Source organism: Cyprinodon tularosa, unplaced genomic scaffold (assembly GCF_016077235.1).
Source record: "Cyprinodon tularosa strain WSP-4 unplaced genomic scaffold, ASM1607723v1 ctg393, whole genome shotgun sequence".
NCBI classification, from domain to species: Eukaryota; Metazoa; Chordata; class Actinopteri; order Cyprinodontiformes; family Cyprinodontidae; genus Cyprinodon; species Cyprinodon tularosa.
The window spans coordinates 351,330-459,792 of record NW_024039111.1 but is presented as its reverse complement, the minus strand read 5'-3'; the positions used below and the strand labels follow the sequence as shown (position 1 = coordinate 459,792).

General features: G+C 38.0%; 5 protein-coding genes and 2 long non-coding RNA genes across 7 annotated transcripts; 1 reads left to right on the top strand and 6 right to left on the bottom strand.

The window, feature by feature from the left end:
* Positions 1-17,092: 17,092 nt before the first annotated feature.
* Positions 17,093-33,952, bottom strand: LOC119791521. Its single transcript, XM_038297670.1, has 6 exons — positions 33,910-33,952; positions 33,505-33,822; positions 32,478-32,834; positions 17,608-17,733; positions 17,373-17,425; positions 17,093-17,267 (listed from the first exon to the last, which is right to left on the bottom strand). The coding sequence occupies exons 1-6, from the start codon at positions 33,950-33,952 to the stop codon at positions 17,187-17,189; spliced, it is 978 nt and encodes a 325-aa protein (XP_038153598.1). The 3' UTR covers positions 17,093-17,186.
* A 7,973-nt stretch (positions 33,953-41,925) lies between these two features.
* LOC119791523 lies at positions 41,926-43,431 on the top strand. The gene is made up of 3 exons (XR_005281871.1): positions 41,926-42,075; positions 42,998-43,084; positions 43,216-43,431. It is a non-coding gene; the product is annotated as an uncharacterized LOC119791523 (long non-coding RNA).
* Positions 43,432-47,603: 4,172 nt separating this feature from the next.
* LOC119791524 lies at positions 47,604-48,805 on the bottom strand. Its single transcript, XR_005281872.1, has 3 exons — positions 48,763-48,805; positions 48,358-48,675; positions 47,604-47,662 (listed from the first exon to the last, which is right to left on the bottom strand). It is a non-coding gene; the product is annotated as an uncharacterized LOC119791524 (long non-coding RNA).
* An 8,709-nt stretch (positions 48,806-57,514) lies between these two features.
* LOC119791502 lies at positions 57,515-64,611 on the bottom strand. The gene is made up of 4 exons (XM_038297645.1): positions 64,356-64,611; positions 63,451-63,807; positions 63,017-63,069; positions 57,515-57,550 (listed from the first exon to the last, which is right to left on the bottom strand). The coding sequence occupies exons 1-4, from the start codon at positions 64,609-64,611 to the stop codon at positions 57,515-57,517; spliced, it is 702 nt and encodes a 233-aa protein (XP_038153573.1).
* Positions 64,612-69,926: 5,315 nt separating this feature from the next.
* On the bottom strand, positions 69,927-72,223 carry LOC119791522. Its single transcript, XM_038297671.1, has 6 exons — positions 72,151-72,223; positions 71,746-72,063; positions 70,909-71,265; positions 70,693-70,818; positions 70,458-70,510; positions 69,927-70,352 (listed from the first exon to the last, which is right to left on the bottom strand). The coding sequence occupies exons 1-6, from the start codon at positions 72,191-72,193 to the stop codon at positions 70,272-70,274; spliced, it is 978 nt and encodes a 325-aa protein (XP_038153599.1). The 5' UTR covers positions 72,194-72,223; the 3' UTR covers positions 69,927-70,271.
* Positions 72,224-79,660: 7,437 nt separating this feature from the next.
* On the bottom strand, positions 79,661-83,597 carry LOC119791519. The gene is made up of 6 exons (XM_038297666.1): positions 83,533-83,597; positions 83,119-83,445; positions 80,658-81,014; positions 80,454-80,579; positions 80,277-80,329; positions 79,661-80,172 (listed from the first exon to the last, which is right to left on the bottom strand). The coding sequence occupies exons 1-6, from the start codon at positions 83,573-83,575 to the stop codon at positions 80,044-80,046; spliced, it is 1,035 nt and encodes a 344-aa protein (XP_038153594.1). The 5' UTR covers positions 83,576-83,597; the 3' UTR covers positions 79,661-80,043.
* A 6,476-nt stretch (positions 83,598-90,073) lies between these two features.
* LOC119791527 lies at positions 90,074-97,434 on the bottom strand. Its single transcript, XM_038297673.1, has 6 exons — positions 97,306-97,434; positions 96,872-97,216; positions 96,420-96,767; positions 95,490-95,609; positions 95,059-95,114; positions 90,074-90,506 (listed from the first exon to the last, which is right to left on the bottom strand). Exons 1-6 carry the CDS (start codon positions 97,373-97,375, stop codon positions 90,348-90,350), a joined length of 1,098 nt encoding a protein of 365 aa, XP_038153601.1. The 5' UTR covers positions 97,376-97,434; the 3' UTR covers positions 90,074-90,347.
* Positions 97,435-108,463: the final 11,029 nt, after the last annotated feature.

Genomic DNA, 108,463 nt, shown 5'->3' with positions numbered 1-108,463 from the left:
TATTAACCCTTTGAGGAATTTGGCATTTTGATGTTGCCCGGTCTGATTTGTAAAGATAAATTCTCAGCACTGTGAACCTTGTTTGGCCTTTGTGTTTGTTACATACACACAAAAGGCTCATAAAATGGATTAACTTAGCAGTTGTAGCCAAATGATAGCAAGCTTATTTTACTCAACATGCTAATAATCTATCGTTAATTTTAACTATTCATGTAACAAAGCTTTCTTGAAAAACTAGGTCAAGTATTGCACCCCTTTCTCCCTCTCTCCTCTTTCTCCCTTATTTCTGTTGTTTTTTGAAAAGTATGGCATAAAAGTCATCACAATTTAGTCAGCTGGTGGGTCCAGAATCTTAGTACCACATGTCCTGCTATAATTATAGCCTGGTATTCTCCAAGCTGTGTGTTAGTTCATATATTATTATTACATAATACTGTTGGAGCCTGGTCTCTGTAATGTTACCCAAATAGAGCTCATGCAGCCTAACTGGAGTTTCTGGATCTCTGGAGTCCTGTCATGATGTGGCAGGTTTACTAGCCCAGATGCAGAACTCACGGACACAGAGGCAGGTTAAAAGTCCAATATTTATTGGAAAACACAGGGTTCTGCCCTGGAGGCAGAGAGGACAGAGCAGGTTAGGTTCTGGTACAGGTTAACAGACTTACAGGTTAACAGGTTTCTAACAGGCAGGGTGGCTCAGGCTTGCTACCATGGAAAGGACAACAATCCGGCTCAGAGGGAAGCTCTCACTCAGCTTATATAGGGAGATCTCTTTAATCAGCAGATGGGGATCAGCTGCTTCTAATGAGCACCAGCTCTCAGGAGAAGATCCATGGCGCCCTCTGGTGGGCAAGCCTCTGGATCCCAACAGACAGCAGAACCCCTCAGAAAGGGATCCCTGTCGCCCTCTGGAGGGCAGACCTCTGGATCCCAACAGTACCCCCCCCTCAAGGGCGGATACCAGACGCCCAAAAACAAAAAAAACAACCCACCCAGGGCGGGCGGAGGGGGAATCAGGCAAGGAGGGTCAGGCACAGAAACAAAACAGGGTCTGAAACTCAAAACAACCCACCCAGAGTGGGCGAGGACAAGGAAAGTCTCAGGAGGCCGGCCGTGGGGCCGGAGGCAAGACAGTCTCAGGTGGCCGGCCGTGGGACCGGCCGCAGGGCAGACGCTCCAGAGGCCGGCCGCGGGACCAGAGCAGAGGCAGACACTCCGGGGGCCGGAGTCTCAGAAGCTGCAGGGACCCCGGAGGAGGACGCCATCCCAGCTTCTGCAGGAAGCTCCGAGGAGGGCGCCGTCTCTGCTTCTGCAGGAAGCTCCGAGGAGGGCGCCGTCTCTGCTTCTGCAGGAAGCTCCGAGGAGGGCGCCGTCTCTGCTTCTGCAGGAAGCTCCGAGGAGGGCGCCGTCTCTACTTCTACAGGAAGCTCTGAGGAGGGCGCCGTCTCCGCTTCTGCAGGAAGCTCCGAGGAGGGCGCCGTCTCCGCTTCTGCAGGAAGCTCCGAGGAGGGCGCCGCCTCCGCTTCTGCAGCTCAGCAACAGGCTCAGAGAGGGCCACCCACTGTGGCTCCGAATCAGGAACTGAGGAGGCCGCCGATTGCGGCTCCGCATCAGGAGCTGAGGAGGCCGCCGATTGCGGCTCCGCATCAGGAACTGAGGAGGCCGCCGATTGCGGCTCCACATCAGGAACTGAGGAGGCCGCCGATTGCGGCTCCGCATCAGGAACTGAGGAGGCCGCCGATTGAGGCTCCGCATCAGGAACTGAGGAGGCCGCCGATTGCGGCTCCGCATCAGAAACTGAGGAGGCCGCCGATTGCGGCTCCGCATCAGGAACACCGGAAGCCACCGACTGTGGCTCCGAATCAGGAGCACCGGAAGCCGCCGATTGCGGTTCCGCATCAGGAGCAGAGGAGACCACCAATTGTGGCTCCACATCAGGAACAGAGGAAACCACCGACTGTGGCTCCACATCAGGAACAGAGGAAACCACCGACTGTGGCTCCACACCAGGAACAGAGGAAACCACCGACTGTGGCTCCACACCAGGAGCAGAGGAGACCACCGGTTGTGGCTCCACAGGAACACAGGAGGCCGCCGATTGCGGCTCCGGATCAGGAACAGAGGAGGCCACCGACCGTGGCTCCACGTACCGGAATGAAGAGGGCTTAAAGGTCCATTGACGGCTCTGAGCGGGCTCAGGGGTCTCCAGACGGCTCAGAGCGGGCTCAGGGGTCTCCAGACGGCTCAGAGTGGACTGAAGGGTCTCTCGACGGCTCAGAGCGGGCTCAGGGGTCTCCAGACGCCTCAGACCGAGCTCAGGGATCCTTAAACGGCTTACAGGGGACACTAGACGATTCAGGACTGACTCTGGAGTCCCCAAAAACAGGGACGAGTTTGGGGTCCTTAGCAGGTGCAGATAATCCTGCAAGACCCACTCCAACTTCATAATATTCAAACTGTGCAAAGCCATCCAGGTCGGTTCCGCAAACACCCCCTCAAACATCTTCAGGGATGTCTCCAGTGAGTCTGCTGGGCTAGTCTGTTGGCCGGATTGTTCTGTCATGATGTGGCAGGTTTACTAGCCCAGATGCATAACTCACGGACACAGAGGCAGGTTAAAAGTCCAATATTTATTGGAAAACACAGAAAGGGATCCATGTTGCCCTCTGGAGGGCAGACCTCTGGATCCCAACAAGTCCATATTAGACTTATGGTCGTTTTACAGCCATTAATTAGATAATGCTTAGGTAAGTAAGCAATTACTGCACACTAATGGTAAATACAACCAACATTTAACAAGTATGAGACCAACCTACCACTATTTAAGTCATCATGTCAAAACATACTGAATAATCCCACCAACTTCCTTTTCATCATCATCGATTTTGGATTGAGAGAATGTGCCCATTTCTATTATAGCTGTCTTTATGATGTCTTTATGATGTATTTAATCACATTGTATATTAAAATATAACCAGCAGGGGCGCATTTATCATTAGGCAAAACTAGGCAATTGCCTAGGGCCCAATAAAACTCCTTTTACATGTATCGTTCATAGAATTATGCAACAACATGCAATTACTTATTTGTGCACATTAATTATGTTTTTGATAAAACTCCTTTCACTAAAATGTCATCAGAGTGCTTATGACATCAAGTGTGTCTTGGGGCCCCAGCTTCACTGCCCATCACACTGGATCAATCTATTTTCTGTGAATGTGCAGAAAGGTCCAAAAACATGACGAGATGAGCAGAGAAGAGAAGAAGAGAAAAGAAAGATGAAAAGAAGCTACTTTAGCTCTACTGAAAAGGGAAAAAAGATGGAGGAAAGTAGAAAGCTTCTTTCAAATTTACCGAATGGAACAATCACGATCACCCCACTCATTGTCCTCTGCCATGTCCTCTAACAAAGAAAAAAACACATCAGGATCTTGTTCATTAAACTTGGGTACCAGCTTCAACATGTTAACCAAGTTATGTCCAGAAAACCTATCACCACCTTGAGACAGATTGAAAGATCCACCACTTAACCTGCCCTCAGACATCAACCTCAAGCGCTCAGCTTCCAAAGATAATTTCTTAAATTCCAACTCATGTTCATGCGCTAGCCTCTTTTCTTCTTGTTCATGCGCTAGCCTCTTTTCTTCTTGTTCATGCGCTAGCCTCTTTTCTTGTAGAGCTAGTTTTCTCTCCTCAAGCTCATGTGTTAGCCGCAATTTTTCCACCTCAAACCGCATTTCCATTTCAGTTCTCATAGATTGAAACTTTAATTGAGACTCTTGAGATACCGTTGGACCTGGTGAGTCATCATCCAACTTTGAAGCACCAGTTAAAGAATCTATGCCCCGGGAAGTTACATCTGACACATCAGCATCTGAAAAAGAAATAGCAAAGACATTTAGTTGTACAAGTTTGTCTTTTAAGAAACTCCTTAATTGAGGTTTTTTAAATCCTTTTGCAACTCCAAGGTCAATTTCAAAGTGTTCAGCTACTTGATGCATCTGCTCCTTAGTAAGCTTTTCCAACAGTTCTAAAGTTGGGGAAGCCAAAAAAGAACCCACAGTATCCATTTTCAACAAAAAATTATCCAACAAACCAACCTAATCAGAAAACACCAATTTTTGTTTTTCTTTTTAACCAACAATCAGGAAGTGCATAACTGGTACAAACAAATGGCAAAACTCCATTATCCTACCACTAACTACCCGATCAAAGCACTGACTAACTTAGCCTAGTCTTCAGGCTTTCCTCCAAGAGCTAAGGCACTTTAAGCACCAAGATACCGCTGGCAGCAAATCCCTCCAGGCCAAAACCTCTCAGGCAGCAAACCACGGCGGTGCCCTCAGCCCAGAATCCAGCCCAAAAATAACAAACTAAAATAATAAACAGGGTCGACTAAAATGGAGTTGCCAAACAACAAACACCAGATAGCACTTACCTGACACAAAACAAAGAGACTTCTCTCTCCCCCGCTCTAACAAAAGAGCGGGTTCTCCCCCGCTCTTTTGTTAGAGCGGGGGAGAACCTCCAACAACAGACATATGGAACACCAAAAATGTCCAAAATCTAATAAGGTTCCAAAGACCTTAAAGTAGCCCAAAAACCCACAAACATCCTGCAACACAGGAAAACCAAACTCAGGGGCATGTAACTGCAACCTGAAGACAATCAATGAGGCCAATTAAGCATAATTAGTCCACATGAATCGGACAAGCCCCCACAATGTTATATCCACCTGGCTTGTTAGGTGGGGTAACATTAATGGAGACCACACAAGGATTTTCAGAGTTGATGGAAAAGGAAATGTATTAAATTATATTAAGTAAAACCTAAAAAGGATTACCTGAAATAAGAAGCCAAAACAGATTAATACAAAACCCATAACCAATTAGAGATAAACAAACGCAAAACAAACCTAACAAAACTCAATCATAAAGTCCAAACCAAACCAAACCAAACCAACTGGGTTCTGAAGAGGGAGAAGAGGAAAAAAGCCTCCTGACTTCTTCTTCTTCTTCTTCTTCTTCTCGAGTTTTATGGCGGTTGGCAACAAACTGTTAGTAGCATTACCGCCACTTACTGGTATGGAGTGTGGTTCGTGATGGTTTAAATATTTATCCTGATATATTCTACCCTAACTTCTTCTAAACATACATTCACACATTCACACTTAAAAATATAAACAAATTTGTGCACAGCTTTGTATATCATTCCTTCACTCACAAACACACTTACTATAATTAAATTCTATGGAATAAATTTGTTTTCTTTAGAAATCGAATAATTATTTGTATGTGTTTACTCCCTAAATTTTTCCTCAGTATATCTAATAAATTAACCTTTTCCTTAATGTCTTCAAACTCTCTTCTCATATATCTTCTCTCTCTTTCATATTTATGACATTCTAATATAACATGTTCTATGGTTTCATATTTATCACAGAAATCACATTTGCCCGTTTTATGTTTTTGTATTTTAAAAAGTGTATAATTAAGTCCTGTATGACCAAATCTTAACCTTGTTATCACTCTTTCCTCCTTTCTATTTCTTCTTCCATTTCTTCTTTCTCCTACCATCTTCTGAATTTTATAAAACCATCTTCCTGTTTTATCTTCATCCCACCTTTTTTGCCAAATTTCCATAAGTTTCTCTTTAATAATACTCTTTCCTTCTGATTTACTTATTTTAACTATAAAACTAATAGAATGTTTAATTGCCCTTTTTGCCATTTTATCTGCCCTCTCGTTTCCTTCTACCCCAATATGTGCTGGAACCCACACAAATGTAACTATCAGCCCCATGTTTCGTATTCTGAACAGTGTATGATTTATTTCTAATAAAATGTCTATCCTACTATCTGTTTGGTTATTTTTTAAACTTAACAATGCAGAGCTTGAATCTGAACAAATGACTGATTTTAACGGTTTTATATCTTCTACCCATTGTAATGCTAATAATATTGCCAACATTTCTCCTGTGTATACTGATAATCCATCTGTAATCCGTTTTCCTATTTTTATATTGAATTCTGGTACTACAAATGCTATTCCTAGTTTCTCAGTTATTTTTGATGCATCGGTATAAATTTGAATATATTGATAATAACTGTCTAAATGTAACTGTACTAAATTGATATCTACCGTGTACGATTTATCTTGTTTCTTTTCCATTAGTGACATATCCACTGTTGCTTCTGGTAGAATCCAGGGAGGTATAATTGATATTGGTGTTGTTTGACTCATTTCTAAACTATTCATTTTAAATTTTTTAATTTTATTTTCAATTGTCCATCCAAAACTCCTCATTTCTTTCTTTTCTTTTTCCCAGCATGGATTTAAAATGTCCAAAGTTGGGTGATCCCCTTTATTGCCTTGTAAATTTAACCAGTAATTGATTTCTAATTTTGTTCTTCTTAAATCTAATGGCATTTCTCCCATTTCTATTTCTAATGCTGCTGTTGGTGTGGTTTTAAATGCTCCAGTACATAATCTTAGTGCCTGATGTTGGATAATGTCTAATTTGGTTAGATGTGTTTTAGCTGCTGAACCGTAAACTAAACAACCAAAGTCTATGTTGGATCTAATCATACTTGTGTAAATCTGTTTTAGTGATTTCCTATCTGCTCCCCAGTCACTGCCAGCCAAACATCTCAAAATATTCAAGATTTTCTTACATTTATCAACAACTTTTTGTATATGTATATGCCATTTTAATTTCTCATCAAACCATAATCCCAAAAATTTTATACACTTTACCTGCTCTAACTCTTGTTTATATAATTTTAATTTTATTTCCTTGTTTATTTTTTTCTGAGTAAATAACATTACTTTCGTTTTATCAAATGAGAATTTAAATCCCCATTGCAACGCCCATTTCTCTATTTCAATAATAACCTTTTGTAATTTTTTAACAATAAAATCAACATTTTTCCCTCGTTTCCAAACAGCTCCATCATCTGCAAATAGTGAACACCCCATGTCTTTTTCAATATCTTTAAATACATCATTTATCATAATTGAGAACAATAGTGGACTTATAATACTCCCCTGTGGAGTTCCATTTTCTACTTTATATTTTCCTGAGGTAGATTCTCCTATTCTAACTTGTATTTTCCTACCTGTTAAAAATTCTTTAATCCATTTAAATATTCTCCCTTTAATACCAAACTTGTATAATTTAATTAATAATCCATCCACCCACATCATGTCATATGCCTTTTCTATATCAAAGAATATAGCCACTACACTTTCTTTATTTACTTGTGCTCTTCTAATTTCGTGCTCTAAACAGAGCGTTGGATCGTTAGTGCTCCTCCCTTTTCGAAAACCACTTTGATATTTTGATATATATCCTTTACTATTTAGATAATATACTAGTCTATTATTAATCATTTTTTCCATTATTTTACATAAATTAGATGTTAAGGCTATTGGTCTGTAGTTTTCTGGGTTTGAATGATCTTTTCCTGGTTTGGCTATTGGTATTATAATTGATTCCTTCCAGTTCAACGGTAATTTTCCCTCCTCCCAAATTTTATTATATAGTTGTAAAATTATATCTTTAGATTTTTCACTAAGTTGCCCTATCATTCTATACCAGATTTGGTCTTTACCTGGTGCTGTGTTTTTTGTCTTTTTAAGTGCATTGTTCAATTCCGTTTTTGTAAACTCAACATTTAACAAATTATTTGTTTCTTCAACGCTCTGTATAAAATCTTTATATTTAATTTTTGTATTTTCTCTACCTTTTCTTCCATTTTCACTAATATTATTTGAACTATGAATTTTACTAAATGTTCTTGCCAATATTTCAACTTTATCTTCATCTCTTATTATGTTTGTATCATCTATTTTTAGAACAGGATAGTCAAACTCTCTTTTAATACCATTCATTATTTTGATTACCTTCCAAATTTTTTCAATTTTTGTTTCTTTCCCTATCGTATTACAGAATTTTTTCCAATATTCTCTTTTTGCATACATTATAGTTCTCCTTACTATTGCTTGTTTTCTTTTATAATCAATTAAATTTTTATAAATTGGATTATGTTTGAGTGTCTTAAATGCTTTATTTCTTAACTTTATTGCTTCTTTACACTCATTTGTCCACCATGGAACCATTTTCTTATCATTTTTACTCCCTGATTTCTTTATAGAATTGTCTGCTGCTTCCATTATTATTTTACCAATTATTAAATTTAAATCATTTATATCCATACTCATGTCTACTTTTTCTAAGTTTATTTGACTCAAATATCTAAATTTAGTCCAGTCAGCCTTATTAAAATTATACTTTTTCCCAATTTTAATATTCCTATTATTTAAATTTAGCCCTACTCTTACTATTATGGGGTAATGATGGCTACCTATTGTAGATTTTTTATCAATAAACCAATCACAAATACCAGCTAAAACATTTGAGACAATTGTTAAATCAATAACTGATTCCATCCCCGTTCTTATATTGATTCTTGTTCCCTTTCCATCATTAATACATACTAGATTTTTCATTTCCATTATTTCTTCTATAACTTGTCCGTTTTTATCATTACATTTACCCCACACTGTACTATTTGCATTAAAATCTCCACACCAAATTACCTTCCCTTCCAAATATTCAGTTAACTCCTCCATTATTTCAATCGATAATGTTTTACATGGATTATAAAAATTTATTATTTTTAATTTACCTTCTTTTTCCCATATCTCAATTACTACATATTCTAGTTCTTTCCCTTTCCCCAATATCTGATATTGTATTCCTTTTTTGATAAATATTGCACATCCTCCTCCACTTCCCTCTGCTCGATCTCTTCTTACACTATCATATTCTTTGATCACAAAATCTAATGTTGTTTTTAACCATGTTTCCTGAACACAAACAATTTCCGGTTGTTTTTCCAGCTCATCAATATAACCTTTAAGTTCCTGTCCATTAGCGATTAAACTTCTAGCGTTCCATTGTAGTATTAACATGAACCGTTTTCACCCGAAGGTCCTGGTCTCCCATCTTCCTCCAACTTTTTATTTATGTTCTCCCATGATCCCTCTTTAAATCCCAAAAACTTTTCAGCTCCTCTCACTATTATTTTAATCTTCTCAGTTTTGTGTTTGGCTTGGTCAGTGCAGTTGACAACATAAGCTATGAATAATATTAGTTTTTCCACTGGAATTGTGGCTTTTTCTTCTGTCTGTACTTTGCTTTGTTGTGTAGTTTGTCTCACTGTTTGTTTAATCTCTCTTGTTTCCTGTTCCTTCACATATTTAACTGCTTCTGCATAGCTTATGTTTTTAGTTGTTTTAATCTGTACGATTTCTTTTGCCCTTTTCCTTACTTCGCATCCTCCAAACGTGACTCTATGGTTCCCTCCACAGTTACAACATTTTTCTTGTTCTTCTTTACACTCTTCTAATTTGTGATCTTCTCCACATTTTGGGCATCTTTGCCTCCCTTTGCAGACTGCTGCTATGTGTCCATATCTTTGGCATTTGAAACACCGAAGTGGTGGAGGTACATATGGTCTGACCTGAAAATTGAGGTATCCTATTTTGATGTTTTTTGGCAGCTCTTCATCTTCAAATTCAATAAGGATTGACAAGCTTCCTACTCTTTCTCCATTCACTGTTTTTGATCATCTTTTCAAGTTGTTCACCTTTGCACCCACAACACTTCTCTTGATTTTATCAAGATCTTCATCCCTGCATAATTATAATAAAGCAATTAAAAAAAAAAAAAAAAAAAAAAAAAAAAAAAAGATCTTCATCAAGAGGGATCCCATAAATCACTCCTCTAATTTTTTTATTTTCTCCCATGATTTTTTTCTCCACAACAGTTCTTTTGCAGATACTCTCCACATTTAAAGCCTTATTCTTTTGTTCTATATCTTTACATATCACCAATAGGTTTCCGTCTCTCAAAATCTTTACCATTTCAACATCTCCAATTTTCTTTTTTATTTCTCTTGATACCACAATGGGACTGATTTTATTCTTTTCTTCCTCATTTTTAAGTTTTAATATTACTTTAAATTCCTCCCTCACAACTTTCCTCCTAACCACCCTTTCTTCTTCTGAGCTACTTCCTTCCAACTCCCATTTATTACCTTGACTGTCACCTTTTCCCCTTCCTTCATCAGTTTTATTTCTTCCACGACCTCTCCCTCTTCCCGCAGGCGTCCACCCTTCAAAATCCTCGTCTTCCTCATTTCCTATCTCCATTTCCATCCGAACCATTCACATACCAGTTTATGCCAATCCGCCTTCTCACAAGTGATGTTTTGAATTTTTCCGCGTCCAACACAAACGTTCACCACACGTGCTCAACCGCTCGCGAGTCGATTCCACTCAAGACTTCCGCGTCAGCAAGTCTTCCTTCGTTTTCTTCTTCTCTCCTGACTTCTTCTTCTTTTTCTTCTTGTTTTATGGCGGTTGGCAAACAATTAAGAGGTGCATTACCGCCACCAACCAGTAATGAGTGTGGATCAAGAGAGACATGCTCAAAAAAAAAAAGGGGAAAAAAAAAAACTAAATTCTTTTCACTAAACCTGTAGCCAATAAATAACGAAAAAGTAATCTTCCTTTAAATCTTCTTCCCACTGTTTTAGCCAATCTTCTCGGATCTTTCTTTTAAAAACTTTTAACTTCTATTTTACTCATATCGATTTTTATCACTCTTTCTTTGGTTTATTGCCATCTGCCTCAAGTTTTTGTATAACTTGATCCAACGACATATTCCTCATCCCCAAGAATTTTTCAGCTCCTTTAACAATGATTTTGATTTTCTCATTTTTATGTTTAACCTGGTCCGTGCAGTTAATAACATAAGCCACAAACAAAACAAGTTTGTCAAAGTCAACAGGGTTATAAACCCTGGCATGCTGCTCTGGTTCTCGCCTTAATACTTGAATGTTACTCACAGTTTCCTTTTGCTTTTCCTGAACCTTCTTTAACGCCTCAGCATAACTTAAATTGTTTGTTGATTTCACTTTTTGAACCTCAACTGCTTTCTTCCTAACTTCACACCCCCCATATGTTGCCCTGTGCTCTCCACCACAATTACAGCATTTAACCTGAGTATTTTCACCACATTCTTGTATTTTGTGCTCCCCTCCACATTTAAAACATCTCTGTTTGCCCCTGCACACTGCAGCAATGTGACCATATCTCTGACACCTGTAACACCGAAGTGGAGGAGGAACATAAGGCCTGACTGGATAGCACATGAAACCCACTTTAACTCTCTCTGGGACTTCTGGAGTAAAAAATTTCAGAAGCACTGATAAGCTGTCAACTCTCTCATTGTTCACTGTTTTCTGCAATCTCTTTATATCAATGACTTCAACATTATGGATGTTATGCTTTAATCTCTCCAGATCTTCATTAACCGGAATTCCGTAAATAACTCCTCAGGAATCTTTCTTTTCACCCAACACTCTTTTACTCTCCACTCTTTTCTTTCCAATGCTTTCAACACTCATTGCTTTCCTTTTGTGCTCTTCTGATTTACAGACGATTAGCAAGTTTCCATCTCTCAGAGTTTTAGCCATTTCAACTTCCCCCACTTTCTTTTTTAGCTCCTTAGAGACTGTTACTGGGCTCAGAATAATATTTTCATCTTCCTTTCTGAATTTTAATATTATCTTCACCTCTTCTTTCATGATTTTTTTACGTACACCCTTGCTTCCATCATCTGTGCTTTCGTCTTCAAGGTTTCTTTTGATTCCTGAATTCTCACAAGTTTTGCCCGCTTCACTACTTTTGGATTTTCCATTTCTCCGGTAACTACCAACTGGCATCCAACTATCCATATCCGAATCACTTTCTAGCTCTTCCTCATCCTCTACAACTTGAGCCGCCGTCTTGATCCCACAAACTGGCTTTTGGCTCGGATCAGTGCCATTGTCATCGTCTCCTTCTTCCGACGAGGACCCCCAAATCATTTCACGTCGCCGAGATCTCGGAGACCTGCTCATGTCTGAGCCCGACAGCAGCCCTAAGCCTCCTGACTGCTGCAGCATGACAGCTTTTAAAGCAGCAGAGCACCAATCAGGGATAAAACATAACACCTGCAGAAGGCCTGCCTCCAGAACCCTAAAAGAAAAAGCAGAGACCTACTGCAGCCGTAACAAGTGGCTAGCACCAAAAGCAGCCCAAAATCGGCAGAAAACTCAGTGTCCAATTTGATAACTTTTGGGGGGATCCGACGTGTGGAGATGAACAACTAGTGAGAATTAAACCATAGAAGAAGACGTCACCCTAATTGATAAGTATTTATTTACCTTATTGAAGATGGGTCATTTTGAAATTATGTTTTGAATTTTGTTTGTATTTGCTACAAATGACCAGAAATCAATTATTAAAGCTGAAGTCTGTAAGTTTTTAAAAATAATTTTTTGGCATATTGGCTAAAACTGTCCCTATGTCCAGACAGCAGTACATGTGATATGTAACCTGTGAAAAAAACTGCTTCAATTGGTCCCGCATACTGCCTGTATTTCAATCTGGAAAGAATAATTCGGGACGAGTCAAAACAACCAATTACAGCCAGAGGAGCGTCTGCCTCAGGCTTTTGGGTGTCCTTTTTAAAATCACCTATAGGTTTTACAGGTAGTTTTGGCAGGTCATTTTGGTCTTTTAGTCCTTAAATAGTTAAGTTATACATTTGAAAAACATTAGAAAGTTATTACCAACTTCTGTGCATTGCAGCTTTGTATTAAGATTGCTTTAATGTGTGTTATTGTGTACAGCTGTGGATGATAAGGGAAGAGTTAATTATAAATGAATACATTTTTTCTTTTCAGTAGTTTAAGCAATTGCCATATTTGTAGCATCACTGGTCTTTCCTGTGACATGCATCTTATTTTTGTTTTGTCAAAATTCATTTTCCAGCCGAAGATGATTTTTTTTTTAAAGACTTCTGGCTTAATAAGTCACCCATCACAAGTTGTTCAGTTTATTGCAAAGTTTATACATTAAAAGCATATAGGACAATCTTTGGTTTCTGGGTGGATCATCTAAATAAGAGCTCCTCCTAATTGTCAACCCTTCTGGTGATATGTTTGCACAAGGCCGTCTTTTTGTGCTTATCCCGTTGACCCTTTTTTTTTTGCGCATGCTCACTTTCAGGCATATATGTGTGGGGAGTTACAGTTTCAGACAGTCATTGAAGCTCACATTTCTCACCGTGGTTATTTGAAAATGACCTAGAGTTGTAAGAGAAAAAGGGTCTACGAAGTGTATGAGAAGAAAAGAGAAGCCTCAGAAGAAGCAGATGTATCCCAGAATGCTTTTGTCATGATGGGATCCTAAAGGTTTGCCCACATGCAGAACACTGCACAATGGCTTCTGCAGTGGACTCGTTATGGCCAGAGTGTTCTGTAAAGATGGGATCCTAAAGGTTTGCCAACATGAAGAACACCACTCCAGGAAGTGTAAAGATAACCAGTTTGTTGACTGTAAGGTAACCAGAGAGACAAAAGACAAGAAACTCAGAGAGGCTAAACTAGGGGATTCACAACGGGGCAAAGACTAAACTAAGGAGGTCCTAGAGCGACCTGGCTGCGTTATCTCAGCTCTAGGGGAAGACAACTAAAGAGGTTCTCAGAGAGACCAACAGATGGGGGATCTCTGCAGAGGATAATCTTGCGGTCAGGTGAACTGTAACCGGAAACAATAATGGGGGTTCTTGGTTTCTGCCTGGGTCCAGTTTGTGGGGTGTATGACGGGAGGTGGTTGAACTCGTTGGAGGGCAGACAGGCAGACTAGCGTTGGATCCAGAGGAACAATGGAGTGGGCTGTCACCGGGTTTTCCAGACGTGGGCTTGAACGGATCAGGTAAAGTTTACCCCTTGCCCAGAGAGACACAAATATTTCCTTCCAAGGGGAAAGAAGGACCAGGCTTATCCAGCGGATTAGGAGGGTTATCCTACCAGAGAACACAAAGGACGAAAAGGCAAACTTAGACTCAGAGAGACATAGGTACAATGGTTAGGCTCAGTTTGACTAGAGTACCCAATACTGGCAAACACTCTGGCGTCGGTGGTGGCAGTCCGCTGCTCAAATACTCCTCTGGTGATGACCCAACGCGCTGCAGGTGTGAGAGGAGGCCCAAACGGGGAAGGGGCACCATCTAGTGGTGGAAGGAGAAACAAAAAGAAAACACAAACAAACCCCACAAAGAGGACCCTTACAGCTTTGTGCGCAGGGCTCTCTTTTTACAAAGCATTATGGGGTCACAGCGGCACGCTGTCACCACAGGCTGCCTCTACCTGTCAGCAGCAACTAATAGCAAAGATTGTGCAGACACCACGCAGTGGTCTTTCTGAAAAGGTAAGTTGACTGAGTTCACTATACAGTATAGTGCCTGCTCTATAAAGTGATTGAGGGATTTAGGCGGATGTTTGGGCACAATAAGCTTGTATGAGCTATGAGAACAGGAACTTTTAAACAGAGCGTTCTGTTTAAAAGTTGGGCTCGTGCATGCTCTAGCAGGTGTATTTTTTTTAAGTGGAGAGGGCAGGTCTTTCAATAAATTTGTGAAAATTCTCCACAATAACTTTAAATTGTCATTTTGGGGGTACAAGGTTTCCACTGAGCTTGAAGTTCCACCAGACTGCAAGAATCCAGCATCCTCCACTCAGACAGTAAGCAGTGTACTTCTCAAAGATAATCCAGCACTCTGGCCAAAGCAGCTGTCTGATCATGCACACTGCTACTACAGAAAAGACCACACCAGGTTAAGGACAGGATCTTTCCAAGAAATAAAGATGGGCGCAGAGTTGTTTCCAGCTATTATTTTATTCTAATAAAAAAACCCGAGAACAGATAAGAAAAACATGCCTTGTCTACAGTGAAAAAAAAGACTGTGGTATTTGCACAGGAAGAAGCTATCAACTAAATGAGAATGGGTTTAGCCAGGGACAAAATGTATAACAAATAATGTACGTCTGTTCTATTAGAATTTCTGTATCTGTATAATGGGTCTGTTTTATGTGTTGTCTTCTCAATTCAGAAGGCCCCATGCCTGTCTTTGCCTAGGGCCCCAAATTTCCTAAATCCGCCCCTGCCAACCAGGTTAGCTTTGTGGAGAATGTTCATATGGTGACTGAAACAGGGGTTAAGGAAATTTCAATTCAATTCAATTCAGTTTATTTATATAGCGCCAAATTCACAACACATGTCATCTCAAGGCACTTTACAGTTCAACCAGATCATACAGTTAAATTGATACAAAGTTTTCTATCTAAGGAAAACCAGTTGATTGCATTGACTAATTGACTCAAATACAATCCCCCACACTAAGCATGCTTGTAGCGACAGTGGAGAGGAAAAACTCCCTTTTAACAGGAAGAAACCTCCAGCAGAACCAGGCTCAGTGTGAGCGGCCATCTGCCGAGGCCGACTGGGGTTCAAGGAGACAGAAGCAGAGATACAAAAAGCAGCTGTAAAAGGCGGCCCCGTCCAGGAAACACACAGACAGGCAGAAGAGCTCCAAGGCAGCTCCCATGCCAGAGGACGAAGAGAGCACATCCACTCAGTCACGGTCAGAGAAACAGGACCACACAGGAAAACAGGCCGATCTCCAACATCTATTAACAAGGGTGTTGATAGAAGCAGCACAGCTGATGTTTCTTTCCAGGATGATGTCACAGCCAAACAGGAACAGACGAGGCAAAGCTACTCTGAGGAAAAGCAGAGAGAGCAGAAGGTTAGAGATTGAACTAACAGATTCTGCAGAATAGGAGAACAGAGAGAGAATGAAGCAGAATGAGGAAATGGGGGTCCCTATGTCCTCCAAAAGTCTAAGCCTATAGCAGCATAACTATAGAGATAGCTCAGGATAACCTGAGCCACCCTAACTATAAGCTTTATCAAAAAGGAAAGTTTTAAGCCTAGCCTTAAAAGTAGACAGGGTGTCTGCCTCACGGACTAAAACTGGTAGTTGGTTCCACAGGAGAGGAGCCTGATAACTAAAAGATCTGCCTCCCATTCTACTTTTAGAAATTCTAGGAACTACTAGTAAACCTGCAGATTGAGAGCGAAGTGCTCTGTTAGGAACATAAGGAACAATCAGATCTTTGATATAAGATGGAGCTTGGCCATTTAAGGCTTTATATGTGAGAAGGAGGATTTTAAATTCTATTCTTGATTTAACAGGAAGCCAATGAAGAGAAGCCAGGATAGGCGAGATATGATCTCTCTTTTTAATTTTCATTAGAACTCTGGCTGCTACTTTGTAAAGTAGAACAACTCAAAGTTTCCAATATTTCGGGTTTAGAAAACTTTTTAGTAAACCCGCTTTGTAAAACGGACCCCAGGTGGCATCACCTCAGAAGCATATTTACACAGCAATTTGCACTCTGTGATACTTGAAAGACAGGAGGAAGTGTAATTTTTCCTGCCTCGCTCACTTTTTTCTGCAGATATGTGCAAACTAAGTGTGTCATGATCGCTGCGCCGGTAGTTAATCTGATTACTCTGATTAACCTGCTGTTCCCTCCCAGTTCTCTAATTACCATCTATATTATCCATCCTCTCCCTCTGCTATATATATGGTTTAGCTCATCTATCGGGGCCAGATCATTATTCATGTATTCTTTCTTTTGTTCATGTGTTCTCATTTTATTTGTGTATTCTTAGTTTATTCGTGTTATCTGTTGTCTTTGTGTCAGTTATTCACATTTGTTGAGTGATCACACTGAAAAATAGTCAACCCCCCCCCCCCCCCCCCCCCCTTCATAATTTTAACCTTTCAGAGTCAGTGAAATTGTCTGTTTATTTTTGTTCTTTAAAATTTCAAAGTGTACATTTTCTTTGTTCAACTTTTCTATGTTAGATTTTTCATTGTTTTAAATTATAGTGTTTAAATTTTCATGGTCTGGTTTTTTTAACTTCATGCTCTTTGTAGAGTTCCAGCATTGAAATATACATGTCCTATTCAATTTTCATAAGTTTCACCTCGTTAGAAAGCTTACTTTCAGGATCTGTAAATAACTGAAAACAGCACTGGATAGGCTTGGTTGCTACAGCCTGTGACATATATAACATTATTTTTCTAAAATTAACAATTTGTAAAAATAAAAAAAGCAACAAAAACAAAGCTTCAATAAGAAAAGGAGAAAGGCGTTGTTTTTTGGGAAAAAGTACAGATTTCGTCTCGACATTCATTCAAACTGATTTTTTTAATCTTCACTTTCCTCTTCTTTGTTCCTCTAGGTGTCTTTCCTTCAAGAAAATGTATCGCACAGTAGACCTGACCCTGTCCTCAGGCTGTAAAAAGAAATACATTTCATTTAAAATTATAGAAATTAAAGCCTTCAGTATCAAATTTACTGAAATAAAACATTTGTAATGTTTTTTCTAATTACTACCTACAATTTCATCTCTTTGTTGGTTGAACTTTTTCCTCTCTTCTTCAGAGGAACTTTCTGCACATTTAGAACAAACAGCAATATGTATTATTGATATAATTTTATTTAACGTGATTAATCACATGTCAGATGGCTCATATTTAAATGCAAAATATGAAGAGAGGTTGTTACTTTCTTCTATAAATACCAACATTTCAAGTAGAATAAAAATTGAATATTGTTCAGTCAATAACACTTACCTTTGATGATTTGACCTGCTAAGTCGCGACTTTGGCAACAGATCAAAATAATGTTTACAGTCAGAGAAAAGGTCATAATGATTATTGTGATCAGCAGAATCGGAATTTTATAAAGTGGTGTTTGACCTAGAAAAGAGAAAAAAGAAACATGAGCATCTCTAAACCTTTGAAATAGTAATTTACTATTGTGCATATTTATCAATGTGTGTACATTACCTTTTTCCTTTCTGATTACATGTCCTAATAAGATTTCTCCACATGTAGCCACAGCACACTAGTAAGTGCCAGGATCAGAGGAGCTGATGTTCTTGGGGAAGTTATAGATACATCTTTTTCGGGCGTTTGGACTTTTCTCACAGTTATCAGCTCTTTTACCATCAGTGTAGATGATATTTGGATAGGATCTGTTGGATCCAGCTTTGAACCAGAACATGCTGGGATCTTCTGAACAAGAATTGTTTTCTGACTCAGAGAGAACTGAACACTGCAGAGTCTCTGAGTCTTCTGGACGGGACGACTCTGAGGCTGTTGACTGCTGAACAACAGTGTAGCTGGATGTCTTCTTTAAGTTTCCTGAAATAATTATTGTAAGGTTATATTTTAAAACTAAGTTGTTCGATATATAAATGGTAATAGACAGATTCACAAGGAAAATAAATATTACTTCATAGTCTATCGATAGCAAAGTGTCCTCTTGGCTTAGCCTTTTCCAAGAGAGCAGGTAGCTGCCACAGTAGGGGCAGAAGAGCATTCTTGGGTTCAGAATCCAAAGTGAAGGTTTGTTTTAAACAAGAGATCTTATGGTCTCTCTGCATAACATAAGGATCCTGATCAATAAACACTAAAACCACATGTTTCTTTCAAAATTGTTAAATGCATGTTTGAGAGTTTTTTTTTTTTTTTTTTTTTTTTTTTTTTTACATCTCTAAGCAATAAAAAAATGATACTCGTTCCAAGTATTCATTTGATATTTGCATTTATTAAGAGTTGCATGAAAAATCAATCTTTTTTTCATCTCTCATAGTAAGAGCATATCAACAGGAATAAGACATTAACAAACAATGAATACATCAGAGGCACATATAATATTTTGCTATAGATCAGAGTAAACTAGTAAAACACTTTTAATCTGTTTATTAGTTGATTCAGATAAATTTGAAATTTTTAAGAAATGAATCCAATTTAAACGGTGCGATATAGCTTTAATATCCAATTGTAGTTTGAAATGTGAGGTGTTTTTTGGTTTCTTTCTAACATTTCAAAAGATTGCATACTGAGGTCTCACAATTACCTTTTACCATCAAATACGTCCCCATCCAAGTAGAGCCTGTCCAGTCTGTAATAGCACAGTGATACATTCCCTCGTCTTGTCCAACTGTCCTCAGAATGGTGAGGTTGCTTATTTTATCATCACATGTTAAACTGAATTTTGAAAAAGGAAATTCTGGGCTATAAGCGGGGTCTTGGTTTTTTCTCTGCATTACAATCATTTTTAGAGTATCTCCAGAAGTTTGCTTGTACCAGTGAAGCCATGATGTTGTTGTGAATTTCTCCATATTTGCACAGGTAAAAGTTACAGGTTCACCAATCTGAACAGTGACCACAGGAACTAAGGCATCTGGATTAAAGACAAAATAAAAGATTGGCATAGAATTTTTATATCAAGCTGAAAATGGTTTCACACTTTAAAACAAAATGTACTTACATCCTTGATGAAGAATAAAGAGTGTGATCCACAACAGAGTCATGATGACACTGACTAGATAAAGACATTTGATGCTTTAATAACAGGAGTAGGTGTGGCGATCCAGCTCTAAAGTGCATCTAACTGGTTTTTCTTTTTTCAGAAAAAAAAAAAGAGTGCCTCCTCCCACCTTAAGACCCTGTTTTGTTAGAAATCTTTCTTCTTGTTTTACAATTATCAATAGACTTTAGGCTAATAGTCATATTTTCTTTTGTCCTGACTTCAGTTCTTTGAACAAGAAGTTTTATATCAATGGCGTAAGGAAAATATTACGCACAAATATCTTTTCTAATAGTGCCACCAACAGGTTCTTTAGTAATATCAAAAAAGCATAAAGACTGCGAACCATAACAGAGTCATGATGACACTGACTTCATAAAGACACTTGATGCTTTAATAACAGGATTAGGTGTGGCGATCCAGCTCTAAAGTGCATCTAACTGGTTTCTCTTTTTTTTTTTTTTTCGGAAAAAAATGAAGTATGCCTTCTCCCACAATGAGACCATGTTTAACTAAATGTAACTTTGTCTTCCAATTATCAATTAATTTGAGCTAATATTAATGTTTTCTTTTGACTTGACCCAGTTCTTTGATCAAAAAGGTTTTACACCTATTGTGTGATTTAAAAAAAATAACCTAAGCACAGATATCTTTTCTGATAGCGCCACCAACAGGTTCTTCCATACTATAAGAAAACCCCAGAGGACTGATTTGAACTCTACCACAAATGGTGAGGTTTTCACATAAGCAGCTGCTAATGTTCGAAGAATGTGTGAAGTCTTAAATTCACAAAACACCAATTGCTTGTGGTTTCTTTTGTGACTCTTAGAGTCAGTGTAAGGGCAGAAATAGCACATAAAGATGACCAGAGCTCAATTACTCTTGGTCCTTACATAAGAAATCAGGCTTTATTTATATAGCCATTTTCAGCCAAAAGTAGCTTAGAGTGCTTATATAAATACATACAAATACACAGAAGGTCTTAACAAGTTTTAAGAGATACATAAAACTGAATGAAAAAGAAACTGTTTAAATTTCAATAGTTTATAAAATAAAATACAAACTTTTTAACCTTGTATGAAAAGAGCTTGAGGTGGCAGTAGTTCTACAGTGTACAGGAAATTTTATTGACATAGATTGTTGCAGCAACAAATCTGAAGGCTGCTTCTGAGTCTTTTTTAAGTCTTGAAATGGTGAGTACTGTGAATTTGAATCTGGTGATCTTCAAGTTGCTGATGGTTTGTAGCAGTGGCGGCTGGGTGACTTTTCTCAAGGGGGGGCTATACATTCAAAACAGACGTATCAAAAACCAATCAAACGTATACTAGTGCATGAATGCCAACCACAAAAAAACATTTAAAAAAACACTTTATAAAACAAAGCATAATTTCAAGTAAAGGTTTAACCAAGATTTAACCATGTACAAGTTTGAAATATTTCCCTACTAAGGCTTTGTGAAGGCAAATTTGGTTTTTGCATGTTCCAATATGATTTCACAAACCTATTTAAAAAATTGTTTCAGTTCAATAATGGATAATCATATTTTTCAATATATAAAAAAATATTTATATTCTGATAATGTGTTTATTTAAGAGCAACTATGGAAATTAACAAACAACTACAAAAAGTACACTATAATATATTTTTTTCCATTGGGAATTCCAGATTGTTCTTTGCCTGTTCTAAAAAGTGCTTCTGATCAGTCCTACCTGCCTTTATCCATGCTCGGACAGATCCTGACATTTGAAAAAGGAGGCAGGCATTCAAGGCATCAGAATAAAGCATTAGACTCGCTGCATGCAGTTAGCCAAAACTTGTAATTAAACCAGGTTCTGGAAAAAGGCAGAGTGCACCTTGTCCATTTGTCTTTGGACTGCTGACTAATATATAAGATATTTATTCATTCTGTCTTTTCAGAGTCATTTTTTTGTAAACCACTTTCAAATGTTTATGGCCTTTCTCAGAAATGAAATAAAGAGCACTACCTGCTGCCACAAAATGGCGCATTATCCTGCTGAAAGTAGCCATCAGAAGTTGGGTACATTGTGGTCATAAAGGGATGGACATGGTCAGCAACAATACTCAGGTAGGCTGTGGTGTTGCAACGATGCTCAATTGGTACCAAGGGGCCCAAAGAGTGCCAAGAAAATATTCCCCACACCATGACACCACCACCACCAGCCTGAACCGTTGATACAAGGCAGGATGGATCCATGCTTTCATGTTGTAGACGCCAAATTCTGACCCTACCATCCGAATGTCGCAGCAGAAATCAAGACTCATCAGACCAGGCAACGTTTTTCCAATCTTCTATTGTCCAATTTCGATGAGCTTGTGCAAATTGTAGCCTCAGTTTCCTGTTCTTAGCTGAAAGGAGTGGCATCCGGTGTGGTCTTCTGCTGCTGTAGCCCATCTGCCTCAAAGTTCGACGTACTGTGCATTCAGAGATGCTCTTCTGCCCACCTTGGTTTTAACGGGTGGTTATTTGAGTCACTGTTGCCCTTCTATCAGCTCGAACCAGTCTGGCCATTCTCCTCTGACCTCTGGCATCAACAAGGCATTTCCGCCCACAGAACTGCCGCTCACTGGATGTTTTTTCTTTTTTGGACCATTCTCTGTAAACCCTAGAGATGGTTGTGCATGAAAATCCCAGTAGATCAGCAGTTTCTGAAATACTCAGACCAGCCCTTCTGGCACCAACAATCATGCCACGTTCAAAGTCACTCAAATCACCTTTCTTCCCCATACTGATGCTCGGTTTGAACTGCAGGAGATTGTCTTGACCATGTCTACATGTCTAAATGCACTGAGTTGCCGCCATGTGATTGGCTGCTTAGAAATTAAGTGTTAACGACCAGTTGGACAGGTGTACCTAATAAAGTGGCCGTTGAGTGTATGTAACATTATTTTTCTAAAATTAACAATTTGTAAAAAATAGAAATTAAAAAAAGCAACTAAAACAAAGCTATAATAACACAAGGAGAAATGCGTTGTTTTTGGGAAAGAGTACAAATTTCATCTCGACATTCATTCAAACAGGTTTTTTTAATCTTCAATTTGCTCTTCTTTGTTCCTCCAGGCTTTTTTCCTTCAAAAAAATGTAACGCACGGTAGACCAAATCCTGTCCTCAGGCTGTTAAAAGAAATACATTTCATTTAAAATTATATAAATTAAAGCCTTCGGTATCAAATTTACTGAAATAATACATTTTTTATGTTTTTTCTAATCACTACCTACCATTTCATCTCTTTGTTGGTTGAACTTTTTCCTCTCTTCTTCTGAGGAACTTTCTGCACATTTAGAACAAACAGCAATATGTATTATTGATATAATTTTATTTTAAATAATTAATCACATGTCAGATGGCTCATATTTAAATGCAAAATATGAAGAGAGGTTGTTACTTTCTTCTATAAATACCAACATTTCAAGTAGAATAAAAATTGAATATTGTTCAGTCAATAACACTTACCTTTGATGATTTGACCTGCTAAGTCGTGACTTTGGCAACAGATCAAAATAATGTTTACAGTCAGAGAAAAGGTCATAATGATTATTGTGATCAGCAGAATCAGAATTTTATAAAGTGGTGTTTGACCTAGAAAAGAGAAAAAAGAAACATGAGCATCTCTAAGCCTTTGAAATAGTAATTTACTATTGTGCATATTTATCATTGTGTGTACATTACCTTTTTCCTTTCTGATTACATTTCCTAATAAGATTTCTCCACATGTAGCCACAGCACAGTAGTAAGTCCCAGGATCAGAGGAGCTGATGTTCTTGGGGAAGTTATAGATACATTTTTTTTCGGGTGTTTGGACTTTTCTCACAGTTATCAGCTCTTTTACTATCAGTGTAGATGATATTTGGATAGGATTTGTTGGATCCAGCTTTGAACCAGAACATGCTGAGATCTTCTGAACAAGAATTGTTTTCTGACTCAGAGAGAACTGAACAAAGCAGAGTCTCTGAATCTTCTGGACGTGACAATTCTGAGGCTGTTGACTGCTGAACAACAGTGTAGCTGGATGTCTTCTTTGAGTTTCCTGAAATAATAAAAAGGTTATATTTCAAAGCTAAGTTGTTCAATATATAAAATGTAATAGACAGATTCACAAGGAAAAGTAATATTACATAGTTCCTCAATAGTAAAACTGTCCTCTGTGCTTAGCCTTTACTTCAGAGAGAGCAGGTAGCTGCCACAGTAGGGGCAGAAGAGCATCCTTGGGTTCAGAATCAAGGTTTTGTTTTAAACCAGAGATTTTATGGTCTGTCTACATAACATAAGGATCCTGATCTATAAACATTAAAACCTCTTGCCTCTTTACAAAGTGTAAAATGTATGACTGGGTCTTTTTTTTTTATTAGCATCTTTGAAACTGAAGCAGTTGAAATGATACTTGTTCAAAGTAATTTAATATTTGCATTTATTAGAATTTGCATGAATAATGAATCTTTTTTGCATCTCTCATAGTAAGAGCATATGAACAGGTATAAGACATTAAAAACAATGAATACATCAGAGGCACATATAATAGTTTGCCATTGACCAGTGTAAACTAGTAAAACACTTTTAATCTGTTTAATAGATGATTCAGATGAAATTTTACATCCTTTAAAAACTTGTTAAATCCAATTTAAACTGTGCAATATAGGTGTAATATCAGATTGTATTTTGAAATTTGAGAATGTTTCTTTCTTCAGTTAGAAAGATTTAAAAGCATTGTAATACTGAGATCTTACATTACCTTTTACCATCAAATACGTCCCCATCCAAGTAGACTCTCCCCAGTCTGTAAGAGCACAGTGATACATTCCCTCGTCTTGTTGAACTGTCTTCAGAATTGTGAGGTTAATTATTTTACCATCATTTGTAAATTTGAATCTTGAAGAAGGAAATTCTGGGCTATAATTGGGATTTAGTTTGTTTATATCCTTTACAATCATTTTCAGAGTATCTCCAGAAGTTTGCTTGTACCAGTGAATCCATGCTCTGGACTCCATATTTGCACAGGTAAAGGTTACAGGTTCGCCAAGCTGAACAGTGACCACAGGAACTAAGGCATCTGGGTAAAAGATAAAATCAATGATCCAAATGAAATGTTAATGCCAAACTTCAAATAGTTTTACACTTTAAAACAAAATGTACTTACATCCTTGATGGAGAATAAAGACTGTGATCCATAACAGAGTCATCATGACACTGACTAGATAAAGACCCTTGATGCTTTAATAACAGGAGTAGGTGTGGCGATCCAGCTCTAAAGTGCATCTAACTGGTTTTTCTTTTTTCAGAAAAAAAAGATTGCCTCCTCCCACCTTAAGACCCCGTTTTGTTAGAAATCTTTCTTCTTATTTTACAATTATCAATAGACTTTAGGCTAATAGTCATATTTTTTTTGTCCTGCTTCAATTCTTTGATCAAGAAGTTTAACATCAATGGCATAAAGAAAATATTACGCACAAATATCTTTTCTAATAGTGCCACCAACAGGTTCTTTAGTAATATCAAAAAAGCATAAAGACTGCAATGCATAACAAAGTCATGATGACACTGAGTTCATAAAGACACTTGATGCTTTAATAACAGGATTAGGTGTGGCGATCCAGCTCTTAAGTGCATCTAACTGGTTTCTCTTCTTTTTTTTTTTTTTTTTAGAAAAAAACTAAGTGTGCCTTCTCCCACAATGAGACCATGTTTAACTAAATGTATCTCTGTCTTCCAATTATCAATTAATTTAAAACTAACATTCATGTTTTCTTTTGACTTGACCCAATTCTTTGATCAACAAGGTTTTACACCTATTGTGTGATAAAAAAAAAAAAAAACCTAAGCACAGATATCTTTTCTGATAGCGCCACCAACAGGTTCTTCCATAATATAAAAAAAACCTAGAGGACTGATTTGAACTCTGCCACAAATGGTTAGGTTTTCACATAAGCAGCTGCTAATGTTCGAAGAATGTGTGAAGTCTTAAATTCACAAAACACCAATTGCTTGTGGTTTCTTTTGTGACTCTTAGAGTCGGTGTAAGGGCAGAAATAGCACATAAAGATGACCAGAGGTCAATTACTCTAGGTCCTTAGATAAGGAATCAGGCTTTATTTATATAGCTTATCAGCCAAAAGTAGCTGAGAGTGCTTATATAAATACATACAAATACACAGAAGGTCTTAACAAGTTTTAAGAGATACATTAAACTGAATAACAAAAAAAAAAACAGTTTAAATTTCAATAGTTCATAAAATAAAATAAAAACTTTTTAACCTTGTATGAAAATAGCTTGAGGTGGCAGTAGTTCTACAGTGTACAGGAAATTTTATTTACATAGATTGTTGCAGCAACAAATCTGAAGGCTGCTTCCGAGTCTTTTTTAAGTCTTGAAATGGTGAGTACTGTGAATTTGAATCTGGTGATCTTCAAGTTACTGATGGTTTGTAGCAGTGGCGGCTGGGTGACTTTTCTCAAGGGGGGCTATACATCCAAAACAGATGTATCAAAAACCAATCAAACGTGTACTAAGTTCTAACACTAGTATATTTATATGAATGCCAACCACAAAAAACATTATAAAAATACTTTATAAAACAAAGCATAATTTCATGTACAGGTTTAACCAAGATTTAACCATGTACAAGTTTTAAATATTTCTCTACTAAGGCTTTGTGAAGGCAAATCTGTGTTTTGCATGTTCCAATTTTATTTCACAAACCTATTAAAAAAATTGTTTCAGTTCAATAATGGATAATCATATTTTTCAATTTATAAAAAATATTTATATTCTGATAATGTGTTTATTTAAGAGCAACTATGGAAATTAACAAAAAACTAGGAAAAGTACACTATAATATTTATTTTTTTTCCATGGAAATTCCAGATTGTTCTTTGCCTGTTCTAAAAAGTCCTTCTGATCAGTCCTACCTGCCTTTATCCATGCTCGGACAGATCCTGTTATTTGAAAAAGGAGGCAGGCAGTCAAGGCATCAGAATAAAGCATTAGACTCGCTGCATGCATACTGCAGAGGAGCTGCTGAGCATGTACAACTTTTAATGAGAGTCAATGGCCAAAGATTTTTGCAACCTAGGGCGTAAATACGTCACCAATCCGACGATGATTTACTAATCATTAAAGATTAAGTATTTGTCTTGCACATCAAAAAAATATATCTTTATATTTCTTAATTTTTTTATAATTAGATTTTTGTTTTTTTTATGTCTTATTTAAGGTCATCCAGTGGGTGGGGCAGCGCCCTAGCTCCCTCTATTAGCCAGCCGCCACTGGTTTGTGGCAGCGGAGAAGTCCAAAGAAGTAATGAGTGCTCTGACCAGTGACTTAGACTTAGACAACTTTTATTGTCATTTTGGTACATAGAGTATATGCAAAACGAAATTTCAATTTGTACAGCTTTCAAGACATTTCCATTTCTTAAAGTGCAGCAGTGATCAAATGTAAACATTGTAGGAGAAAAAACATAATGCAAAAAAAACACATTGATTTGGACAGTTGGATGCAGTCTGTGACATGATTTAGAGCTTTTTTCGACATAGTGAGTGATTGCCTTGTAAAAAATTTATGAGATTTTAAGCTCAATACTATGAGGAAAATGTAGTCAGTGTAAAACCTCAGAAATGGACTGATATACTGGTCTCTTCTTTTTTATAAGAACCCCAGCTACTACAATTTGAAGAAGTTGATACTTTAAGATGTTTATTGCCCTCCCCGGTAGGGGTGGAAAATATCTTATTTAATCAGATCTAATTTCGGCTGTTGTATATTGTTTATGAACACACGCCCTACTAGCAATAAATGAAAGTGTGATTTGAGCTCTAATCATGGTCAAACAGGTAATTCTGCACATACATGGAATAAATTCACCACAACTTCTGTTCAAAATATAAGAGTTTATTAAGAAAAATCATTCAGCTCCAAGTCAAACATATTTCAGTTTAACACTCTTAATTAAAACTAGTGCAACTAAACTAAACTAAACAACTATGTACAAAGAGGAAGGGGAACATGGTTGAAAACCATATTACAGTTTAAGATGGATTTTGAGTTTGAGAACCAAAGTTTATCAGGAAGAATTTGGGATATGATCGAATTAGCTTTTCATTCATTTAGAAAAATTGGAATGTTTTCAGACCAATTCACAATGCAAATCTATGAGGTGAATAAAACATTATTTGGCCAAATAATATTTTATTGAATGATTTGCTTAATCAAGAACCAATAACCTTTCGTCAAATGATTCTTTACCCTTTTTGAAATAGCTAGCAGCGAATAGACATCAGGATTCCACTAAATGACTCTTGGTCATTCTTGGTAATGGAAATGTAATGAGCATATGAGGAACACATGAAATCTACTGTTATATCAGTGTTTAACTATTACTGAATAAAGCTTGTCCAAGCTTCAGCAACAGCTCAACACACATGCGTAGCATGCAGTCCATCCTGATAGCTTTGTCTTTCCTCATCAGTAAACACATGATATGATTGATATGAACATCATCAAAAGACATATTGTGTGTTCTGTCCCTAATTATGCCAGACCTGCAAACCTTTTTTTCTATGTCCATTGAAAAGGCTGAGTTCCATCCAGCTGCAGCTCAGCAGTCAGTGCAGCAACCAGGGGTTATTTGCCTCAGTGGTACACAGCATGGTTTCTTTGTCTCAGTCGTTCATCAAGGCAGTCCTTCTCTCCAGTCTGGCTCTATAAGTTCTGAAACTCAAGAGAAATGTGTTACAAAAGGTCTGTTTTGCAGCAGTTTGGTTTTAAAAGGTTCTGACTTATCTTTGAGGATTGTGGAGATCTGGGTCTTTCCGCTCCGGCAGGATCTCCAACTTGCTGGAGATGGACCCCAGCTTCATGGTCAAGGGAGAGGAGGCAAAAGAGCACAGGAGGCAAAAAGAGGAAGAATTCTGTGTGCTCTGTGGTTTTGTCTGTCCTCACACAGAGGGGGGTGTTTGTTGGTAACACCTCTGTGACTTGCCATGTGACTAAGCCTGTGGAGGCCTTGGCTGAAACGGGGGGGCTGCAGAAGTCCCCCAGCTGTTATTCACCAAAGTTATGTGTTTTCCTCTGGTCATCCTGTCAAGATTAAACATGGACACTGGTTCCCAGTGTCCAAAAACCATGATCATGGCATATGGCGCAACATAATTGAATTCATAATCATCCCAACATTTCTATTCATGTCAGAGGTCTGTAGGCAAACAAACAGAAGATGGACACTGATTTTTTAATCGATGCTCTTGTGGTCCAGAAACTAAAACTTCTGTTTTATCTTTATTCAACTGAAGAAAATGTTTTATCCTGTGAAGAGTGTTAAAGAAATAATAACTTAATTAGAGGAGAAACCAAGTGTAAATTATAGAATAAATAAAGATTCTGGCTGAGAGAAAAACAATGAGTTAAGTCTAAACATTTAAAAATGACATAGGCAAGCAAAATTAACGAGAAAACAACTGGCATTGATAACACAAACCGAGGTAAAATGCAAAACTCTCAATACTAAAAATACCTGAATATGACAAGACCCTAAAGTCGAAGCTGAAAACAAACAATGGAGTGAACGGATATAGCATAACAGAAAAAAAAAACAATTCAAATAATATGCTAAAGAATAAAATACTGGAAAACAGGAACTCAAAGGAAACCAAAACCAGAGTCTTGAGGCTCATGACACGTATTCTTCAGGGCCTGTTGAAATAATGTAGAGAAAAGTGATATCATTTTAAAGTTATTTATTTCAAGCAATAAATAGAAAAAAAAGAAGAAATTAACAGACAGTATTCATATAATCCAGTGGAAAGTGAACCATCAATTTTTACAAAACCGAGCACAATAATTGTTGGTAGATTTGTAAATTATATTTAAGATTAAGCTCCATCTTGCATTTCTCGATTCATGATTAAGTATTCCAAGTTTAGGTTTATATATTTTAGGTTTAGCTTGGAAATTACTTTTGTGCCACCAGCATTCACCTTTTCAACATTATTTTATTTATTTTTTCTGACTGACTAAAATTTTCTCCAAGGTGGGATATGTCTTCTTTGTAGTTGACATGATGTAAATAAATTTAATATATTGAGACATGTCTATTCTCAAACATGTCTTTATTACTTTTGTTAAAAAAAAGACCTATTATTTTTGACAATTAAAAAAAACAAATTTGAGTGTGGGCTGTGTTTTACTCACCCGGTTTTAATTTATGTCAGGTTTCTGTTTTTGTTATGTTTTTCTTTTGAGTATCCAGTTTTGCTTGTTTTCTAGTTTTAGTGGGTTAATTCATGTTTTGGGACTGTGGGAGGAAGCCAAGCATCGTTGGACAACATGCAGTAATTTATAAATCTTTAAAATCAGGTTGGATCCAGAATAGCCAGCAGGTGGGCCGTGTCCGGACCCCGGTCCGCTAATTTGTGACCTCTGGTCTATAGTTCAAATGCTACACTCTAATTTAACTAAAATAAGGTCACATCTGAGGGGTTTACTGTTTATAAAACAATGAACCATGAGACTGTTTTATCCATGTTACTTATTGCCGACTGTTTTCTAAGAACCTATGCTGCCACCTATTTTATGTTATTAATGGTTTCCCTTTTGTGAGTTACTGTGATGTTATCTCATGATCTTATGGTCTGTGAAATATATACTGGAACGATGATAAGGCATACGCTCCTGAAATGCAGATGTCAGATCCTCTTCATCATCGTCCCAGGACTACTGTATTTGTGATTTCGATCTTCTAACTTTCCTGCAAGAACTGTTTCTTTTGAGGATTGTGTTATTTGCATTATTTTCTTTTTTAATTGTTTCATTTTGTATATGTTCTTCCAATTCTGCTGATTTAGCAGACAGGCTTAATGAGTTCCTTATGAAGTTAACTTGGTTCCTCTTTATGATTTCCAATGTAACGTCCTGCCATCATTACAAATTTCATACAGGGAGGAGTGTTGTGGAAAATTTCATTTTATGTAGGACTCCAGGCCCGTCCATCTTTTATATTTTCTAAGACTCCATTTTTGGTTTTTTTTAAGCATGTCTGAATTGCATGTTTCACTTAAAAATGTTTAACATTTCATAAAATGTCTTTTTAACAAAATTTCCATCTCCGCTATGCCTTCCAAATGCAAAATTCTGGAAAGTTGACAAAAGAGAGAGACACATTTGCTCCTGCAGGGGAGGGACATTTCACTTAAGGACAAATCCTGAACATTGATTGGTCTGTTGCGGATGAGCCCCCCAGATTGATTAACTGGTAACATTATGCCAATTAACTATTTAGACAGACACCAAAAACACGCAAAGATAAAAAATATTTAAAGTTTTAAAGTTAAATTAGTTGTTGTGTTTTACTTTTAAATTTGTGTTTTATTTCTTTTGGACATCTAAAACATGTTTCCCTGAGAAATGCACATATGTCACACCCATCCCTCCATCCTTCCATCCACCTCTAAGGGAGAGCCCAGGCACACTATGGAGAAAACTAATTTCATCCGCTTGTATCCAGGATCTCGTTCTTTTGGTCATGACCCAAAGCTCATGACAATAGATGAGGGTAGGAATATAGATCGACCAGTAAATCAGGAGCTTTGCTACATATGTCACACAAATTTTGTAATTCAGTGCTGTAAATGGCCTTTACATTGAAAACAGTGCATCTAGTTCAAGTACGAAGGAGTATTAAGGCCAGGCTAGAAGTAGTTTTTTTTTAAGTAGAGAATAAAGTAATAACATTACAAGAATTAAGTCATAAAATTACAAGAATAAAGTCGCAACAATATTGGTCATTATGAGAATTAAGTAACATTAGGAGAATAAAGTTTTAATATTACAAGAATGAAGTGTATTATATGACAACTCTTACAAGAAACACTGTCTTCCCTTAAATGTGGAATATCGAGCATAATGTGAAGTTATACTACACCGGCATCAAATTGGGCAGTATGTCAAAGTTGACTCAGGTTGCTGTCTGGTCGGCCGTTACATGCTGGTCTGAACTCGAAGCTTTCTTTCTGAAACAGGTTGTGGTATGATAACTTCATTCACGCTATTTTCAACTTTATTCTCATAGTTTATTTTCATAATGTTATGACTTTATAATAATATATTATAATAACTTGACTTTATTCTCAAAATAAAATAATTTCTTGAACCTAACACTCGGTCGCACTTCCAGTGTCAATTTAAAGAATCTTCAAAGTTTGCTTTCTCCTTATTGCTCGGAGAGTGCCAATATTCATATTTTCTTCAATTTTCATTTGTTTTACATTACTTGAAAACTTAGACTCCATTCCTTTAGGATCTGTCAATAACTGCAAATTGCCCTGGATAGACTTGGATGTGGTTTTTGCAATGGCCTCTCACATATGAATCATTATTTAAAAATAAAAAATGAAAAAATAAAAAGGGAAAGACTACTTTTTTGAAACATTGCAGATTTCCTCTCAACATTAATTCAAACTGATGGTCTGACTTCTGAATACACAATTTCTTTAGTCTTCATTTCCATCTTCTTTGTTCCTCTTGGTTTCTTCCTTCCAGAAAAATGTAATGCAGAGTAGACCAGATCCTGCTCATCATCACGCTGTTAAGAGAAATGCATTCAATGTAAAGTTAAAGAAAGAGTATCAAACTTACTCAAATACATTTTTTGGGATTTTTTTTTATCACTACCCACAATTTCATCTCTTTGGTGGTTCACGTTGTTGCGTTTTGCTACAGAGGGTCTTTCTGTGGAACAAAGAGCAACATGCATTATTGATAACATTTTATTTCAATGATCTCTCACATGTCAGATGGCTAATATTTAAAGCATTACATAAACTCAGGTTGTTACTTTCTTCTATAGATCTTGAGTTTTAAGTAGAATACAAAGTTAATATTGATTGGTTAATAATACTTACCTTTAACTATTTGACATGGCAAGGCTTGAGTTCGATAAAAGATCAAAATTATATGTACGATCACAGAAACAGCTAAAAAGATTATTGTGATCAGCACAATCGTATTTTTGTAACATAATGTTTGACCTAGAAAAGAGAAAAAAGAAACATGAGCATCTCTAAGCCTTTGAATAATCATTTATTATTGTGCATATTTCTCAATGTGTTTATATTACCTCCTTCCTTTCTGATTACATTTCCTAATAAGATTTCTCCACATGTAGCCACAGCACAGTAGTAAGTCCCAGGATCAGAGGAGCTGATGTTCTTGGGGAAGTTATAGATACATTTTGTTCGGGTGTTTGGACTTTTCTCACAGTTATCAGCTCTTTTACTATCAGTGTAGATGATATTTGGATAGGATCTGTTGGATCCAGCTTTGAACCAGAACATGCTGAGATCTTCTGAACATGAATTGTTCTTTGACTCAGAGAGAACTGAACACTGCAGAGTCTCTGAGTCTTCTGGACCGGACGACTCTGAGGCTGTTGACTGCTGAACAACAGTGTAGCCAGATGTCTTCTTTGAGTTTCCTGAAATAATTATTATAAGGTTACATTTCAAAACTACGTTGTTCAATATATAAAATGTAATAGACAGATTCACAAGGAAAAGAAATACAGTGTGCTTAGCCTTTTCCCAAGAGAGCAGGTAGCTGCCACAGTAGGGGCAGAAGAGCATTCTTGGGTTCAGGATCAAGAGAGAGGTTTGTTTTAAACCAGAGATCTTATGGTCTCTCTACATAACATAAGGATTCTGATCTATAAACCACTTGCCTCTTTACAAAGTGTACGGGTCTTTTTTTTTTTTTTTTTTTTTTTAACATCTATGAAACTGAAGCAGTGAAAATTACACTTTTTCCAAGGAATTTAATATTTGCATGTATTAACGCTTGCATGAATAATATTTTTTGCATTTCTCATAGTAAGAGCATGTCAACAGGAATAAGACATTAAAAACAATGAATAAATCAGAGGCACATATAATATTTTGCTATAGACCAGTGTAAACTAGTAAAACACTTTTAATCTGTTTAATAGCTGATTCAGATGAAATTTTCCATCCTTTAAAAACTTGTTAAATCCAATTTAAACTGTGCAATATAGGTGTAATATAAGATTGTAGTTTGAAATTTCAGGAGGAATATTGTTTCTTTAGAGATAAAAGATTTCAAAGCATTGCAATACTGAGGTCTCACATTACCTTTTACCATCAAATATGTCCCCATCCAAGTAAACTCTACATAGTCTAAAAGAGCACAGTGATATATTCCCTCGTCTTGTCCAACTGTCCTCAGAATTGTGAGGTTGCTTATTTTATCATCATTTGTAACTTTGAATCTTGAAGAAGGAAATTCTGGGCTATAATTGGGATCCATGGTTTTTCTCTGCTTTACAATCATTTTCAGATTATCTCCAGAAGTTTGCTTGTACCACTGAATCCATGCTCTGGATTCCATATTTGCACAGGTAAAAGTTACAGGTTCGCCAAGCTGAACAGTGACTACAGGAACTAAGGCATCTGGGTTAGAGATAAAATCAATTATCCAAATTAAATGTTAATGTTAAACTTGAAATAATTTCACACTTTAAAACAAAATGTACTTACATCCTTGATGAAGAATAAGGACTGTGATCCATAACAGACACATGATGGCACTGACTAGATAAAGACACTTGATGTTTTAACAACAGGAGTAGGTGTGGCAATCCAGATCTAAAGTGCATCTAACTGGTTTCTCTCTTTTCAGAAAAAAAATGCCTCCTCCCACCTTAAGACCCTGTTTTGTTAGAAATCTTTCTTCTTATTTTACAATTTATCTTTCAATTATCAATTATTTCAAGGACAAAATTCATGTTTTCATTTGACCTGACCTATTTCTTTGATCAAGAAACAATACTTAGCACAGATATCTTTTCTGATAGCGCCACTAACAGGTTCTTCAGTAATATTTAAAAAAAAAAAAACAAGGGACTAATTTGAACTCTACCACAAATGTTCAGGATTCCATACCATAAGCAGCTGCTAATGTTTGACGAATGTGTGAAGTATGTACTGGGTGGAACACAGTTAATTTTATTTCCAAAAATAACACATAAAGATTATTATATAGGCAGATAGGTAAGGACTCCACCTTTATTTATATAGCCATTTTTATCCAAAAGTAGCTAAGAGTGGTTGTACAATAAATGCATACAAATAAATAGAAGTTCTTAACAAGTTATAAGAGATACATAAAAGTGAATTAAAAATAAGCAGTTTAAATTACGGTGACCATATTTTCATTTGGGAAAACCAGGACACCTTGTAGCGCGCGGGGGGGGGGGGGGGGGGGGGGGGGGGGATATTAAAACAACAAATGTCTCATCATCGGGATTTGCTCCGTGATCAGAGGAAATGTTACTTGGCGCAGAACAGTTGTGAAAATTTGAAGTTCAGTTTAATATAATAATACAACTCTGTGAATAGTTCCGTCTGAAATGAATGAAAATAGTTATTTTAATGGTTATTGAGTCAGATAATAATGACTGAATAATGTTTGGTTTATCTAAAGGTTTTAATCTGTTACTGTGTAAATGAGTTTGGCTGTAATTTAAGGACAGATTCTAATAGATCTGCAGAGTGGGAACTATAAATCTGATAGGATTTAAATTTTTTTATTGTTGTTTTGTACAATATGCTTAACTAAGTATTTTTTGTTGTTGAATATTAGAGATTTTGCAGATATATTTTGTAGATACATTGTTTAGATTTACTTATATATTTCTACCCCTTTTATAGAATAGAATAGAAAATCCCTTTATTGTCCCACAATGGGCAAATTTACAGCAGCAAAAAGATTATTGAAAATGGTCATACAAATGAGGACCTTATAGAAATATAATAGGGAAACATAATAGGGAAGAGTTAAAATATAAAAAATAAAATTCTGTAAAGTGTTTTAACAATATAAAACTGGAGAATAAATAACCAATATGCAGATATGGACATTTTTACAGTAATGGATATTTGAAAATAGCAGCAACATCAGAGATGTGCAGAATGACAGCAGCAGGTTATTTAACTGACTAAGGTTTCTATCATTACATTTGATTTGATTTGTTCCTGCTCCCGGTGGATGGAACCTTTATTCCACTCTGGATTCTTGTGAGTGTAGTCTTTGTTCGCTTTAACTTTTTAAAAAATAAATAAATAAACAAACAGTTTTGAAAACCTCGGTATTCATTCTTTTCCTGCTTTGTGTGTCAACTTTCACGGTTGCTAAGCAACAGAGCATACGGCGGTAAAACCCGCTGAAGGGAGGACCTGTTCGAATTTACAGCCAAAACTCTTCCGGCCTCCTTATTTTCAAGGACTTGGAAGGATCCAGTCTAGGTAGACCGCATCCTTGGAGGATGCAGCCCAGGTTTTCGAACAGAGCCTCTGATTAAGAACAGGGCTGCCCGCACTGACGCGGCTCAGGGATTACGTCACACGGAGCGTCGTGCGCAGTGAAATCAGGACATTTCCTCACTTTCTAAAAAAAAAACCGGGACGCCCGGGACAGGACGTGAAATACGGATATGTCCCGGGAAATACGGACGTTTGGTCACCCTAGTTTAAATTACATTAGTTCATAAAACAAATCGTTTTAACCTTGTATGAAAAGAGCTTTGGGTGGCGACAATTCTACAGTATACAGGAAGCTTTATTTGGATTGTTGCTGCAACAAATCAGAAGGCTGCTTCAGTGTCTTTTATGAGTCTTGAAATTGTGAGTACTGTGAGTTTGGCTCTGACTAGTGAGTGCCTTGAAAAGACCTTAGAACTGGACAGATGTGCTGGTCTGTTCTTTTTATAAGAACTAGCTACTATAGTTTTAAGAAGTTGGACCTGTCTGATTCTCAGGGTCGGATCTATCAAAGGTTTGCGTGTATAAAAACGTGAGCTATTTCACTGCGCACGCTAAAAAATGTACAAACTGATCTATCAACAGCGTGCTAAAAGGATTTGGTCTTTAAAACGTGCTAAATAGCGCCTCTTATCCATTTAGTACTTTTTCTGCAATGAATATGCAATATGGGGCGTTTACACGCAAAAGTGCGTCTTGTGGGAGGAGAACATGTAAATATATAAATTTAGCACTCGCAAAGTGATTTATCAAACCTAAAAACAATTTTGCTAAAGGTATCTGACTCTATATTTAACACGTTTCAAAAGAAGGTGTAAATGGCCTGTATGTGTAATTGCGCACACATGGCAGCGGTTATTGTCGCAAGAAGGAGACATGGAAATGAAGCAAGGAGACGCAGAGAACGCATTTTTTCACTCTGTGTGAATATTTTTGCAATGAAGGAGGAAACGATCATCAAAACATATCGTTTATCCAGCATTGCCATTTTGGAGCTTTTGGGGGAACTCCAAATGGATTTGGAGCCAGCCACAAGGAGGACCCACGCAATACCAGATATCAAAAAACTCCTTGCAACATTGCACTTTTTTGCATCTGGGTCATTCCAGTGTACGGTTGCAGCGAGAGCTGGGATCTCCCAATCTCAGAAGTGCTGTCCGACCGGGTCGGGGTTCTCCCCCTGCGCCTGTGGAGCAACACGCCAATGCTGCGGGGATGCGTACGCGCAGTAATCTCATCCACAGTCACTTCTTGTGAGCCATTTGGTATGTGCATTTTTCTACAGGCCAATACAAAACACCTGTTTTTTTTTTTTTTTTTTTTTTTTTTTTTTTTTACTGCAGTGAAGTAGAAATTCAGCCACATACCACCTTAGGGAATAAAGGTTGCCAAAGTTTTTTCTTTACATCTTACTTTACAGTAAGATGTAAAGTTACAGTTACGCAATGACTCTTGTTAAATCACCCGCAAACCATGGTTCAGCCCCTTGCGCAAAATTCCAGTTTGCGAACGCAAATTACTGCACGCAAAGTTGGATCCTGATAAATCCGGCCCTCAGTCTGATGATAAAAAAGTATGAACTAATTTTTTTCAGGATCCTGACATCTGTTGTCTAACTCTAGCGAAAACATTTAAATAATAAATTGAATCTAGTTATCATGATTTATATCTGAATCAATGATCATCCCAAGGTTTCTACCCATATCAGAGGTCTGCAGGAAAACAGACATAAGATGGGCACTGATATTTTAATCTATGCTCTTTTGGTCTAAGAAGACACACTTTTGTTTTATCTTTATTCAACGGAAGAAAACTTTTTATCTAGTGAAGAGGTTAGAGAAATAACAACTTAATCAGAGGAGAAACCAATAGAAAATATAGAACAAATGAAGGTTCTGGCATGAAAGAGAAAAAATTTGTTAAAAAAAACACCTGTAATTTACTGAAGAATCCAACAAATCAAAATAACAAGTTAGGACTGAACCAACTAAACATTCTGAGAAATAAGCAAGAGGAAATTATCCAGAAAACAGCTGTCATTGATAAAACAATCCACTTCCAATAGGAAGCTAATGATAAAAATACATCAATATGGCAAGACCCTAAACTCAAAACTAAAAACAAACAAAGGAGTTAACGGATATAGCATAAAAAAACACAAAAATAATTAAAATCATATGCTAAACAATAAAATAGTGGAAAACAGGAACTCCAGGGAAACCAAAATTGGTCTTTAAGATCATGAGTAGTCTTCATGATCTGTTGAAAGAATTTAGAGGAAAGTGTTTCATTTCATTTTCATCTTTCAATCAAATCTATAGAATAAAAAAAAAAAAAAATGAAAATAAATAATCAGACAGTAGTTTTACAATCCAGAGGAAAGTGACCCATTAATTATTAGAAAACCGAGCACAAGAGTTATTGGCAGTTTTCATAATTTTATTCGAGATGAAGATCCTTCTTGCATTTCCTAATTCATGATTAAATATTCCAAGTTTGAGTTTATAGAGTTTATAGTTTAGCTTGTAATTTAGTTTTGTGCCACCAGCATTCCCCTTTTAAATTTATTTATTTTTTCTAACAGACTCAAATTTTCCCCAAGGTGGTTTATGTTTTCTGCAAATGAGTTATATTGCATTGACAGCAATGGTGTCAACAGCATTTTCAACTTTAAACATAAGAAAAATATGCATAGAGTCCAGCTTAAAAGTACCCATACAGCACAGGTAGCCTCTGGATGTCTGGAGTCCATATTAGACTCAGGGTAGTTTAACAGTCATTACTTAGATAATGCTTAGGTAAGTAAGCATTTAACAACATGATGAAACCAACATTAAACAAGTAGGAGACCTACCGCTAATGAAGCACCTGCTGCAGAAACAGATGTTATCAGTTTTCGCTCATCCAAATCACAGGTGGATTTAAAGTAAACTTTTCTCATCTTTGTGATTTGAAGATTTTAGCTTTTTCAGTATAACGAACATAGCGCTTGGCACTCAATAATAACCATTTACTTTTTTAAAACAATTGAAGTAGCCAGAAATAGCACAAAACAGTTTTTTTTTAATTTAGCAGGTTCTTAGCTACTGTACTTCCTACCCTCCTATATATATATATATATATATATATATATATATATATATATATATATATATAGAGAGAGATTGCCATCAACTGTTCACACTTCTCCAACCCCTAGCCCATGGAGAACTACCCTCCCCCCACCGACACTCGCCAACCCCAGACCCATCCACACCTTCGTTCATGGCTTCCTGCCCCATCACAGTCACTTCAATGCAGGTGAGAGGCCAGCTGATGAGGTTGAAAGAGAGAAAGCCCCAGGACTGGACGGCTTCCCCCCAAGGCTGCTGGGGACCTGTGCAAATTGTCTCTGTGAGGTCCTCAGCTAAATCTACAAGCAGAGTCTGAGCCTGGGGTGATCCCCAACCTGTGGAAGACGTCCTGTGTGGTACCGGTTCCAAAATGCTGCATGCCAAGCAACCAGCCCACTTTAGACCAGTCACCGTGACCTCCCACCTGATAAAGACCATGGAGCTTCTTATCCTAGCATACCTACGCACTGTAGTGAGCCCCACAGTGGATCCGCTGCAGTTTAATCACCAGCCCAACATCGGAGTGGAGGATGCTATCATCTACCTGCTGCAGTGGCCACGCAACCACCTGGAGACCACCAGGAGCACTGTGAGAGTCATGTTCTCTGACTTCTCCAGTTCTTTCACGATCAGACCAGCGCTGCTGAGGGGGAAGCTGGAGAACACTGGAGTGGAAAAAATCTTGCTGCTTGGACCATCAACTACCTCCCTGACCGCCCTCAGCACATGCGGCTGCAGCTGTCAGTCAGATGTGGCAGTCTTCAGTAACGGGGCTCCCACCATTTGGTCTCAGTTTCCCGCTACATCTCGGACTTCACCTACAATACAAACAGCTGCCATTTTCAGAAGTTCTTAGATGACTTGGCCATTGTGGGTTTTGTGTCGTAGGGGAACAAGCTGGAGTACCGGTTGGTTATCATGAACTTTGTGAACTGGTGTGAGAAGAACCACCTGTGTCTTAACACCAGTAAGACCAAGGAGATGGTGATCGACTTCAGGAGAAGAACCCCACCTCACTCCCACATGAACATCCAGGGGCAGGACACAGAAACTGTGGAGAGTTTCAAATACATGGGTGTTAACATAAAAAATAACCTGGACTGGACTCATAACACCGACGCCCTGTACAAGAAGGATCAGAGCCGGCTCCACCTCCTGGGGAGTCTCAGGTCCTTTCGAGTGAGGCCGGTTTTCCTTTTTTCTATCAGCAGGGCTCGACGGGCAGGTGCTCTTCATCAAGCTGATTTCCACCTTTCTTAAGAAGCTGGAACCAACAGGAGGGTGTCAGTTTGTTAATGCTCCAGCGTGAACCCTGGATCCCAAGTCTGAAACTACTCCACAGAGACCTCTTCGCTCTGGACTCTGGAGATGTTTCAGTCAGCCTCAAGGAACTAGTGAGGCTACTGTCCTCTGAACAATTAAAGCCCTCCTGCCTGAGCTCGCCTGCCTGCCCACCCTCTGACTCCACCATCAGATCTCACCCACTGGACCTGCACCATTCGCCTGGACCATTGGTCACCATCCTCCCAAGACAGACACCAAGCCGCCCTCTATGTGAGTCACAAACATCCCTAACTTTTCAAACCAGCACCGAACTGTTGCTCACCTGTCACCCAACCTCTTCCAGCAGAATCCAGAAAACCCTGACTGCCGGACTTCACTCTGTATAGCCTCAAACCATCAATAAAAACCCTTTAACTGGTTCTTGCCTCCGTGATTGCTCTTATTCAGAGTCTGTAAACCTAAACATGACACCACTTCTGGCATGGGCTGCACTCTGGACTCGGTGGAGGAAGTGGCTGAGAGGAGGGTGTTGTCCAAGCTTACATCCTGTTGGGATCCAGAGGCTTGCCCACCAGAGGGCGCCGAGGATCCCTTCCTAATGGTTTGTTCTTCTGTTGGGATCTGGGGTGCTGTCTACCTTCCTCCACCAGAGGGCGTACTGGATCTCCTGAAGCTGGAGCTGACTTCTCCAGCTGCTTCTCATCTGCTCATCAGGGGACCAGTACTTAAGTGGGCTGTGGACAACACTCCAGTGCCAGAGTGTTAGTTAGTCACGGTACAGCAAACCCTTAGCCAGCCTGTCTCCCCTGAAACCAGAACCTGAAGTTAATCAGGATTTGTCTTCTCTGCTTCTAGGAAGAAACCTGACTGAACCCTGAAACTCTGGAAGAGTTTCCCTGCTGAAATCTGCCTGTCGGGTCTCAGGAGCTCATCTAAAGGATCTACTGTCTAAACCTGCCTGCCCGTCCTCAAGAAGTGGATTGGAAGAAACTCTGGATCAGAAACACTGATAAGTCTGAAGTCGAGTCCTGCCGTTGCTCAGCCCTCAGCCTGCCGTCAGCCTCTGAACCCAACCCTGAAGAACCAAACCTCAGTCCTCTGCCTGCCGTGAGCCTCTGAACGCTCCTGGTTCCCTCCCTCAGCTGCTTAGCCTGAACCACATCACAGAAAACCCTGTTTGACCAGTTCTGGATCTGATCCCCTGCATGAGCCTGAGATATTCGTTGTATCTCAATAAACTGTTGAACTTTATTTCAGTCTGTGTGTGTGTTCTGCGTTTGGGTTAGAACCCTGAACCCAATCATGACACATCCATCATGAAAAAACCTCTCACCCCCTGCACCAGACTGTAGAGGAGCTGAGCAGACTTACATACGCTGTTTGTAAGAAGGAGTGCTACCGCAGGTCATTCATCCCTGCTGCCATCAGAATTTAAAATGTGGCACTATAACTGCAACAATTTGTGCAATAACTAATGTGCAGTCACTATTTAATACAATGATACCCTGTGTAATAACCTGTGCAATAATCCTGTTAAATAAGAGACTTCAGCTGTTTTATATATAGATATGTGGGCCCACTGTATATACCCAATGCACGTTTTCCTCCTTGGGCACCTTCTTTTTACTAATGAGCCCATATCCAGGGGCGGATCTATAGGGGTGGCTACGGGAGCAATTGACTCCCCCGAAATCTGATTGGCTACCCCAACTGCCACCCCAGATGATTGACGGCACGGCTAAAACAGTTGCACGTTTGAAGTCTTTGACTGCAATGTTCTTCCTGTACAGTAGATGGCGCAATGCAGCATGCGCTATGCAGCCCCTTTCCAGTCATGAATCTAGGGTGAAAGAAGAAGAACTAAAGTGGCTGTGGAGCCACCGAGTGCAACAAGCATAACATTAGTTAACAAACAACATTCTTTGGGAAAAGGCTGCGCGCTCTCGAGATGGATTTTATCCTCATTTGGGCCGACTGACCCATATTGGTGAGTAGGCTGCACAACCACAGATTATATTCATAAAAGAAGCTCAATAACTAAGAGTTTGATAAGTTCAGTCAATGAGGATCATCCTCTGTTCAATTGATGTCCGTTTCATAAATCAGAATGATAAGGACAAGCCCTTGCTTTTCACGAAGAAGCTAGCCTGGTTGTAAACAGACAGGTGCAGGTGGTTGATATTGATCCGTTTCAGTGTCAATTTCTGTGATTTCATGTCCACGTCTGCTAAAAATACTGCTGACGAGAACGGAAACTATTTCATTTTTTTAATGTCCGTGTCTAGAACCTTCTGAATTATGAAACCAGCGATATCTTTGATCAGAACCGTTTGCCCATGTCATGAAAGGCATTACTGGTCGTAGATAATTCACGACCGATGTAGTTAGCCAGTAAAGTTATGGCAGGCAGAAACCTTAATTGAATGGATAGATTGCAGTCACTAGACATGTCTTATTGTTGTGTTCTGATATTTCTAGGCTGTAATAATGTAGTCTGTATTCATTAATTTCCTTGTGCATCATTTTGGACACGAAATGTTGCATTTTGCTTTGATAAGTAACAAAACGTTTTTTTTCCGGTTGAGAATGAAAAGTCAGGGAAGCACAATTTATAACTACTTTAAGAGAAACAGATCAGGCTTAGAACAGATCAGCAGCCCTCATCCTGGGACTAGTCAGGAAAGTTCGGCAGAATCCAGCCTGTCATCATCGCCAGGTTTGAACATACAGAAGCAGTCACATGTTCAGTTATTTTAAATTATATTTAACATTATTTCAGATGTTCAGTTCAGTCATTTTAAGTTATGTTAAACATTATTTTGAATGTTGGTTATTGTTGCATGTTCAGTTTTAGACAATGGTTGTTTATTTTGATCATACTATTAAATAAATATTTTTCTACTATGTAGGTGTGAGAGTGGACCGAGACGATGACAGGTCCCAACCTGGAACCATTACAGAGGAGTGTCAGGCACAACACAGCCCACCATCATCAGGTCAGAGCAAGTCAGACATGCCAAGTTCAGTCAGTGTGAGATTGTTCTATAATATGTAATTTATAGTATGTGTTGCTTTTAAAATTATTTATTTATATTATTTTTATTGTTATTATTGTTTCACAATATAGTTCCTTCTGAGGAAGGCTCTGAGGCTTCTGAGCAGGACGACGACCCAGACCCAGAGCAACCAGAGCCTGAAGATGTGCTTCCCTGATTGTAGTAGGGAAAACAGTTTGTATGCTGGGTGAGTGGGATCTTTGATCTGTGTTTCTGTTATCAGAGAGTTGAAGAATGCACCATATTCATTTTGTGCATAAATAAACTACAAATTGTACTCAAAATTGCACCTTTTGTCTGCTTAGTATGTGGCTACTTAAATATGATTGCAAATTACTGCTTACAAGGTTTATATAAGAAAGGTCAATAAGCCTTAATTAACTTGTAAATTATGCACCAAAGATAACCACAGACTAGTTGGCTTTCATCTGTAGCCCCTGGAAGTTTGATGTTGAAAGAAGTGTGTGTGTGTGTGTGTGTGTGTGTGTGTGTGTGTGTGTGTGTGTGTGTGTGTGTGTGTGTGTGTGTGTGTGTGTGTGTGTGTGTGTGTGTGTGTGTGTGTGTGTGTGTGTGTGTGTGTGTGTGCGTGTGCGTGTGCGTGTGTGTGTGTGTGTGTACATATAGAGTATAACACAAGAATGATAAGTCATTACTCATGACATGTCAAAGAAGAACACAAGACAGGACCAACATCTGTAAGTCCATGTAGAAATAAATGATAGTGAATAATAATTTAAAGGTGACATGAACAGGTATACAGCACTCGATTGCTTACAGACGGTTGGTGTTTTCTGCTGCGACATTAACGCTAGTGAATATACTTTGTTATTTTTAAGTATAAACCATTGCCCCCCTAAAATACACTTGGCCACCCCCTTGCTACCCCAAGGATAAAAGTCTAGATCCGCCACTGCCCATATCACAAGTGAATTTCTCCACTGTGAAATCATCTTTGTTGGGATCTGGAGGTCTGTCCACCTTTCTCCAGCAGAGGGCGCTCTAGGTCTCCTGGAGCTGAGCTGACGATCACACCTGCGGCTCATTGAGTCATCAGGAGACCAGCATATAAGCAGCGGCAGGACTACACTCCAGCGCCAGAGTGTCAAGCCAGTTATGGAAGAAACCTGACTGAACCCTGGAACTCTGGAAGAGTTTCTCAGCTGAAACCTGCCTGCCTGCTCTCAGAAGCACATCTGAAGAATCAAACTTCTGAACCTGCCTGCCCGCTCTCAAGAAGAGAACTGGAAGAAACTCTGAACCTGAACTCTGACAAGTCCGAAGTCGAGCCCTGTCGCTGCTTAGCCCTCTGCCAACCACCTGCCTCTGGACCCTCCTGGTTCCCCCTCTCTGCTGCTCAGCCTGAACCACGTCACAGGTACAGACGTGCACAATTCCTCTGACAAGATCAACTGCATCCTGGCCAACCAAACTGTCCCTCTTTGCATATAACCCTGTGTGACCAGTCCCGGATCTGTTTCCCAGCATCAGTGCTTAACTTTGTGTTTTTTTCTTAATAAACAGTCAAACTTTTCATCAGTCTCCGTCATGTTCTGCATGTGGGTTAGGGACCTTAATCCCATCATGACAATCTTATTTTATTTCAATAATACATTTTAAGTAATTATCAAGATTTATTTATGAATCCATGATCATCCCAAAATTTCTAGCCTTTTCAGAGGTCTGTAGGCAAACAGACGGAATCTATGCTATTTTGGTTCAAGAACTAAAACTCCTGTTTTATCTTTATTCAACTGAAGAAAACTTTTTATCCAGTGAAGAGGTTAGAGAAATAATAACTTAAATAGAGGAGAAACCAAGTTCAAATGATAGAACAAATAAAGATTCTGGCTGTGAGAAAAACTAAGAAAAGCTAAGAGTTAGAACTAAAAATGCAAAGAAATAGGCAAGAACAATTAACCATAAACCAACTGGCATTCACAAAACAAACTGAGTTAATATGGAAAACTCCCAATGATAAAAATACCTGAATATGACACAACCCTAAAGCCGAAGCTGAAACCACACAATGAGTGAACAGGTATAGAAAATTAAATAAAAGAAAGAATAAAAGTAATATGCCAAACAATAAAAAAAAACTGTAAAACAGGAAGTCAGGAAAGTAATTTAATGTCATAGCTATTTATTTCAAACAATCAATAGAAGTAAAAAAAAAAAAAAAAAAACAGCAAATAAATAATCTGAGAGTAGTCATACAATCCAAAGCAAAGTGACCCATACATTTTTAGAAAAGTGAGCATGAGAGTTATTGGCAGATTTATAAATTATATTTGAGATGAAGCTCCATAAAACATTTCTCAATTTATGATTGAATATTCCAAGTTTGCGTTTATAGATATTAGGTTTAGTTTCTGAATTACTTTTGTGCCACCAGCATTCACCTTTTAAACATTAAATTTGTTTTATCTGACGGACTTAAATTTTCTCCAAGGTGGTTTACGTTTTCTGGAAATTATCTAAATTGCATTGAGAACAATGGTGTCAACAGCATTTTCAATTTTAAACCTAAAATAGTCTACTAATTTATTGAGAAAAGTCCATAAAGTCCAGCTTTAAAGTATGGCAATGTATCACTATTTAGTCACTAGGTGGGTCCAGAACCTCAGTACCACATGGCCTGCGATAATTAAAGGCTGGTATTCTCCAAACTATGTGTTAGTTTGAATATTATAGTTTTATATAACTGTTGGAGTTTTGTCTCCACAATGTTACCCATAGAGCTCAGGTAGCCTACATTCTCTGGATCTCTGGGGCTGATATTAGACTCACTGTAGTTTAACAGTACTTTTGTGATGTGAGTTTTTTTTTTTCTTCCCTTTTCAGTATAACAAACAATAGGCCTTGGCAGTCGATAATAACCAATTTCTTTGATAACACAATTGAAGTAGCCATAAACAGCATAAAGCATTTTTTTATTTAGAAGGTCAATAGCTACTGTACTTCCTGCCCTCCTATGTCTGCCTGAGGTGAGTCATCAAGTCAAAACAACCTACTGAATAATCCCAACAGCCTCCTTTTAAAAATCATCAATTTTGGGCTGTTAAATTTTAACAAGAAAATATGCCCATTTCGGTCACAGTTGTCTTATGACATATGTCATACACATTTTTTAATTCAGTGCTGTAAATTACCTTTACATATAAAAACAGTGCACTTAGTTGAACAAAAAAGCCTCTTTTGATAAGTGACGTAATGTATGTAAATGTGTTAAAAATAAAAACGTTTTGTTACCATCCAGCTGGCTTCTAGTCTCAATTTAAAGAATATTAAAAGCTTGTTTTCTTCTTAATGCTCACAGACATTGAAATGCTCATATCTTTTTCAGTTCTCATAAGTTTGACATCATTGGAAAGCTTGGACTCTATTCTTTCAGGATCTATAAATAACTGAAAATGGCCCTGTATAGATTTGGTTCTTGTTTCGCAATGGCACACATGTAACATTACCGGTATTTAAAAATATGTATATCTATAAAAAAAAAAAAAAAAGACTTATTTTTTTGAAAGAGTGCACGTTTCGTCTCAACATTAATTCAAACTGATGGTCTGACTTCTGAATACACAATGTCTTCAGTCTTCCTCTCCATCTTCTTTGTTCCTCTTGGTTTCTTCCCTCCAGAAAAGTGTAATGCAGAGTAGACCAGATCCTGTCCATCATCACACTGTTCAGAGAAATGCATTCGATGTAAAGTTAAAGAAATTGAAGCTTTAAGAGTATCAAATTTACTCAAATAATAGTTTTGGGATTTTTTAATTTTTTTTGTATCACTACCCACAATTTCATCTCTTTGGTTGTTCAAGTTGTTGCGTTTTGCTACTGAGGGGCTTTCTGTGGAACAAAGAGCAACATGTATTAATGATAACATTTTATTTTAATGATCTGTTAGATGGCACATTTTTAAAGCATAACATAAACTCAGGTTGTTATTTTCTTATATAGAGTTATAGAGTCTTGAGTTTTAAGTAGAATAAAAAATAAATATTGTTCGGTTAATAATACTTACCTTTAACTATTTGACATGGCAAGACTTGAGTTCGATAAAAGATCAAAATGATATGTACGATAACAGAAACGGCGAAAATGATTAATGTGATCAGCACAATCGTATTTTTGTAACATAATGTTTGACCTAGAAAAGAGAAACAAGAAACATGAGCAGCTCCTAGCCATTGAGATAATCATTTATTATTGTGCATATTTCTCAATATGTTTATAATACCTCCATCCTTTCTGATTACATTTCCTAATAAGATTTCTCCACATGTAGCCACAGCACAGTAGTAAGTCCCAGGATCAGAGGAGCTGATGTTCTTGGGGAAGTTATAGATACATTTTTTTCGGGCGTTTGGACTTTTCTCACAGTTATCAGCTCTTTTACTATCAGTGTAGATGATATTTGGATAGGATTTGTTGGATCCAGCTTTGAACCAGAACATGCTGAGATCTCTGGGGCTGTTGACTGCTGAACAACAGTGTAGCTGGATGTCTTCTTTGAGTTTCCTGAAATAATTAAAAGGTTATATTTCAAAGCTAAGTTGTTCAATATATAAAATGTAATAGACAGACTCACAAGGAAAAGTAATATTTCATAGTTCCTCAATAGTAAAACTGTCCTCTGTGCTTAGCCTTTTCCCAAGAGAGCAGGCAGCTGCCACAGTAGGGGCAGAAGAGCATCCTTGGGTTCAGGATCAAGGTTTGTTTTAAACCAGAGATTTTATGGTCTCTCTATGTAACATAAGGATCCTGATCTATAAACATTAAAACCTCTTGCCTCTTTACAAAGTGTAAAATGTATGACTGGGTCTTTTTTTTTTGTTAGCATCTTTGAAACTGAAGCAGTTAAAATGATACTTGTTCCAAGTAATTTAATATTTACATTTATTAAAATTTGCATGAATAATGAATCTTTTTTGCATCTCTCATTGTAAGAGCATATCAACAGGAATAAGACAATAAAAACAATACATCAGAGGCACATATAATATTTTTCCATAGACCAGTGTAAACTAGTAAAACACTTTTAATCTGTTTAATAGCTGATTCAGATGAAATTTTACATCCTATAAAAACTTGTTAAATCCAATTTAAACTGTGCAATATAGGTGTAATGTCAGATTGTAGTTTGAAATTTGAGAATGTTTCTTTCTTCAGTTAGAAAGATTTAAAAGCATTGTAATACTGAGATCTTACATTACCTTTTACCATCAAATACGTCCCCATCCAAGTAGACTCTCCCCAGTCTGTAAGAGCACAGTGATACATTCCCTCGTCTTGTTGAACTGTCTTCAGAATTGTGAGGTTAATTATTTTACCATCATTTGTAAATTTGAATCTTGAAGAAGGGAATTCTGGGCTATAATTGGGATTTAGTTTGTTTATATCCTTTACAATCATTTTCAGAGTATCTCCAGAAGTTTGCTTGTACCAGTGAATCCATGCTCTGGACTCCATATTTGCACAAGTAAAAGTTACAGGTTCGCCAAGCTGAACAGTGACCACAGGAACTAAGGCATCTGGGTAAAAGAAAAAATCAATGATCCAAATGAAATGTTAATGCCAAACTTCAAATAGTTTTACTCTTTAAAACAAAATGTACTTACATCCTTGATGAAGAATAAAGACTGTGATCCATATCAGAGTCATCATGACACTGACTTCATAAAGACCCTTGATGCTTTAATAACAGGAGTAGGTGTGGCGATCCAGCTCTAAAGTGCATCTAACTGGTTTTTCTTTTTTCAGAAAAAAAAGAGTGCCTCCTCCCACCTTAAGACCCTGTTTTGTTAGAAATATTTCTTCTTATCTTACAAATATCAATAGACTTTAGGCTAATAGTCATGTTTTCTTTTGTCCTGACTTCAATTCTTTGATCAAGAAGGTTTATATCAAAGGAAAATATTACGCACAAATATCTTTTCTCATAGTGCCACCAACAGGTTCTTTAGTAATATCAAAAAAGCATAAAGACTGTGATCCATAACAGCGTCATGATGACACTGACTTCATAAAGACACTTGATGCTTTAATAACAGGATTAGGTGTGGTGATCCAGATCTTAAGTGCATCTAACTGGTTTCTCTTTTTCTTTCAGAAAAAAACAAAGTATGCCTCCTCCCACAATGAGGCCATGTTTAAATAAATGTTTCTTTGTCTTCCAATTCTTCTTCCAGATCTTTGATTAAGAAGTTTTTTAAAACAACACTTAGCACAGATATCTTTTCTGATAGCGCCACCAACAGGTTCGTCCATAATATAAAAAAAAAACCTAGAGGACTGATTTGAACTCTACCACAAATGGTTAGGTTTTCACTCAAGCAAGAATGTGTGAAGTCTTAAATTCACAAAACACCAATTGCTTGTGGTTTCTTTTGTGACTCTTAGAGTCAGTGTAAGGGCAGAAATAGCACATAAAGATGACCAGAGCTCAATTACTCTAGGTCCTTAGATAAGGAATCAGGCTTTATTTATATAGCCATTTTCAGCCAAAAGTAGCTGAGAGTGCTTATATAAATACATACAAATACACAGAAAGTCTTAACAAGTTTTAAGAGATACATAAAACTGAATGAAAAAGAAACAGTTTAAATTTCAATAGTTCATAAAATAAAATAAAAACCTTTTAACCTTGTATGAAAAGAGCTTGAGGTGGCAGTAGTTCTACAGTGTACAGGAAATTTTATTTACATAGATTGTTGCAGCAATAAATCTGAAGGTTGCTTCCGAGTCTTTTTAAGTCTTGAAATGGTGAGTACTGTGAATTTAAATCTGGTGATCTTCAAGTTACTGATGGTTTGTAGCAGTGGCGGCTGGGTGACTTTTCTCCAGGGGAGGCTATACATTCAAAACAGATGTATCAAAAACCAATCAAACGTATACTAAGTTCTAACACCAGTATATCCATATGAATTCCAATAACAAAAAACATTAGAAAAACACTTTATAAAACAAAGCATAATTTCATGTACAGGTTTAACCAAGATTTAACCATGTACAAGTTTGAAATATTTCCCTACTAAGGCTTTGTGAAGGCAAATCTGTGTTTTGCATGTTCCAATTTGATTTCACAAACCTATTTAAAAAATTGTACCAGTTCAATAATGGATAATCATATTTTTCAATATATAAAAATATTTATATTCTGATAATGTGTTTATTTAAGAGCAACTATGGAATTTAACAAACAACTAGGAAAAGTACACTATAATATTTTTTTTTCCATGGGAGTTCCAGATTGTTCTCTGCCTGTTCTAAAAAGTCCTTCTGATCAGTCCTACCTGCCTTTATCCATGCTCGGACAGATCCTGACATTTGAAAAAGGAGGCAGGCATTCAAGGCATCGAATAAAGCATTAGACTCGCTGCATTCAGTTAGCCAAACCTTGTAACTAAACCAGGTTTTGTAAAAAGACAGAGTGCACTTTCTCCATTTGTCTTTGGTCTGCTGATTAATTTTTATGTTCAGTTGATCAGGTCCAAACAATTTCCCCTCCAGCTTCTTTTAGTAAGTTTGCTTTAAGAGACTTCACTTTCGCGATTTGACCTGTCAATCGGCCACACTGTGACTGTAACAACAGTTTTTATTAGCTCTGGGTGCAGCTCTCCTGCGCCCCGAGCTCTCCTATATTTCTCTACTGCAGAGGAGCTACTGCGCATGTACAACTTGTAACAAGAGTCAATGGCCAAAGATTTTTGCACCCCAGGGTGTAAATACATCACCAATGCGACAATGATTTACTCATTAATAAAAAATTTTATAATATTTTTAATTATAATTTCATTTTTATTAGATTTTTTTTTATGTTTTATTCAAGGTCATCCAGTGGGTGGGGTGGTGCCCTAGCTCCCTCTATTGGCCAGCCGCCACTGGTTTGTGGCAGCGGAGAAGTTCAGAGAAGTAATGAGTGCTCTGACCAACAGTGTTGGGACTAATGCGTTACTGTAACGGCAGTATTTTTTTTCATTAACTAGTACGCTAACGCGTTAGTTTTTAAATTCAGGAACTCCGTTAACATTACTACATGATGTGTTACTGCGTTATTTTATAGTCTCGGGATCAGCTAGAGACTTAAAAGCTGCAGTAAAGTATTGTCTTCCTGTGTTAGAGAGAGGGAGACAGGACGGAAACCTGCTGAGGGCGTGTTTGTGTTTACCAACACTAGTCATCATGGCAGCTGCTGCAGAGCCCAAGTCGAGTTTCTTCACTTGGAGATATTCTCATTACTTTACTTTTGTCTAGAAAAAAGAAAGGAACATTTTGGTTAAATATAATTTGTGCCTTGGATCAAAGATTCTATCTACAGCCCAGAACAGCAACTCTAATCTGTTAAAACACCTACAAAAGCAACATGCTGCGATGAAGCTAGAAGCTACCGGCACACAAACAGGCTCACTATCCGATGCCACTTCACCTCCTCCACGACCTACAGTAAGCAGCAGCGGCTGGATTTCAACCGTGGCACTGTTAGCCAGGATAAAGTTGATAAAGCCATTGCAAGATATGTTGTCGAAGACATGCAGGCTATTTCTACAGTGGAGTCACCCGCCTTCAGGCGACTAGTTAGTATGATAACGGGCGCGACACAGCAGATGGGACGGAAAACATTCTCTAAGTTCCTGGAGAGGGAATATACAAAAATGGAAAGTGAGCTAAAGAAAACTTTTGAGGGACTGAAATACATCTCCACTACTGCAGACATCTGGTCTGCCCACAACAGGAGCTTCATGGGAATAACCTCTCACTGGATAAACCCCACCACTTTACAACGTCAGAAAGCTGCGTTAGCCTGCAAACGGATAAAGGGTAGGCACACGTATGATCTGATTGCTGGTGAGATTGATCACATTCACTCTTTGTTTGGAGTGTCAACAAAAGTTACTTCCACCGTTACAGATAACGGCTCTAATTTTGTGAAGGCTTTTGCTATGTATCAACTGGAATCGTTCTCTGACGACGATGATGAAGATCATGATGATGATGTTACCTTTACCGATGTTGCAGAAGTTCTCAACACCGCAGCAGAGGAAGGGATTGTTTTACCTCCACACCAGCAGTGTGCATCTCACACGCTTAACCTAATTTCATATAGTGACGTAGAGAAGTGGCTTGTTTCAAACCCTGGGACTAAGGCACTGTACAGAAGCACGGTCACTGTGGAACAAGGCAAACAGGTCCACTCTGGCTGCAGAGGTCGTGAGCGACGTGGTCACTAAAAAGCTGCTTGTGCCATGCACGACAAGGTGGAATTAATTTTATGAAGCTGTTGCCAGAATTGTGGAAATTCCTATGACTGACTTGAGTGCCATCGCTGATCGTTTACAGCTGAAGTCTATCAGTGACTTGAACTTCTTTTTTTGAAGGATTATTGTGTCACAATGAAGCCACTCACAGTTGCTCTGGACATCCTGCAAGGAGAGGAGAACTGTTACTTTGGCATTCTCCTGCCCACTCTCGAGACACTGATGTCAAATATCCTGGAGGTGAAAGACAGTCTGACTGTGGCAACGGGCCTTCCTGAAGCCATAGTTCAGGTAAGAAATAATCAACACTTTTGTATTAATTAGCTGGTTCACCCTTATGATTGTACAGAAAGACTGTATTTAATTAATGGACCACCACTCATTATTCTAAACATACAGTAGTAGATGTAATTAATAATTTCAGTCGAGTGAGCATTATAGCCAAAGAAATGGTTTGAAATATGAAAAAAAAAAAAAAAAAAAAAAACTTTCAATGTATTCCATTTAATGGCATAAATGATAAGTCTTGAGCATATTGATAAACTGAATTATATTTATAAATTGTACAGTAGGGTGAAACAGAAATAAATAGCAATACCTTTTTGGCTAAGTAAAATTTTATTGACTTAAAAACTATACTCCAGTTCAATATCACAGCTTTTATAGAAATTAATGTACACAACAATAAATAGATAAAAGGGAATCTCACTTATTCTAATGTCTGTGTCACTCTGTGTGTGTGTTTTAAAGGCTATCAAAAGACAATTTGCATCCGTCTTGGAAAGCAACGATGCAGTGCTGGCAGCTGTCACTCTTCCCAAATTCAAGTTGCGGTGGGTGAGAGACCAGAGGAAAAAGGAGATGATCAAAGGAATCCTGATAGCAGAGTGTCACAAGTTTTTCCCTGGCCCTGAGCAGCAACCTGCCGGGAATCCTGTGTTTCCCAAAACTCCACCAGACTCAGGCTCCTCCAAAGACAAAGAGCAGGACTTTTTTTCCTTTGAAGACAGTGATGAAAACTTTGTCACTGTGGAGACAGGTATGGACATTCTCAAACAATTTCCCACAGTAAAGGAAATTTGTCTGAAGCAAAATGCAGCTACCCCGTCCAGCACACCTGTGGAGAGACTCTTCAGTCTGGGAAGCCTGGTACTATCTCCAAAGAGAAACAGGCTCTCTGACCAAAAATTTTAGAAGCTGCTTCTCATGAGATACAACCAGTGGTTCGAAGACTAAAACTCCAATAAAAGATTATTCAGGTCTTTGCCAATAAGCACCTTTTCTGTATTACATTCTGTTAAATTTCACAACACTTGTTTTATGTTTGCTGCCTGGACTTTAAAGTTAAACTTTAGGGAAAAACAGTGACTATTTTTATTTATATACCTCATACCCATTTCATGCTGAAAGCACTTTAATTTTTGCACTTTGATTCTGGATAATATTTAGCTTGCATTTATGTTTGTCTATACCAACAGTTGATGCTAAATAAATTTTCATTTTTCCAACTTGATTCTGAATAATACATACCTATTGTATGCAGTTATTTGTTTCAGAATGCCTTGAGGAAAATATTTATTTTTGTGGTAACATTGTTAGATTATAGATATGAAGGAATAACAGTTATGGTGGTGCTGATCTGATGAAGCCATAATTTTATTTAAGAATTACTTGAGAAAAAAGGCTTTTTAGTGAGGCCATGTTCTGTGCCTTCCTTGAGTGAAACCAGGTTTACAGCTATGTTGTGATATGTTGGTATTATATTAACACTGTTTGTTACTTATGGTGCTGCTATTTTCTCTATAAATCTTGGCCAACTAGACCCAACTGTGACCTCTAAAGGGCAGATGTAACCTGTAAAGGGCAATTTTGCAGGCAACTACCTACTATGTAGCATTGTCAGTTTGTTCTGCCCTGAGATAAATTGGCAATTTGAAACATATCTTTGTTGCTTGTATATAGAATTGCTTAGCAGAGTTTCATGATGCAAATGCATGTCAAGTTCTTCAACAGATGGTATTATTCTCCAGTGCAATAACATTTTTGAAATGAAGGCTATAAGGGCATAATGTGAACCTTTAAAAAACAAAAAAAAAGTTACTAAATAGTTACTTTTCACAGTAACGCATTACCTTATGGTGTAAGTAACTGAGTTAGTAACTAAGTTACTTTTGAAATGAAGTAACTAGTAACAGAAACTAGTTACTGCTTTTCAGTAACTAGCACAACACTTAGACTTAGACAACTTTTATTGTCATTTTGTATACATAGAGTATATACAAAACGAAATTTCAATTTGTACAGCTCTCAAGACATTTCCATGTCTTAAAGTGCAGCAGTAATCAAATGTAAACATTGTAGGAGAAAAAACATAATGCAAAAAAAACACATTGATTTGGACAGTTGGATGCAGTCTGTGACATGATTTAGAGCTTTTTTGACATAGTGAGTGAATGCCTTGTAAAAATTGTATGAGATTTTAAGCTCTCTTCTCTGAGGAAAATGTAGTCAGTGTAAAACCTCAGAAATGGACTGATATACTGGTCTCTTCTTTTTTATAAGAACTCCAGCTACTACAAGTTGAAGAAGTTGGACTTGTCTAACAGATTTTCAGTCAGCTAATAAAAAAGAATGAACTAAACACATTTAAAATCATGCAGTCAAATAATACATTTAATGCAGTTATCAAGATTTATATTTGTTATATTTAATGGGCCCAGCAACCAGGGATGCCAATTAAATGTTGTGATTTTATGTTCTATTCAATTCCCAGCCAGCTGGAAATTTATATTTCTGATACTTTAAGATATCTATTGCCCTTCCCGGTAGGGGTGGAAAATATCTTATTTAATCAGATATTATTTCGGCTGTTGTATATTGTTTATGAACACACGCCCTACTAGCAATAAATGAAAGATTGTTTCGAGCTCAAATCATGGTCAAACAGGTAATTCTGTGCATACATGGAATAAATTCACCACAACTTCTGTTCCAAATATAAGAGATTATTAAGAAAAACCATTCAGCTTCAAGTCAAACATATTTCAGTTTAACACTCTTAACTAAAACTAGTGAAACTAACCTTAACTAAACTACTATGTACAAAGAGGAAGGGGAACATGTTTGAACACCATATTACAGTTTAAGATGGATTTTTGAGTTTGAGAACCAAAGTTTATCTGGAAGAATTTGGGATATGATCAAATAAGCTTTTCACTAATTTAGAGAAATTAGAATGTTTTCAGACCAATTCACAATGCAAATCCATGAGGTGAATAATGTTTTATTGAATGATTTGCTTAATCAAGAACCAATAACCTTTAGTCAAATGACTCTTTACCCTCTTTGAAATAGCTAGCAGTGAATAGACATCAGGATTCCACTAAATGACTTTTGGTCATTCTTGGTAATGGAAATGTAATGAGCATCCGAAGAACACATGAACACTATTGGTATATCAGTGTTTAAACTCTAAGTGAAATAAAGCTTGTCCAAGCTTCAACAACAGCTCAACACATATTCCTGTAGCATTGCGTAGCATGCAGCCCATCCTGTTAGCGTTGTCTTTACTCATCAGTGAACACATGAAATTATCAACATCATCAAAAGACATATTGTTTGTTCTGTCCCTAAAACAACAAGTTAGGACTGAACATTTAAAAATGAAACAAGAGAAATTAACGAGAAAACAATTGGCATTGACAACATAAACCGAGGTAATATGCAAACGTCTTAATACTAAAAAAACCTGAATATGACAAGACCTTAAATTCGAAGCTAAAAACAAACAATGGAGTGAACGGATATAGCATAACAGAAAACAAAAACAATTCAAATAATATGCTAAACAATGAAATACTGGAAAACAGGAATTCAAAGGAAACCAAACCAGAGTCTTAAGGATCATGACACGTAGTTTTCAGTGCCTGTTGAAAGAATCTAGAGATAAGTGATTTCGTTTTAAAGCAATTTGTTTCAAGCAAATAAATAGAACAAAAAAAAAACTGAATAAATAATCAGACAGTATTCATATAATCCATAGAAAAGTGACCCATCAATTTTTACAAAACCGAGCACAACAGTTGTTGGTAGTAGTGGTATTAGCAAATTATATTTGAGACTAAGCTCCACCTTGCATTTCTCAATTCATGATTAAATATTCCAAGTTTGAGTTTATATATTTTAGGTTTAGCTTGGAAAGTACTTTTGTGCCACCAGCATTCACCTTTTCAAAAAAAAAAAATTTCTGACTGACTAAAATTTTCTCCAAGGTGGGATATGTTTTCTAGGAAATTTTTTTTTATTATTTTCTGCACTTGTGGTTGATATGATGTAAATAAATTTTATATATTGAGACATGCCTATTCTCAAACATGTCTTTATTACTTTTGTTAAAAAAAGACCTATTATTTTCAACAATAAAGAAAAAACAACTTTGAGTGTGGGCTGTGTTTTACTCACCCAGTTTTCACCCAGTTTTCATTTATACATTCAGAAACTAAAAGGTGTTAGCTTGCAAATGTACACATGTAATTTGGGCTTACAGTTCCAAAGTTATTTGCTTTTCCATTTGGGTATGCAAAATAGACGAGAATTTCCAAAAATGATGTGGAGGATAAGAGGTGTGAAGAAAATTCCAACCATCTTGCATTTGCTGCTCGACAGCTTTTTAAAGACTATAGGGAATCATTTGCATCATTTAAATTTTCAAGGGCATATTTATATAATTGTTGTCTGTAAGAATTGAAAGTTGTTCATTTGCTTTGAAACGTGTCCAAGATGCAACAGCTACAATATAAAAAGTAGGTCCAAAGAAGGAACCCTGGGGTACTCCATAATTTAGGGCCGCTATCACAGAGGAGCAGTGATCGAGTTGAATAGAAAAACGTCTGTCTATCAAATATGACAAGAACTGTTCTAAAATTGCACCCTTAAGATCAACACAGTGCTGTAGTCGATATAAAAGGATATCATGGTCTTCAGCAGGGGTAACCAATTAAAAATCAGCGGTGTCCGAATGAGGAAAATCAACAACCAATAAAGGTCCAGAGACATTTTTAATTATAATCTCTTACTTTAAACAGAATTTAACACTTGTTAAAGATAGGCTATGTCTCTACACCTCGAAGCTTTCTCTTTCCCGTTCTTTTTCCTGAAAAGAGATAACTTGGAACAAACTCTTTAAATACCATTTCATAACCTATATATGTATTAAATAACCAAGAGACATGACAACAGATTTTAATAGAAATTGTGATCTTACTCGAATCAGAGAAGTTGCTTAGAGTGCTGGGCTCACTTCACAGGAAGTGGTTCTGACAAACAGGTAGAGAAGCATTTTATTCTTCAGTATGCCACATCATCACATCATTCCATCACACACGTTAGCAGATGATAAGACATCCATGGCAGAGGAACCATCTTAATTAGATAAACTACTGGGGAAAACATCAGTTCTGACACGCAACAGGCAGCTAAGATTAAGGGGAAATATCGTCAATGATAATTATCCTGACACACTGAAATAAAATGGTTTTTATGCATCCATGTTATACATCCATTCATCCATTTTCAGACACGCTTATTCCCAAGTGGGGTCACGAGGGGTGCTGGTACCTATCTCCAACTGTATATGGGCGAGAGGTGGGGTACACACTGGACAGGTCGCCAGTCCATCACAGAGAAGCATAGAGAAAAACAGGTCAAACAACCATTCACGTACACACTCACACCTTAGGGGACCTTGGAGAAACCAATTAACCTAACAGTCATGTTTTGTGACTGTGGGAGGAAGCCGGAGTACCCAGAGAGAACATAAACATCGTTGGACAACATGCAGTAATTTATAAGCCTGGCTATTCTGGACCCAACCTGATTTTAATGGTTGGGTCCAGAATAGCCAGAAGGTGGGTCTGTATCCGGACCCCGGTCCACTAATTTGTGACCTCTGGTCTATTGTGTCAAATGCTACACCCTCATTTAACAAAAATAAGGTCACATCTGAGGGGTTTACTATTCATAAAACAATGAACTATGAGACTGATTTATTGGCGAGCTAAAGAGCTTCCTGATCTTTTACTGAGTTTAAAGTTTTCAATACAGTCTTTTTTAACTTACTGCTTCTTCCTCGAGAGGGGCTCCTAAAGCTTTAATGGTTTAGAGTGTAAGTATATGTTGAGTGTCTGCCCCTGTGTGGGTCTCTGTTGAGTCAGTTTCGCTGGTTTGCTGCATCTCTGTCACAATGACAGAGAAGAAGACAAAAAATGTCATTAATTACACAAGGGAAAGTCTATGAAACTGTTTTATTTGCATGTAAAAATTTAGTTTAAGAAATAGGCAAACATTTGATATAATGTAACTAAGAATTTTATTTCTAATTATTCACTGATTGAGAATGCTGTATTGTCTCTCATTTATGTAAAAGGCCTTGCAACTCAGGATGTGCCAGAAAACCTTTTATATACCTGATGTGTACTGCTTGTGTACTTTTGGAGAATCACAGCAGTTGTCTGCATCACGTGACTTTCATCTAAGCTTGGTCATAGTGCAGCAGGACTTCCTGGCTGCCTTCATGCAGTTGCTGGAAAGATTGTGAGTTATTCTTCATTAGCTGTTTCTTTTTCTTCATACCTTTTCTATCATTCTTTTGGAGAATAAAACATTACATCTTTCCCCGGCTAGATAGCTACGTTAGGTTTCAGTAATTTTTTGACTGCTAAATTTCACTGTGAAACATTGCAACAATCTAAATCCAGTTACACTCAACAGAGCAGGATGGTGATCCACATGACTGTCCTACCTTTCTTCAGATTGTCTGTCTACCAGACCTAACCTTTCCTAACCTTTGTCCTGGCCTGATTTTTAATGTTGATGGCAGGTGTAGACATACTGACACTGGTTGTAACCACGTGAGCTTTGCTTTTTACTCTAATTTTGTAGCTGTTACCCTCCAACATTTTAGGACAAACTGTTGAATTAATTGAGCTTATGAAGTTTGTAAGCTGGCTGAGGCTAAATCAGTTAACATCTAACCTATTCAAATTACTTTTATTAATGTAATTTATAATTGTTGTGCTCTCTAGAAACATAGCTCTTTCCTAAGAGCTGGTGGTAAATCATTCTGAATGTTCCCCAAGTGGCTGCACTCCTGAATGCTGTTCTGTTGCCATTTAAAGTTGCAGTTGTGAAATGTTCTACTTTGCCTGATCTTGAAGGGGACAGTTAGTCTCCACACATGGGTTTACAAAAAGTTTTTTTCAGTTGTGGTTAAAAAAATAATATAAAAACTGTCTTGTTTGCGCTTCCCACAAGCATGGGACAGCTTTCCCCATTCCCCCAGAGCTTTCATTTCAGCATCTTATGATGGATTTTATTTAACTCAGCCCAGCAGAAGAAGAAAAACTACTTGGTACTGGTTGACATGTTTGCCGAAAGAACAAGCAGACAGTAGTGCAGTGGCTAAATTCCTGCTTACTGAAATCATCCCTGGAAGGAGCATTCCGGATCTGATTATCAATGATGGTGGCACACATTTTATAATAAAGCTCTAACAGACATCTCTGCAGCTCTTGGGTTTACACACTGGGTCTACCTTCCTCAATCAGGGGGAGTAGTAAAAAACGGAGAGAAATGACAAAATACAGAATAAGCTAGCAAAATGCTTTGAGGAGACAGGGGTAGCATGAGTTAAAACACTCCACTTGTTGCTCAGGTACGTATATGTGGAGGCTTACATGAACAAGAGTCAGCCTAAGTCCATTTGAAATCCTATTTGGACAACAAGCCCACATGGGTGGAGAACCAAGTCAGAGACCTGAAGAACTGCCTGCTGCTTTGCTTGAACATGATGTGTTGGTTTCCTGCCAAAATCTGTCAAAGTCTTCTTTCCTGTCTCGTCAGATCGTAAAAGCTTCTTTACCTTCTTTTCCATCTCATCCATTCCAACCAGACCAGTGGGTGCTGATTAAGTACCTGAGATGCAAACATTGGAAGACAAAAAGATGGCAAGGAACATTCGAGAATCTCCTCATCAGCCGTAATGCTGTGAAGCTCGTAGAGCATTCTACCTGGATCTATGTGACTTATTGCTAACTATTTTCCAAGAATCTATGCTGCCATCTATTTTATGTAATTAATGGTTTCCATTTTGGTTACTGTGATGTAATCTCATGATCTTATGGTCTGTGAAACACACACTGGAGCGATGATAAGGCATCCGCTCCTAAAATGCAGAAGTCAGATCCTCTTCATCATCGTCCCAGGACAATTTGTGGTTTTGATCTTCTAACTTTCCTGCAAGAACTGTTTCTTTTGTGGACTGTGTTATTTGCATTATTTTCTTTTTTCTCATGTTCATTTAGTATATGTTCTTCCATTTCTGCTGATTTAGCAGACAGGCTTTATGAGTTCCTTATGAAATTAACTTGGTTCCTCTTTATGATTTCCAATGCTACGTCCTGCCCTGCAAATTTCGTACAGGAAGGAGTGTTGTGGGAAATTTCATTTTTTGCATGACTCCAGGCCTGTCCATCTTTTATATTTTCTAAGACTCCATTTTCGATTTATAAAATAAAATGAACTGTGTTCCACCCAGTACATACATCAAGGTTTAAGCATGTTTCAATAAAAATATTTAACATTTCATAAAATGTCTTTTTAACAAAATTCCCAAGTCCGCTATGCCTTCCAAATGAAAAACTCTGGAAAGTTGACAAAAGAGAGAGACACATTTGCTCCTGCAGGGGAGGGACATTTCACTTAAGGACAAATCATGAACATTGATTGGTCAGTTGCGGATAAGCCCCCCCGGATTGATTTACTTATGACAATTAACTATTTAGACAGACACCAAAAAGAACAAAAATCTTTAAAGTTTTAAAGTTAAATAATTTTTTGTGTTTTACTTTTAAATTTGTGTTATATTTTTTTTGGACATCTAAAACATGTTTCCCTGAGAAATGCACATATGTCTCACCCATCCATCCATCCCTCCATCCATCCATTTTCTTCCGCCTATCCAGGGTCAGGTCGCGGGGGTGGCAGCTTCAGTAGGGAGGCCCCGAGTTCCCTCTCCCCAGCCACTTGGGCCAGCCCCTCCGAGAAACCTAGTCCCTCCAGTGTGTCCTGGGTCTCCCCCTGGGCCTCCTCCCGGTGGGTCTTGTTCGGAACACCTCACCAGGGAGACATCCAGGAGGTATCCCAATCACATGCCCGAGTCACCTCAACTGGTGCCTCTTGATGTGGAGGAGCAGCGGCTCTACTCTGAGTCCTCCCCGGAGACTGAGCTCCTCACCCTACCTCTAAGGGAGAGCCCAGACACACTACGGAGAAAACTCATTTCAACCTCTTGTATCCAGGATCTTGTTCTTTTGGTCATTACCCAAAGCTCACGACCATAGATGAGAGTAGGAACGTAGATCGACCGGAAAATCAAGAGCTTTGCTACATATGTCACACAATTTTGTAATTCAGTGCTGTATATGGCCTTTACATTGAAAACATCTAATGCATCTAGTTCCAGTATGATGGAGTATTAAGGCCAGGTTAGAAGTTTTTTTTTTTTTAAGTAGAGAATAAAGTCGTAACATTACAAGAATTAAGTCACAAAATTACAAGAATAAAGTCGCAACAATAATAGTCATACAATTATGAGAATAGTCATAACATTATGAGAATAAAGTAACATTATGAGAATAAAGTTTTAAAATTAAAAGAAGTTGATTTTATGACAAGTTGATTTTATGACAACTCTTACAAGAAACACTGTCTTCCCTAAAATGTGGAATATCGAGCATAATGTGAAGTTATACTTTAGTATAACTTTACAAATAAGAAAATCTTTTAGAACACCAGCATCAAATTGGGCAGTATGTCAAAGTTGACTCAGGTTGCTGTCTGGTCGGCCGTCACATGCTGGTCTGAGCTCAAAGCTTTCTTTCCTAAACAGGTTGTTGTATGATAACTTCATTCATGTTATTTTTCAACTTTATTCTCACAATATTACGACTTTATTTTCATAATGTTATGAGTTTATAATAATATATTATAATAATATGATTTTATTTTCAAAATAAAATAATATGTTGGCCCTAATACTCTGTCGCACTTCCAGTGTCAATTTAAAAAATCTTCAAAGTTTGTTTTCTCCTTACTGCACGGAGAGTACCAACATTCATATCTTCTTCAATTTTTATTAGTTTTACATTACTTGAAAGCTTAGACTCCATTCCTTCAGTGTAAATGACGGCAAATTGCCCAGGATAGACTTGGATGTAGTTTTGCAATGGCCTCTCACATATGTAACATTATTTAAAAGTAAAAAATGAAAAAATAAAAAGGGAAAGACTACTTTTTTGAAACAGATTTCCTCTCAACATTAATTCAAACTGATGGTCTGACTTCTGAATACACAATGTCTTCAGTCTTCCTCTCCATCTTCTTTGTTCCTCTTGGTTTCTTCCCTCCAGAAAAATGTAATGCAGAGTAGACCAGATCCTGTCCATCATCACGCTGTTTAGAGAAATGCATTCGATGTAAAGTTAAAGAAATTCAAGCTTTAAGAGTATCAAATTTACTTAAATAATAGTTTGGGGATTTTTGTTTTTTTATCACTACCCACAATTTCATCTCTTTGGTAGTTCAAGTTGTTGCGTTTTGCTACAGAGGGTCTTTCTGTGGAACAAAGAGCAACATGCATTAATGATAACATTTTATTTTAATGATCTGTCAGATGGCACATATTTAAAGCATTACATAAACTCAGGTTGTTACTTTCTTCTATAGATCTTGAGTTTAAAGTAGAATAAAAAAAATTAATATTGATTGGTTAATAATACTTACCTTTAACTATTTGACATGGAAAGGCTTTAGTTCGACAAAAGATCAAAATTATATGTATGATAACAGAAACAGCGAAAATGATTAATGTGATCAGCACAATCGTATTTTTGTAACATGTTTGACCTAGAAAAGAGAAATACGAAACATGAGCATCTCCTAGCCATTGAAATAATAATTTATTGTTGCGCATATTTCTCCATATGTGTATATTACCTCCTTCCTTTCTGATGACATTTCCTAATAAGATTTCTCCACATGTAGCCACAGCACAGTAGTAAGTCCCAGGATCAGAGGAGCTGATGTTCTTGGTGAAGTTATAGATACATTTTTTTCGGGTGTTTGGACTTTTCTCACAGTTATAAGCTCTTTTACCATCAGTGTAGATGATATTTGGATAGGATCTGTTGGATCCAGCTTTGAACCAGAACATGCTGAGATCTTCTGAGCATGAATTGTTCTCTGACTCAGAGAGAACTGAACACTGCAGAGTCTCTGAGTCTTCTGGACCGGACGACTCTGAGGCTGTTGACTGCTGAACAACAGTGTAGCTGGATGTCTTCTTTGAGTTTCCTGAAATAATTAAAAGGTTATATTTCAAAACTAAGTTGTTCAATATATAAAATGTCATAGACAGATTCACAAGGAAAAGTAATATTACATAGTTCCTCAATAGTAAAACTGTCCTCTGTGCTTAGCCTTTTCCCAAGAGAGCAGGTAGCTGCAACAGTAGGGGTGTTAACATCTTTAACACTGAAGCAGTTAAAATTATACTTGTTCCAAGTAATTCAATACTTGCATTAAATAAAATGTGCATGAAAAATCTAAATTTTTTGCATCTCTCATAGTAAGAGCATATCAACAGGAGTAAGACATTAAAAACAATGAATACATCAGAGGCACATATAATATTTTGCCATAGAGCAGGGTAAACTAGTAAAACACTTTTAATCTGTTTAAGAGCTGGTTCAGATTAAATTTACATCTTCAACTTGTGAAATCCAATTTAAATTCTGCAATATAGGTGTAATATCAGATTGTAGTTTGAAATTTCAGGAGGAATTTTGTTTCTTTAGTGATGAATGATTTCAAAGCATTGTAATACTGAGGTCTCTCATTACCTTTTACCATCAAATACGTCCCCATCCAAGTAAACTCTATCCAGTCTGTAAGAGCACAGTGATACATTCCCTCGTCTTGTTCAACTGTCTTCAGAATTGTGAGGTTAAATATTTTATCATCACTTGTTGTTCTGAGTTTTGAAGAATTAAATTCTGGGGGATCAATGGGAGCCATGTTTTTTCTATGCTTTACAATTATTTTCAGATTATCTCCAGAAGTTTGCTTGTACCAGTGAATCCATGTTCTGGACTCCATATTTGCACAGGTAAGAGTTACAGGTTCACCAAGCTGAACAGTGACCACAGGAACTAAGGCATCTGGGTTAGAGATAAAATCAATGATCCAAGTTAAATGTTAATGTCAAACTTAAAATAGTTTCACACTTTAAAACAAAATGTACTTACATCCTTGATGAAGAATAAAGACTGTGATCCATAACAGAGCCATCATGACAATGACTTCATAAAAACCCTTGATGCTTTAATAACAGGAGTAGGTGTGGCGATCCAGATCTAAAGTACATCTAACTGGTTTCTCTTATTTTCAGAAAAAAAAAAACAGTGCCTCCTCCCACCTTGTTTATTGAAAGATCTGCTCTTTATCTTCATCTGTCAATTATCAATTAATTTAAGGATAACATTCATGTTTTCATTTGACCTGACCCAGTTCTTTGATCAAGAAACAATACTTAGCACAGATATCTTTTCTGATAGCGCCACTAACAGGTTCTTTAGTGATATTTAAAATAAACCCAGGGGACTGATTTGAACTCTACCACAAATGTTCAGGTTTCCATGCCATAAGCAGCTGCTAATGTTTGACGAATGTGTGAAGAATGTACTGGGTGGAACACAGTTCATTTTATTTCCAAAAATAACACATAAAGATTACCAGAGCTCAATTATATAGGCAGATAGGTAAGGACTCCACCTTTATTTATATAGCCATTTTCATCCAAAAGCAGCTAAGAGTGGTTATACAATGAATGCATACAAATACATAGAAGTTCTTAACAAGTTATAAGGGATACATAAAAGTGAATTAAAAATACGTTTAAATTACATTAGTTCATAAAACAAAAACATTTTAACCTGGCATGAAAAGAGCGTGGGGTGGCGGCAGTTCTACAGCATACAGGAATCTTTATTTGGATTGTTGCAGCAACAAATCTGAAGGCTGCTTCAGGGTCTTTTATGAGTCTTGAAATGGTGAGTACTGTGAGTTTGACTCTGATGATCTTCAAGGTCTTTATGGTTTGTAGCAGTCAAGAAGTTCAGAGATGTAATGAGGGCTCTGACTAGTGAGTGCCTTGAAAAAAAAACTTATAACTGGACAGATGTGCCGGTCTGTTCTTTTTATAAGAACTAGCTACTACAGTTTTAAGAAGTTGGACCTGTCTGATTCTCAGTCTGATGAGACTTATTTTTTCAGGATCCTGCCATCTGTTGTCTAACTCTAGCAAAAACATTTAAATAATAATAAATATAATCTAGTTATCATGATTTATATCTGGATCAATGATCATCCCAAGGTTTCTAGCCATATCAGTGGTCTGCAGGTCTGCAAAAAAGACACTTTTTTGTAGGTCCTGAGGGGTTACATAAGTGATCTAAGTTTCAGAACTCTCAGTCATAACATGACATGGGGCTTACCCTTTGTTTTAATGTCAAATGACCAAGTTTGACGCTTGGCCACGCCCACATGCTTTGATGTAGAAAAATTCCTTTCTTAACTTTTGATCCCCAATGCCTCAAATCATTGTACAGTGAATATGAAGTGTGTAACTCAAAAGCTGTAGGAGGAGTTTGTTCAAATATTGTCATGATCTGGCCTGCTTGCTCTCCCTTAATTGGATATTTCATTCACCTGCCGTTTTCCCTCCCTGCCTCAATTATCATTTATTCCTCTCACCTGTTTCCTCTGGAATATATTCTGTTTAGCCTGAGCATTCTGGGCCAGATCATTGTTGTTTGTTTTCTGTTCATCCTGAGGTTCATGTCCTGGATCCTGGCGGCTAGTGGAAAGAGGGTTTTGTGTCTGTCTCATCTCCTGCTTGTCCACTGTTCCTCCCTTGCTGAGTCCTCTGGGTTTTTGGCTCTGTACGCGGGGAGGTTCAGTATTTATCCAGTAAGCCCGGCTCCAAGGTGGAGACCAGTTTAAAGGTCCTGCATCAAGTTCTGGTTCCACGTCCTGTCTCGGCTACCCTCTTCCAATGAGCCTCCCTGTCTGCACCTGATCCTGTCTGCTCCTGTGTGAGACCGCCTGGTCATACTTCCGGTCCCAGTCAGACTCTGAACCCGCCTGGGAGCTCTATGATGCCTGGAAGCCTGGATCCTGCCACCTGTCTGTTCTAGCCGGTTCTGGATCCTGTTCTTTCTGTCCCAGTCTGTTCTGAATCCCTGACAAGGATCAGCTTCCTGCAAGACCTCTAGAACTGCAGCACTGGGGACACTCTTGGACTGGACTGTTAAACCAAGTGACCAACTCAGGTAATCATCTTCTGTCAGATGATCGTGGTCACTTACCTGTGTTTCTCCCACTAACAGTGTCTGTGATTGGGCGGTGCCCAGCCCCCCCGCGCCCCCCCCCCCCCCCCCCCCCCACCTGCAGTCGCCGCATGCCACAGATCCTAGCAGCTCCCCTGTTAGTTTTGTTCGTTATATAAATGTTTTGTACTTTCCTACTGGCTGTCTCTCCTCAAATGCTGGGTCCATCTGTCCTCGTTTCATGACAAATATAGAAGCTTTAAAGTGCAAAATTACAGCCAAAATTTTAATTTCAATCCAAAATGGCTGACTTCCTGTGGGGTTTAGACCATGGCTCCATGAGGCATTTTTGTAGGTCCTGGTGGGTTAAACATGTTTGCCAACTTTCATAATCGTAAGTAATTGCGTGGCTTGGGGCTGGTTGTTTTAGTCTTTCTAGGTGGCGCTGTAGAAAAAGTAAGCCATGCCCACCAATTATTGGCCTATATTCTTCTTTGGGCTTGGATCAGGTTCCATCATAGTGACTTTGGGGAAGATTGAAGGATCTATGAGGAGATGAGAGCCAATATGGTCATGGCAAAACGCCTCACTTTGCCAGGTCGCCTTGGCAACTTCATTTAACTAAAACCCTCTGCGCTTTAAATGAACTTAGACCAACATGTTTTCTGCCTTCTGACCTAGTTTCAAGGTGCTGATGTTTAAAATGACTGAAAAGGACCCTCCCAAGTTAAAAAAGTGGCTTTCTTCCCTCAGGGGGAGGGGCTTAGGTGATGTTATCATTTGACCATACAGTATCATCAAGCACCCAAAGGGGCTCTTTACTGCAAAACTTGGTTCGATTTGAATTTTTTTGTAAAAGTTATTCCATTTTGAATTTCTTGAAAAGTAGGCTACCCTAACTTCAGGGCCCCTGGAGACCCCTTCAACATGCTCAAAAACGAAAACCTTTGATAACTTTTAATCTCCAATTCCTTAACTGCATAATGACCGAGTCTGAAGGCGATATCACTGTGGTTCTTTGAAAATGGCCTAGGGTCCTGAGATAAAAAGTTTCTACGAAGTGTATGATAGGAAAAGAAAAGCCTCAGAAGAGGCAGATATATCCCAGAATGCTTTGTGCGGAGAGCTCTCCTCACAAAGCATTATGGGATTTGCTGTTATAGCGGCCCACTGTCACTATAGGCTGCCGCTACCCGACAGATGCGAATATTAACAAAGATGGCGCAGGTACCACGCAGTGGTCTGTCCAAAAAGGTACGTTGATGGAATTCACTATACAGTATAGTGTCTGCTCTTTATAATGATTGAGGGATTTAGGCGGATGGTTGGGCACAGTGAGCTTGTATGAGCTATGAGAACAGCAACTTTTAAACAAAGCGTTCACAAGGAGAAATGTATGAGGTGCCCCCAGGGACATAAATCAGAATTAACTTGCATATACACATATCAAATTTAACTCTTCTATATAATATACTGATACACGTGCATAAACACTAGTGAAAAGCTGTCACATAAACTAGTGTATAACCTACTGAAAACCTCACACAAACACTAGTAAAAAGCTCTCACATAAACTTCTCAGCTTTGTGGAGAATGTTAATATGGGGACTGAAGCAGGTTAATGAAATTCTCTTTTTGAAGTGGAAAACTCAGACCTTCCCATATTTCAGGTTTAGAAATCTTAGAGTTTTTAGTAAACCCGCTTTGTGAAACGGACCTCAGGTGAGTGAATACTGCAGAGTATCTTAGTCTGCTGGGAGGGATGGGTCTAAAACAGCTGGCTGCAGAACAACTCGGTAGCTTGAAGTTGTCTCAGTGTTTCCTATAATGAATAATGATAGTTATCCATTTGTTATCACTCATTGTGTTATTGCTTATATTCAAAACATCTTCTTCTTGGTTCAAGTACAACTTGCAGCCTTCGCGAAGGAAAAACTCTGTAACCCCTAAAAGAGACATATTCACTGTGTATTTACAGAGTCATTTGGTAATAAAGTCAAAGGGATATGTTTTGTAAACCACTTTCAAATGTTTATGGCCTTTTTCGGAAATGCAATGAAAGGGCAGTGTGTGGCAGCAGTTAGACTGTGCTGCTGTGACTTGACATTTTGTGGGATGAGTCACTTTGAAAACGTACTGGAGTACTCTTCTCCCCGGGCCTGGACAGTGGGGGTGAATTAAGCCAGAAGATGAGAGGGACGGAATAGTCTGAGAGTTTGGGAAAAGGTGGTGCGGAGGTGGATGAAAGTTAATCTGGAGAGAAGCTGGCCAGAAGCCAAGTCAAGGGGATCTTCAAACACGACTGGCTGGGGTCCCAACGTTGACTGGCTTAACCTGAATGAATGACATCAGCAGGTGATCCATTTGAGGCTGATAATAGTCTTCAACATGGAATTTTAGCTTATGTTTTATGTCTATGAGGGAAAGGTTTTGAGAAGAAAATAGGAATTTGTAGAATCTAAATGCATTAATTTGCATATTGAGCATCACAGCAGCAATAAAAAAAATCTTGATGTACAGGTTGTATGTAGGAAACAAAAACTGGAAATTCTGTTTTACAATTAGAGAAATTTACACTTACTTCCTTGCTAACGAAGATCAAATAGTATAAAACTCAAAGCAGAAGCATATTTACACAATTTATACTCTGTGATACTTAAAAGAAAGGAGGAAGAGTAATATTTCCTGCCTCGCTCACCTTTTTCTGCAGATATGTGCAAACTAGGTGTGTCATGATCGCAGCCCCGGTAGCTGATCTGATTACTCACTTCATTCATCTGCTGTTCCCTCCCAGTTCTCTAATTATCAATGATCTCATCCACCCGCTCCCTCTGCTATATATATGGTTTGGTCCAGCTATCAGGGCCAGATCATTGTTTGTGTATTCTTTCTTTTATTTGTGTGTTCCAATTTTCTCTGCGTATTCTTAGTTTATTCGTGTTATGTTTTTGTGTCAGTTATTCACGTTTGTTGAGTGATTACACTGAACAATTTTATTGGTTTCAAGAGTGCAGTATTATCTGTTTATTTTTGCTATTTAAACATTTAAAGTGTACATTTTCTTTGTTCAATTGTTCTGTTTGATTTTTCAATGTTTTCAATTATGGTGTTTAAATTTTCATGGTCTGGTTTTTAAACTTAATGCTCTTTGCAGAGTTCCAGCATTGATATATACAGGTCTTATTCAATTTTCATAAGTTTCACCTCATTAGAAAGCTTATTTTCAGGATCTGTAAATAATTGAAAACAGCACTGGATAGGCTTGGTTGCTACGGCCTGTGATATATGTAACATTATTTTTCTAAAATAAACAACTTGTAAAAAATAAAAATAAAACAAAGCTATGATAACACAAGGAGAAAGGCGTTGTTTTTGGGAAAGAGTACAAATTTCATCTCGACATTCATTCAAACAGGTTTTTTTTTATCTTCAATTTGCTCTTCTTTGTTCCTCTAGGCGTCTTTCCTTCAAAAAAATGTAACGCACAGTAGACCAGATCCTGTCCTCAGGCTGTGAAAAGAAATACATTTCATTTAAAATTATAGAAATCAAAGCCTTCAGTATCAAATTTACTGAAATAACACATTTGTGATGTTTTTTCTAATCACTACCTACAATTTCATCTCTTTGTTGGTTGAACTTTTTCCTCTCTTCTTCAGAGGAAGTTTCTGCACATTTAGAACAAACAGCAATATGTATTATTGATATAATTTAATTTGAAATAATTAATCACATGTCAGATGGCTCATATTTAAATGCAAAATATGAAGAGAGGTTTTTACTTTCTTCTATAAATACCAACATTTCAAGTAGAATAAAAATTTTATATTGTTCAGTAAAGAACACTTACCTTTGATGATTTGACCTGCTAAGTCGTGACTTTGGTAACAGATCAAAATTACATTTACAGTCAGAGAAAAGGTCATAATGGTTATTGTGATCAGCAGAATCGGAATTTTAAAAAGTGGTGTTTGACCTAGAAAAGAGAAAAAAGAAACATGAGCATCTGTAAGCCTTTGAAATATTCACTTATTATTGTGCATATTTCTCAATGTGTGTACATTACCTCCTTCCTTTCTGATTACATTTCCTAATAAGATTTCTCCACATGTAGCCACAGCACAGTAGTAAGTCCCAGGGTCAGAGGAGCTAATGTTCTTGGGGAAGTTATAGATACATTTTTGGGGGGTATTTGTACGTTTCTCACAGTTATCAGCTCTTTTACTATCAGTGTAGATGATATTTGGATAGGATCTGTTGGATCCAGCTTTGAACCAGAACATGCTGAGATCTTCTGAACAAGAATTGTTTTCTGACTCAGAGAGAACTGAACACTGCAGAGTCTCTGAGTCTTCTGGACCGGACGACTCTGAGGCTGTTGACTGCTGAACAACAGTGTAGCTGGATGTCTTCTTTGAGTTTCCTGAAATAATTACTATAAGGTTATATTTTAAAACTAAGTTGTTCAATATATAAAATGTAATGGACAGATTCACAAGGAAAAGAAATATTACATAGTGCCTTTGCCTTTGAAACTGAAGCAGTGAAAATTACACTGTTTCCAAGTAATTTAATATTTGCATGTATCAACATTTGCATGAATAATATTTTTGCATGTCTCATAGTAAGAGCATATCAAAAGGAATAAGACATTAAAAACAATGAATACATCAGAGGCACATATAATATTTTGCTATAGACCAGTGTAAACTAGTAAAACACATTTAATCTGTTTAATAGCTGATTCAGATGAAATTTTACATCCTTTAAAAACTTGTTAAATCCAATTGAAACTGTGCAATATAGGTGTAATATCAGATTGTAGTTTGAAATTTCAGGAGGAATTTTATTTCTTTAGTGATAAAAGATTTCAAAGCATTGTAATACTGAGGTCTCACATTACCTTTTACCATCAAATACGTCCCCATCCAAGTAAACTCTTTATAGTCTAAAAGAGCACAGTGATACATTCCCTCGTCTTGTCCAGCTGTCCTCAGAATTGTGAGGTTGCTTATTTTATCATCATTTGTAACTTTGAATCTTGAAGAAGGAAATTCTGGGCTATAATGGGGATCTAGGGTTTTTCTCTGCTTTACAATCATTTTCAGATTATCTCCAGAAGTTTGCTTGTACCAGTGAATCCATGCTGTGGACTCCTTATTTGCACAGGTAAAAGTTACAGGTTTGCCAAGCTGAACAGTGACCACAGGAACTAAGGCATCTGGGTTAGAGATAAAATCAAGGATCCAAATTAAATGTTAATGTCAAACTTAAAATAACTTCACACTTTAAAACAAAATGTACTTACATCCTTGATGAAGAATAAGGACTGTGATCCATAACAGAGACATGATGGCACTGACCTCATAAAGACCCTTGATGCTTTACTAACAGGAGTAGGTGTGGCGATCCAGCTCTAAAGTGCATCTAACAGGTTTCTCTCTTTTCAGAAAAAAACAGTGCCTCCTCCCACCTTAAAACCCTTTTTATTGAAATATCTGCTCTTTATCTTTATTTTTTAATTATCAATGATTTTAAGGACAAAATTCATGTTTTCATTTGACCTGACCTAGTTCTTTGATCAAGAAGCAATACTTAGCACAGATATCTTTTCTGATAGCGCCACTAACAGGTTCTTCAGTAATATTAAAAAAACCCAGGGGACTGATTTGAACTCTACCACAAATGTTCAGGTTTCCATACCATAAGCAGCTGCTAATATTTGACGAATGTGTGAAGTATGTACTGGGTGGAACACAGTTCATTTTAATTCCAAAAATAACACATAAAGATTACCAGAGCTCAATTATATAGGCAGATAGGTAAGGACTCCACCTTTATTTATATAGCCATTTTCATCCAAAAGCAGCGTGGTTATACAATGAATGCATACAAATACATAGAAGTTCTTAACAAGTTATAAGAGATACATAAAAGTGAATTAAAAATAAGCCTTTTAAATTACATTAGTTCATAAAACAAAAATGTTTTAACCTTGTATGAAAAGAGCTTTGGGTTGCGGCAGTTCTACAGCGTACAGGAAGCTTTATTTGGATTGTTGCAGCAACAAATCTGAAGGCTGCTTCAGTGTCTTTAATGAGTCTTGAAATGGTGAGTACTGTGAGTTTGACTCTGATGATCTTCAAGGTCTTTATGGTTTTTAGCATTCAAGAAGTTCAGAGATGTAATGAGGGCTCTGACTAGTGAGTGCCTTATAAAGACCTTAGAACTGGACAGATGTGCTGGTCTGTTCTTTTTATAAGAACTAGCTTCTACAGTTTTAAGAAGTTGGACTCTCTGATTCTCAGTCTGATGATAAAAAGCTATGAACTTATTTTTTAAGGATCCTGACATCTGTTGTGTAACTTTAGCAAAAACATTGAAATAATAATGAATTTAATCTAGTTATCATGATTTATATCTGAATCAATGATCATCCCAAGGTTTCTACCCATATCAGAGGTCTGCAGGAAAAGAGACTGAACTGAAGAAAACGTTTTATCTAGTGAAGAGGTTAGAGAAATAATAACTTATCCAGAAGAGAAACCAATAGAAAATATAGAACAAATGAAGGTCCTGGCTGAGAGATAAACAATCCTAGATAAACAACCCGGAATTTACTAAAGAATCCAACAAACCAAAATAACGAGTTAGGGCTGAACCAACTAAACATTCTGAGAAATAAGCAAGAGGAATTATCCAGAAAACAGCTGTCATTGATAAAACAATCCACGCTAACATAGGAAGCTAATGATAAAAATACCTCGATATGGCAAGACCCTAAACTCAAAACAAAAAAAAACAATGGAGTTCATGGATATAGCATAGATGAACACAAAAATAATTAAAATAATATGCTAAACAATAAAATTGTGGAAAACATGAACTCCCGGGAAACCAAAACTAGTCTTTAAGATAATGACGAGTAGTCTTCACGGCCTGTTGAAAGAATTTAGAAGAAACTGTTTCATTTCATAGCTATTTATTTCAATCAAATCTATAGAATAAAATAAAAAAACAAAAGAAAATAAATATTGAGACAGTAGTCTTACAATCCAGAGGAAAGTGACCCATTAAGTACTAGAAAACCGAGCACAAGAGTTATTGGCAGTTTTAAAAATGTTATTTGAGATGAAGATCCTTCTTGCATTTCTTAATTCATGATTAAATATTCCAAGTTTGAGTTTATAGATTTTAAGTTAAGCTCGTAAATTACTTTTGTGCCACCAGTATTCACCTTTTCAATTTATTTATTTTTTCTCACGGACTCAAATTTTCTCCAATGTGGTTTATGTTTTCTGTAAATTGTTTATATTGCATTGACAGCAATGGTGTCAACAGCATTTTCAACTTTACACAAAAAAAATATGCATAGAGTCCATCTTAAAAGTACCCATACAGCACAGGTAGCCTCTGGATCTCTGGAGTCCATATTAGACTCAGGGTAGTTTAACAGTCATTACTTAGATAATGCTTAGGTAAGTAAGCATTTCACATGATGAACATTAAACAAGTAGGAGACCTACCTACCGCTAATGAAGCACCTGTTGCAGACACAGATGTTAGCAGACTTCGCTCATCCAAATCACAGGTGGATTTAAAGTAAACTTTTCTCATCTTTGTGATTTGAAGATTTTAGCTTTTTCAGTATAACGAACATAGCGCTTGGCACTCAATAATAACCATTTACTTTTTTAAAACAATTGAAGTAGCTAGAAAGAGCACAAAACATTTTTTTTTATTTAGCAAGTCCATAGCTACTTTACTTCCTACCCTCTTATATATATATATATATATATATATATATATATATATATATATATATATATATATATATATATATATATATATATATATATATATATATATATATATATATATTGCCCTCAACTCTCCACACTTCTCCAACCCCCAGCCCACTAGAGACCTACCCTCCCCCCACCAATACTCTCACCAACCTCCGACCTATTCACATCTTCGGTCATGCTTTCCTCCCCCGTCACAGTCACTTCAATGCAGGTGAGAGGCCAGCTGATGAGGTTGAAAGAGACAAAGCCTCAGGACCGGATGGCATCCCCCTAAAGGCTGCTGGGGACCTTTGCAGATTATCTCTGTGAGGTCCTCAGCTAAGGCCCCGTCCACACGAAGTCAAAACGAACACGAAACCCTAATATTTTTCAAGACGGAGACATAAAATAAATGTGATCGTCCACACGAATGCGTGAAAAAGCTGCAAAATGTATGCCAGGCATGTAAGTGGCGCTGTGGTGCCAAAGCAAAAATAGGCGACGAAATGTTGGGCATGCGCACTAATATTTATACATGGTTGCCCTGCTGGTCCATTTTCGTGGTTGAGTCAAATTCAGGTGCTGAACTATGTCGTCTATATTGCTCTGTTCTTCCTGGAGATATTCCAGAAGAAGAAGATTCTGTTGTAAGCCCGACAGCAGGGTGAGTAGCATGAGCAGCAACCATTCAACACAGTACGGCGCCATTGTTGTTGTGATACTGTGTCGCGCATGCGTGTTTAGAGGCGACGCTATGACGCATGCGTGTAAAAAAAAATGCGGTTAGAGCTTAAAGATGGAAACACGAAAACGGCGTTTCAAAATCTTCCCACTCTGAAGGCTTAATAAAAAAAAGATCGTTTACAGACCCCCGAAACGCCGGCTTCGTATGGATGAGAGGCTGGTTTGGTGAAAAATTTGTGCGTTTAGGCCAGGGTTTGTCTTCGTGTGCCTGTCAGAGGTGGCAGTCTTCATTAATGGGGCTCCCACCATTTGGTCTCAGTTTCTCTTAACCCTCTACATCTCGGACTTCACTTACAATACAAACAGCTGTCATTTTCAGAAGTTCTCAGATGAATTGGCCGTTGTGGGCTTTGTGTCATAGGGGAACAAGCTGGAGTACCGGTTGGTAATCATGAACTTTGTGGACTGGTGTGAGAAGAACCACCTGTGTCTTAACACCAGTAAGACCAAGGAGATGGTGATCAACTTCAGGAGAAGCCCTCACCTCACTCCCACATGAACATTCAGGGGCAGGACACAGAAACTGTGGAGAGTTTCAAATACCTGGGTGTTCACATCAAAAATAAACTGGACTGGACTCATAACACCAACGCCCTGTACAAGAAGGACCAGAGCCGGCTCCACCTCCTCAGGAGACTCGGGTCCTTTGGAGTGAGGCCTCTGCTTAAAACCTGAAAAAGTTTATAGTGAAACCTTCTCTGTGGGGGCCTCAGCCCTCCACTACACTGTTGTTTGCTGGGCCCCTGACAGGGCAGATTGGGATAGAAAGAGAGTGAATAAACCAGTGAGAAGGGCCACTTCTGGCATGGGCTGCACTCTGAACTCGGTGGAGGAAGTGGCTGAGAGGAGGGTGTTGTCTAAACTTACATCCATCATGAAAACACCTCTCACCCCCTGCACCAGACTGTAGAGGAGCTGAGCAGACTTACATACGCTGTTTGTAAAAAGGAGTGCTACCGCAGGTCATTCATCCCTGCTGCCATCAGAATTTACAATGTGGCATTATAACTGCAATAATTTGTGCAATAACTAATGTGCAATCACTATTTAATACAATGATACCATCTGTAATAACCTGTGCAATAATCCTGTTAAATAAGAGGCTTCCACTGTTATATATACATATGCAGACACTCTGTATATACCCAATGCACCTTTTCCTCCTTTTGACACCTTCTTTTGACTAATGAACCCGTGTCACAAGTGAATTTCTCCATTGTGAAATCATCTTATCTTATTTTAATAATACATTTTATGTAGTTATTAAGATTTATATCTGAATCGATGATCATCCCAACATTTCTAGCCATTTCAAAGGTTTGCAGGCAAACAGACTGAAGATGGGCACTGATTTTATAATCTATGCAATTTTGGTTCAAGAACTAAAACTCCTGTTTTATCTTTATTCGACTGAAGAAAACTTTTTATCCAGAGAAGAGGTTAGAGAAATAAAACCTTCAATAGAGGAGAAACCAAGTTCAAATGATAGAACAAATAAAGGTTCTTGCTGTGAGAAAAACTAAGAAAAGCTAAGAGTTAGAACTAAAATACTAAAAATTCAAAGAAATAGGCAAGAACAATTAACTGTAAAACTTCTGGCATTCACAAAACAAAGCGAGGTAATATGGAAAACTTCCAATGATAAAAATACCAGAATATGACACGACATTAAAGCCAAAGCTGAAACCACACAATGGAGTGAACAGGTATAGAAAATGAAACAACAGAAATAATAAAAGTAATATGCAAAACAATAAAAAACTGTGAAACAGGAAGTCAGGAAGGTGTATTAATTTCATAGCTATTTATTTCAAACAATCAATAGAAGTAAAAAGAAAAAAAAAAGAAATAAAACACCAAATAAATAATTAGACAGTAGTTTTACAATCCAAAGGAAAGTGACCCATATATTTTTAGAAAACTGAGCACCAGAGTTATTGGCAGATTTCTAAATTATATTTGAGATAAAGCTCCTTAAAGTATTTCTCAATTCATGATTAAATGTTCAAAGTTTGAGTTTATAGATATTAAGTTTAGTTTCTGAATTACTTTTGTGGTAATTCACCTTTTCAACATTCAATTTTTTTTTATCTGACGGACTCAAATTTTCTCCAAGGTGGTTTACGTTTTCTGGAAATTAGTTAAATTGCATTGAGAACATAGGTGTCAACAGCATTTTCAATTTTAAACCTAAATTAATCTACTAATTTATTGAAAAAAGTCCATGGAGTCCAGCTTTAAAGTATGGCAATGTATCACTATTTAGTCACTTGGTGGGTCCAGAACCTCAGTACCACATGGCCTGTGATAATTATAGCCTGATATTCTCCAAGCTATGTGTTAGTTTAAATATTATAGTTTGATATAACTGTTGGAGTTTTGTCTCCATAATGTTACCCATAGAGCTCAGGTAGCCTTACTTATGGTAGTTTAACAGTACTATTACTACAGTACTAGAGTACTAACAGTACTACTACATAGATAATGTTTATGTAAGTAAGCATTTGACAACATGATGTTACTAACATGATAAAACAACCTGCTGCAGACACAGATGTTAGCAGACTCTGCTCATCCAAGTCACAGGTGGTTTTTAAGTAAACATGTTTTCATTTTTGTGATGTGAGGTTTTTTATCCCTTTTCAGTATAAAGAACAATAGCCCTTGGCAGTCGATAATAACCAATTTCTTTGATAAAACAACTGAAGTAGCCATAAGCAGCATAAGGCATTTTTTTTTTAATTAGCAGGTCCATAGCTACTGTACTTCCTGCCCTCCTATGTCTGCCTGAGGTGAGTCATCAAGTCAAAACAACCTACTGAATAATCCCAACAGCCTCCCTTTAAAAATCATCAATTTTGGGCTGTTAAATTTTAACAAGAGAATATGACCATTTCGGTCACAGTTGTCTTATGACCAGTGGCGGCCGGCCCATAGGGGGCGCTGGGGCACCGCCCTCCCTGATAAGAAGAGAGAAACGTAAAATATATTTTCAGAAATTAACTCATAAATGTCAGTTTTACTCTCTAGAGTGTTTACATATAAGCAAAACAAATTATATAAACTACATTTCCCTATCTACTGTCATTAATTTGTGGATTTCCACAGACAGACTCCTACCGTCTCTGTTCTGGGGCGCTGATCAGACTGACCCACATTTGCAGAGAATCTGTCAATCATGTACTATTGCTAGGTGAATTTAATGGCCAATCAGCGTCTCGGAACTTTATGGTCTTGGGGCGCTGAAAATACTGCACTTTAACAGGCTTCTGAACCCAAGCGCAGGTGCAGACAATTAAAGGGAAGATGGCGAATGTAATGAACGAGAAGCAGCTTCCACCAAATTCGGTGAGATCCTTATTTATCTACCCGTTTGCCAGAAGAACATCCCTGTTGTAGGATATGAAAATTTCATGTCATGGTTATTGTGACTGTGACGAATCCACATCCTCTAACTTTGCGCGCCACACACAAATTCCTGTTATACTGTGTTTGTGAGGACCAATCCGCTCGCGCTGAGCCAAGTAGCTCCATTAACTTAAAACACACAAACTGTCCTGGTTACCTGCTGGCATATTGAGGGTGCACACTTAATATTTCAGTGGGGTTAGCCGTGGGTGTGTGGGGGGTGTGGGTGTGTACGTGTTTATGCTACGGGGACTTGTCATCTTCAGTCTGGCTGCGTCTTTGCTTCGTTCAAACCCAGTTTGGTGTAATTGAATAAGTCAATGAATCTGTGTAAAATAATTAAGTTGTAAAAATTATTTGTTTTTGTACATCAATTGTTTGTGGAGGTAATATATGGACAAAACTGATTAATGAGAAGAAATCAGAAATAAGGGCGCCTGAGGTGAGGGGCTTAAACTATTTAATGAGGGCTGTGGGAAGAAAAGCGGCAATTTTTGTTTTCTGTTTCTTTGTTACATTGCTGGTAACTGGAGGGAGGCTGAGGCCTAGAGTATCTTGTATATGTTTAGTTTCTTTTGCACCCTGTTTTGAGTTTTTGAGCACAATAAATCACCAACACCGGTAACCCGACTGAGCCTGGATTCTTGGAGGCCAAAGAACCCCGTCACAGTGACCCAAATCATCACTGTTACTGTTATTATATAGTAAATTAAATCATTACTGTTAAATTGTATGTATTGTCCAATTGTTTATTTGAATTCTTATTCCGGATTAGTTGGAGACATACACTAGGCTATATCAGCCCCACCAAAAATATTTTTCACCAGCCGCCACTGCTTATGACATATGTCATACACATTTTTTTAATTCAGTGCTGTAAATTATCTTTACATATAAAAACAGTGCACTTAGTTGAACAATAAAGCCTCTCTTGATAAGTGACGTAATGTATGTAAATGTGTTAAAAATAAAAACTTTTGTTACAACCACCTGGCTTCCAGTCTCAATTTAAAGAATCTTAAAAGCTTGTTTTCTCCCTAATCCTCATTTACCTTGAAATGCTCTTCTTTAGTTTTCCTAAGTTTGACATCATTGAAGACTCTTTTCTTTCAGGATCTATAAAAAACTGAAAATGGCCCTGTATAGATTTGGTTCTTGTTTTGCAATGGCACACATGTAACAATATTTAAAAATATATATATATATATAAAAAGGAAAGACTACTTTTTTAGAAAGAGTACAGGTTTCCTCTCAACATTCATTCAACCCGATGGTCTGACTTCTGAATACACCATTTCTTCAGTCTTCAATGCCCTCTTCTTTGTTCCTCTAGGTATGTTCCCTCCAGAAAAATGTAATGCAGAGTAAACCAGATCTTGTCCTTCATCAAGCTGTGCAGAGAAATGAATTTGATGTAAACTTATAGAAATGTTAAGCTTTAAAATCATCAAATTTACTCAAAAAATAGTTTTGTAATTTTTTTATCACTACCTACAATTTCATCTCTCTGTTGGTTCAAATTGTTGCGTTCTGCTTCTGAGGCGCTTTCTGTAAAATAAACAGTAACATGCGTTATTGATAACATTTTATTTGAGGTTGTTACTTTTTTCTGTACTGTCTTGAAATGTCAAGTATAATACAAAATTGCTATTGTTTGGTTAATAATACTTACGTTTGACTATTTGACATGCAAAAGCTTGAGTTCGATAAAAGATCAAAATCATATGTACGATCACAGAAACAGCCAAAACGATTATTGTGATCAACAGAATCATATTTTCAAAACAAAATCTTTGACCTAGAAAAGGGAAAAAAGTAACATGAGCATCTCCTAGCCATTTATTATTGTGATTATTTCTCAATGTGCGTATATTACCTCCTTCCTTTCTGATTACATTTCCTAATAAGATTTCTCCACATGTAGCCACAGCACAGTAGTAAGTCGCAGGATCAGAGGAGCTGATGTTCTTGGGGAAGTTATAGATACATTTTTTTCCGGTGTTTGGACTTTTCTCACAGTTATCAGCTCTTTTACTATCAGTGTAGATGATATTTGGATAGGGTCTGTTGGATCCAGCTTTGAACCAGAACATGCTGAGATCTTCTGAACATGAATTGTTCTCTGACTCAGAGAGAACTGAACACTGCAGAGTCTCTGAGTCTTCTGGACGTGACGACTCTGAGGCTGTTGACTGCTGAACAACAGTGTAGCTGGATGTCTTCTTTGAGTTTCCTGAAATAATTATAAGGTTATACTTTGAAACTATGATGTTTGATATATAAAATATAATAGACAGTTTAACAAGGAAAGGAAATATCACTTTTTGGTGCCTGAATAGTAAAATTGTCCTCTGTTGTTCGCCTGTCCCCAAGAGCGCAGGGTGCTGCCCAGTGGGGGCTGAAGAGCATTCTCGGGTTCAGGATCCAGACTAAAAGTTTAGTATCGAACCAGAGATCTTCAGGTCTCTATACAAAATGCAATGATCTGGCTATTTAACCACAAAAACCTCTTTGCTGCCTCTTTAAAAGATGTTAATTGGATGACTGAGTGTTTTTTATTAAAAACTCTAAATCTGCAGCAGTAAGAACACTTTTATTTGTAATTCAGTTTCAATTCAGTTTATTAATGTGGCGCCAATTCACAACACGTCATCTCAGGGCACTTTCAATTTCAATTCAACCAGATCATACAGTCAAATTGATTCAAAGTTTTCTATCTAAGGAAAATCAATTAATTGCATCGAGTCATTGACATTGAGGCAATCCCTCACACTAAACATGCTTGTAACGACAGTGGAGAGGAAAAACTCTTTTAACAGGCAGAAACCTCCATCAGAACCAGGCTCAGTGTGAGCGGCCATCTGCCAAAGCCGACTGAGGTTCAAGGAGACAGAAGCAGACACACAGAAAGAAGCAGAGAAACAAAAGGCAACTGTAAAAGGAAAGCCCCGTTCAGGAAACACACAGCCAAGCAGATGAGCTCCGAGCCAGCTCCATGACAGAGGATGAAGAGAGCACATCCACACAGTCACAGTTAGAGAAACAGGGCTACACTGAAAAACGGGCAGATCTCCAACACCTATAGCACCATAACTACAGAGATAGCATTGGATAACCTGAGCCACTATTAGCTTTTCCAGCTCGACTTGTTTACCATGGAGAGCAGAGCCTTCAGCCGCTCTGCTCCCCAGCTGTAGAACTCACTTCCTCCTGTCCTCCACAGTATTGTCTCTCTCCCCTTGTTCAAAACCAGACTCAAAACCCAACTGTTCCAGCTAGCTTATTACAAAATACACTGCTCTTGTCTCTATCCATAACTGTTTTTATGTTCCTGTATTTGTATTTTTGTATTCTTATTTTTATTCTCTGTAAAGTGACGTTGAGTGTCCAGAAAGGCACTGTTAAATAAAATGTATTATTATTACTATTATTATTATTTTTATTATTATTATTATTATCACTGGAAAAAATCGAAATCTAGATGAGTAATTTTTTCTTAAAATAAGTGCATTTTTTCTTGAATTGAGGAGGTAAAAGAGACATTTTGCCAATGGAACAAGACAATTTACACTTAAAATAAGAAAACACATTTGCATTGTCTTATATCAAGTGCATATTCTCTAATTATCTTATTTTAAGAGTAAAAATACTCATTCCATTGACAAACTATCTTATTTACCTACTTAGAATAAGGATAAATACACTTAATTTAAGAAATTTCTACTTATTTCTAGATCGTTTTTGCAGTTATTATTATTATTATCAAAAAGAAATTTTAAGCCTACCTTTAAAAGTAGACAGGGTGTCTGCCTCACAGACTATAACTGTTAGGTGGGTCCACAGTAGAGGAGCCTGATAAATAAAAGATCAGCCTCCCATTCTACTTTTAGAAATTCCAGGAACCAGTAGTAAACCTTAAGAGCAAAGTGCTCTGTTAGGAACAGAAGGAACAATCATATATCTGATGTAAGATGGAGCTTGGCCATTTAAGGCGTAATTACAATTGACGTTTATTAAGATGTACATGAATTGTTCATCTTTTTTCACATCTATCTCGTAGAAAGAGCATGTCGACAGGAAAAAGCAATTACCGTAATTAAAACAATAAATAACTCTCAGGCACCAATAATCTGTTGCTTAAATTAATTTCAAAATGATAAAACACTTTTTAATCCCTTTTAAGAGCTGACTTAGATAAATTAGACACCTGCTTAATTCAATTACAGTAGAACTCTGGCTATAAGAGTGTGCTCTTGCACTTTAACATTTTTTGGATTTTTTGTTTCTTGAGTAATAAAACATTTCAAAGCATTGCAATACTGATGTCTCACAATTACCTTTTACCATCAAATACGTCCCCATCCAAGTAGACTCTGCCCAGTCCATAATAGCACAGTGATACAATCCCTCGTCTTGTTCAAATGTCCTCAGAATGGTGAGGTTGCTTATTTTATCATCATTTGTTATTCTGAATCTTGAAGAAGGGAATTCTGGGCTAAAAGTGGGATCTTGGTTTTTTCTTTGTAATACAATCATTTTCAGAGTATCTCCAGAAGTTTGCTTGTACCAGTGAATCCATGCTGAGGTCATAAGTTTCTCCATAGCCGCACAGGTAAAAGTTACAGGTTCGCCAAGCTGAACAGTGACCACAGGAACTAAGGCATCTGGGTTAAAGATAAAATCAATGATCCACATAAAATTTTAATGCCAAACTGAAAATAGTTTCACACTGTAAAACAAAATGTACTTACATCCTTGATGAAGAATAAAGAGTGTGATCCATAACAGAGTCATGATGACACTGACTAGATAAAGACCCTTGATGCTCATCAATAGGAGTAGGTGTGGCGATCCAGCTCTAAAGTGCATCTAACTGTTTTTTCTTTTTTCAGAAAAAAACAAAGATACCTCCTCCCACAATGAGACCATGTTTATTGAAAGACCTGCTCTTTCTCTTTGTCTTGCAATTATCAATGAATTTAAGGCTAACATTCATGTTTTCTTTTGACCTGACATATTTTAAAACAACACTTTGCACAAATATCTTTTCTGACAGCGCCACCAACAGGTTCCTCAGTGATATTAAAATACTCAGAAGCCTGATTTGAACTCCACCTCAAATGTTCAGGTTTTTCGCATGATTCGCAGCTGATGTTTGAAGAATGTGTGAAGTGTCAATTTCTGAAAAAACCAATTGCTTGTCATTTCTTTTGTGACTCTCAAACTCGGTGTAAGAGCAAAAATAACAAATAAAGATTTCAAGAGCTCAATTACTGAGGCCCCTAGGCAAGGTACCCCGGCTTTATTTATTCAGCTATCTCAACCAAAAGCAGCTCAGCTTATACAAATGAATACAAATACAAAGAAGATCTTAAAAAGTTTTAAGAGATAATATATAAAATCAAAAGCATATTTTAAAAAGCAGTTTAAATTACATTAGTTCATAAAATAAAAATGTCTTAAACTTGATCTACAGTGTACAGGAAGCTTTATTTAGGTTTTAGCAGCATCAAATAAGAGCTAACAGAAAACAAATAATTAAAGTAACATACTAAAAACAATAACATACTGTAAAACATGTAGATGGCCCTTAAAGAAGATACAAAACTTATCTGATAATCCAACATTACATAAAACTAGTCCGTTTCAATTATTATGTCTAAAGTGTTTGTGTGACCACAATTTTGTAAGAGTTCTGTTATATGATTGAACAAATCAAGCTGTCAACAATCTAACATAGTCCTTTAACATGCCAATCCTATGGTTTATCATTAATAAAGTTAAAATCACCAAGAATGAAAACTGAATCAACTGATAACCAGTTGTCAACACTTGACAGTATTTCGGTATAGTCATCAAAGGAAGTTGTACAATATTTGGGATTTTGATAACAATGTCAGAAAGAATGAGTTTAATGGTAGAGCAACATATAAAAAAATTATAAAGCTAAGACTCATCTTACCTTAGTTTGGTTCGTTGATGCTGGTAACTAGCAGTCCGAGTTAATTGCGCACACACACAGAGGAGGAGAGGCGGAGTAGTTGAACACACGGGCCGGGGCTTTATTCGGCACGTTTCTGCTGCAGAGTGAAGCTTACTCACACCGACTGTATAGTTTTCAATGGCTGTAACTGGCATTTTTTCACACACACTTCACCGGTGAGAGGTCCACACACTTCTTTCCAGTGTACAGTAACTTTATTCACAAAATACAATATGGTTACCTGCTGACTACAACACAATCCTCCTGTCATGATCTTGACACTGATGTCTGGTCTGAACTCATTTCACACACCTGTTTATCTCCACCAATTTCTCATTCTTTTCATATCTGATCCACCTGCATTAGACTCTAATTAACCATTCTTCATACCAGTCATCAGTGCCAGATTATTTTCGAGCCATTGGTTTTCTGATTACCTAATCCTGACCTGTTCTGCCTCTCGACATCTGAGAGGTTCCCCCCAGCACCTCACTGGATCTTTGACCTCCTGGCTCTTACACCCAAGAACGTCCCCGACATCACCTTTGGCCTCGTCTGGGTTATCCTGCCTACGTTCATCTTCTCGGTTCTTATCTCCTGATCTCTGTCACTGATCTCTCTCATCTCTGTGAGTGACTGCTGCGTTGGTAGCCGACCAGCTGGGATCAACCTCACCCTCTGTGTTCAGATTGAACTAATTCGTTTCAACATGAAAAGCTCACATGAAGAAAGACGGCATTAGAAGAGTGTTATTGACACAATATATTTCTTTGGCACTCAGACCTTAGCGGGAAACAATTTACTGTGATTATATGCATGAGCTGAGGAATGAGAACAGAGATGATTCGCCCCATGTCAGAAAATGTTGGTGGAACTGAGACAGAGTGAAGATGAAAGCCAGCTGGAGCATATGTGAAAGTTTGTATGAACCTCCCAAATGAGCAAGCATGAAGTAACAGCAGAGAGAAAAAAACTCCCTTTCTTTGGCTGAACCAGAATTAATGTGGTGGTCTCTGTCGGACCGATTGGGGATGCCTTGTGAATGCAGATTCCAGAGCAGTGTTTTCATCAACAACGAGGATGACGAAATTATTTTGTTGACAATACTGAAAACTGACGAGCTAAACATGGATCTTTGATGACTAAAATATCACTAGTCATAGGTGTGAGTTTTGGTCAACGAGACCAAATAAAAACTAGCGGGTGGTCGTTCAGACATTTAAAATGCATTATTGTGCTGTAATCTGTTAAACAAGTTAAGCAGTTTCAGCTGTACTGCTGCATCTTGTTTGGTCCCGCCTTCCACCTGGCGTGCAGCGGTGCAGATTCTGCTTGACCACAGATGGATCATGGCAGCAACGGCACGGGAGGATGTAATCTGAAATGGTGGAATTCCAACAAATTCTGATCTTCTAGCTGTGCAGACATGCGTGTTTGCATGCGCATAGCTCTGCGTCTGCACTTTACACTCCAAATGGTAGAGAAGGGGATGGAGCAGGGTTAAATCAAGGCCACCATAGTCAAAACCTGACATGTAATCCAAGTGTGCAGGAGCTTGGTTGTGTAGCAGGCTGAGGTGTAGATTTGAAAGTCTTTTAAGCTGAATTTTAATTACTGATTGGACTTCAAGGAGGTGTGGTCCAATTGTTATTTGCTTGGTTTGAAGATGGATAAGCCTCTGATTCAATACAGGTAGCTGATTCAGTTTATTCAGTTCAACTTCCACCTATGTTCATAACAATTTTTCTCCCAGAGATTTAATCTCTAAAAGGGTTAACTTTAATATGCAAATTGGAATCTAGTGAATGGGATTATGTACTAATTGTGCTCTGTTTCTGTATTTTTTTTTCTTTTGTTCTATTATTTATTAGAATTAACTCCAAAGGCATTACGACTAAGTTTGACTGGAGAACAATCGTATGTATCAATACAGTATTGCACTTTCCTAATAATGGAGTCATTGATAATCAGAACTAAGGGTGAAGACAGTGGCTGACAACTAGGAGACTTTCCAGCATTCAGCATTGTGAGCGTCAGATGAAACTTCACCTTACTCTTGTCTTACCTTGCTATATTGAGCCCCTCTATTTCTGCCAATATTATCTATTGTTTGAATAAACATCTAATGGTCAGATCATTTAAATACTCATTGCAAATCTGGCATTGCTCTTTACAATCTTCTTTTTTAATGCACCACCTAGTATTACCAAAAGAAATAAAAATAACCTTATATGCATTTTATTTAAAGTCAAAGTGTGATAGAGTTTTTTTGTCCAACTGTGTATAAAATAACCTGTAGCTTTGATAAATAAAAATGACAAATTAATTGGTATAAAACAGACATATAAATCGGATAACTAACAAAATATCAAAAATGTTCCTAAATAATCAAAATTAAAAGTTGCCAGAAAAAGAAAGGTAATTACTGTACATCAAATTTGAATTTGAATATTTATCTCTTAATACTATGTCATTGTACATAACTACATGGAAAAGCTCCATTTGAGAACATAAACTACCAATACCAGCACATATCAATTATATTAAAGATTGTTTTCTTATTGCTCCAACCACTCCTTAAACATTTGCTTACCAGCTTTTCTGTTTGCGATCCAAAACTTTAATATTTCATCTTGAAGTCAGTGTGACAGCCAGGTGTTTTGCTAAAAAAGTAAACGTGTCATACATTTCTTGCAGTTTTATCCAGAGAGGATCATTCCATAATTGTTTTCTGTAAAACTATGGGTGTCATCAGTAAGGTTTGCTTTCTACAACCCGGCATACACTGTAGGATGTAGCTGTAGCTGCAACCATTGCATGCAGCTACAGCTCACACTGTACTACAAAACGGCAGGGTTTCGTCATACAATGTGAGTTTACAGCTCATGATGTATGTTCTCAAAGTGTGAGGCCCGACGCTCTGATGCGATCTACCTGCTTACACTGTACGTCTAAAAACCACATCAGTCACGATCAGTCTAATTAATGGAATCCAAAGAGCTCAGTTTGCCCAAAATCTCCCACTGGACTCCTTAATAGCAAATTGGCAATAAGCAAATAAGCAATTAACAACTACCTACTGGTAAATGTAACCAACATAAAACAAGTAAGAGAACTACCTACCATTAATGAAGTAGCCATTGCAGACAGAGATGTTACTGGACTTCGCTCCTGATTCCAGCCATATTTATAATCCACTTCTTTCAGCTTTGTTATTTTAGGTTTATACCTATTTCTATGTAACAAACAATAGGCTTTGGTACTCGTTAATAACCTTTTTCTTTCATTAAGCGATTGAAGCAGCGATAAACAGCATAAAAGACGCATTTTTACTTTACATAACAGATTCATAGCTATTGCATTTCCTGCCCCTAATTTGCAATGTGATGTCAAGTATAGACAACTACTAAATTTTACCAATGTACCCTTTCATCCTCACTTGACTGACTTTAGATTTTTAACAATGAAAGATGTGAATTTTGGGCAATAATTTTCTTTTTGCATGTCCTTAATCGTGAAATGCAATGTTAAAATTATGTCAAATTTTTCTGTAATAATATGTTTTTCCACCATTTTTTCATTTGATGCCAAAGCATGTTACATGCACCTAAAACAAATAGGCTGAAATGAAAATATCTGAGGGTGTTATTTAATTTATTCTCTTATATTTCTGCTTTTATGAACCTCTTTACCCTGGTCTTTCCTGGCCTTTGTTATTTTTAGGAAGAAGCTATTCTCATTTGCCCTGCCAAACATAAAAAATACAATATTTTACAACACAATCAGTTGTTCTACCTGTTGCATTCGAGTCTTTAATACAATCTTTACTGTTATTTATTTTCTCTCTAGAGGAAAAGGTTTTAATTTGATCTCTTAAAACACTATCTGGATCTTTCTTGGACTAGTGCTATTATTACAGTTACAAGTAATTTAAAACATAAAATGCTTATTTTGTTTTAACTCTAGTCATTTTATAGACACTTTGTCTACGTTGAAAGCTGGACTGTAGGAGAATGCTCAAAATTGTGATCTAAAGAATATGTTTACCTATTTCAGGATTAAGCATATCTATTTTGGCTGACATAAAAGAGCAGATATTTTCACTTGAGAGGCAGATTATATACTGTTTATCTTTGTTGATTATTTAACTCTAACTTGAGCTTACTTTTGTGGACTGAGCATTCAGTCCAGAAAAAGTTCAATGGAACAGGAAGTAAAAACTGTTCCTCAGAGTTAGCCAAAACACATAAGGTGGTATTTGGTGTGCTTATAGTCATGTGTGCACAGGGATGTGTAGCTCCCATAGGTAAGAGATGCCCAATAACCATTTGCTCAACAAAATAACAAAACAAAAAAAAGGTACCGGTAGTCAAAACTTGTCTGAACATCAAAACACAACAAATAGAAAAATACAAGAACATCAATATTTACGGGCAATTAAAGGATTACAAATATACATCATGGCTGAGGAGAGACAGATAGAAACAAGAATTAATGGCATCAGAGCACTTGATACATTTAGATATGATTACCAGCTTAGAATCTGAAATAAGGTAGGATTAGTTAATGTCTAAATGTCTGTCTGAAGCCATGTTACATAGAAAAAGGGGTTGCAGAACCCGCATACTGAAGCAGTAGCGGGAAAAAAGTATTCAACTATTTACTCCAGTTTAATAAATGGAGATTGATGGATTTGACTCAGTGGGCATTTATTTTATATTTATACAAAGAGAGAACAGTTCATCCTACGGCCCTTTTTGCACAGTAATCAGCCCTGTTCTGATCTAGAAAGAGTGAGTTCCCCTTACTTACAATAATGGAAATTATTCAGAGTCAAAACAAATTACAGACACTTTGATTAAACAGTACCATGTTATGAATAAACCTTGAGAAAGAATCTGGTATTTTATGGGAAGAAGGTTTGTCTTGTCTAAAAACATCCTCATGCAGGGGAATCGTGTGTCTTTGCAGGTGAAACTGGCTGAGTGAATACTTTTATAGTGAGTAAATACCATAAATTAATAAATGAAATAAGAGAAACAAAATTTTCCAACCACAATCATTAATTAGTTTTAAATCTTGTTTTTATTTACCTATTAATAATCTAAACTTCCAGTGGTAGTTATTTAATATATTCATATTTTTCTTTTAAATTTCGCAACACTGTCTAAAAAGCTGCTAAATGTCAGTAATATTTTCAGAAATGCATTAGTTATTTTTTTAAAGCACAGAAAACACAGTGCAGTGATTTTATTCATTTATTTATCCATTAACATATATTTATTTATTGTACAATTAAGGAGGAACCGTCTGTAAAAGGGCAAACTGTGCAGCTATACAACTTATAATCAGGGAATTAGGGAATTTTATTCTACAATCAATTGGAATAAAACGTATAATAACATATATCCAGTTTAAAAAATTAAAAAATCTACCATGCTAAACTATATAACAAAGACGGTTAAAGGAAGTTGTTACCATCCACATTGCACCAAATATAGTATTTGGTCTTTCCCTTAAAGTTCATATTTTAATCATCATCAACCATAGAGAAGTAAAACGCTTGTCATTATATCATATGATTTAAGATGATCCCTTTTGATGAGCACTGTCTTTAATGGAGAATTTAATGTTTGAATAAGTGCAGTCGTCAGATGTCTCCCTCTTATTCTTCCATCTCGTAGGTTTTCTTGCGGAGAAATATAGTGCAGCATAGTTCATCCCATCCTCTTCACTTTCCTGCTAAATTTGTTAGACATACCATTTAGTTGGATAACCAAAAATAAAATAAAAATTTAGAGTATAATGTGTATCTAAGAATAACAAAGATGCACAATTTAATCTTAAACAAGTTAACTAAAATAACTTGTTTTTGGTTTTTGTGGAAATGCAATGAGAGATATTTCTGATGCCCTAGATGGAAAACGTTTAACCAGTCTGTCTGTATGACTCTAATGAAGTGTCTCTGTTAATGACATGTTGAGAATTAGTCCTATATAAATGGACTGAATTCAATACTTTTAATAAAAGTAATAAGCAACTGCTATAGGTGATGATTTAATCAGTGACTGTGTTTTCCCACAATAGTGTAGATCTCTTTTTTAATATGATTTCACTTTTATCTGAAGCTTATTTACTATAACAATGCTTTGAAGAAGATTTATTAGTTTGTGATTCATCTATATTTTCTTATAGTTTTTAGTTCCTTCCACATTGCTATTTTCTGCTTCTTTATACACAGTTTGCAGCCCTATTTGATTGACTGAGCCATTTATGACTTTATTAGTCTGTCCTCCATATGTTCTTTTTCCCATAGATAGTTTGACAATAACCTTCTATTTGTTTTACTTCTGTTTCACCTTCAATGAAAAAACATGGGAAAAACATGGAGAGTTATTGTTGTCAATAGTGACAGTCAGTCTTTGTTTTCTTTGCCCAAAGGAAGTGCTCCTTAGTCATAGTTTTCCTTTTTGCTTAGCTTTTTTTTTTTCACATAAAGTTATTAAACTGTACTGTTTATTTCTTTCCTGAAGAGTAATCTTTAAGTAGAAAGCCACTTATCTGGAGCAGTTTATCTTCACTGTCTCCATATGTTTGCTTATGAAGAGGGATTACCGCAAATAGAGTATAATGGGTTTCCATTGGTGATCTATGGAAATACATGATAAATCTACCTATGGTGGGGGGATAGTGTTTTACCAGTTGCCATCGGCTGAATTTACTATTGAAATATGTTCATTTAAAGGGCCTCAATTGTCCAGCATCTATTTTATAGGGTTTTAATTCTATTAAGTTTTTCCTTCCAAAATCATAACCTAAGAGCTATTTGTTTGATTCATTCATTTTTTAAGTGATCTTTGTGCATTCTGCTCTCTGAACAACAGCCCTTTCTGTTTTTGACAGTGATTTGAAAACAATTTGGTGTCAAACAATGATCATCCACCCCCTGCAGGAAGCACCTAACTTACCTGCATTCTCTCTTTCCAGTAAAAACATGCCCAAAACTACTTGTGCGTGAGACCCAGACATTGTTGTATGTTGCATTATCTTTAGGGCGATGTCATGAAAGGGACCCACACAGAAAAACGTTATATTTTAGTGAAGAGAAGAGTCTTTGTTTAACCAGGGTTCGAAAAATAGCTCCAGAAAAAAACATGCAATATTCCATAACAAATAAATCCACTGCAGTGCCAATGACGATATATGATCATAAATTTGGCAATAGTTGGCTTTGGAAGACTTAAAAAAGCATTACACGGAATATCTAAGTTATATGATTGGATCGTCCAAAAAGAAAGTGCATTGTATAAAGTAGAATTTGGAATGAATGCAATCCCAGATCTGAAGTGGTTAAAGTCTTGTGACTTCAATGCAGATGACCCAAGTTTGAATCCCATGTGCATCAAGAAAGGCATCTGTCTTAAAGAATTTTGATAAATCATTATATTTGCTCTACATGGCAAATTTCCAAATCCCCTTAAATAGAACTCAACTCAGTGCTCTGCTGCATTTTGCACTGCTAAGAACCTTGCACCATGTCTTTACACTGGTTTTCCTTTTCTCCTATACTGTTTACATTTTGATCACTGAAGCACTTTGTAAAACGGAAATGTTAATTTCACTGCTAAGCTGCTCATTCATTGTTGGAAAGTACAAAACAATAAATATGTCATTTGACATCCCTAGCAGCCAATATGTTCTATAGTCAATGGACATAATGTGAATGAATTAATGCATTTTAATTCGGGAACCATTTCTGCAATGTTGCATTTTATTTTGAAGTGAATTTGACTGGCGGCATTTGTCACCAAGACTTGTAGTGATTAGTCATCAAGTCTAGTGGCAACTGACATTGCAATACCTCATGGCAAATGGACCGGCCATGCCTTGTGGCAACTTGTGTTGCCATAGTGTTTGATGACTATCATTGCTGGGTTAACTTTACAGTCAATGTACTGTAGCTACAGTTCAATGTTTTTCAAGCATTTTTAATTTTTTTAAACACACTGTATTGCTATTATAAGGTGAATTGATGCTTTATTACTACAAACAGGGAGGCATTCTATTTTGAAATATTCAGTAGAGTATGTTCCTAAAAGGCCATGATAGTTTAATTTACAAAACTGCCTCAATTTGGCTCATAATAATAATGATGCTTTAATAAATTGCTGAGTTTACATTAAGGCTTTTATTATTTTACAGTACTTTATGTCTTATTTTGAAAGTCTTCAATGGGGTGTCTTAAGTTAGAGGAAATTGATTCTGAAATCACACTATATCACTTTTATCAAAATAATATATTCTTTTTTACTATTAATCCTATCCTCTTATTTTGAAATCTTCAGCAGGACCTGTCCTTGAGAGGCCTTGGTAGCCGAATTTTTAAAACAGCTTGAGTTTTAGTCATAAAGTTAAGTTGTATGCTGTAATTAATATATGCGTATAATGTAAGGGCTTTAAATTCGTAGAGTACCCATTGTCTTATTTTGAAAGTCTGTGTGTTAAGAAAAGGATCAGACATTTTAGTGATATGGCATCCATTTTCAGTTGTTAAATCCCTCTTGTACCATATTATTAGATAAATAGATGATTGAAGACTTGAACTTTATTGATTTCACACTGGAGAAATTTACCTTATCATTTCACCCTTCTCCTTGGGGAGCAGTGGGCTGCCATTTTGGGGAGCAGTGACCTGCAATTGTGTGGAGCCCGTGGAGCAGTGTTGGGTCAAGGGTCTTTCTTAAAGATCAGGCTGTGGGGATCGAATTGAGTACTTGCAACCTTCTCAGAGCATAAGCTCACTGCTCTAACCACTAGACCAACACTCCCCCCCTTTAATAATTAGAAGTAGTAGTAGTATTGTAGTATTAGTAGTTGTAGTGATAGTGGTAATGTACTGGTAGTAGTAGAATTTGTAGACAAAATTAAGCAGTGACCAGTAAAGATAATGTTACAGAGAAATCTATCAGCAAACCAAATGCTCAACGCCAGTTGTCAATAAACACTTAAAAGCTATGGGACCAAGCTAAACAAAAACAGACTACTCTTAAAATTCAAACGTCGAGTTAAACCCTATATGGAAAAAAAAAATTACATAAAAGGGGTTTGTTACCACATCTGTGTGGCTGTAAAATTTCCTTTCTTAGTTAGGCTGCTAGTGTGTAGTTAATAAGCAGTTCTTAGCATGAGTCCACTATGTTATTTCCTTCTAAATTTAGTGAAGAGGGTGAAAAAAACAATTTTAAAAGCCTTCTGGCACACTTTTACAAACCAGAGTATAAGTACTTTTAACACTTGGTTCCTTCTGTTGGTATTATATATATTTACTGTAACTTAAAGTCGTAGGGAAACGGCTGTTCCAACTGCTGCATTTCTGTATTCTCCCGAGTGGTGCCCGACTTTACACAAGTGAATAAAGTGAATGTGATAGGTAATTTATCAAGGGGGCGGGATTGTTCTGGTGGAAGGTTTGCAAGCAAGTTGGATTGTGGCCGGTTTCTTGGAAGCATCTTGCTAAACAGTTAGCAACTTAGTGCTAGTAGGTTCCCAAGGGTAAATTGCATTGGGACCAAGTAGCCCTAAATTGGTGGTTTAGAAATGACACTCCCAAGGAACGCTATGGACAGCAAAAACATGCAAAGGGGGGGGGGGGGGGGGGGGGTTTGTGTCGGAGGTCGTGGATCAGTCTCCTCCGTCGTACATTTTTTATTTAGAGGAGGAAAGCGGTGATGAAGATGTTGTGGAAGAGGACACCAGGGCGGCAGAAGCTTGGTTTGATGTAGAAGGCTTACAGCCGTACATGTTTGAGCCCTTGCCTTGCAACGCTGCCAGTTCTGTTAGCATTACGCCTGCTGAAGACACAGACGCCCATCCCCGTGAACACAGGGATATAACTCAATGTGAAAGTTAATGATTCTTAATATAACCATTGCGTTTATTAGCTGTCATATGAATCAAGATGCTATGACCGAAAACATTTGATTGACAGATGACCTTTGATATATGATTGGCCGAATTTATGTGCACAAGCTGACAGGATTTTTTTTTAAAAAGAAATTTTCTAACTTTTGGGACAATATCATCTGATTAAGAGTAGATTTAGATAAATGTTTAAACCAGAATTATTTGACATTTAAATATGAATTCCCTACGACTTTAACAATGTGGTTTTCACTGAATGTTTTCTTCTTGATTTTATTTTAAAGAGTAAAACTGACCACAGGAAAATTAGGAAAAGCCATTAAAATCAAGTTTCAGAAATGTTATGCTTTGAATATTCTTAAAGTTGTTTTACCACATCATATGGTTGGTCCTCATCCAGTTCAGTATGAGCTGCGGCAATTATATCTCCTGTTCAAAGAACAAAGACATTAATTACAATAATCTTGCTTTTGACTATCAGATACTTAATAATCTCCTTATCTTCCATACAAGATTTTAACAGTAGAGAAAATTTATTGTGACTAAAAGTAAACAGATAATGTCACTGTTTCTTCCAATTTCTGTGATATAGAAAAGCTTATTGGTCTGAGTGTAGACCTACTGTATTAGATCAAATGGATTGGAAGGTTCTGGGAAAAAAATGTCCTTTATCACAGCCCTATACGTTGATTTGGTTCATTTAATTTTTGTTTAGATACCCATTAATATCAGATGTAACAACAATAGGCTTTATGTGCTATAAAAATGTGAAATTGGAGGGGCTAATTTCTAGAATAAACTCACCTTGGTGATTGTCATGAAGTTGCTTTGGCTTTTTCCTTGTAAAAATCAAAGCGAGGTTGACAAGTACAGAACAAGCCAAAAGTCCACAGAGCACAATAGCATACAGGCAAAATTCTTTTCCTAAAAGACAAAAGAAAAGACATTTATAACCTTAGACACTGAACTTTTATGTTTGCTGTTTGCATCATACATTTTACCATCACTCCGTGGTCTAAAGAAGCATAACAAGCTTAAATCTGAGTTACTCTCAATCACATTTAGCATTTTTAGAACCAAATACCTTAAACTATTTCCCTAAATACCAAACTACATCACTGTGGTATTTGTGTCCACATTTGCACTGTCATCATTTGGTGGGTATTTTTGGTTTCTGCTTAAATTTATCCTTTTTCAGTGGTTCTAAGAATTCTAATTAAGTTTATTTTCTCCACCTTTTTCCCGTAATCAGTTCTTTAATTCCTTCTGCCCCATGTGCTATTTATTTGGTCATGTTTGCTCCACTGGGTACGATGAAATATTGTTTTCATTCCATGCCAAGCTACAGAAAATAAATCTGTTGATCTCACTGAACCATCTGCTTCCTTTCTGCTCCCACATCTTGGTCCGCTTCACAACTGCATGCTTGTAATATCACACTGATAACTTTTCTTCAGATTTAAGTAAGAGGGAAACTTCACATGTAGAGATATTGTTTTACATGGAGCATGTGGCTCACAACCAAAGGAGGTATTGTTCTCTGATATTTGGAGAATACTTGAGTTTTTTTTAAATAATATCTTAGTTTATTTGTAAAACCTGCGAATTACACTTGCTGTAACTCATCAATTAATCATTTACTGTCAAGAAATTATTTGTGCTTCTAAAAACTTTAAGATAATTGTAACTTCAATGCTAAGGCTAGAAACTGCATGTTTTTAAAGCTTTGCATACTTGTCTCCACTTTGACTCCTTCTCCAAACAGGATCTCGCCACATGTAACCACGGCACAGTAATAAGTCCCAGTATCCAAGGGGTTTTTAACAGTTTTGGACAGCCGGTATTCACAGCTCCTCTCTTCTTGTTTCCTGCAGTGCTTTTTATCAGCATAGATGAATCCTGGATTAGATTCTGATTTTGCTCTAAACCAGAACACATTGTGTTCATCCGTGCACTGGTCCAGGCTTTTTTTTTCAGTCCTCTCAGAGAGGAGTGAACACTGCAGAGTCACGTCAGTACCAAGTGAAATAGACTTCACGTCCGAAGTTTGGTTCAGGTAGACAGACTTCTTATTTTGAGAATCTGAGTTTCAAAAATGAAGAAAAAATGGTTAAAAAAAATTTAATAAGTACTTGCTTTAATTAGGTATAAAGAACAGCAAAAAGGAAAAAATTAAGATATCTTACCATTTACAACCAAGTTTGTCCCATTAACAAATTTAAGTGTGTATGCTGCTCCTGCTTGACATAAGTATATTGCCTCGTCCTCTTTACTGACATTAATGATGGTCAGGATATGCAAGTACCCTTCATTCTTAACTTGGAATCTTGACTCTGGAAAGGACTTTTGAACTTTTAATTCTACAAAACTTCCTGAAACAACTGTTTGGACCATATATCCATAACTCATCTTATACCAGAAAAACAGTGCTTCTTCTTGCCCAGATACATTACATATCAGATTCACAGTTTTACCAAGTCCAGCTTGGGTCAGAGGTATGTTGTCAGGAACCTTTAGGGTTCCAACCACAGCTAAAAAGAAGAAAGAACAATGCAATAATAGTCTGAAAAAGCAAAGCAAAAACTATAGACAGCTTGATCAATATCTTATTTAAACTCACTCATTGAGATAAGAAAGATGAAAGCAGCCAGTGCTCTGGCCATTGGTGTCTTGTCACGTCTCTCTTGCATAACTGAGTGATTTCCACGCAGTTTGATGATTTGGGTTATCAAGATTGATCGAGTGAAAATCGCTCTGATTGGCTAAAACATTGAGGGCACACACCTCCAAATCTGCAAAACGATAACCCATTTTCATCAAATCTGGAATAAATCAGTCTTTAATCTCTTAATATTTATAAAACCCAGAACCATGTGTCCTTACCAGGTTACCATATTTACAGTTTTGTGTTGCACAAGATAAATTTGTTGTTTATTGTTTTTTCTGTATAGGAAAAAACATGTGTCTTCAAATTCAAATGATCATTTTGGAGTTTAGGGTAGCAAAACATAATGATGAAATGAAAAATGCAAAATGACCTAAAAACTGTTGACAAAAGCTACACCTAACAGACAATATCTACTGATAAACTTAAACGGTTACACATTTATGCATTATAAAAGACGTAATTTCTTTTGCTTTAATCTAAATACTACTGAAACCTTTATGATTGACCTAAATTGTTCTCGAAGCCCCCCAAGAATCTGTTTGGTGCTGTTAGCTTGTTATTGTAAAACTTGCTGGCTTTCAACCAACAGACCCTGATTATTATGAGAGAGTACATACAACCTGAAGATATTTGCGTTTGTGAAAGTTTTACAGGAAACCCAACTTAACGCAACTATTTTCATGAAACCTGAAACTGTATTCTAAGGGGAGTGTTACAGACACAGTTAATGCCTCTGAAGTGCTGTGAGATTTTTTTTTTTTACATCTTCGAGGTGAAGGGGAAATCTTGCAAAAAAAGAGGTCAGTATTTAGTGCATAAGTTTTTAAGATAGAATCATACCAACCTGAATGTGTTCAAACATGATTAAAATCAGGTCTTCTACTTACGGCTTTATATTTTTGAAGTCATCAGATTATAATATGGCACACATTCTCCAGCTTAAATAGGTCAAAGAAATAAAGTAAATAACAATATTTAACAAAAACAAGTCATTTTACATGATTAGACATTTTTTTTTCTTTAAATAAACAACATAAATCAAGTGTCATTGAGATGCCTATTTATACATATCAAATACATAACATTCTACCATTCTTTAATGACACGTGAAAAGTATATGAAACAGATTGTATTGTATTATCAAATCAACATGTTTAGCCAGCTACTGTTGTTCTCTATTTATCTAATTGCAGGTATCTACTTCCGCATTGGTAAATCTTACTACAACTTATTTTGCTTACTTTCTACCTTCTTATCTCTTAGCCAAATTAAGCCACAGAAAAGTACAAAACTAAATTTTCAAGGATAATCTATCTAGCTGGTAGAAATTTTAAATAATTGGAAAATATTTTAAAAAAAGAAATACCGGTACAAAACATTTAGGTCAAAGTGTTAGTGACATTCTGCCATCCTGTGAAAAGTACATGAAAAAGATTTTATTGTATTTTCAAGTTTCCTTGTTTAGTCAGGGGCTCTTGTTTTGTGTTATTCTAAATGAAAGCCTAAAAGCTGTAAAGATAAGATTGCTGACAATCAGTATCTTCACATCACTTTCTTGTGATATACTTTGGGGTTCCAGAGGTAACTTTATTAGAACTGATGCTCTCCAGGAAAACCTGGGGCCTAAAAAGAGAGATGGATGTAAAATCTCAGCTTAAATAAGAGGCAGAAAGGACAGAGCTAAACTGACAAACAGTAGTAAACATCCAACTTAAAAACTATGGATTATGCTAGATTATGGTTGAAATCTTGGTGTCATGATGGACTGACACCTGAACCTACAGAGGTACAAAAAGGCATTTCTACTAAGCCTACTAGTTATACCGAGAACAAGAACCAAACACTGAGAAGCAACATTTAGTTTTTATGTTCCACTCATCTGGAACAAACTCCCAGAAGACTGTCAAACTGCTGAAAGCCTGAGTTCTTTAAAGTCAAGGTTTAAAACCCATTTGTTAAGAACTGCATTTGACTTGTGAAGTTGAACTTTTCACTGAGGTATAATTAATCAAATTTTTAAAACTGTTTTGCTTTACTTTTTTTTTTTTATCTCTACTGGCTTTTATTGTGCTATTACATTTCTTCTATTTCTGTCATGATGGGTGTCACAGAGAGTAAGCCCAAGATGCAGAACACACACGGAGGCACTGGTAAAAGTCCAAAGAGTTTATTAAAGAACACTAATATGAAAATGACATGGGAACTGGTTCAGTCCGGGGGGCTGGTTCACTGGGGTCCGAGTAGGGAAAGGGAGATGGCTGGATTTGAGCTTCCAGCTCACTGCAGGGAAACAACAGGGGAAATCCACATGGGAACCTCTTGGGGAAACTCCACAGGGGAGTCGACAGGTAGCATCCACGTAGACTTCAAGGGTTGGCTCACCAGGGCAGATTAGCAGGTTAGCTTTCCTAGAGCGTCAGGCTTGGGACTGGCTTCCTATGATGCAACTCTCCCAGAGCTGCAGGCCAGAGACAGGTTGCCAGAGAGACAGTTCTTCCAGAGCTTCACAGGGAAACAGGAGGTTAATCTCATCCAGAGCTTTCACGAGGAGACAGGTGGTTAAGCTCATCCAGAGCTTTCACGAGGAGACAGGTGGTTAAGCTCATCCAGAGCTTTCACGAGGAGACAGGTGGTTAAGCTCATCCAGAGCTTTCACGAGGAGACAGGAGGTTGAGCTCATCCAGAGCTTTCACGAGGAGACAGGGGGTTAAGCTCATCCAGAGCTTTCACAAAGAGACAGGATTCCTGTGAGGCAGAGACAAGGAAGAATTAGAATCTGATCTCACACTAGAGATAACAAAGATTCATCTGTAACTGAGGTTCAGGAAGCTAACCAACTAAGATCAACACTGCGGCGTAGAATCCAGGTCTGAAGGTAGCTTAAATACTGTGGTCCTCCTGATTACTAGATCAGCCACAGGCGTGTGAGAGGCTCAGCTTCAGGAGGACCCACGGCGCACTCTGCTGGAGGCAGAGGGTAATCTCCAGAACCTGACAGTGACTCCAGCCCTAAGAGAAAGAGACAAAAGAGAGCAGAAGAGGATCCTCGGTGCCCTCTGGTGGGCAAGCCTGAGGATCCCAACAGAGCCCTCCCCTCAAGGGCGGATTCCAGACGCCCCCTGAAAAAAAAGGTCCAAAAAACAACCCACCAAGGGCGGGCGGAGGGGGCACTAGGGTGAGGAGGGTCAGAGATAACAGAGAATAGAGTCCAGAAAACAAAAAACAACCCACCCAGGGCGGGCGGAGGGGGAAACAGGCCAGGAGGGCAGAAAACAAAAACAGAGTCCAGAACAAAAAATGATCCACTTATGGTGGACGACAGTAAAAGAAAACCCAAAAACTTTCTTGGGCACAGTCTCTGGTGGCCGGCCGAGGGACCGGCAGCGGGACAGATTCTCAGGTGACCGGCCGAGGGACCGGCAGCAGGACACAGTCTCAGGTGGCCTGCCGTGGGGCCGGCTGCAGGACACAGTCTCAGGTGGCCTGCCGTGGGGCCGGCTGCAGGACACAGTTTCAGGTGGCCTACTGTGGGGCCGACGGCGGAGGCGTAGTTGCTGCTCAGGAGGTCGACCGTAGAGATGAAGGTGGAGCAGCGTCTTAGGGGGACCACCGCCGGGCCGGAGACACGGTTGAGGTTCAGGAGACCGGCCTACGATCCGGCAACGGAGCAGAGTCTTAGGTGGCCGGCAGCGGGGTCGAAGGCGACGCTGACACTCTGGGGGTCTGCCACGGGGTCGACGGTGAAGATGATGATCCAGGGGTCTGCCGCGGGACCGGAGGCGAAGCTGACGCTCTGGGGGTCCACCACGGGGCCGGAGGTGAAGCTGACGCTCAGGAGGTCTGTCGCGGGGCCGGAGGCGAAGCAGCTTATCAGGAGGATGACGCCCAAGCTTCAGCAGGTACCCCCACGGGGTACCCCGTCCCCTCCTCGGCAGCTCAGGAACAGTCTCAGAAACAGCCGACGACTGAGGCTCTGGAGGAGGCTCTGGGGAGACCGCCGACTGCGGCTCTGGAGGAGGCTCTGGGGAGGCCGCCGACTGCGGCTCCGGAGGAGGCTCTGAAGAGGCCGCCGACTGCGGCTCCGGAGGAGGCTCTGAAGAGGCCGCCGACTGCGGCTCCGGAGGAGGCTCTGAAGAGGCCGCCGACTGCGGCTCCGGAGGAGGCTCTGAAGAGGCCGCCGACTGCGGCTCTCTAGCAGGGGAGCCTGCCGAATGCGGCTCCCGATCAGGAACAGGGGAGCCCGCCGATTGCGGCTCCCGATCAGGAACAGGGGAGCCCGCCGATTGCGGCTCCCGATCAGGAACAGGGGAGCCCACCGATTGCGGCTCCCGATCAGGAACAGGGGAGCCCGCCGATTGCGGCTCCCGATCAGGAACAGGGGAGCCCGCCGATTGCGGCTCCCGATCAGGAACATGCGGAACCACCGAATGTGGTTCAGTCTCTGGTGCAGGCGATACCACCGACTGTGGTTCAGCCTCAGGAACTGGGGAGGCCACCGACTGTGGCTCCACCACAGGAACAGGAGACATCACCGACTGTGGTTCAGCCTCAGGAGCAGGTGGAACCACCGACTGTGGTTCCACCTCAGGAAACAGAGGGGCCACCCAAGGATGCTCAAGTTCAGGCTCAGAGGTGGCTTGAGGCGTAGGTGGAGGGTTCTTGGTGATTAGTGGCCTCTGCTGAGGGAACCTTGGAGGCACATTTTCACCAACACTAATTTCAGACGCCCTCTTAAGTGTATGCTCAGGGGTCACAGGGCGGCACAGAACAGGCTCAGGGGTCTCTAGACGGCACAGAGCTGAGTTAAGGCGACGCCGTTTCTTACGCCGAGGGGTCTTGGGAGCTAAGCTAGCAGGTGTATTGATAGAATCAGACGATAAATTAACCGGTTGAGAAGTAAGAATTCCAGAATGGATTACAGGGTCTGGGGCTAACAAATCAGGCATGGGGTCAGGTTCAAAACAAACTGGGTTATTTTCTGGTCTTGGAGCTGGATGTGGTGGCTCGAAGGGGAAGATATCCTCCCTATCCCCATAAAAATAATCCCAGAGATCAGACTCATGGATGTGGGGAGCTAGATAATCAGGCGAGGGAAAACGTCTAGAAACCACGGTGACGGGTTCAGGTGTCTGGTCAGGCTGTACAGCTCTGGGTCTAGTTTGCAGTTCAGTATCTAACCCGACTGCTAGCTCTATGAGATCCTCGAGGGTATCTGGCTCAACGTAAAAGCTTAGCTCGTTTCTGACCGGTTCATTTAAAGCTTGGAGAAACGCGGTCATAAGTGCAGACTCGTTCCACCCAGAAATGGCTGCTTTACTCTGGAACTCGGAAGAAAACTCAGCAACGGACCTATTACCCTGTTTAATCCTCAGAAGGTTGCCGGAAACGGAGCACTTAGAGAACTGACTAAAAGTTCTTTCAAACTCCCGGATGAACGTTTCATAATAACAGTTAAATCTAGACTTTTACGGGAATCTGGTCTCTGCCCATTCAAGGGCTTCACCGGACAGAAGAGACGCAACAAAAGCTATCCTATCCCTATCATACAGGAAATCAGACTCATAAAATTGAAAAAATAACTGACACTGAAAAAGAAAAGACTTGAGCTTACTTGGATTACCGGAAAACCTCTCAGGCAGAGAAGGACCGGGTGACAGGAACGACGGGCTGTGTTCAGACCAGAAAGAAGGGTTATTATCTTGACTGGAAAGTGACGGACGGACTTCCGGAAGTAACGGAACCGGAAGTTGAACTGGCGCCATCTTGTGATTCCCACGAAGCCTGTGGGATCTTGAAACGTGTGTTTTCTTATAGTCAAACGGGGATCTTGACTCACGGAGGGACTGAGTTTGATCAGGAGTAGGAGCGTCCTGTTTCTCAGAGCTACGACGGAGGTGATCTGCTGGGCTTTGTGTTTGGCCGCAGTGTTCTGTCATGATGGGTGTCACAGAGAGTAAGCCCAAGATGCAGAACACACACGGAGGCACTGGTAAAAGTCCAAAGAGTTTATTAAAGAACACTAATATGAAAATGACATGGGAACTGGTTCAGTCCGGGGGGCTGGTTCACTGGGGTCCGAGTAGGGAAAGGGAGATGGCTGGATTTGAGCTTCCAGCTCACTGCAGGGAAACAACAGGGGAAATCCACATGGGAACCTCTTGGGGAAACTCCACAGGGGAGTCGACAGGTAGCATCCACGTAGACTTCAAGGGTTGGCTCACCAGGGCAGATTGGCAGGTTAGCTTTCCTAGAGCGTCAGGCTTGGGACTGGCTTCCTATGATGCAACTCTCCCAGAGCTGCAGGCCAGAGACAGGTTGCCAGAGAGACAGTTCTTCCAGAGCTTCACAGGGAAACAGGAGGTTAAGCTCATCCAGAGCTTTCACGAGGAGACAGGTGGTTAAGCTCATCCAGAGCTTTCACGAGGAGACAGGTGGTTAAGCTCATCCAGAGCTTTCACGAGGAGACAGGTGGTTAAGCTCATCCAGAGCTTTCACGAGGAGACAGGAGGTTAAGCTCATCCAGAGCTTTCACGAGGAGACAGGGGGTTAAGCTCATCCAGAGCTTTCACAAAGAGACAGGATTCCTGTGAGGCAGAGACAAGGAAGAATTAGAATCTGATCTCACACTAGAGATAACAAAGATTCATTTGTAACTGAGGTTCAGGAAGCTAACCAACTAAGATCAACACTGCGGCGTAGAATCCAGGTCTGAAGGTAGCTTAAATACTGTGGTCCTCCTGATTACTAGATCAGCCACAGGTGTGTGAGAGGCTCAGCTTCAGGAGGACCCACGGCGCACTCTGCTGGAGGCAGAGGGTAATCTCCAGAACCTGACAGTGACTCCAGCCCTAAGAGAAAGAGACAAAAGAGAGCAGAAGAGGATCCTCGGTGCCCTCTGGTGGGCAAGCCTGAGGATCCCAACAATTTCATTGTTTAATTAATGTAAAGCCCTTTGAATAGCCTTTTTGCTGAATTGCACTGTGTAAAATTAACCTGTCTTGCATTGCTTTGCCCTGTATCTACATTTGAATGCAAACATATAAAAACACAGTTCTAGTTACAACCAAATAAAATGATAGTTGGCTTTTGTCTGTACTAAAGGGACAAAGCTAACCTTTGTCAAAGCGAATGAGAATGTTTATCGCTTTCTTTGTACATGAAGCTTCTTTCAAGTCTGCCACGCTGAGCTTTGGTATTTTTTCAATTGGGAGTTCTTTACCTAACCGATGCATGGATTTACAAAACCTGAATATTTTTGACAGTTTGTCCTGAACTGCATTAATATAACTTTACTGCAACTTAACTACTAACCCATCTAACCACTTAACTTTCTTTCTCATATGCTATTTTCCAAAAATTTTCAACAGACTTAGGGCCGGATCTATCAAAGGTTTGCGTGTATAAAAACGTGAGCTATTTCACTGCGCACGCTAAAAAATGTACAAACTGATCTATCAACAGCGTGCTAAAATGATTTGGTCTTTAAAACGTGCTAAATAGCGCCTCTTATCCATTTAGTACTTTTTCTGCAATGAATATGCAATATGGGGCGTTTACACGCAAAAGTGCGTCTTGTGGAAGGAGAACATGGAAATATATTAATTTAGCACTCGCAAAGTGATTTATTAAACCTGAAAGCAATTTTGCTAACGGTATCTGCTCTATATTTAACACGTTTCAAAAGAAGGTGCAAATGGTCTGTATGCGTAATTGCGCCCACATGGCAGCGGTTATTGTCGCAAGAAGGAGACATCGAAATGAAGCAAGGAGACGCAGAGAACGCATTTTTTCACTCCGTGTGAATATTTTTGGAATGAACGAGGAAACGATCATCAAAACATATCGTTTATCCAGCATTGCCATTTTGGAGCTGTTGGGGAAACTCCGAATGGATTTGGAGCCAGCCACAAGGAGGACCCACGCAATACCAGATATCACAAAACTCCTTGCAACATTGCACTTTTTTTGCATCTGGGTCATTCCAGCGTACGGTTGCAGCGAGAGCTGGGATCTCCCAATCTCGTTTTTCAGAAGTGCTGTCCGACGTTTTAAATGCCATGTCGCCCGGACGCCCTAACGGAGAACCCCGACCTCATCCTTGCGCCTGTGGAGTAACATGCAAATGCTGCGGGGATGCGTACGCTCAGTCATCTTATCCACAGTCACTTCTTGTGAGCCATTTGGTATGTGCATTTTTCTACAGGCCAATACAAAACACCAGTTTTTTTTTTTTTTACTGCAGTGAAGTAGAAATTCAGCCACATACCACCTTAGGGAATAAAGGTTGCCAACGTTTTTATATATATATATATATATATATATATATATATATATATATATATATATATATATATATATATATATATTTTGGAGGGGGTGGGGGTGTCACTGTAAGATTAAACTTTCTTAGTGCACTAGTTTGCACAAACAACAAACTACTTTGCCGCAAAACGCGCAAAACCATCATTTAAATAGGACGTCTCCAACAGTTTTGCACCTGCCACCAGTTACGCAATCGCTCTTGTTAAATCACCCGCAAACCATGGTTCAGCCCCTTGCGCAAAATTCCAGTTTGCGAGCGCAAATTACTGCACGCAAAATTGGATCTTGATAAATCCGGCCCTTAGGGCAATAAATCTTCTCAAAGTATTTATATAGGCTTGAAAACCTTGCATTTAAATTACATTTGATTTATCTATGAGAAGACGTAACAAAATAAAGTAAGATTAAAAATAGGAAATTCTCTGTCTCTTTTTATTAGCTTTAAGTACCAATTAAATTTCTTAAAGTCAAACATCAGAAATAGGAGATAAATACATTTTTGTGATATTACAACTTCTATTAAGCTGTTACTCGTAATTATCTATATCCAATATGGCCCTAATTATTATGGCAAACGTATACCTATTCAAGATATACAATGTCATATATTACTCTGCTATAAAACAGTTTTAGCTGAATAAATCAATCTTAACATGCAAATTAGATTTTCCTTTGTTTTAAGTGAGTAACTTAATTATGTGCACATCAATAAAAATTATTTAAAATAATACATAATCATAAAAATGTAATGCTTTACCAGTCAGCAGTATGATCTATGATAATTTTGTTGACACTGAAAAGTGTGGGCTTTTCAGTGACGCACTATAAAATCTGATATATTTTATCACAGACCTAATCTATGCACATTATGATCTCAATCTTTGTACTCACTTAGCTGTAGTTTAGCTTTGGTTGGAAACTCTTCATAAATCGTGTTGTTATTGTTTGTCGTTGTTCTTCCCCGATTTGAGCTGGGAATGTGGTGGGTGAGTGTTAAGTTGAATGCATTGTAGATCATTCAAATTATGTCTAAATGCTGCTTCAGCACTTCACTGGCATACCACACAGCTGAGAAAGCACCAGATCTGTGCTTACTTTTACTTTGAAACTTATAATTGCTTTGTCTATATGCAAGACTTTCAAGCCTGAACAAAAACTAGGTCAAAAATCTTTTTAAAGATTCTTCTAAGACGACAACAACTATCAAATTTAGCTATCCTGCTTTCAAAAATGAATATTTTCTACTGTTTTTAGAATTAAGAAATCGTATTTAGACAGATAAACGTTTTGAGTTGTCCTCTATTAAGGTTAGAGTTTGTAGAATCCAGAGTTTTTCGCCGTGCAGATGAAATGTGGTTGATTTTTTATCATCCTCAAGGATCTCTCTAGCAGAGAACTCAAGGTCCTCAGATAACTTGTTTATAATTTGTTTGCTAGGCCCCAGTGGAAGACATAAACATAGGGAATGATGATGTTATGACCGAGCAGATGAACTAGGATTCGTATGTCTTTTCCCCCAGGGACACTGGTAGATTGGAGGCCGGAGGAGAAGGGGAGTGAGTTGAAATGAGGATGATGATGGAGATGGGAAGGAGGGTTGCAGCTTGATGGATAATAGCTGTACTAAAAAGATTAATATCTGCGTTTTTGCACAAAAGCGAATAATCATAATATTACATAGGATGACCCAATTTGGTTTGAGATGATTTTAGAAATTAAAATCACCTTAAATTGAACATTTTTATATCTATGAAAAACAGCAGATGTTAAAATGGTTTTTAGACTGTTTTACACTTTGCAATTGTTGAGATCAAATGTCAATAATGTAACCGGAAGAAGTCCCCTCAGAACTTACACCCCACCAGCGAAGTTTAAAAAAAACTATTTCCCATTTAACTTCCTGTTGCCGGTTGCCCATGGTGATGAAAGGCCTAGACTAAGTGCTTCCCAGCTTAAAGCTACGCTAAGCCACAACCAAATCCTTCCAGAGAGGGCTGTGCTTGCTGGACAGAGTCAGACTACGCTTCCTGCATAGTCTGACTCGTTCCTACGATTCAGACTGTTGTGGCTGTTGACTGCAGTGTTTCCTGAAACCTGCAGCAATGGAGAGCAAATCCAGCTCTGGATGACCTAAATCTAAGCACCGAAGGAGCAACACCGGGGGGCCAAATTGCTGTTTGCCGAGGAGCCGTTAGAAGCCCCTGACCCGTGCCATACTGGTCTCGCTACGAGAGCCGATGCCACTGCCAGTTAACAACCATAGTTAAATAGAGACGTCCCGGGCTACAGTGAGTTATAAAATAAGGTGACCAGATTTCTAAAATCTAAATTTTCATTAAGATAATTTAAAGCTCTAAGATAAAAAAAAAAGTACAGTTCAAGATGAAATTAGGAAATGGGGACAGTAATGGTTTCATTTATTTTTAGTGTTTTCATGACTGAGAAAACCCTCTCTACTGGTGCATTACTTCCAGGTAAGCATTGGACAACAGACGATAATCTAGCCAGGTTAGTGAATGGGATGTCATTTTCTTTAAAGTGGTTAAACACTTTGCTCCATCTCTGACTGTCTGAGATTTTCTCCATTCATCAAATGATCCCCCTTTAAGGAACTTGTGCAGGGCAGAAACCTCATCAAATAAATCATCTGCTCCGATGGTTACATGAGGGCGTTTTTCTCGAAGTGAGGCTGTTGCTTGCTGGATCTCTTGAAGCAGGGGCAACTTCTTTAATAAGAGACAGTGGAAGTCGTTTAAAAAATCTGCATGTTTTACTCATGCTTCCAAAT

What these genes read in the sequence shown, in the direction of transcription:
- LOC119791519 (XM_038297666.1), bottom strand. Translation starts at nt 83,575, where the DNA reads ATGACTCTGTTATGGATCACACTCTTTATTCTTCATCAAGGAT. An exon ending in TGTAATCAGAAAGGAAGGAG is followed by an intron (nt 80,580 to 80,657) that starts GTAATATACGCA and finishes TCCCTTTTCTAG; the next exon opens with GTCAAAGATTTTGTTTTGAA. An exon ending in ACCAACAGAGAGATGAAATT is followed by an intron (nt 80,173 to 80,276) that starts GTAGGTAGTGAT and finishes TTCTCTGCACAG; the next exon opens with CTTGATGAAGGACAAGATCT.
- LOC119791527 (XM_038297673.1), bottom strand. Translation starts at nt 97,375, where the DNA reads ATGCAAGAGAGACGTGACAAGACACCAATGGCCAGAGCACTGGCTGCT. An exon ending in CATCTTTCTTATCTCAATGA is followed by an intron (nt 97,217 to 97,305) that starts GTGAGTTTAAAT and finishes TCTTCTTTTTAG; the next exon opens with CTGTGGTTGGAACCCTAAAG. An exon ending in AGGACCAACCATATGATGTG is followed by an intron (nt 90,507 to 95,058) that starts GTAAAACAACTT and finishes TAACAAATTTAG; the next exon opens with CAGGAAAGTGAAGAGGATGG.
- LOC119791522 (XM_038297671.1), bottom strand. Translation starts at nt 72,193, where the DNA reads ATGTCTCTGTTATGGATCACAGTCCTTATTCTTCATCAAGGAT. An exon ending in CCTTATTCTTCATCAAGGAT is followed by an intron (nt 72,064 to 72,150) that starts GTAAGTACATTT and finishes TCTCTAACCCAG; the next exon opens with ATGCCTTAGTTCCTGTGGTC. An exon ending in ACCAACAAAGAGATGAAATT is followed by an intron (nt 70,353 to 70,457) that starts GTAGGTAGTGAT and finishes TTCTTTTCACAG; the next exon opens with CCTGAGGACAGGATCTGGTC.
- LOC119791521 (XM_038297670.1), bottom strand. Translation starts at nt 33,952, where the DNA reads ATGTGTCTGTTATGGATCACAGTCCTTATTCTTCATCAAGGAT. An exon ending in TGTAATCAGAAAGGAAGGAG is followed by an intron (nt 17,734 to 32,477) that starts GTAATATAAACA and finishes TCTCTTTTCTAG; the next exon opens with GTCAAACACCACTTTATAAA. An exon ending in ACCAACAAAGAGATGAAATT is followed by an intron (nt 17,268 to 17,372) that starts GTAGGTAGTAAT and finishes TTCTTTTTACAG; the next exon opens with CCTGAGGACAGGGTCAGGTC.
- LOC119791502 (XM_038297645.1), bottom strand. Translation starts at nt 64,611, where the DNA reads ATGGAGTCCAGAACATGGATTCACTGGTACAAGCAAACTTCTGGAGAT. An exon ending in TGTCATCAGAAAGGAAGGAG is followed by an intron (nt 63,070 to 63,450) that starts GTAATATACACA and finishes TTTGTTCCACAG; the next exon opens with AAAGACCCTCTGTAGCAAAA. An exon ending in ACTACCAAAGAGATGAAATT is followed by an intron (nt 57,551 to 63,016) that starts GTGGGTAGTGAT and finishes ATCTCTTTTCAG; the next exon opens with GAAAAAGAACGGGAAAGAGA.